The following is a 110163-nucleotide window of genomic DNA, read 5'->3' as shown; positions in this document are numbered from 1 at the left end:
CTTATTTCCCGCGAACCCTCTGAGCCTCGGGTTAGTCTGCCTCCGCCTCCCTGTCGTATTCCTCCGCCGGCTGATTCCTCTCTTCCATCATCACTGCTCCGCTGCCTCCACCTTCACCGCCTCCCTGCATCTCAGTGCTGCGGCTTTGACCCTCTGCTCTTCCGGTCTTGTGGGATGTTCGCAGATGGACATGAAGGCCACGCCCTCCTCTTCCTGAAGCACGAGGAGCTCAGGGGATCCCTCCTCGTGAGGACATCCCTCCATCTCAGTGTGTTCGCCTCTTTCTGCCTCTGGGCCATTAGCACTGTGGCTCTGGGTATCCTTATTCTCGTGGAGTTACAGCTCGGACTAAAAGGCAGCTTTTATTCTTTATTTATATTTTAGTTTAATGAACTCATTTTAAGCAACAATTATATGATTTTTGTTGTCAACGCGAATGGATTTTTGAGTGCAAAAGGTTGGACGAAATTGTTGCAATATCACTTTTTTTGCGTAGTAGGGTGGGCGATATGGATTTAAAATTTTATCACGATATTTTGTGGTGCCGTTGTAATAATTAAAGTGATACGAACTATTTATTGCTTCTTTTTAAGTAATTGTATGGCGCTGTCTGCATGACACACTAATCACACCCCCACAAAACAAGTAATGCTCTTGGAAAAACATTCCCATTGGTAATATGCTTCTTTAGGTCAAAGCAGAGGGATTTGAGTCACTAAACTGCATTCAGTAGCATCATTTAATACATTTATTGATACTTAATGAGGAACAAACTGTGGAGAAAATAATAAATATGGACATTTTAGTTTTTTCAAAAACATCACCAATTGCAATTTCTCATGACAACGACAAATCGATCAAAAAAATCATCACGACAAACGATAAACAATACAATAAATCCCCAGAAGATCGTTTTAAAGTGCTGTCCTCAAATGAGGAAAAATCCGAAATGTATTTTCTTCTCGCCAACTGAATTTCCACAACCAGCTGGCGTATAATAGCATCAAATATGCTTCCAATTTATGAGCCACCCCAAGAGTCCGGCCAGGTCCACCGCTCAAAGACAAGCGCTCCATCTCCTGTTACATCATAATACGTCCATAACTCCAGTAAATCCGGCTCCTTTCAGCCTCCTGGTTAGCGTTCACCGCCGGCAGGGTTTTAAGACCTCAAAGTATTAGTTATGACTTGACACATCGTATTCGTCTTTTGGCTGCCGGAGACGGTCGAGTTTGTGTGAAGTTGACATCCAAACAGCAGCTGTTGTTTTGAGTAACAAGATGAGGCATGCTGGCAGTCCGCAGATATGATTTAGAGATAATAAGAAGGGCGAGCACATGTGCAGGTGGAGGAAATGCAGCTGGATGCAAAAGAAGGGAGCAAATGATTTGTTTATTCTCTTGGCCTTGGCTGCCGCTCGCCGCTACAGGAAGATATTGTTGCCTTATTGACGAGGACCGTTCAGCTCGAGCTCGAGCTTTTACAGCAATCTCTCGCAAAAGGATGAAACTTTAACTATTCCTTCTAGGCCCTTGGTGGACAAGATGGTGGAGGGAGGATTTGAAACGTGCAAAACTGTTACAGATTGGTGAGAGCAGGAGTGGCTAACAAGCAGTTTAGCCTGAGAAATCTGTTCAATGAAACACTGGGTGGCTCTGCCTTATGGAGATCCAAAAGTGCCACAATTTGATTAATAATTACGTGAAATGATTACTTGAATATGTGTATTTGATTCCGATTTAAAATAAAAGCATGTATTTATTACATTGAAGCTTGATTTAACCTGGACGCTCAGCCTAATTATATTTCACAATGCATAACTTATTGAAATATGTGGTTGATGAAAATGTTTTCCTTATTTCTATAAAAAACACAGAATCATTTCAGTTTTTAAGTTGCTTCATGATGATGCACTGCAGCATATTTCATTTTCTGTCCTTTGAAGCTAGTGGGCGGAGCTAACGCTGATTTCATCATTAAAATTGTCTAAACTTGACCTTTTTTTTCCAGGTTAAGCAATTAGTGTGTGCAATTTATGGAGATCAAAACAATAAAATCTATTTGTGTTTTAGTTTAAAAGTAGTTATATGTATACATTACACTTGATTTACAATTAATTTTTTTATGCCTTGAAGATTCACAACAAATGTGTCAGTTCAGCCGAGGTGATTCAGAAAAAATAAAGCGTAATCACTATTATATCCATGGGATGTGTCAATTATCCGCTGGAGAACTTTCTCACACGGGGTTATTCTCAAATAAACTACGTCAAATGTTTTTTTTCTGCTTCAAATGAGCTGAACATAAAGTCTCAGGGATTTGGTTTTGACCCTGGAAATCCATTTCCGCCGAGAAGAATCGGAAATGTGAATACAAACCTGGTTGAGTCTGAGTGGAGGGGAACCTTCAGAGCTTATTGTTACGATTTAAACCAATGCAGCATTTTTAATAAAGGCTGCAAAAGACAGAAGCTACGCAAACATTTATAGCAAGATTAGGTCATAAACTGCTTTATGAGTCCTGACCCAAGAAGACTCCATGGTCAGAGGAGATCGTGTTGGAGATTGTCCTGAGACATTTTTGGGATTTATTAAGAATGTGGTCTTTTAGCAGGACTAGACAGCTCCAAAATTATTTCCCACAAAACAGCCTGCAGCAGAAACACAAACATTTGCACCTTGGTCTTGTATAAGTATCCGTACCCTTTGACCTTTTCCACATTTTGTCATGTTACGGTCACAAACTTCAGTGTTAGTTTGTGTCCAAGCTGTTTGAGAAAACAAAGCTGTAACAGACATGCGCAGAACAGCAGATAAATTCAAACAAGGTGAAAGGACTTTGAGTTACTTTGCTGCCCTCTGCTGGAAGCAAACAGATTTTTTTTTTATTTTAGAAATACTGGTTTTGTACATTTAAATTAGTTTTACTCTAACAAACACATTTGCTTTTTTTTGTTTATTCAACTCAGTACTTTATTAATATATGTTTTTATTAAATAATTCTCTCCATTTTTATTTGAAGCCCTTGGTTTCATCCTTGCATATGAAATATAAATGAGCTTGCTTCGGTGTCCTGTAACCTCTCTATCCACTCAGACTTTGATCACAATGCTATTTTCTCATCAGCATGTAGATTAAGTCAGCTCTATGTTTTGTTGTTTTGCTGTTGTGCTGCACTTTTACTGCCTTAAGTTTGCATTTTAACCTCAGTTTGGATTTTAGTTTATGTTTACTTGTATTTTTAGTTGATGTGATGATCTGTAACACCACAGTCCCGGAAGATTGTCGTTTTGCTCCACTACGCATTGTGTATATTGTAGAAATCACAATCAATCTGACTTGATCCTGACCTTTATGCATTTCATAGATGCAGGCGTAAATTAAAAGTGGAAGATTCGTCGTCCTCAAGGTGAGATTTTATAAGATTTGAATGTCATTTCCACACACTGGAGGGAATTTACCAGTGCGTGGTGGAACCAAGCCGTAAATATTTACAACAATCAGCTAAAATGTGACGGCGGTGGCACAGCTTGAGGACAAAGACTCTGTTGACAGGCATTCTGCGTTCAGAATAGTGATGCACGCAACTCGGCAAATAATTACAAACCCGGACAGGAAGGAAAGGGGTGACCTGGTCTTCACTGAGCCGCTGACGACTCTGTTTATGGTTATTTGGAGTGTATACAGTCCCACCCTGGAAACTGCCGAGCCGTGGGAAACACGGGAGTCAGACGTGTTAAGACGTAGAAACCAGCTGCTCCAACTTATTGCTGTTGACAGCAAACTAGAGGAAAAAAATCGTGAATATAACAAACGATTTGATTGTGTTTAAACTGACGCGTAATGTTTCAGCATTCGGGTCTTCTTTGTCATTCTGGACATAAAATACTTCAATTTGTGCCTCAAAGTGGCGATGAGACAAATGCTTTAAAAACCACCTTAAGGATCGTGATCTGTGAGTGTTGTCGCGTGTTATTCAGATCTTCATGGATTTCAATTCGTTGACAGTGATCATTTGAAAATCAACAACAGGAACGTAAAGCCTTGTCTCATTAAGCCTTACTCTGATTGTTAGTTGATAACGCTACACTAAACGTCTACTGATAAAAGCCTAAGTTGCTGTTTAGGCCCCCGAAACCAACAGGGGCCTCGCATAAATATTTAAAATTTTATCACACACCATACAGTATATACCATATAAGTTTTTTTTTCTTTTTCTTTATTTTATTGAAAATGAGAATACCAGTAAATTTGATTGGACTGTTTCAGCAAAGATGATCAAGATAAAATCAGATTTATTTGGTAAAAGTGTATAATAAAAGTTTGATAGTTGTGTTACCATGGTTACGCTATGATGCTACAAGTTATTTGTTTCTTGTGTGTTTGAACTTCGGGTTGCTCGCATATTTCTGCTCAGCATGTTGTTAGCATGAAGACGGGCCCCAAACATAATGCTGCTCAAGGCCCCATTTAATCTTGGGCCGGCCTTGAGTATATTGGACCACGTTTACAGGTCAGAACAATAAATTATAATAATAAAACTGTGTACCAAATTAAAAAACCATGTAGACTGAAATTTGTTTTGTACGATCAAGAATACGTAATACTTTCATGAAATATTATACACATTTTTTTTTTCCTGCCCATGACGTGAACCAACATCAGGAGGAATTGAAAAAAAATGATGTGGCACTCAGGCAGCTCAGGAAATTGTATAACAAAAAAAAAAAAAAAAAATTGGCTCAATAAGTCCGAGTTGGCACATTTTCTGCTAAAAACTGACTCCACAAGACAAGAACCGGAAATGACAGGGTTAACGTGCGTAGAGGGGCGGAAGGGGCGTGTCCTCTCTCGCAGACAAACTCAAGTTTCCTCCAAATGGCGAAAGCAGCGAAAACAACAGGATAAGGACACAAATAGGGAGGAGAAGCAATTCTGGGAACAATTCGTAATACTGTCACGGTCCGGTCTCCATCTAGCCAGAGGGGTTTTCAGGGAGGTTTTCTTTATTTTGACAGAAACTTCTCCGCTCCAAAGACGGAAACAGCGACCAAACAAGAGACTTTTGACCTGTGCGCAAGCTGAAAGCAGCACCAACACATGCAGGCTGAAAAACCTCCTCCGTCCGACCAGACAGACCACAGCAGGCAAACCGGATATCACCCTGAGATCAAACTGGTGGGGTTTTTGTTCCTCCCCCTGTGTGTTGCGCTCAGGTTGTTATCGCATTTATTTATTTATTGTCTCTGAAAGCTGCAGCTTTCCGTGCGTCTCTGTGCGTTTCAGTGCTTGATGCGGGCGGCGTCAGGATGGGCAACAGCAGCAGCGATCGCTCCAGCAGCGAGAGGTCATTCAGAGATGGACCGTCCGGAGGGAAGGAGGCTCGACCCAACATCATGATGGACAGCAACGACGACGCGGAGCTGTTCAACAGGGAAGATCCGAAGGTACGTTCAGCCACAGGTTTCCCTTCAAGATCAGTCACCAGCGAAGACGGAGGGATGGCAGCATCAGGGGCCATTTACATGAGTTATGCTGGTGATGACGCTGTAAGCTGTCACTCCCAGTAAAAGTGTCTTTGTTTGAAGCACATTAAGCACGCCGATGTATACCGCCCTCCTGTGGTCGTCCTACAAACAATGCAGCGTTCAGAAGCTTAACAAACAACAATATTTTTAACATTGTCTTATAGTCCAACACCATGCCAATCAGCGGTGTGTCGCGCTTTCAAATTTAGGTTCAGACAAATTTAGGTTCAGATTTTGCCACACGGCATATTCTGCTGGAAATCAAATGGTCTGGTGACTCTGTAGGGTCATTCGCTTGTTGTATGAGTTTACCTCTGGACGACATGAGCAGCATCAGTATAAGTAACTTCAAGTAGATGACAAGAGAAGATGATCAGGAGCCGCTGTGTTCCCTGCTGTTCAGACAGGAAGTGTTTGGTGTCAGAGAAGTTGCCTCTGATTGATGCCAAGCTTGTACTGTTGATGTCTTTCGGGCCCAGGCTTCCCCAGACATACAGGAGTTTCTGGCCTGGCAGCAGGACCTCGACTGCGACAATAAGGACCCGGCGCAGGCCAGACCGACCGTCTTCAGATGGGCCGGGTCAGCCAAGGAAGTCTTTGTGTCTGGTTCTTTTAACAACTGGGCCACCAAAATCCCTCTTAACAAGAGGTACCCAAACTACGACTCGAGCCGTGCTAGTCGTTCTCTTCTGACACAATAGGTGCTTAATCCTTTCATATACATTTGACACGTTGCTTCTCAAACACAGTCAGAATAACTTTGTGGCTATTGTGGACCTGCCAGAGGGGGAGCACCAGTACAAGTTTTGCGTTGACGGACAGTGGACTTTGGATCCGACAGGGGTGAGTAAGAGTTTAAGGTTTCCGATTTCACCTCACCACTAAGGGTGACTCGTTTTTCCTCATCGTACATCAGTCTTGTCTGTTCTCTTAAGTTCTTGTACCAAAGTTCTGATTGTGCGCCAACAGCCCGTGACAACAAGCAAGACTGGCACAGTCAACAACATCATTCAAGTGAATCAGACTGACTTCGAAGTCTTCGATGCCCTCAAGATCGACTCACAGGATTCAACGGACATGTCTGGTAAATGGCTGCTGCGTTACTGAAATGCTTTTAGCTCCACTAAATGTCATTTGAAACTGAACATTTGAAGCAATGTGTATTTAAACAAGAAATGTACGGGGTAACTAGCTATGTTTCTTGACCGGCCCTGTGCAGTCAGAAACGTAGCAACCCTCAGTGCTGGCAAGTTATAATAACATCAAGACTGTTGTTTTTGAGTGGGGAAAAAATTGTTTTAAAATGTTTCAAACCTGAAGTGAGGTGAATGACGGCCTCTTTTAAAGGAAACTGTATTTTACATGACATATAGAGACATATCTGCTGTTAGCCAGGCTGCAGGAGATCAAGAGAGAGCAACACTTACAGAGGACAACAGGAGGGCTTGAATGTTTGAACTTGTTTCGGTTCAGGTTTTTTAACCTTTGTCTTGCGTATAAATGTCTTGCGTATAAATATCTTTTGGAAATCTCAGTTAATTTGGGTATTAAAATTATGTAGTGCTGATGCCTGTGCTAACAGTGCTAATCACTGTTACAAGATGCTAATTACACTTTAAAAGTGGCTAAAATCCATACTGTGAAGGCTCTACAACCAGGTGCCATTTGCAGCGTAAAGAGAGGATTTCGTTAGGCCCTCGACTATAACCCAAGAATGGCACAAATATGTTTTGCTTGCTCAGGAGGTTGATGCTTGGAAAAAAATCTTAGAATGAAATTTTCACTTGCGTGACGCCTCCAAAGATACACATACAAGTTAAAGGTAATCACAAAGTACTTCGTTTTTATCAACCATTTTTTGGTTTAATTCAATTTAGTAGCAAATAGAACCACAAACAGCTTTTAGTCAAGACCAGTGCATCTCTAGGTAAAACTGAAACATTTTGGAAATAAATTGCTTTTTGCATTTTTCTTAAAAAGGAACAAAATCTCGATTTTGTGACCAGCAATTAACGCTCAGTTACTGCGGACACCACCGCTCTACAAAAGTCAGAAGTTGGCCACCATACTCTGACCGGTGCAGTTTAAACGAGTCTTCACAGTTGGAGACTCGGTCTTCAGCACATGATTCTTTTTTAACTTAAGTGATCGTTGTGTGTCAGACCTGTCCAGTTCCCCACCCGGGCCCTACCAACAGGACGGATATCTCATCAAGCAAGACGACAAGATCAAGCAGCCTCCTATCTTGCCGCCCCACCTGCTCCAAGTGCTGCTCAACAAGGACACGGGCGTCTCTGTAAGTCCACAACTCATGCCGGCGCAAGTTCAAGTCTAGAAGTTGCACCCTTTGTAAGAAATAATCTAAAAAAAAAAAAAACATTTCTTTTGAACCGTCCTTCAGTGTGACCCGACACTACTTCCAGAGCCGAACCACGTCATGCTGAATCACCTGTATGCCCTTTCCATCAAGGTAACGGTCAGAAAGTAGTCCTGCTTCCCTCACTACTCAACATTTACGTCTACGGTTATTCGACCGAATGGATTTTTAGAATAGCATTAGCCTAACTTGCACTTTTTCCTGTTTTCCCTGTTTAAGCTAAATGGCTAAGAATTTTTGAAACACATCTTTGGTTTAAGAGACTTGATAATATATTTTAATTACTATTGTTTCAGTTGTTTTGTTTATTTATCTTGGATATTTAAAATTCTTCCCAGTTCTGTGTTAAATGTTCTTTAGAAGGTCTTTTTTTTATCTTTCAGAGGGTCTACATGCAACAACATGCCATTGTTATTGTTATGATTTTATTAGTTAAAAATTGTCTCAAAATGACAATATTATCATTTATCGCAGTAGTTTCTGGGACAATTTATTGTCCAGCAAAATTGATCATAACAGGCCTAATGCTAACAGAAAACCTAGCATCCTGTTGACTCAAGTTCACACCAGGATTATAATCCAGACCAAATATTTCAGTGCAAATTGGAACGGAAATGTCTTTGTGTTTTAGGACGGGGTGATGGTTCTCAGCGCTACTCACCGATACAAAAAGAAATATGTGACCACTCTCCTCTACAAACCCATATAACCCAGAGGGATCACCATCATCCTGATGTTCCACACAGCTGCTACTTCTAATGACGATTGATGATGAAACAGGACCAACATTTCTATAAAAAAGCGTTCTGAACTCTTCGATCTCTTGTTTTATCAACCTGTTAATACCAAGCTCTTTTTCTTTTAATATTTTTCACAATGTTTCATACTGTCAGTGTGTGAATAAACCAATCTTGCCTTGCCACATAAGATTATGGGACTGCTTTGAATCATTTTATATCTTGACTCTGGGTTGATTGGAAAGTTGCCGATGGGAGACGGTCTGGTTGCACAGGAGTCTGTAAAACCACAAGGTTCCTACCCTGTCGAGAAGAAAATGGGATTCGATTAAAAGTATTTTCCAGGTTTGGGGTAAGTGTGGAAATGGATTATATAGAAACTGTGTCGCTTTCAGGCCATTTGTCTGAAAGTTCTGTCTTTGCTTTGTGCAGGTTCCTGACCACTCTTCGTATTTAACGTCTATATTTATACTTAAATATGACATAAGATAAAGAATTCACAAACTGAGTCTTTAGTTTTGTGGACTTGTGACCTCGGATGTTTTACTCTTTTTATTCTTCAACAATCAGTTACGATGAACAAAAAACCCCAAAACATTTATGTCAAAATGAAAACCGATGACTACAAAATAATGATAATGTGACATAAAATACGTGAATCTCCAGCATGCGATTGAAAACAGAAAGTCAAAACTGCAGTGACAACGTCAGCAGGTCAAATACCTTTTATTTTACGTTCACTAACTAGAAACGCATCAGATTTGGAGGTCGGCTCTGTTGCGCACGTCGTACTCCGTGTTTTGCTGCGACTCAGCTGACACAGAGCTGAGGATCCAGGTGCTTGTTGTCAGGGTCGTATGTGTGCCGAGCAAAGCAATGAGCCGCCACACGGTCGCACTCGCAGACTGCAGCCTCACACTTCTCATTGGCTGCTGCAAACAGGAATAGACAGTGCGAAAAAGGGCATGAAATTTCCAAAATGTGAATATGTTTTTCTTAATCTTCCAGGATGTTTTAGCTCCGTCTTTCTCCCCATCAAGCCTGACCAGCTTCACTGTCCCTGCTGGAAAACAAGGCTTCTTTTCTGGTTCTTCTTGCCTGACTAGCTAGTTTAGTGTGTTCATGATTCTTATTATTCACCAATTCAGATTTTGTTTGCAAAAAATGTTGAAAACGTACACAAGATACTGTATGTAAATAAAATGCACGTGAAAGGATCTTGTCCTGACTAGTAGAGATGTGTCACCCTGCACATTTTGGTATCGATGCGATACCAAGTATATAAAAACCCTGTATCGCCAATAACAATAACAGTTCCGATAATTTTTTTTTTGTTCGTATCAATATTTCAATATATTTTGATATATCGTCAAACTTAGTTTACAGGTCTCTACAAAAACACTTTAATAACGTAAACAAATCATCTTAATGTATCTTAAGATGATTTGTGTGCATATTTTCTAAATAAAATACAAATAATTATAATTTGAGAGCAAATCAAACCAAAGTCTTTTTTTGAGGTAGAGCTAAGAATTTATAACAAAAATCAAATAAAATTTCATGACGGACTTTAAAACTGAAGCGTCGATCTTGTATTGATCTGATACTGATACCAACTTGACATTGATATTATCAGTAGTTTTGGATTGACGCCCACTTCTACTGACTGGGTAATATCTTTTATGACTATTCAAACACAAGTGTTTTTTGCAAAGTATCTACACAGAAAGCTAAAAATACAGCTTTGTCCTTTTTTACTGTAATGCTGTGTTTAATATGTGAAAACTGACATTGTGCAGTTTTCACATATTAAAACTGCACCATATAATACTTTGGTCATATTATATAGCCAAAGTAACAGAACCAAAATAGACTCAATAAATATCAACAAATCACACCATCTATTGGAAATGTTTGTTGCTGCAGTTTTATGTTCTTTAATCCAGAACTGAGTTTCTTGAGGGAAGTGAGTAACCAATGAAAGAGGAGTAGATTTATGAAACTAATCTAAATTATCACTCCCTGTTGATCTTACCTGAGCAGTACACCTGTCTGTTTGAGCAGCTGAAGCCATAAATGATAATGTAGGGAAGGTCAAAAACACCCTCGCATCCAGGGATCTTTCTGCTGTTTTGGTAGCATTTATCATGGGCTTCACAGCACCTAAAAATGCAGAGAAAGTGAGTGGGCATTGAACGATTCATCCTCTTCTGTTGACAAGAAACCAACAAACTGCTTCCCACCGGTCCACGTCATCCACCGGCGTTCCAGACCCGCCTAATCCGCACCAGCAGCCGTATTCGTTGTAAGCCAGAGGATTAACACCAGGCTGGGCACAACTGATCATCTCCCCAAACTGCCATAAGGCCATGGGAAGACGTCCTCCACTGACCACACATGCTGGGAAGACATAAAAGATGAGACAAACAGAAGAATAATTATTTTAAAATGTGGATTTGTGATCTACGAGACATCATGAGAAGTTTCTGCAGGCTTACCGGTGAGAAGCAGCAGAAGGGCCTTCACACTCATGGCTACAGTCAAAGGACGTGGAGTCCGTTTGCACAGCAGAGCTGAGAGAAGTCAGATAAGACTAACGCAAGCGAAGTGGGAGGTGTACATTGTTCGAGATTTTTCTTGCTTGAACCAGTCAGTCATAATGTGTTTGGTCATAATGTCCCTGAGGAGATGGAGTCTATTTGGATGAGGCCTCTTCTTGGTAGGCAAAAGGGAGACCAATAGTTGAAGCAAAGCAATCATGAACAAATGAAACGAGGAAGATCGCCCCTCCAGACCTCTGAGTTCAGGTGTTTCTAGTACTTCCTTAGCCACAGGAAGTGCTAAGGAAGCACTTAGCGACATTAGTGAGAAAAAGGAGAATTCCAGAGTGATACCGTGATAAGATGTCGTCTCCAGATTAGCTCAAGAGAGGCAGGTAGAGAGCTTTATGAAATGAGAGGTTTCAACCAAGTGTTACATTGCCAAAATAAATGCAATGCAAATGCTATGGTGTAAAGGAGACTGGTGTAAAGCAGTGGAGACGCGTTATCTGGAGTGGCAGATCATGTCTCTCTGATTGAGTTTGGATTTAGCGGTTGCCAAGAGAACAACACTTGCCTGACTGTACTGTGTCAACATACAACGTGCATTATTACTGTGTGACTGATTTTCTTTAGTCCCAGTGAAAGGAAATCTGCATGCTTCAATAATCTTTGAATGACTTCATGCTCCGACCTTTGTGGAAACAGTTTGGGGAGTTTGGTGTGGAAGAACTTCACCGGCATACACAGAGTCCTGACGTCTACCTGATGGAAAGTGAATAAGAGCCAAGACCAGGCCTTCTCATCCAACATCAGTGTTTGACCTCACAAATGGAAGAATAGTCAAAGGTTCCAAGAAACACATGAGAAAATGGCATTCTCAATACCTGTATTTGTAGTAGGACTGCTGGCATGAAATTCACACAACTCAAATCATTCACACTCACTCAGAAATCAAAATAGATTTAAAAAAAATTAAGTTAGTTGTACAAAATTGAATGTAATTGGGAATAAGTATTGGGCACATGCGTGGAAGTGGCCTGAAACAGTTCGGAAAGCCTCTGTCAGTGTGTTGTACTGCCTTGTTAAAGGAATAATTGAAGGAGAAATGTGCCGTGACATCCTTGATAAGAATCTGCTGCCGTCTACCACCATGCTGAAGAGAGAACAACGGCGGAAAGTCCAACCTGAGTAATGCATCCGACTAGATTCTCCACCTCAGCGACACTCGAACTGTCATCACCAACAACATCTTCTCTACCGAGTGTTCAGTACATTTTAGTAATCACGTTCATACTTTTCAGCCTGTTTCATTCCACTTAAACATGACTCAATGTATGGATTTATTTGTTTTGATTCTGATTTACAATCCATTTTTATCTTGTAGATAAATTATAGGGTTATAGTTTATCTTTATATCTTTATGCCACATAAATGTGGATCTTATCTGAAGACTTGTACATGGTCCTGTTTGGCTGGGTTGCACATTGTCCTTGTCTTGTCCTTCCATCCCTGCAGCACCTTGGTTAAGGGTCTCCATTATCCCCACATATTCCTTAATAGGAACCCATTTTCTCTTTGGCTTCTCTGAAGCCTCTCAGTTTTGTGTTTTTCAGGCTCCTTTATGTAACAATCTTTCAGCCATCAGCACAGCTGTGTAAATAAATGACATCTGGGGAGTTCCCACGGCTTTCCTCTGCTCCTTGGCTACATTAAATGATTTAGAATTAAACACAAAAAATGCAATATGTTAAGATAGTTTACTGTTCTGCATGCGTACTATAAATGGATGCAGTACTTCTTTTATGTATACTCCTTTTCTAAATTTTTGTCCCATCATCTCAAGCTATTTCGTTGGAATTTTATGTGATACGCTAAAAAGTAGAGCAATTTTAAGAAGTAAGTTATGCAAGTTTTCTTAAGATAAAAAGAGAAATCGTTTTGTGAAACCTGCTCCTGTTTTTACTTCATATTCTGTTAGCTTATTTAATTGAGGTAAATTGAAACAAACGTGGTACCGACAAGACCTGGAGTGACAGAACCTCAACACATGAGCAGAGCAGACGACACAGTTTATTCAGCTTTTTAAAAAATTATTATTATTTCAAGAAAATCCACAATCTTTTATTTCACAATCACTAATGAGAAACAGATCCGAATCGGAAGACGGCTGTGACGAACACGTCGAGGTCTGCGAGTCTTTAACAGAACTTAGAGTCCAGGTTCTTGTAGTCCGGGTTGTATTTGTATCGAGCGAAGCAGTGCGCCGCCACACGGTCACACTCACAAACCGTAGCCTGGCACTTATCATTGGTCGCTGCAAACACAGAGAAAGTATGAACCAGTGAGAGAGTCTGGGCTTGGTAGAGAAAAAATACACTAATGATGCATGTTCTTATTAGGATTTGATGTGATAGACCAATAATGAAGCGGAAAAAAAAATGCATGGATTTGAAAGATTTATCAAAAATGAAAATGGGATATGCTTATTGATTTAGTCAAAAAAAAAAAAAAAAATCTAATACCCCTAAATAAAATCCAGTGAATATCCAGGTGCTCTGATGAGAAAAAGTTTAGCTGTTTGGTTTACATTCAAAGTGCTGCAGTTAAATTAAAACCTAACCCTGAACACACCATCTCATCGTGTGTGATGGACACCATCACCTGCACCTCGAAAACCCGTCAGAGGCTGCAGAAGACTGGATACTTTAGCAAAGGTTCGCCTCCCAGAAGGCAAACAAACCTAGACATTCAGCCAGAGCAACAATGGCTGAATGTTTACTTCAGGGTTTGTCAAATTTCTGTCGAAAGAGACATTTTTACCCTTAATGCCACGAAGCAAAATTTGTCTAAAACAGAAAAATCTATTTGACACATAGTAAAAGCTAAATCTTACAATATTTTATAAATACATACAATGTAACATTCTACAGAGTTATGAAAAATAATTTGACGTTTAACTTCTATTATATATCTATTTTTAGGTCTCAAAACAAAGAAAAACCTCAAACTACTAAAGCGGTGGCAGGTGACTGTATTTTAAAGAATAAGTGAAAAAAAACCCCAACAAAAAACAAGAAGCCTGCCCCAAAAATAAAGCCATTTGATGCCATATTTTATAAAAGAACTGAATAAAAAGTACCAGAATTGCAGTTATTTTGTTGAAATTCTATTTTTATATATAAAAAACAGAAGCAGTGTTAGGTTCACTTTGCCTGTAAACTTAATGATTAAGAACAATCCTCATGTCTTTATCTGTGTTTTAAAAGTTATTAATGGCCAGTGTATGAGCCCGGTTACAGCATTCTAATTTGCTAGAATGGCCTAGTTAAAGCCCAGACCTAAACCCACAGACTTGGTAATGGATCTTTGCAGATATCCTCCAGCCGATGTGAGGTTGATTGTGATATATATATATATATATATAAAATTGACAAAAATGTCTGTTTCTGTAGATGAACAATGGTAGCAGATGTACCCTACAACACTTGCAGCTGAATCTGTTTCAGTTTTGATTTATGAAATATTTTGAAAAATGTTCCCATTTCATCATTATGAACTACTTTAGGACAAGTCTATCACATAAAATCCCAGTAAGTTAAACATTAATCTGTGATATACAATACAGACCAAAAGTTTGGACACACCTTTTAATTCAATGAGTTTCCTTTATTTTCATGACTATTGACATTGTAGATTCACACTGAAGGCATCAAAACTATGAATAACACATGTGGAAATATGCACTAAACAAAAAAGTGTAAAACAACTGAAAATACCCCTGATATTCTAGTTTCTTCAAAGTAGCAACCTTTTGCTGTGATTACTGCTTTGCACACACTCTGCATTTTCTTGATGAGCTTCAAGAGGTCGTCACCTGACATGGTTTTCACTTCATAGGTGTTCCCTGTCAGGTTAATAAGTGGGATTTATTGCCTTATAAATAGTCATGAAAATAAAGAAAACCCATTGAATTAGAAGGTGTGTCCAAACCTTTGGTCTGTGATGTACATACTAGTCTCAATATACAGAACATGACGATTTAATCGGTGTTTCATAGCCTTACCTGAGCAAGTCACCTGTTTGTTTGAGCAGCTGAAATTATAACTGATAACATAGGGAAGGTCTAGAATACCCTCGCATTCGGGAATCTTCATGCTGTTGCTATAGCAGCTGTCATGGACTTGGCAGCACCTAAACATGCAGTGGACGAGAGGTCATAGGTGAGAAAATGATTAAAAAACTAAAATTTGGATTGCATCTCACCTGTCCACATCATCCACAGGAGTCCCAGAGCCCCCCAAGCCGCAGTAGCAGCCGTATTCGTTGTAATCCAGAGGATTGACACCCGGCTGGGCACAACTGATCATCTCCCCAAAATGCCAGACGGCGTTGGGGACGTGTCCCCCACTGACCACGCATGCTGGGAGAGACATGTGAGGTGGCACGAATCAACACAGGGAACAGAGCGTCAAGCGTTGAGAGCTTTTAGAGGCTTACCGGCGAGAAGCAGCAGAAGAGCCTTCACAATCATGGCTGCGGATCTGACGAAGGCTGGAGTCTGTGGCGGCGTCCTCTTAAAGGATGGCGGGGCCTGAGCAAATTTCAGATAAGAAGCACAGCGGGGGGATGGGAGGTATTCACTGTCCAGGGTTTGTCTTGATTGGTCCAGACAATCTTAATGCGTGACTTCTGTGTGTGTGGGATCAATCGCATTGATCTAATCAAGTCCCTCAAGCACTGCGATTGGTTCTGCTGGGAAACAAACCTGACTGCATCAGACCTCTCCTGCAGACAGAGATCATAGGTGGGAACAAACTAATCACAAAAAACCCCCCAAGAAAAAACACCTCTCTATTTCCTGGCTTGTCCTGTAGTGCAGTCATATTAAATTTGATTAAAAGATTCAAATAAAGCAGGTATTAAACCTACTTTTTATTTATTAAAAAACATTTCTGTGTTACAGATGTCTTTCTCATCTGTCTGGTGGAATGTTCTAATTGTTCATTTTGTGTTTTTGTTAGCTGTACGTCATTATTGATAAAAATAAAGGCCTGGAAACGTCAGTCAGTATGTAACAAATAATCTATAAAAGGCATTTTTCTATGTGAAATCAATTCATGTATGTTTTCTCCTCTTCCCTGGTTCATCACCACCATTATCCCACACAATGTTGCTGCTTGCATTCATATTAGTTCATTATTGCTTGATCAAGTGGCAGAATTTCACGTTTACAAACATCCATTTCTAATAACTCCGTATAGTCACAATCCACCTTCTTCTAGTCTGTTGTCAATTATTATCGATCATCTAAAACATTTATAGATCTTTAAACTATGTGTATTTAGCTTTTTTTTACTTTTTTACAAAAAATACTCAAATGAAATGTTTGGATGCAAAAGTTGAAGGATTTAAAGAGTAGTTGTGAACATAACTTTCAGGTGAATCGACTTATTGTCCCGATCCAGCATCAGCAGCAGTAGCCAGGAAACCATCCCCAGATCTGCCTTTAATCTCTCCGGTTTGTATTTTTGAAACCTTTATCAATAAAAGTTTGACCAAACTCAGCTGTATAAATATGTGACATTTGCTAGAATTCCCACAGCTTTGCGCTGAACTTCCTCCAAATTAGATTACTTTCTATAAATACGCAAAACGTTAATATCTGACACAGGTGTAAACCTGTGTCAGATATGTAAGCATGTGTTGATTTATATCTGTGTTTCGATATGACATTTTTTTTACAACTAAAAATGTGTAAATTTCAGATGCAATACTTCATACTTCCACTTTTTGTTGCGATTACAGCTGTGAATCTTTGGTGGATCTGGTCTATGTCTCTACCAGCTTTGCAAATCTAGAAACTGACTTGTTTTGGCCGATGTTGTTCAGTCGCATTGGTTGGTGAGCATCCAAGTCTTGTCAAAGATTCTCAGTGAGATTTAGGTTTGGATTTAAACAGGGCCGTTCTACCACACAAGTCTATTTTGATCTAAGGAAGGTTTCTGCAACCTTTTCATGCAAAAGGAGCCATTTTTGGCCTCAGTCCAGATGATTAAAGCTCCTTTAGGGCCCCAAATGCTACATAATTAAGAAAAAAAAAACTACTACAGAACTGCTTCTTATTTCTATGGTTAGGTTTTAAAATAATAATAACAAAGAATATGAAACTTTTGCCACAAGAGTAAGGCTATATTTTCTGCCAGGGATGTTTATTTTTGAGGAAAATTATGTAACCCTCCACCCCATAGAAAAGCAAAAAAAAACACAGTTACCAATCTATCAACAAGAAAAATAGAACTAAAAAGCTAATACTGCTACTTTGGTATAATTCTTTAGTGGAAATTAAATTAAATTAAATTTAAAACTTGCCATTGTTATTTTACCTATGTAGAAAAGTGCATTTGCTTTATTTCTGTGCTGAGTGGACGGGTTAGTGTCTGTACTAAGGCAGAGGCCGAGCATGTGATGTTTGCTCCTGTCTCAGCTAATCCAGAGTTGGAAACATAATATGGTTTGATTATCTCAGAAACATTGCTTTAAAATGCAGTAGACTTTATTAAAATTCAAATAATTAACATCTTTATGATTCCAAAATTCTTTTTGGAGAGGCAGATTTAAGCTCATTAACGTCTCCAAAGAAATGTATTAGAATTTCTTTTGGTAGGCCAGGATGTTTACTAAATTCACAGTTGTTGTTGTTGTTGTTTTTAAAAAATCTTTATTAATACATTATCTGTACACTTGTTTATTATTATTTGTTATCTACTGATAATTAAATTTATGTAGCAAATTTGTTGTAAAAGTTGAATTAGCAGTAGTTTTGTCTAAAGGACGGTAGTTACTGCTGCCATCTAGTGGACAATCGTGAGCATTTTAATTTGTTTTCTCTCTTTGTTTCCAACAAATCCCCATAATTTAGAAACTCTGGAAATTATGGCTTTGTGTTCTCCGATGGAAACAAATATATTCAGCGGCTCACCCTTCTAATCGAAGCTACTAAAGTCTTGGGACATTGTGTCAGAACCAGCCTTAGCTTTAAAAACATCAGAGTAGGCTAGCCTGGACACAAACCCTTGTTTTTCAAATTTAGTTTTGTTTTCTTGTATTTTTTTTTTTTATATATAAAAAGTTTTGAAAACCATGATTCATTTTCCATTCTTCTAACAATTTTATTTACTACTTTCAGTTGGACATTGACATAAAATCCCAATAAATGACATTAAAGTTGTGAATGTGGCATGACAAAATGTTGGAAGGTTCAAGGAGAGAAGAATACTTTTGCTTTAAAATGAACTTTTATTGTGAGGAAGAGAAAACCATGGCAACCACCGGTTAACAGATGTTTTAATAGGCCAAATAGTTTTACTTTTATCCATCCTCTCCCCCTCACCAGTCTGGGTATATCAACAAAGCTTGAGCTATGTATAACTCCCAGCTGTGTCTCATGCCTTGGCTTCACAGATGTACCTGTAGCCCAGGCTACAGTCTGCATCATTCCACAGCTTGCGTTTGCGGTTCACAGAGGCATGCAGCTGCCCACAGTCCTCTCCGTTCACCCTGAAGTCCCAGTTGTCAGGTTGACCCTGGTCCCAGAATCTAAACACCAAACAGCACGAAGAATTATTTCAGTTTTTATTTCTCCATCTTGAGGCTTCACTCTCGACTCACGTTGGGGTCGAGTCAAAGTCGGTTCCGTCCACCCAGCTCCAGTGGCCCTCTTGCTGTCGCTCCACCAGTCCGATCCAGTAGGAATACTTGATGTCAACAATGCCTGAAATGTAGTCCTGAAATAAAAAATAAGAGCATGTTCAGTATCTTCAGGCATGATCTAATGTAGGTTGATCACACTTTTCTGATATCTTCTGAGCAAAGTTGTGGGGGAAAACATGTACCTGATTCCATCCACTTCCAATTAATGCACTAGTTTGTGTTGATCAGGAACACAAATCCCATTAAACTACTCTAAGGTTTGCAGATTTGACATACGGATATGTAAACTATATCAATGGGGTATAAAGCTGAGTATTTATGTATTTCATTATGTGTGCTTGCAGTTTTATGGAGCCAAGTTGGACCTCACCAGTTCCTCCACATTGTTAAGAACTAGCAGGTGTCCTCCAGATGATCTACACTGATCTTCGGCTCGTTGCCAGACGGTGGTGGTGGTGGAAAGCAGGTAGCAGCTCCCCTGGAAACTCGCCCAGCCCTCCTTGCAAGTTCCTTATTGATAAGGATCATACAGTCAAAATGAATCAAAAACAAAGTTTTTGTTTGCACAAAGACACTTTAGTTTTACCTCTAACTGGAGCAATTCTCTCCACCGGGACTTGTTTTGCTTCGGTTGGACCTTAAGTTTGAGAAACCACAAAAATGCAGAAGTTGTTTTAAGAGACCAAATTTGGCTGCATGTTTATGCTGAGAAATCAGAGCTCTTTTTCCTTTTTCAATGTTTTATTATTTGTTTTTTTACCTGAAGTACATAAGGACGTTGGTCCTCTATTGTTGATGATCTTGAGTTGTAGTTTGACATCAGTAATTTCTTTCTTCACCTGAGAGACTGTAAAATAATATAAATGTGTCATTTGTAGTAACATTACTCATCCACCTTCTTATGATGTGCTTAAAGTCCTACATATGACCCCTAAGACCAAGAGCAGAATCAAAAGCAGCAGCAGCGGCCCGCTGTAGAGGATGTACGTCAATATTCTCTTCATTCCTGAAAACACACGCACAAATTTCACACTCTGATTTCTCGATGTCTGAAGTAACTGAGAAAGAAATTCAGACGACATGGAAGTTTTACCTGTTCGTTGGCTGATATTGCGATCTGCTTCATCCAAGCTGCTGTCCGTTGCGCTAAACGGTTGATACTGAGATTCCATTACTAAAGGAGAACAAAATTTTTATTTTTTATTTTTTTGCCTTGGATGCAATCAGTATTCAGTCCACAGACAAACTGTGAGTGCAGAATCAGATAAGAGATCAACCCAATATTTTTGTTCTTTATGAGGCCAAGCATGTTAGCTATTAACAGGTAAGTAAATACTGCTCTGGAGTTTTAACCCTCATGTTGTCCTGGAGTCAACACACAGAAGCTGTAGGATGGGTTCACCAAGGACCCTGGACTACTTTTGAAAAACCCATCCAGGTGGTTCAGCCTTTAGAGCGGCCATTTCTTTGTGAAATTCCTTTCTTTCTAAGTCCACAACCTAAAGTTGTGGACTTAGAAGTGCAGAATGGTGGCTGCACTTATAACGGCGTCCAATCTGTTTACAGTGACAAACTATTTCTCACAGTCAGGGTAACAATCATTTATTTATTACTTTATGTGAATAAAAGAAGTCAATAACAATAATTTGTCAATAAACAATTATTTTTTTCCCTCCATGATCAAGTAGTACACAGAAATCAGGTTTTACAGCATTAAACCGAGGCATGTACTTTGTCAGGGAAGTGTACTAGTATTCACTTCATGGAGGGATGTTGGCCAGATTTGTGAAATTGCTCCAACTCATTCTTTTCAACATTTATTTATGGTATTTTGTTAACTTTTTAATTGAAGCTGAGGTCTGGACTTCCTCTGCAGTATTGCAACGCTGTAGAAATTAACTGAATTGCAAAAGCAGGTTTTTTGTGCGCTATATTCTAACAGGATAGAAGATCACCCTGCTTTTGCGTTGGTGGCGTAGTAGAGCTCTTGAAAAGTCCCACGTGACTCCATCCGTACGAAATGACTGTTTCCGGTCACCGGTTTTTCAGAAAGCAAGATGGCGGCCTTGGGACGTTTCTCTCGGATGTTGTTGAGGTCTTCTTTGACTCAAACCCGGCGCCAGCTCGCTGCGGCCGCTGGACATGCCGAGGACTCGGGTAATTATGAGTGTTTGCCGGGTCTCGGTGAGCGGACGCGGCCTAGCAGAGCTTCACAGCGGCGGGTTGCGGCTGGAGTGTGACCTTGCTGAGCTAGCGTAGCGTTAGCTTCTTTAGCAACCCTGCCACAGCCTCGAGCTCTCCGGGGCGTCTCGAAAATTATAGTTTTTACTCTAAAACAAAAATGTTGGTAATTACACTTTAAAGTTGGTCGTCTAGGTTTTTAGCTTGTATTACATTCGGGCGTCAGGGTGGAAGCGGCAAAATAGAAATGCTTGAGCTATAAGCCAATATCAGAGTCGTATCATTGGTGAAATAAAAACTGTTGTGATAAGCAAGCTATAAAGTGTTGACATAAAAGAAATTTGAATTTAGTGACGATTCGATTCCTCTAACGCGAAGGTTTTCAATCTGAATCCTCAGTTCGACATGTTTTACTTCCTCCACACACCTGACTTCAATAAATGGCTGATTAACAACCTGAGCAGGTAGATCCAGGTTGATTCAGGTGTGCTGGAGCAGAGACTTGTCTAAAATGTGAAGAACAGTGAGTTCTGAGGTCCACTGTTGAAAGCCAATAGTCTAATAAATCACAAATATGTGCATTGGAGTAAATTGTTGTGTGGAAAGGTGACCTGTGAGAAAACCTTGGTCTGAATCACAGTGCCGTTTCTGATGCGTGTATATAGATGCACATACACACATACTAAAAATAGATGCATACTCACTCGCTGCCAGCTGATATTTCTATGCTGTATGCTCTCAACACACATGCACCAACAGATTTTCTCCAATTTGAACGTTTCATAATTCAAGGGCAGTCTGCATGAACGTCTGGGTAAAATTACTGCAGCAGAAACGGCACCAAAAAAAAAAAAAAAATCATTCCACGACAGGTTTGTTAAAACTGAATCCACTTTGTTCATTTGGGATAATTCTGTTCTACTTAGTCCTAAAAAGTGTCGGCGTAGTCGTTGGCATTCGATGGACTCCTGTTTTTGGTGCAGCTTTAATTAAACAGCGGATGCTTTGAAAACCTTTCCGGTTCCACATATTTCCTTCAACACCGTCTGACCTAAATTGTGCGCCTAAGCCTGCAAGTTCCTCCATTGTAGCTGCTAACCTGAATATTGCTAACAAATCCAACATGGAGAAAAATGGCACGGCATGGAGAAAATATGGCTACGAAAATGTCTTAACGACACGTAGTCTGTGTCCTGGAGCGTCGGCGAGGAGTAATGGCTCCAACAGCTCCTCCTGCTGTGAGGTGGCCATCGAGTCAGCTAGAATAACTCAGGTTGGTGAAGAAAATCTCCACCGACTGCAAATCAAAATATGACTTGCTGATGAAACCATGAGTCAGAATTTTCACTGATATTCAGTAAAAGAGTTAAAAAATGTAGACGTGAAAACAGAATTTGTGCCATAGTAGCTTTTTATTATCTTTAAATAACCAAAATATCTACATGGTTTGTTTACGAGGAACGTGTGGAACGGTACAAAATCCGGTGAATAAAATGATTAGTTTCCTCTGCAGTATTTTATGGTTTTGGTGATTTGGTAGAAGAACCAAATATGAAGTCTTCAGAAAACTCTGAACTACCAGGAGACGTAAAGTGATACGCTAGAGTTTAAGTTTGTTTGTAGAGAATGAAAATATGAAATGGTGTAAAAATGGCAATGACTGCTTCCTGCCTTTTTTTTTTTTTTTTCCTCAGTTCTGTGAGCGCACATGTTTTCATTGGTTTATGAAATAATTTCTCAACAGCTAAAACATGGAAGATCCTCAGCTTTGTGGTTGCACTGCCTGGTGTCGCAGTGTGCATGCTGAACACCTTCTTGAAAGAGAAGGAGCACAGCCATGACGCACCACCAGAGTTTGTCCCATACACCCACCTTCGCATTCGCACCAAGGTCAGACGTCATTTTTTAACAGTTTTACAGATTTGTCTCATTTTGCTGTTTTATTTTTGTTCTGATGTTGTTTTTTTTCCCTCCAAAATAGCGTTTCCCCTGGGGAGATGGCAACAAAACCCTCTTCCACAACTCTCATGTGAATGCTCTTCCAGATGGCTATGAGGGCCATGACTAAGCTCTCCAGACATCAGCGCTGGCTCTAGAGCCCCCTCTGCTATCGTTACAGGACCACACTCCTATTTGCAGTCTGTTTTACTGGAGTTTTATTGTTTATACCTCTGTGCTCCCCACATTGGAGCACCTGAACCAACAATTCCTCTGTTCTGGACCATTAAAACAAAAATATCAGCTTAAACTTACTTGACCTAAATAAAATAACTTAGTTCCACTGGTTTGAGCTTTTGGTCTTTTGTGTTTTTCTTACTTCTGCTAGTTTTATACAGCAGACTCTTAAGTTGTTTTTTTTTTCTTAGAAATGCATCGTCATAAAGTACATGTTTAAGTTGGGATGGTAAAGATCGCAGAATTTTATTCATCTGCTCAAGTCATATTCTTCATATTATGCCCTTAAAATCAAATCATATGAAAAATTTTTAGTTTATTACCTTTGTTCTTATTCTAGTAAATGACTAAGGCTGGAATAGTTGCCAGTTTCTCCAGGGTACAGCCTGCTCATTATGTATTAAGGCTTGGCTTGAAAACTGAAAATTCAGTGGTTTGGTAAAAAGGTGTTAAATTCAGGGAACCACTGGTTGAAAACAGCTGAAGAAAAAATGTATTTCAGTTTTTGTGTGGGTGAAACAATTGTTTTTCTGTAGGTCCTAATCTGAGATGATTGTGGTCACAGAAATTTGCAGATACTTTTGTAACCCGCGGATTTATTATGGTTTAACAATGACTAATTATGCAACTACGGCATTAATGGGATGCCTTGTACAGCTGAAAATGTGTATTCATTTTAATTCTGACATGGTCCTAAAGCATAACGATGTTTTTAAATTATGACATAGTTTCATATTACTTTGAGCGGCTTCTTTGAAAAGTTCCCTAGTTGCAGAAACGGTATCCCGGCCATGTTGGAACCCAGCTGGCAGGCCGAATCGTATCAAGACACAACACCATTTTCACCTGAGAGCGGAAACGGCAGTGATGCACCAATGATTTGACGTCAAAGTCTGGCTCTTTAATAGGTTTCTGGGTCCGTTTCGTGTTTCCATTCATGCCCGCTACGAGCGTAAGAACAGTTTAACGTCGTATAATGACGCGACGCCGCGTTACGTGCGACTGTCTTTGTTACAGACTCCGCCTCTCTCATGTGAACGCGCCTTAAGCCGAATTAGAAAATCCTGGGTTAACAAAGCTTGTCGATATAACGACCCGGTGACAACGGTCATCATTCCTCGGGTTCCGTCTCCCCGGGCAACTGTTTGACAACGTGACGCATCCCGGATCGAACCGTGGCGCCGACCCGGCTCGGTTTCGCAGCGTTTTTTCTGCAGCAGATTACGATTTGATTACTAAATCTAGCATTGAAACATCTCGGATAAGTGCGCGCGCTCGCTCCGCCGCACAGGGGAGAGCAGTCGCACGTCGAGACGCGGATTCACAATGATGATGATGATGATGAACGCAGACAGAGGTGAGGAAGCACGAGTTATAGACAGCAAATATATAGAGATAAAAAAAAAATTTAAAAAGTACATTCACTTATTTTTTTTTTATGATCACAGATTACCAGATGAGTAAAAAGCAGGAGAGGGCTCATTTCTTCAGCTCCAAGGAGCAAGAACTTATTTTGAAGTTGTATGAAGAAGAGCGAGAGATCTTAACAGCCAAATCCAACACAACCAGCGCCTCCAAGCTGAGGGAGGAAGCCTGGCAGAGGATTGCTGATAAAATAAATGCGTAAGAGCACCAAATGCACTTCTTGTCATCCTAATTTGGAAATATCCTGCAAACATTCTGCTCTTTCATTCTGTCTCTACTCGATGCATTGCCCCTTGATCTCTAGCCTATTTTGTCACGTTACTGTCACAAACACCTGCATTTTTTTAGGCGGATTTTATGTCTGATTACCTTCTTCCTCGTTTTTATTTTGTACAAGCTTGTGGCCAATAAGATTTCTCGTGACTTTCCTTCAACAGTTTCTTTCCCAAAAACAGATTAATTGAATGCACAACTTGTACATGTCGTTCCACAGATTCTCCCACCTGAGCAATGAATCTCTGCAGTTCCTCCAAAGTTACAACGGGCCTCTTAATTGCTTCTTTGACTAATTTTCTTGCCTGTCCTTTTAGTTTATATGGCCATATGTTGGTTACACCAGATTTTATTTCAGGAAACCCGTGTAGAGGGGGGCAAATACAAATGATTAAGGCACTTTACCTACATTTATTTACAAAGAATTTCAGAATTTTGTGCATCTTTGTTAACCCTACTATGTCGGTAGTAAGATGAACATGGCTAGTGAACCATCATTTAATTTAAACAGAACCTCTGAGGACTAACTTTGGACACTATTTGTTGTTGTACTGCGACAAAATGTCAAAAAAATTCAAGGGATGGCAATGCTTTTATTTTCTATAGTAACATATACAAGGTTTCCCCCAGAAAACTTGCTAAGCCCGGTGGTTGGGGCGCTCGGCAGCCATTCATCCAGCGGCCTGTTGTGGTTTTGAGTTAAATTTTTTTTTTAAATTGACAGGAAATTTGAAAATATCATTTGACAATCATATGTTATTGGAAGATTAATATCTGAACACCAGCTATAAAGTCTTAAAAATGCAAACATTTAAAATAAACTTAAATAAGCTATGCTTAGCCTGGTGGGGGCACAAGTAAATCCTGGTGGCCTGCCAGGCTTCTTATAATACACTGGGGGAAACCCTGATATAGTTTCGATATCTAAGCAATAGATAGTAATAGTAGTTTTTTTTTTCTGACTCAGGGTTTCAGACAGTGGCTACAAAAGAACATGGCAGCAAGTGAAAGTCAAACACAAGAACATCATCCAAACAGGTACTCTTGGAAACAACAGACCCAAGTTTTAGACGCCCTTCCTCCTGATACTTGTTTGCACTAATTGTAAGACTTTGCTTAGCGACTGACTTCTAAATTCATTCCATTTCATAAGCCTGTGCTCAAATGTTTGCTTTTAAATTTGTACTTGCACAGCAAAAAGAAAAAGGGCCGATGTGTTGAGGACCGAGGGCGGGTCGGGAAGCCCCTCTCTGACCTCAGCAGAGGAGGACGGGGTGCTGAGCAGAGAAAACACCATGAGGGTGGAGGTCCTACCCGGAGGCGCCTGCATCGGCCCCATCGGCGGATCCGACAGCTCCTTTATGAGTGGTAAGTTTAAGTCAAGTCTCTTTAAACCCTGTCGCTGCATTTGGAGACGACCAACCTTAACGTTGTTGACGTGACGAAAGTGTCAGGCCATCCGGTCCTCCTCCTGCCCGTCACAAAGACGGAACCAGAGAGCCTGAGCGGCGATGAGACGGACATCAGCGAGGCTCATTTTGACGGGGTAGACACCTCTGCACCTGCTTCGTTGACCAATTTATCCAATTTGTTTTATTTCACACTGAACCTTTGTGTTTTCTTCTAATGAAGGACGTGCAGAACAGCAGTTTTCAGGAGGTCGGCAGCCCAGCAGGGGCTACAAGCAGGACCAGACGTGCTGAGGTGAGAGTCAGGATTCAGCTCCAGACAAATTAAATGAGTGAAAAGAAACATAACAATTATACATGTGCTGTTTAGGAGACCTATATTCAGAGTTACATTTCCTCAATTACATTTACTTGAGTTACCGTTTTTTGAAAGAATGTACTACGGTGTACTTTTTACTTTTCTTTGAGTAATTGTATTATGAAGTATTGCTACTCCTACTAGAGTAAACTTTCTGGATTCTCTGCCCACCAGTGACTTAGTTACTTCACTGAATGAAAGACAAACATGTTTTAACCAAACATTCACCAGACACAGACACACACCTGCAGTTTTTGTTAAAATTTCAAAGGTTATGTAGTGAAAGAAACTGATTTGGAAAAACAATTATTTTTGCCTCATTTTGTTGTTTCTTTCATTACTAAAATGAATTATTTTCATTTTGGACCTTAAAATACCAACATTTCCACTTATATTTATATTTTTCTCCATCCGATGATGCATTTTTAAAAATATTAAATGATTGATAATTTGATTCATTTCTCATTACTTGAGCAGACTTCTTACCAAATACCTTTTTACTCTTACTTGCGTAGTTTCTTGGATGGCTACTTTCACTTTTACTTGAGTAAAAATATGTGGAAGTAGTGCTACTCCTACTTGAGAACAATCTTTGGGTACTCTACGTACCTCTGCCTATATGTTTTCAGAAGCAGACTGATGAACTAAGGGCCCTTTACTGCTGTTACCTCAAAAAGGAGATCGAGAATCGGGACCAGGAGATGGCCTACAGAGCACTGAAGATGAAGAAGCTGGAAAAGGAAATCCTGCTACTGGATAAACAGCTGATGTGACTGCGAGAAACAGAACTTTAGCACTATAATAGATTTACTATGTTATTGTGATTCAGTCTCATCCAAGCAATCTTAGCTGCTGATTTTGGCCAGCAGGTGGCGTCCGATATCTCTCGTTCTCATAGAGAATGTGGATCTCAAACACCTTCACAATTGTAGTCAAGTTTACATACAATAAGCTCAATTTCACAATTTTATAGTGTTTGAATGGTGAATTTAACAGGTATTAAAATTCTTTTAGTTTATTTATTTTTTTTAGTTACTTAAAGATGATCACTGTACTACTCGGACAAAGCAAAACCTTCTCGGCTTAACGCCACAGTTAACAGCAAATGTTAAATGCCAGTGAAGTTTTACTCATTAGCTATATGATCTTCAGCATCTTCCTTGAATCTCAACGAATTAGAATCTAATTGAAAAATGTATTTATTTCAGTAAATCAGTTTCAAAAAATGAAACCACATATTTTCCAGATTTGCCATTAACAGAGGGAAATATATCAAGTATTCATTTCTGTTTGTTTTATTGATTATGGTTCACAGCTCATTTTAAACCATAATTCAGTTTTGACTTTTATCTAAAAAAAAAAAGAAAAACAAAGGATGACCCATTGGGCCACAGTCCAGTCATTTCTGTCTTTAGCCGACATAAGACACCTATGACATAGCTTCTGGCTCCTTTTTAAACTCTGACACCTTGGGAATCCTCCCTTCCCCCTACATTTGCTACATTTTGTACATCATGTTTTCTTTCCACTCAATTTTTCATTAATTTGCGTGGACATTACTATCCGAACAGCCAGCTTGCAACGTTTTATTTATCATTTCTGAGTAATATTCTAATTTATTTAGAAACTAAAAGTGAATATTTCATTATCTGTATGCCATGATCATTAAAAGTAACAAAAACAAACGCTTAAAATTTAACACTCTGTTCGAGTTTCACTTTTAAAATTGAACTGGTAAAACATTGAACTCTACGTTACTGAAATGTACTTGCAGGTATAATCTTTCTGAACGATTATTGATTCCTGCGTTCGGAGTCTGCAGTAACTGTAGAAGTGGGCTGCCATATCTGTAGTTAAGTAGACGGGTTTATAGGAATATTGTGCATTTGGAACCCTGCTTTAGGTTTTACTGTATTTATCCTACTGTAGTTTAGCTAAAATAAAGGGAGTAGTGTCATTAATGACACAATCAGAGCTAGAGTAGGCTTTTAGAGTCACAGAAGATGCCACACTCAGACATATTTGTTAGTGTTGTCTCAGAGTCCTGGCAAATTGTTTGAAATATTTATAGAATATAGTTCTGCTGTAAGTTGGAGGTCATTTCCGAGTGTTTTTATAGAGTTGGTCAAACTGATCAAACTCCCACCTTCCCAATGCTGCACTTTTTCAATGACTTGATTAACATTCATGACATCTGACTGTTCAGTTGGGTAATAGGAAACGCTAACGACAGCACAAAATATTACGTTGTAAACATTAGAATTTTTCTCACTGTTTTGAAATTTTAGGAGACAATATTACGGGCCAAAAATAAGTTATGAAATGCATTAACATTTACTATTTGGTTGCTGTTTACAAAGCGTGTTGTCCTCAGATTACTTGACCTGTTTTATTTTAATTTCTTGTGCAGTGTGGACATGTTGCAGTGACCTCACTAATATCTACAATTATGTAAAAAAAGTGAGACATTCGGGTTTATTTTAGTCTTTTTTAAACATTGTCATTCTACTGTATTTTAATGTTTAATTCTTTCATTTTTATGCAGTCATATTCAATAACACTGGAATACTTCAAACGTGCATTCCTTCATGTTCCATTTAAAAGAATAATTTATTTGTGCGTTTCTAAACTGCTGTAAGTACATTTGTATTTATTTCTCCTTTTTTATTTCATGATTTTTGTATGCAGTTACTAAAACACTAGTTTGTCATAAAAATCTGTCTCCTGTTGTGAGTATATGAAGGGTTCTTCTTAGCCATCAGGAGATTATTCTACAAAATCAGGTGGGTTTGGGATTCCCAAATCCATCAGTGCGCGGCTTGCGCTCTGGGAGGCCTGGTCATTCTCCAGTGGATCCACCTGGTCGTTCTCCAGTGGACCCACCTGGCCGTTCTCCAGTGGGTCCACCTGGTCGTTTTCCAGTGGATCCACCTGGCCGTTCTCCAGTGGGTCCACCTGGTCGTTCTCCAGTGGATCCACCTGGCCGTTCTCCAGTGGGTCCACCTGGTCGTTCTCCAGTGGATCCACCTGGCCGTTCTCCAGTGGATCCACCTGGCCGTTCTCCAGTGGGTCCACCTGGCCGTTTTCCAGTGGATCCACCTGGCCGTTCTCCAGTGGATCCACCTGGCCGTTCTCCAGTGGATCCACCTGGCCGTTCTCCAGTGGATCCACCTGGCCGTTCTCCAGTGGATCCACCTGGTCGTTCTCCAGTGGATCCACCTGGCCGTTCTCCAGTGGATCCACCTGGCCGTTCTCCAGTGGGTCCACCTGGCCGTTCTCCAGTGGATCCACCTGGCCGTTCTCCAGTGGGTCCACCTGGCCGTTCTCCAGTGGGTCCACCTGGCCGTTCTCCAGTGGGTCCACCTGGTCGTTCTCCAGTGGATCCACCTGGTCGTTTTCCAGTGGATCCACCTGGCCATTCTCCAGTGGATCCACCTGGTCATTCTCCAGTGGATCCACCTGGCCATTCTCCAGTGGATCCACCTGGCCATTCTCCAGTGGATCCACCTGGCCGTTCTCCAGTGGGTCCACCTGGTCGTTCTCCAGTGGATCCACCTGGCCGTTCTCCAGTGGATCCACCTGGCCGTTCTCCAGTGGATCCACCTGGCCGTTCTCCAGTGGATCCACCTGGCCGTTCTCCAGTGGATCCACCTGGCCGTTCTCCAGTGGATCCACCTGGTCGTTCTCCAGTGGATCCACCTGGCCGTTCTCCAGTGGATCCACCTGGCCGTTCTCCAGTGGGTCCACCTGGCCGTTCTCCAGTGGATCCACCTGGCCGTTCTCCAGTGGGTCCACCTGGCCGTTCTCCAGTGGGTCCACCTGGCCGTTCTCCAGTGGGTCCACCTGGTCGTTCTCCAGTGGATCCACCTGGTCGTTTTCCAGTGGATCCACCTGGCCATTCTCCAGTGGATCCACCTGGTCATTCTCCAGTGGATCCACCTGGCCGTTCTCCAGTGGATCCACCTGGCCGTTCTCCAGTGGGTCCACCTGGCCGTTTTCCAGTGGATCCACCTGGCCGTTCTCCAGTGGATCCACCTGGCCGTTCTCCAGTGGATCCACCTGGCCGTTCTCCAGTGGATCCACCTGGCCGTTCTCCAGTGGATCCACCTGGTCGTTCTCCAGTGGATCCACCTGGCCGTTCTCCAGTGGATCCACCTGGCCGTTCTCCAGTGGGTCCACCTGGCCGTTCTCCAGTGGATCCACCTGGCCGTTCTCCAGTGGGTCCACCTGGCCGTTCTCCAGTGGGTCCACCTGGCCGTTCTCCAGTGGGTCCACCTGGTCGTTCTCCAGTGGATCCACCTGGTCGTTTTCCAGTGGATCCACCTGGCCATTCTCCAGTGGATCCACCTGGTCATTCTCCAGTGGATCCACCTGGCCATTCTCCAGTGGATCCACCTGGCCATTCTCCAGTGGATCCACCGCTCCGACGTGAAACACTCAAGAGGCAGCATGAAACCCAGGTGCAGAGAAAACACAGAGATTGAAGTCAGAACATCGGAATCTGTCCAGCCGTTTCTTTTTCGGAGCATCTCCTAGCAACGTGGTCGCTCTTTCAGGCAGCCGTTGGTTCCACAGATCCACAGGCGTGAAGACGTAGACGCCTTCACTGAGCGCCGAGTCCTGCGTTACGTCGCCGCCATCTTGTATGTGGCAGCAGAGCGATCGGAGCTCCCTAAGTGCTGTGCTGTGCGGACTTGTTTCAACCGTTTTACAATACAAACTGGATTTATGTGCACTACCTTCCACAGGTAAGGATGAGAGAGCAGAATTACTGGACTTTGCAGCCAGAAACTCGCTTCTAAACAACCGAGAAATATTTCCCATGTAGCTAAATTGGCCCGAAGTAACCGCTGGTTGTTAGCGTAGCTAACGTTTTCATACTGTGTTTTCTAATGAGAGAGAGCTGATGAGAAACCGCCGTTAGAGAGGAGGTGTATTAAAAACCGGGGGATTTTGTGAAGAAAGGTCAGTCAGGATCAGAGCTGGAGCTGCTGTTGTTCAGTCTCTGTTTCACAATATCGGTATTCAGCTATGCTATAAAGATGCTACAAGTCCGAGACCCAACATGCTGAAAATGTCTTTTCTCTGAATGTGAAGGAAATATATATGTATTTTCTATTACACTTTTGGATAATTTCTCTTTTATCCTGGGCTTTTTTAACTTGTGCACCAGGATGTCTCAGAAGTCATTGGAGTTCTCCCAGTGTGACCAGCAGACTGAAGCCCCAACATGTGGCCAGTGTTCCCAGTATAATAAATAAATGTGTTTTATTCTTTCCCTTTTTGTGTATTTTTAAATATGTCAATCTGAAATATTAGTGTATTAATACAGCTTATGTAATGAAATAAAAATAATTTACTCTGTTAGAATTATTTTTCACTCTTTGCTGTCAATAACAGAGTTGATATACTGTAATAAATTATTTTTTTCCCCAGAAAAAAGTAAGAAAAATATGTCGTTTAATGTTTGAAATTATATATAAAAAAATAAATACAAGAAAATGTATTTATTTTTTCTTGTCTTGAAATGTTAAATGTACATTTAACATGGAATCATGTAAATATGTTCTTTAATAAAACACTGTAAAAGTGTGTGTCTGTTCATTAGTGTCAATATAAAAACTATCAGAATCATTTATTTGATTACCAAATATATTAGTGTGTGTGAGAGACTGTGTCAATGACAGGTATTAACTTAAAATACTGTGTAGAACGGCACTTTCTGAAGTTCGGTCCATTTTGTATTGGTTTACTGGCACATAGGCCACAATCAATATGGCGGACGCTGTCACGTATCGCAGCAACGGGCCGACCAGCTCTGTGAGGCGTCTTACGTATTCATGCGCGCGGCCACGCCATGGCGGCTCATCTAGGCTTTTTAATCGAGCGCTAAAAACAGGATCTGAAAGATTTTAAATGACCGCTCAGAGGATGCTGCTTATTTCCTCAAATCAAAATAAAATAAAACTGCTAACGGTGACATGATAGTCGTGATTTTTACGGGGGTTTTTTTCTAAGCAAAAGATGTATTTGTGTTGCTCTTTTCAGTCCAGCATTGACCCGAACAACCTCCCAGCATTCACAGGCTAAATACCAGGCATTGCAATTTTGTTTTCCAGAAACGTACTTCAAGCTTAATAAGATCGGTGTCATGATTCTCACTCATTTTTTTTTGGTGCTTTTGTGTTTCTAAAATAATTTTTTTATTAAACAGTTGCCAATAAAAATATTTTAAAAAAAATTTATAAATTGGAATATTATGTTTTAAAATGAATTTACAATAAGAAATAGAATATTCCTAATAACACGAATGAGTCTAGTAAAAAATCCACCTAAATATTTTGATTAGAATTGAACTGATGGTTCAGTTCAGTTTCTATTGATATCCTAAGGGGAACTAGTTTGTTGGAGGCGAAGGGAGAAAAACAGCAAAACCACAAAAAGCATCACATTCACTCTGTTAGTACAACACAACTACAAATATTAGGAGAAGCTGGTTCAGCCAACTGTTCTTCTCGTTTGTCACGTGGTTTCCAGAATTGGCTCTGTTTAAATTGATTCAATTATGATGAATGAATATAACACCTTAATAGAAGTTAAAAACTGCCACAAGACTTGCAGGTTAAAAAGTTTCTGTTTGTAATTAGCTTAGCAACAGTGCTAGTGCTAAAGGCAAAAATAGTAACGAAGGCAATCCAAGTTAATTATAATTCCTTTTGTCTGTAAATTTGTAAACATCAACTTCTAGAGTCACACTACAGTAATGACCGAGTAATTTATACACAACAAATCAACTAATATAGGAACAGTTTAAAACCAATTCAGGAGGTTATTTACATGTCAAACTGTTGATATAAAATCAAGATATTATGAGAATCATCTCCGCTAAAACGCCGTCTGAATTCCGAATAAGTTTGTCCTTCCGTGCTTCCCATACTTTCACATGACTCTCACTACGTGTGACTGCCCTGCATTCCTCAAGTGGCACTGTCGGCTTCACAAGTTGGTTTACGTTTACAGAAAGAGTCGCTAAGTGACATTTGAAGTTGAGAAAACTGCCCGCTCTTCCCTTTTCTGTTCTGTTTGCGCAAACGGCGGACAGTTTGCGCTCTGCGGGAGCGATTCCACGCATCGGATTCGCCGCTACAGTTTCTGTCAAAGTGCATCTTCAGCCTGCAGGAGGAAACCCATGGTGGACCACTGAGGGAAAACTTATGGCTGAGCTCAAGTCGCCAGACACAAGGAGGTAAGATCTGATCGGATTCGTTCACGTGTTGGTTCTGATCGGTCCCTTTCCAGATCCATTTAATCTGTAAAACCAACTCCGCACCTAACCTGTCCTACACAGTCATCTGTACTGCTGTCACTTCCTGGCTTCAGAGCAACAGCTGACCTTTCTCTGAATCCCCTCCAGCACCTTGAAAGGACTGTTTTGCTGGTGTTGCAGGTGCCGATATTTCTTCCTCTATGACGGATCTAAGGTCAGAGGAGAGGGCGACCCCACCAGGGATGGCATCTGCTACTTCTACCCCGAGGAGGTGGGTGTGTCAGGGTGCAGCAAAAATACAAACTGGGTATCCAGTAGGTTTCAGCAAGTCAAATTTAAGACTTAAAAAAAAAAAATACCACCTTGAATAAATTTTAAGACGGAAAAGCTATAAATATAGTGGCTGTTTTGTTTTGTTACAATAAAGCAAACATAAAAATGTCTGGGGTCTGTTTGTAGCTCTTGTTAGTGACTTTGTGCATCTCATGGTTCTCTATAGCCTTTACCTCGCAGTGCCAATAACTCAAAAGTATTTTTCTCTCTATAGAAATGCACCTAGGCTAGTAGGGGTTAGCAACAGCAGTAAATCAGTGGCGAAGACGGACGTCATCCAGCCATAAGCTAGCTAGCTAGCTAGCTAGGGTACATTAGCAGCTAGTGGGCGGTAGTTTCAGCCACAGGACTCTATGAAGATCCCTGCGTCTGACTCAAACTTTTGCCCGACACAAAAGTCTCCTGAAAAACAAAGCAAAACAAAAAACTACACAATATGAGATTACTAGTCCCGTCATGACACATTTTAAGACCATTGATAAATGTATTTAAGGCCAACTCACTTTAAGACGTCTTAAGGCCTTCATTTTAGATGAATTTTCAGACTTTTTAAGGATGCGCAGACACTGTGATAAAAGCCTCACATCCCTTTCCAAAGGCTTTTTGTCTCTCTTGTCATCTCAGACTCCTATGGACAAGCAGGACCTGCTGTGTGGTCAGCTTGCAGGAGTGGGCCGCTGTGTCTCTGAGCTGTCCTCCTCCGCTGTGCGCATCCTGAGGCTGCGTCGCTGCAAGTTCGCCATCCGCATGAAGGATGACTTCTTCTGGGTAAGAGCTCTCCAAAGGCTGCAACTTAATCTACAGTTTGTTTGTTTGTTTGCATTACTTTTCAATCATGTATGTTTTTTTTTTTGTGTGTGTGTGTGTTCTCTCTAAGGCTCTTGGTTGTTCCATGGAAGTCCCTACTGTCAGTGTCTGTGAGCTCCTGGATCATCTCATCGACCTCTTCTGTTTCTACAACGGCTCTGTTCGCCAGAGCTATCAGGTGAGGCCGGTGTAACTCTGCCATATTTGAGTTACACCAAAATAAAAACCAAAATATCTAAAAAAGTGTAAACGTTAAGGGTGTGCTTATGTTTTGAAGAATAAATAAGAGATATCAGCCAGATATTTGAATCAGAAAATTTCTCCTTGACTGTCTCTCATCTGTGAACATTTTTCCCATTGATTAAATGCAGTAAACAAATTCTGCTGTACATTTTAAAAATGTTTATGTGTCTTATGGGGAAAATGAACGGAACAGGTGAGACCTCCAGGTCTTGCTGGGACATTAGTTCTTTAATCCTGGAAATGTTCATCAGGTGATAGAACATCTGTCTTTACGCGTCTCTGAAGGTTCGGGTCCGAATCCGTCACTACGCTCAGATTTCGGACCTGATAGCTGGTCAAATCTGTTTCCTCCCCCTGCATTCTGTAAATGAAGTTGGTTTTCTCTGCAGCTCAACAGTAAGGAAACTCTGGCCGCTGAGTGGGCGCGGTACCTTTCCCACGTTCTGTCCGGACCGTCCGAGTTGCACTACATCTTGCAAAGCGTGAGAACCTTAGACCTGACAAACGTAAGCAAACATCGCCAGAGTTCTGCTTTCGGCTGCTTGTTTCTTATCTTGCACCGCTGACGATGAGACAGGATGTGACTCTGTGAAACGGTCCTATGGTGTTGTGCTCAGCGTGTCTCAATAAACTGTGCAAATGTCTCCATCTTGCTTGCTTACCTTGCTTACATCTTGATGCTTGTTAGCATAAGCAGGAGGCAGTGACTTGAAAATCATCTAGATTTTCTATTGGATGAAAAATCCTTCACATTTCCCATAACAAACTTTAATGATTTAATAATTCTTAGTAATACAAAAAAAAAGAAAGAGGTTTCCATGAGACAGCGCAGAAAACCAAACCACAATCTACAAGTCTCCATAAGCACTGAATTTGAGTTTAAGCAATTTACAAGCGAAATTTTATTACGGTGACAAATAGTTAAATTGTTTTGACTAATTTCAGAAAAAGTCAGAGATTATGTGGATTCATTACACATTAAGTAATTTTTTTTTCTTGCCATTTTGATGAATGTGATTTGCGGGTAGTGAAAACAAATTCTGTGTCTTAAACTATTAGAATGCTATATGCCATGTGCGTCAAACTCAAGGCCCGGGGGCCAAATCTGGCCTGCCGTAGCTTTTTGTGTGGCCCTCTAGACTCCAAATTAAATCAACAAGTCCTTCCGGTTTTTCACAAATCTGCAAAATTCACACAGAATAAACTAATCTCCACATTTTTTCCTCCGATTTTTACTGCAAATTTTCTCAAAATTGGTCAAAAACGTTGAGTTTAAGTGACTGCTGCCTCAGCCTTACTTAATGTCAAGTTATAATCCACAATTGATATGGCGAGTAATAAGAAGTTACATTTATACATTAGTGCAAATATCATAAAAAATCCTTACAAACATATCTAAATTGGCACCACAAGATCTACAATTTTGATTGCAAAAACCCCACTAAAACAAGCAACTGTTTATTGGTTTTATTAATATATTCTGGCACAACTGGCCCTTTAAGAGCATCCGGTTTTGATGTGGCTCAAAATTAAAATGAGTTTGCTCTGCTCCTCTGCTGTATGTGATCAATTAAAAAAAAAAAAAAAAAGTCTATTTTAAACAGAAATATCATTCTTCTGAAAAACATGTTCATTTCTTTACACTGAATAACTAGTTGTGGCTCCTTTTGCACAAATCATTCAGTTTGTATCCAGCCCCCATCTAGGTCAATACTTTATAGATCCATATTCAAGTCTTCTGTGGCGTCTGTCAGTTTTGTGTTTCTCAAAACAGAAACACAATGCACTTTCAGAAAAGAAAATACCATGCCATTTTCCATACCATACTCTGTTTAAAAAAATTGAAAACCGGCAGTTTTCTTCCTGCAGGGCCTGAAATGTAACTGTTTTCACGCTTCTTCTCAGGTTGACCCACTTCTTCTCCTCAAAGCTGCCCTCATTCTCCAGGCGTGCCAGCGCTGCCCCCTGGTGTTAGCAGGCTGTGTTCTTTTTAGAGGGAGGTGAGCTGATGTTTTAAGAGGGCAAACCTGTTATTTGTTGTCTTTTTTTTTTTTTTTACATATATCTAACTTTTTATTGATCTCTTCAAGAGTTGTCAGCACACAGATGCCGCCGCAGCTAACAATAAAGGTCATGGTTCATGAGAGTGAAACCTACGCTAAGGTAGGAAATATTGGGTTCAAATATTGCCGTAATCAAGCACCACTAAATACAGTATTAGAATAGTTGTACGTGTACATTTTGGAGAGCTTTGGCAAAAAAACTAAATATATTGCTAGAACTTAAATCAGATGGGGACAAATATTTAACTCAGATTTTTTTTAACATATTACTTCCCTCATTCATCTCTTAAGATACTAAATTTATGGTCCACTGAAAGTTACTGGAGCAATCCCAAACCATAATATTTCCATGTTCTACCATAATGCTTAACAGCAGTTTCTTCCTCTGGAATCTATCAGTCTTGTTTTTCTTCATGTGGCCAAAACAAATCTGGATCTTCTGTTTACAGAACATGAATTTAAATGACCAGATCGTTGACTTTTGTGTCTTATTACTTTGTAATATCCCATTCTCTCTCCTAAAAGGTTTTTTAATACTTTGACAATTGGTATACGTCAAAAATGTTTCACAATGTTTCTCACAACAGAACGTGTACAATAGCTATTTCCATCCACAATGTGAAATGTTTCACTTTTACTATAAAGATTGAAAGAAAAATAATTGTTGCCTATTTAGCGGAGGTTAGACATGTGAGGGCGTAGAGGATCATGGTTTTTGGTAGTCGATCTTAAAATCAATATTTCATGTTTTGCTTTGCAGTTTGGCAGTTTGGCTCTGTTGATTTGATGGCAGCCCCTTAGGGACAAGTGGATAGAAGGCAAAGTGCTAGACTTGTTCTTCGTAATGCTTTCTGCTGTCTTGGCGTCGAACAGCTTCAGATTCTGACAGTAAAACAACCACGAGAAAGCAACTATTATTCCTACAACAGATTTATAACATACATTTACTATTTAAATTTTAGTAACATTGAATATTTATCTGATATCTTAAAAACATGTGGTTGCAGGGCATTTCTCCCAATATTTTATTCTCTTGTTACTCTGGTACTTTGTCTTTAAGCTTTTAGAAAATAACTTTACAACATTTTGGTATCTTAATACTAGTAACTAACCCAGGTTTATTACTGTCCTTTGTATATTTTTGCTCTGTCATGGAAGCTGGTTTAGTATTAAACCTGGCTGGAGGTTTAGTACTTTGCCATAACTAAAGTTTCATTTTTTTTTTATATGTTGTGACAATAATGTACAAATTAGATTTGGACAGACAGACATATATTTTTGCTGATACTGGGTTCATTTGAAGGTCTAAAGAATTAGCTTGGTTTTGCCAGAAATTTAAAGAATAATTTAAAACATTAAAACTTAATTTAGTTGATATTGAAACTAAAAATCTCTTTACAGTTTGCAGTTTTTATTTATAAAAGAGCAAAACATAAAAATAAGACAGCTTTTTCTGTAATTATTGAAGATTGAATCTGCTAGCATACCATGTGTCTAGCTAAGCTAGGCTAAAGAGCTAGCTTAGTAGCTTTTAGCCTCTCAACAACTGCTCATTTTATCTGTGGTTATATTAATATTGACAAAAGAGACCAGTTAAAAACCAAACTGTCACATTACTAAGAAATCAATCTACTGTTCTTTACTTTTTTTGCGAAGACACAGAGGTCGAGTGGAAGGAGCACGCCAACATCAGACGGCGGGCCGGTTAGCGCCACTGCTGTGTTCCTGACGCCATCTGAGCTTCAGTACCTGCAGTCTGCTCCTGTCGACAAAATATCCAGGTGGTGTTTTCCTTTCTTGTCTCATGACATGTTTTCAAGAATCTCAGTTTAGAGAAGAATTATTCATTTCTGCCCTGTCAGTGTACTTTTAGGTTCCAACTCAAATTCAGATTCACGCCTCACTGTTCATTGATTGTAATCGCGACACATATCGCTCATACCTCACCTCCACTCGACAGAACACATTTGATTTAGTCAAACGTCTTAAAAAGAGAGTTTTGACGGTTCGGTTTGCTTTCCTCCAGTTCCCACTCTGCTCCGGAGAAAGACGCTCCCCCAAAGAAGACCAGGCTTTCCAGAACATTATCGGACATCCCGTCCTCCGAGTCGACACCCTCTCGTCCGGCATCCTGTCAGTCCCTTCAGAGGGCGTCCTTCAGCCCGCACACATCGAGCTCCGAAGACTCCGTGTTTAGTCCGGCTCCGTCTCAGGGTTCTTCTGCGGATTCCCCCAACCCGTCTCCTCTGTCACCGATCCGTCGTTTTTCTTATGGAGGGAACGCTCATGAAGCGGAGGGAGGAACACCGGACAGTCTTCACAGTGGCGGAGGTGGAGTTAGCCAGATGCCCAGTGAAAGAGATGGCTCGGCGTTCGAGGAATCTCTCCATCTTAGCAGAGGCGCTGCCAGCGAGATGACCGATTGCGGGAACGCGGCGTTTCGTGACGAAAAGACGCCAGCGGGAGAAGGCGGAGTCTGCTGCCTGAAGCCCAGAGGTCACAAGGCAGAGATGAGGCAGCCTCCTTCTGGTTCCTGCTCTTTCGACAGCCTGGAGGAGAGTCCTCTGGTTTCCATGGCGCTGTACGTGCACCGGGTCAACAGCCTGGTGCTGGCTCTGCTGGTGGAGCCTTGTTTCATGGGCGACTCTGCCTCCATGGAGGAAGTGGTGAGGAAAATGACTTCTATACTTCTCAAGCTTTTCCTGACATTACGCTGACCCTGTCTTTGTGGCCCGTGTCCAGAACCACAGCAGCTTGGCTTCGCTCAACGGACTGGAGGCCCACCTCAGGGCCATATCTCCGGCGGCCCCAGGTGCTGCGGGGCCTTACTTATTCGCCCATTACGACTCCGTCCAGAGCACTCTGACAAGTAAGACTCGCTCTCCCATCTTCCCGGTTTGAACCTTTTCTGCCAGAGCAAGCACAAGCCGGGATCTGAGGAGGGACTCTTGTCTTTGAATGAGCTAACGGCTAATTAGTAAAACTGTGATCAGCATTCCTTTGTGCAGCAGACATGCTCAGGCCGGGTTAATGGTCCTGTGTCATTGTGTGTCTCTGCAGCCAACGTGTCTGGCCGACCAGGGGGAGCCTCGGAGTATCTCTTTGTCCGAGCCACATCGCTTCTCCACTCGCATTTCTTTGACACTGAGACTCTGCAGGAGGCTATTATCAGGTCAGCACAGCTGAGGTCGGGGGAAGGGAGTTGTTTTTTTTGTCAGGTTCTCCATGTTTAACATTCATGATGTACATTTTTAATGCCTTTTCTTAATGGGGGAGCATCATGTGAAATTGACTTTTTTGAGCTTTACATTGTGTTATAATGTTCTTCCGTCATCTGCTGGAGTGTTGCTTTGATTCACTGATGCTTATTTGAGAAATCTTTTAATCTCCACGGCAACCATTCAGCTGTATAAAACGCCTGTGTGGACCTAGTGCCACCTTCGAGGCGCAGCTCCTCCTCAGAGCTGCAGTTTCCAAGCTGCCACTTCACAGCACACTCCCCCACTCAGCTCCTTCAGACTAGCCAGCAACAATTAGCAACACCTGGTGAAACGCCATCTGCTGAGCTCATTATAGGAGCTACCAATCAGTGAAGTGCTGGTAGAAACGTTGTTAAAGGGTTAACAGAGGGATGTTGTGATGACCTCCTGAAGGCGGAGTTTCAGAAAGAGCAGGAGTTTTTAAAGAGACAGAGGCCCAATTTCAAGGCGCTGAATTACAAAGTAAAATTTCTTTTAAGTCATATTTGATATGTAGAGCATTTTTGTCACAACTGAGGTAACATAGCTTCCTTAATTGTGCTATAAAATGGCACTTATGTGCCTGGAAAATACATAATATTGCCCCTTTACATTTAAAGTTGCAAGCAGTTGCTTTGCTTCCTTATGCTGAGGGTTTTATTGGTTCTTGTGCTCATCGTCACCACAGGAGCGCTGGCACAGCTGTGTACGGCACCCGCAGCGTGGCGCAGGAGACCTACTTCCAGCAGCACGGCGGATCCATGAGGAACTCGGGCATTCCCAACCAGCAGGACAGCGCCTTCTCGCTGCCCAGCAAGGCCCGGCACAGACTCCTCAAACACGGGGTCAACCTGCTGTGAACGGATGGCAGGAGTCAGAACTCCGTTTAACAAACAAATAAACTGAAAAAGAACCCGCTTAAGGATTTTGATCAAGCTTTTGAACTTGATAAAAAATTATTCTTTCGTTCCTGCTGAACTTCACCCGAACACACTGACTATTCTACGGTAAGACGTACTTTGTTTCTAAACGTTATTACTGCCATAAATGTTTAAACAGGAAAGCTAACAGTGCCTTTTCTATAATGCAATGGTTTAGATCAAAGCATAGTCAGGTTTTAAAATGGCCTAGTCAAAGTCTGACCAAGAAGACATCGCAAAATGTTCAGTCTTAAGATGTACAAAGCTGGAAGAGACATTCCCCTTAAGACCTAGAGCAAATGCTTTCAGTATTTTTGTTAAAATAATCATTTACCTCCTACTTTGTAACCGTCTATTGGTTCATTGCGACGAAATGTGAGAGAAGTCAAGAGGTGTGAATACTTTTGCAAGTCGCTATAGGCTTTTAGTCTCAGTTTAGGTAATTTCTACATCGTTTTACTGTAATATGTGGGCTTAGTATGCGTAAGCTCTTCTAGAATCTGTTTACACACTGCAGACTCGCTCCATTCTTATGCCGGTGATAATTTCTGTTTTGCAGCAAATAATGTTGCTCCTGTATTTCCTTTTTCTTCTCACAAGCTAAAAAGCAACGGTATATTTACAGCCTCGACTCCATCGCCGCTGCTTCAACGAATATCACGCATTTGTGTTTATTGGTAATAAAAACATCAAATATTTCCCAGATCTTCTCGCTGTTGTTTTCATTTAAGTGACGTACAGTGATCTGTCAATCTCCTGGAGGAGGAGTTACGGCGAACCTCACAGACTTCAGGCTTTGTGTGAGGAGCTTTTGTCTCTTCATGTTGAAAGCTTGCAGGGACTGGCAATGTGACCCTCAGGTTTTACCCCCATTTTTCTTTCTTACTCCTCGTTTATTTTCTCAAAGGATTCTAAAAAAAAAAAAAAGCAGCAGCAGTATGTGTAATAACCAAACACTGATGTGTGAATGTACTTTTTTCAGTCCCAGTGCTGTGTCAGTGATTTAATGTGCCGTAAACAGGCCTGCTCCAATCGCGGACTGATTAGGGTCATTAGCTGATTGGCTGAATTTGAATGGACCCGGTCGGCGCGCTTTGGGGCGCCTCATTATGCAGGCGCATTAGAAGAAAGCAGTGGGGGTCAAATGAGTAGTTAAGGCGCAGGGACAAAAAAAACAGAGAGAGGGGCAGGCACCGTGAGGAGGGTCGGGATTCAAATTCTAAGTAAGGAGCTGCGTCCATTGTCAGTGGGGTATATAGCGCGGGGAGAGAAGTCACGGTGTTTAAAAAAAGCGCAGAGTTTAGGGTGTCATCATGGCTAATTCGAGCTGCATGTGGATTGTTTCTGTTATTTTCTTACTCACAAGCGACGCTGGAGCCTCAGGTCGCGCAGTGGACTCGTTCGGGTTTCTCTTACGGTCTCCTCGAGCCCGAGATGGACCGTTTGGAGAGATTTTACGCACGGCCGGAGTGAGGCGGTGGAGGCGCGGGGTGGCCGCCGAGGCGCACGGGGAGCGCTGCGCGGAGCCGGGAGCCGCCTGGCTGGAAAACGAGCGGCCAGCTCCCGAGCGCGGAAGCGCCGTGCTGCAGCTGCGCGTGCGGCCCTTTTCCCCAGGACCGTCGCGAGGTTTGGTTTTTCCCGGGAAGTCACTTTTCGGCTTCATCCGGCGGGTTTACCGCTGCTGTCAGGAGGGAGTGGGCTGCAGGAGCGTCAAGGGGATTCAAAGCAGACTGAGAGGAGGTGAGGAAACACGGTCAGCGACCTTATAAATACTTCCGGTTCTTGCCTATAGTTGGACACAAAACAATTTAGAGAGACAAGTTAATCTGGTTTTGATTTTTGACCCGTTGACGGAGTACCCGGAGAGAACCCAGGGATGCACAGAGAGAACATACAAGCTCCGCTGAACCATCCTCCTGCCAGGAAGCTGCTCCGCTGTGCAGTCCTGTCCGGAGATTTTATTTAGGACTACATAAAAAAAAAAGAAATGGTAACGATGAGGCGCCTCCACTAAAATTTGTCATTTTTCTTTTGACAGAACTTCAAACTTGGGTCTATTGAGTAGCAATAGTAAAAAAAAAAAAAAAAATTTCTTCCGGACTAACCTAAAACAACCTTGATTTAATTTGTCCGCACATGTTTTATTACATGTGATTTAGAAATACTGCAGCTTTCCTCAAAATTTGTGAACCTGGTTTCAAGCCGAGAGTAAGTGACATTTAGGAAGCTTAAATGAAACCCAATAACACAAACTGTACTTCCTGTAGTCTGTAACTGCAATGAAGAATTTAGTCAAGACTGACTGAAACAGTAATTCAGTTACTTTATTGCTTATTTTATGGAGGACACAAACTCCAAAGTACATCTGATTTGCATATCCTACATTCATAAAAAAATGCAGCAATACTAAAACTCCACATTTCATATGAGCCTTTGAGTTTTATATAAGGTGTTTGAGTGTTTGTGAGACATGTTTATTACAAAAGGATCCTAAATCTTTGGGGCTCCACCCCCACCAAACCATGGCGCCCTGGGCTAGTGCCACTGTAAGATCTGACCCAGTTCTCAACCCTAACAACACTGACACAGTGTTACAGTTAAGAGTTTGGTTTTTATCTTTATGCAAAAATGTAACTCGTCATTTTACACCAAGCTTAAAAGCAAGACAAGACTCTGACACCGGAGAGGCGCTGCGAAAGAGGAAATGATGCGTAGCAACCACATGTGAGACAGACGCAGACCGAACAATGGTGAGCTCATAAATGCCACGAGTTGTTTTCGAGTCAGAAGAACCAAACATGAAGCGGTGCTCTGGATGTTGAGGCCCTGATATCTGCAGCTGAGAAGACGACTATGTCATCGGCATACAGAGGAATCCTAGCCGGGTCTAATGTTCCCTCGATAAATTATTGAAGTTTCCAGGAGAGATTAACAAAGACGTTAAAACATCAACACAGGGTGTGGGTGTAGTCATTTTCCCTCTGCTTAATTAACATCATTAGAAAGATAATAAATCAATTGCATAGAGATAATTCGGAAAGAATAGAAATTGTGATGAGTAAAACTTAGATGCGTGAATATGCATAACGTGAGATATATTTGAATTCTCTAACCTTTCATTTGTTCGAAATAAACATTTCACTTCAGAGACTGATGGACAGGATGAAGTTGACTGGATTTATTGGATCATGAGTTTCTTCTGCTGTCATTTTGTGGATCAGAAGCTGAAAATCGGGGGAATTCGTGGCTTGGGTTTTTGACAATCCTTTCAACGTTGTGATCATTCCTGCTGCACATTTTCCTACCACGCTTTTCCGTGGGAATGAAATCCTGCACTGAATGCTCTGCTTCCTCCCCCTGCAGCTGCAGGTGTGGAGTTCGTCCTCACCAGGGAGATCTTGGCGGCGACGGCCTCCAGAGCCGAGCTTCATCTGCAGCTCTCCAACCCGCGGCGTCTCGACATCAGCCCAGTCATCCCCTTCATGGCGAAGAGGAATTTACCGACGAGGTAAAAAGAAAAAAAGACTCTTCCTGTTTTAGATAGGATTTCAAACCTTTAGGAAAAGGAACAAACTGATCCTGGATGTGACGTTTCTTTGCATTGCAGGTACAGCGTAGTGTCACGTGGTGACGCAGTGGAGCTGAGAGTGGACCTCCTGTTCCTCTTCAGGCTCCTGCAGGAGGCGGCCGGCGACGGAGGCCGTGGCTTGGTAAACGCGCACCTGGGGAGACTGTTGTCCAGCGAGGACGGAGAGACGTCTTTAGGAATTGTTCAGGACGCCGATGGAGAAGCGTGGCATGATAGGAAGGATGTCATTTTGGCTCGGGACGTGGGCCTGGTTCTGGGCTGCAGCCGGGCCGGATCGGGGGTCCCCTGTGAAAGTGGGGGTGTTCGGCTCTCAGACGCTCCCTTCATGGCCGTGTATTACACATGAAGAGGGGACTTTTCAGTGTGGAAGCATTTCATCCATCAGAAAAGCTCAGAACTTTAACAGTATTACGCACTTCGATGTCAAGTTTTGTAATTTATACCGGTTTCGCAAGCTAAATATTATATATACAAGTATTTTATGTAAATATTTTGTTCTAAAAGTTTATTTTGTCATTCGCTGGTGATAAAAGTTCTGTAAAATTGCTGTGTGGTCTTCTTGGTTACCAGATGTGGATCAGTCCACATTGTCCAGTTTGTTTAAAATATTAGCTTCTGATTAAAGACTTGTGGGGAAAATGTGGTGAGGACACCTGAACAAACGCAGCGTGGGAACAGGAGCTGCGACCTCGACAAACTCAGCTAAATTTATGTTGCTACTCTGCAGAAAAAAAAAACAAAGATCCAATATTAACATGTTCACTTGCATCTCCATAAGTTTGAATATTACTGGAAAACCAGATTCATTTCAGTGCTTCTGTTTGACAAAAAAGTGAGACTATTACACTTTTGATTACACACATTGTTAGAATTATTTGTAAACCATAAAAGTGGCTAATTGATAACGGCGTTGGATGTTTAAGTTTAGTGGAAGGAAAAAGTGTGGTAGAAAACCTCAGGCTCACGGGGGATTCTGAACAAAACCCTATTCAAGGGTTTTTGAGACTCCATACGCAGGCAGACATGTTTTTCCAAGAAATAAAAGCACAAAATAATTTTGGTGAGAATTTTTCCTCCTCCCCATTTGCTTAGCAATAAATTAAACTTACTGTATTTTTAATAAAACCAAGTTACCTTTTTTTTTTTTTAAAAGATGGACAACTTTTTGGGCTTCATTTAATTGAGAAAATCTGAGTCTATTCCCAGCGACAAAAGTGAGAAGTTAAAAAACAAACAATGGAAATAAAGTGCATTACTAGCAGAATTAATGTGATCTTTTCCCCCCCTTTTCATTTTTAGTAAGAAGTTGCTGAATGTTTATAGCCCTACTTATGAAAAGAAATATTCACTGATTATTCACATATTTGTTGAGGGTAGATTTCTGACTGAAATTTGGGTTTTCAGCCACAATTTGATCAGAAATATTACGAATCAACACACCAAGTTTCACTTTATTAAAAATGACTTACTGGATGGAATTCTTTCTTGGCATCATTTCATCTGCATCAGTACTAGATGGGGTTCAGAGCACCTGGATCAGACTTGAGCTGCTGGTGGGAAAAAACAGAGGAGATGCAACATGTACTCCTGCACTCTGACACAAAAACACATCCAATCTCGCTGGAGACCAAAGCAAAATGAAAACAGTTCGAGGCCAAATTCTGATAAAAATAGCACATTTATTAAAAAGATACAGCATAAATCAGCAATTTCCCCCCCCATCTTGCAGCTTGAAATATGCCACATCTGCGTCACAAGATCAGAGGTCTTACAAATATTTCGTCAGTCCACCTGCCGCCGCCGCCTTCTCGGACGTTTCTCCGACACGCGTATCTACAGGATGACGGGATGCGTGTAGCAGAACAATCTCCTGCTCTCGCACGATCGCACCGCGTGACCGGCAGCAGACCTGGCTGACCGTACGACTGAGGAGCGAGCCGCTCCGCTCTTCAGCCGCGTCTCACTGCGAATGAGTCCAATCCATTCAGCTAATCTGGGTGGAGGGGAGGATGAAAGCAAAGACGCCAGTGAACATTTGTTATTAATAACACGAGTTGTTCTGGCTTTATTTTTTTTCTCTGTTTTTTTGTTTTGTTTTTTAAAGTCGTCAAGGAGGAGAAACGGGGTTTTCAAAAAAAAAAATCTGAGGACATTTTTCGATCAACTCGTTAATCAGGTGAGACGAAAGAAAATAAAAAATATATTTGAAGTAGAGATGCACCGATTGATTCGTCTCTAACTGAAACCAATCTTGTGTGACTGTAGAAAAGAAATTAGACGGAATGACGACATTTCTTTGGTTCCTGTGTGGCAAGAAAAAGAAGAAAAAACAAAACTCCAGTCTAGTTCATTCAGCTGAGATGACAGACAACAACAGGTCCTAGAAATCAGAGCGGGATGGATTTTCTCTTCTTTTTTAATCTTTTGACTGGCTTTGCTCCTTTGTAAAATTGAGGTCAGTGAGTCTTCAGGTGTAATAATTCTGCTGATCTGCTTCTTAACGCGCGTCGTTACGTGGAATGAGAAATCCCTGAAAGCTGTTCGACGACAAAGCAGCCAGGATGTTCTTGTACAACGAACAAAAGAGCAATCTCAAGGCGAACGATGGTAAAGCACGATGTATTCAATAATTCAAGGCAAGGAAAAGAAAAGAAAAAATGGAAAAATTACATGAGGCAGTGCAAAAATGTCACACCAATAAAATATGTTTCACAAACTCAAAACAGATCCTGAGGAAGAAGGGAAAAAAAAAAAAAAAAACTCGAACAAATCCAGGCATAATATAGAACATCTCCGAGTCAGGCCCCGCTCCGATTTAAATTAGATCCCACACTATCCCGACATCTTAAATTTTTCTAAACAGCCACTTAATGCGGCTTTTTTGTCATTTTTTCCCCCCGTTACGCTACGTACCAACGAGCGCTCCTCCCCCCGCCTAGAATGAAAGGCCACAAATTTGAACATCCGAACGAACACCTCGGCTACAACGATGACAGGAAACCCCAAAGACGATGAGACCAAAACCGCTTTCCGTACCGCATATATACACACGCAACCGTGTAGACGAACAGAAGTAGGACAATAGTGACTTTGGTGCTGAACTAATCGAATGCTTGGCCTCTTGACACAAGAAAGAAAAGCTGCTTCCGATTTCAATGAGAAAAAAAACAAACAGCCGAGGCAGAACTGCAAAAACGACTGACCCAACAGCTTCTGGCACAAAACGTCTTGAAAAAAAATAATTAAGAAAAGGGAGAGGAGAATCGAGAACGGTGGAAGGATCCCCAACATCTGAATCCCCCCCCCCCCCACCTCAAGTACAACTTACAGTAGATTATTGTAAACGGTACTTTTACGTAAAAGTGAATTCTCCAGTATACAAAAGTACTTTCATATGCTGGAGAGGGAAAGGCTGAGAGAAGGAGCGCTGAGGGGAGGAGGCAAAGTTTCAAAGTCATCCTGGGAGTAAGAGCAAAAGCACTTAGGAGAGGTAACTAGATCCATGAACAGGAGGGTCCACTAGGACTCGACCAAAAAAAAGAAGAAAAAAAAAAAAAGAAAACGAGGAACAGCGCCGCATTTCACTCTACGTACGGGGCACGACGCACACAGTCATCCAAAAACTAAGACTGATCAGAGCAAACTCGTACGGGAAAGAAACAAAACAAAAAAAGAAACGTTTAAGACAACACAGCTTGAAAAGGCCAAAAGGAAAACGCGTGTGGCATGTTGGTAGACATCAGATATTTGTAATTCTTGTGCTTTCTCCCCCTGCCGACAGAGTTGTGGTGCGAACGAGGGAAACCTGCAGGCCGCGCGGAACGTGAGCGCGCGCCGATTGGCACGGAAAACGAAACGCTCAAAACGTGGAGATGGCTTCGTTGTAGGCAGAGGAGCGACAGGTCCATGGCACGAAGAGGATATCCTCGATTTAAAAAGATTACATTAAATTCACTGCCTTGAGGAAGTTGGAGAAATGTCAAACTTTAATCTGCCGTTTGATTAATTTTAGATGAACGGCGTTCTCTATGAATGTCGTTGGCAATTTGAAGAAAGCCGCTCGTTGAGATTAGACAGGCCAACTCCTCCGTCTGCTGAAGAGGAAAAAGCAGGAAGTCTTTGGTGAAACAGAGAGGCATGCGGGCCAAGTAAATGAATGCATGGATAAAACATTTTTAAAAAGCTGTACAGGTGCAACACAATAAACATATTAAAAAGTTGTATCACTTCATAAATGTAATTTGGATCGAAAACTAAAAAAACTCTACGTAGATCCACTATAGAGTGATGCATTTGAAGCTTCTACTGCAGCTTACAGCTAATGAAACCCGCAAAACAACTTTTTTTTTTTTTATTGCAGAAACGTCGGTCATTTTGGCCTACACAATCATGAAGAAAGCTGGTCTGAGTCTGTCTTAATGAAAAATTGAGTGGAAGGAAAAAGTGTGGTAGGAAAGGATGAAGTAATAACACGGACTGCCGCAGCTTTTAGAGTTTGGAGAAGATTCACGATACGAAGAGTCCCGTTTCGTAGTCGATGATTCGGAAAGCCGTTTCATCTGTTAGTGTCGTTCAGGTGGTATTATTATTATTATTCTTTTCTTAAATCGAGTCCAACATCAGTACATCATCTGACGGCACATCGTCACCTTCCTAAAGTAACGATCAAAGCCATTTTTTGCCAAAAGTATATATAATTTTTTTGCCTACATCATCTTTTGTAAAAAAAAAAAAAAAAAAAAAAATTTACATGGATCATTGTTTTCGGAAGGCGACAATATTTGATGCACATTTTGTTTTCTAAAACAACATCACTGATCCTAGTTTCTGTACTCGATTGGTAAGACTGTGGCAGTGGAGATATTTTTCAGCACTTCTGTATTAAATATGTTTTTTGAAATGTTGGGATATTAGCTGTAAGCCATAATATATATACATATATATATATATATACATATATATATATATATATATATATATATATATATATATATATATATATATATATATATATATATATATATATATATATATATATATATATATATATTTTTTTTTTTTTTTTTTCTTTAAAGAATCTACACGAGTTTCACTTTTAGAACCAAATTTCTGAACTAAGTCAGAATGGTATTCTGACTTATTGAGCTGCACCTGTATGACCTTTATGGATACTTGAGCATTTCACAGCACAAACTTTGTCTTTGAACAATGACAAAAAGTTTGTAAAGGCTTCCTGACGGATCCACATTTGGAGCGGTAATCAACTTAAAATGCGTTGGGTATTTCTAAAAACTAAATCAGAATCTGTGTGACGACTCCAAAGTGCATTTTAACCGTGATAAAATGTGTTTATGTAGAGGTAAGGACAGCAAACGAAGTGCCAGCTACGGAGCTGGTTCAAGCGTAACTCCCTCCATCTTTCACTGTCGCCTGGCAGGTAGACGACAGAAGGCCAGCTAGATCTGAATAAACAAAAAAAAACCACACACACGAACCGTCTCGTTCACACTTTCTATTCTAGATACCCAATTTCCAAGCAGCACCATTGTCAATCTGAGCCGAACGCGTCTGACCGGATGCTAAGCAGGAGCTGTGAGGGAGCGCGCTCCCGTGTCGCGCCCCGTACGATGACCAAGTGTTTTCGTTTAGAAAATTGGCCCAGACCCAAATCGCTCCTGAGCATCTCTGAGCTGCAGAGCTGTGGCTTCTTGCATGACGGCTGAACTTCCTGTCCAGCTGGTTTCTTGTTTGTTTTTTTGTTTTGTTTTTTTAAATGGAAATGACTAAGATTGTTCAAAAAGAAAAGAAAAAGTGTCAGCAGAGGTGGATGAGAAGCACATTCGAAGAAGCGTGCAGAAGACACTTCCCACATCTCTTTTTGTTGTTTTCCTAATGAAGCAGCGCTTCGCTTCGTCTGGCAGTGGCTTTCCGATAACTTATCTCTTTCTTTTCTTTTTTCTCGTCCTCCGTTACGATTTTCCTCCGGCCTTTGGCTCCCTCTCCTGTGTGGATGCTTGTACCTGTGCTGCTGTTGTCACGGTGACCTCCTCTCCATCCTCCCCCCTCCTCTCTCTATGCTCTGCCTGCTGGCGTCACTCCTCCACTCCCTCGGTTAGTTTCAGCTCACAGCCGGCAGAGGCAGAACAGCGTGGGGATGAAGACTCCGAACGCCACCAGGATGGGGAACATTAGGCTGCTGTTGTCAGCTGCGTAGGGGTTCGGCGTCCGGGGGCCCGACTGCACCTTGTACTTGGAGCCCGGCTGGACCTTTTTCTTCCCGCCTTCCTCGCCTGCTTCGCTTTCCTCCTCCTCTTCCTCGTCATCCTCGTGCTTCTCCAGGCCGGGGTGAGGCTGAAGCTTCGGTACGTCTTGTAAGCACAAAGCAGATTAAAAAGCGCATGAAGCAGGTTTGTACTTGTGCAACAAACTAAACGGCGTCTTGTGAAAGTATTCACACCTGCCGTTCAGAAAGTCGTGGTGAGCGAATAATCACTTAAAACACCCAAAACACTTTCGAGGGGGATGAATACTTTTCGAAGCCACAGACTCAGAGAACACGCGCTGCGCAGATTGAAACGTGTTTAGGAGACTCACCTTCTAAAGTCCCCTTCATGACGTAGAGTGCGCAGACCTTGGGGTTGTCATAGTAACCCTGAATCACAGAGCAGAGTGGTCAGACAGCACTGAGTTTTAAAGATGCCATACCAATGAAAAGGTTAGAGAATCATGCTACAATGTTCAAGATTATAGAAATTATAAAACTGTTTTGTTTCTGTTTTTTCCCCCGGGCCTAATAACCTAAATTGAGTTTCCCCGTAGCGGTGCTTTAACATTTGGAAGTAGAACAGTAAGTGTGCCTCGTTTCAGAGGGAGGGAATGAAAGTGTGTTCAATTATTCTCCAAGATGGGGAAAAAAAACAAAAAACAAGTAAAGACCGCTGTAAAAACTTTTTTTTGGAACATGTCACCTTTTACCATTTCAGCCAAAATTCATTTGCTTGCCAACCTTTTGGTTTATATTATTATCATTTTTAATCCCTGCATGCACCAATCTGTAAATAGCTCCTGAACTCCCCGCATCAAAGAGTGTGAATCAGGGGTGTGTATAATTTATATGGCAAGCAGCAAAGTTGGCTTAAATCAAATGCTGGCTGTGCATTTTCTATTTTAAAGTCAGCCTGGGCTAATGCAGTGGTGTAGAACTAGTGAGCCGTTTTATTTGCAGGGGTTTAAATTAGCTGGTTTTAAAGCTCAACATATCTGATGTGTAAGCATCATCAGAGTTACATACAGACTCACGGTCAGCCCCACTTCATTCTTACACGTATATGATTATATAAACTTGTTTTTGATGAATTCTGAATAAAAATTCAGACTCTGCAGTCTTTGGTTCAGGTAGTCACATGACCTAAATGCTCTGAGCGAAGAAAGATTGAAACGTCCTGAGTGTTTCTTTATTCTGCTGTGGATCTGCTGCTACGGGTGCGGATCGCTGGCGGTACCTATGAAGCTGGAACATTCAGACTGACCGGGTCGCGCCTGTTCAGAAAACACCAAGACACAGTTTAGTTATGTAACTACAGAACAAGCCCAGATCATAACTCCTCCACCTCCGTGCTTGACAGTCTGTGACCGTTTAAAAAAAAAAATCTTTTTAGTTTCCCCTTGAGGATCAACAATGCATATTCTGATTTTTATCAAAGCAATTCATTTTTTGTTTCTTAAAAAAAAACCATCCATCTTAAGTTTGGGGTTTTTGATGGTACCAGTTGCTATGAACATGAGGTGAATCAGATCTTTCACTTCAGGACGCAAATCCATGTTCATAACTTACAGTTAAACATTTTGGGTTAACTGTTAATAAGGCTCCAGTTTTATTTGAAAAAATATGCAGTTTTGCCAACAAACTAAGCAAATAGAAATGAATATCAGGAAATTATAGGGAACGGATGCAGCAAAAATAAAAGAAAAAAAGTAAAGAACACTAAAATGAAGTGAAACAGAAAGCAAAAGTTACTGTGAAAATAATTGTAGGTACTTTTTTCTGCTTCGATTTAAGGATTGTTAAAAAACAAAGTTGATGAAAACTAAATTAAAAACACCCCAAAACAATCTGGCAAAAACTCTGGCGTATGAACGATTATATAGTGCAACCATTTATCAGAGCATGAAATCATATTTCAATGAATAACTTGTTAGAGGTCAAACTAAGCCATTGCTACCCAGCACAGCTGACTAAGAAAACTGCTGCGATATGAGGAGGTGACCTCCACATTTCTGACAGATCTGATACAACGGACAACTTTATCACAGACTCGTTTATGAAAAATAAAAGGATGTAAAAACCCAAAGATTCCATTAAATGGTTGAAACCTGGGGTGCACCGACTGCAGCTGTCTGGCCGATCACCGATCTTTAAAAAGTCTGACTTGCTGATTCTGATTCTGGCCAACAAAGTTGCTAAGTTGTGACTATTGTTAGCCACGTACATACAGACTGAGGCTTTTACAGTAAACCAGAAACTAACAAAATACTGAAAACTGCATTGGAGAAAACATTATTGTTAAGTGAAATAAAGAAAAGAAGAAAATATAACCAACTATATTGCGTGTTTAAAAAGCTAACTAAAGCACCCTGAAATTATAGATATAATATGCTTTGTTTTCATGTTTATGAATACATTTATTATCCTTCCGAACCTATTGACACATCTAGACTGATTAATTAAAACTGATTGAATGAGAAACACAAAAAGTCAGGGAATAGGGGCTGATTTGTGGGTGCACCCTTAGGTAAAATGCCCCCTAAACGAAGGTTTATCCAACGGTGATATAAAATATTTTAAAAATACGCCGTCTCCCCACATAACCTCCACTCACCTTTACGAACTCCACTGTGAGCTTGCCGTTGAAGGTGGACACCTCTCCTTGCACGCTTAGCTTGCCTTTTTTAATAGAGAACGGCACTATCTCATCATGAGCGGTACTGTGGCCCACTCGGTCAAAGATGTCCAGGTCCTTAACCACAGTGTGGCCGTTTACGCGGACGTCAAACACCTACGGGGGACACATTGACAAATCAGTCAACATGTATGAACTCTAGCCCTTCAACACACCAACAAGCAAACACACACACACGACCTGACTACAGCATGTCTGAATAGCAAACCGCCATACCTTTTGCTGTGACTGTGCAAAGTAAACCTCTGCATATTTCATGACTAGTATATAGTCTCCGTCGTCACGAATGGGGACATCATACCCGAAAGTGTCTTCATTGTACCGCTCCGTCTGGTAGAGAATCTGGTCCTCCGGACTGGAGCGTAGGATTGGCAGACGCACCCCGTAATCAGATGCTACAGAGGAGGACAGCGTCAGGCTCACAGGACTTCTCGCATACCAAAACCGGACAATGTTTCATGTCAAGCAAAGCGCCACATTACATAACCAGTGAGTCTTTTTCCAAAGCACACCAGAATAATCTCATTCTGTCTGAAACAAAGTTATCACTCCGTCTTCCCTTATTGACGCAGTCGGAAATAAACTGCCCGACTCTCTGCGGCTCAGCGAGGACTACAGGTGGAAAATAGCAGTCTGAGTGAGGCTTGGACCAGGTGGGGAGGTGTTAGGTGTCCATCCCATCCCATATGATCTGGGTTTATACATTTAAAATAAATGGAAGGTAAAAATAAATGTGTAAGAATCATGTATTAAGATTTTTAGATGTCACTCCCTCTGTCCTGAAATCTGCTAAAAAAACAAACAAACAAAAAAACAAACTGAAGCTTAAAATGTAGTCCTTTCCACCTGAAAGGATTGAATGTAGCACAGCTTTATAAGAGTTTAGCAGGCGAATGGTTGTCAATCAGTACTAACAAGGTCAACCTGTTGGCACAAAAACAGATAAGATTAATCTTCAAAACACTCAAAGAACTCTTTTCACTTGAGTTCATGTTGATCAGTGTTTGAACGTTGTGGGATGTTGACAACCAAAAGTTACATTAATCATAACGACTAGTTCTAGAGCGGCCTTGTTTGTTTCTATGACAGCCATTATTTTTGTCTTCTGCAGTTTTGGTATAAAAAAAAGAAAAAGTAAAATTGTGGATATAATCTTGACTGTTCAGATGCAGATTAAACATTTCAGGTCTGATTATTTTGTATGTAGGTACTTGAAAACAATCCACTACTTAGTTCAGTTTTTTTTTATTTGCTCATCTTCAGTTAGGTCAAACATGGGTTTTTTGTAACAACTCAGACATATTTACCACATTTATGTCTCTGTGTTGTACCCATCTTCATTGGACCATTTTTGTCCCGATAACAAAATGATCTTACAAAACACCAACCTAACCCTCAACCATTATCACGTCGCATCCAACAACCTTAAACTTTAAGGACATTCTTCATGCATCCATCTTTGAACGTGGTGTTCATCACTTCTTAGAAAGGACTGAATTTGTCTTTCGCCAATGAAGCCTGGAACTTTTTACCCACTTTGGAAATGTCATTTCGTCTGGCCGTTATTAGGCAAACGCTTCCACTGTGGAGTCCAGAACAGAGCCGTCACCATCCCAGTGTAGGGACTGGTAACTCCCCGCACTGCAGAGGTGTTGACCAACATCTCATTTGACAGCTAAATGTGTGGTGGAGAGACTCTCCCGTTGTGAAAATAAAAGCAATGAAGTTACCGTCTACACTTTTGTCACAGCGACTACATTTTAAAACTTGTTAAAAGTAATTATGACTTTAAAGGCTGCAGGGCACCAGGCCTTGAGGGCTGCAGCTCCAGACCCCTTCCCTAAGCCTAAACTATTACTTTCACTGAAGGATTAACCAGGGATTTGATTAGTCTCAAGGGTCGGTGCTTGGAGCTGGGAATGACATGACACCTGAGCTGAGAGTGTTCTGTTGCAAGTGGGAAAGGGTGCTATTTGTCTTGGTGCAACTATTATTAGTGACATAAGCAAAACACAGGAGACCCAACGCTAAAAAAACATTTTCACAAGTGTATTTTTTCAGCACTGTGTGTACCATTGGTTTAAAAATACATCACAACTGCTAACAAATCACTAATTTGGCAACTTTTATTTGATTCTGAACCCATATTAGATAATCTCAGGGTTGTTCACCAAGCTCTGACTTTTCCAGTCAAAATTCAAATTTCAGAGGGCAATAATGTCTTACTTTTCCTATTGTAAGCTTCTACTTCAACAATTTCAAATCTATTACAGTTTATGCTAACAACATGAGCTGTGGACTTATTTGAATTGATGTGACTAATAATGGTACTGAAACAAATGAAACCAGTTTGAAATAGTTGGCTCTCTTCCTCCGCAGAACTCCATTCAAAGGTTGCTGGTAAGCTGCCATCAAGGTAAATTCCTGGTCATTTGTTTGTGCCCTTGTGGAAACACAGGGGTGAAGTGATAGCTCCCAGAAAACTAGCCTGATTCCTGAGAGAGGACAAAATGCTCCCAAATATGGATTTCAAAATAAGGAAAGAACTAGCTTCACCTTCAGAAAGCCAGAAAACCTTCGAGAAAGTTTTGTGGGAAGGGCACCGAACTTGCTCCAGCCCAGGGCCCCTCATCTTTGTAAATCTGGCCCTGACAGTGTAACTCCCACCGTCTAATTGGACATATTATCACCTGCTTCCTCTCCATGTTGAGAGGGGCGGGGCTGCAGCGCTCTATGCTGACTCTTCATTAGTTTGTAGCTTCTTGCGGAAGCCACACCATGCAGAGGATTTCTGCCGAGAACTCAAGCGATTCAAAGAAGCTCCTTCATTTTAGCGATGTTCTACTAGTCACCAGTGCCTGATAAATAAATCCCGAAAAGCGCTCACTTGCAGAGAATTAAAAAAAAAAAAACCTTCTCCATCAAGCAGACTCACCTTTACCGATTTTCCCTTCCAATGGGTCCTTCTTGAAATGAATACCGTGCACATCCACATGCGAGTCTCCCCCGGCGTTCACAGCCCAGATAACCCGCTCTGCGAGGCTGGGGCTCCCGCCGTCCGCCCAGCACTGCCCGGACAGCAGAGACAGCACCGCCGCCAGCAGCCCGGCGACGAGCCGCGCCGTGACCCGCTGCATTGCTTCACACGCCGCGCGGTCTTCCCCCTGCTCCTGGGTCACAGAGACAGCCGGGGGTCGGTATCTTTCCGAACGAAGCCCAAACCGCTTCCACACCGAACGAAGGGAAGCTCCTCCAGCACGGAACATTAAAAACACGCAAGGTTAGCCAGCGAAAGCAGCTAGCCAGCGTGTCTTAGTGACATGGAACATGATATCCGTAAGTTAGCCACTATGCTAATACTAACAGTACTGAGTAGCAGCGACCCGGGGAATGACAGTTATACACACACGGTGCGGACAAGTGCTCCAACTGGACCTGGACACGTAGGCGACGCGTCAGCTCTTAATTAATGAACAAAAAGCGACACTTAACCAGCGAGTAACATCGATTAGTTAGCTTGACAGTGTGGCTAACCTACCTGTCTAACCAGAAATTCTTGGTGAATGAAAGCCTCTCTGGCTAACGTAAATGCAAATGTCCCTTACCTCTCCCTTCCACAGCCGCCTTCAGCCTCTTTCTGTCGGGGTGTACCGGTCGCACTAATGCTCGCACAGCGTCGCCAGTCGTCCACAAGCCACCCTGTAAGAAAACCCTGGCGTGTTTGCAGCGACTGGCCGCAGCCTGCCCCTGACTTTCATTCAATGAGTGGATATTCAGAGTAACGTTGGCCGAGCTGCTGCTAGCGACGGCGGCTCGCCAGTTTGAAGGAGGCGGAACAGCGGCGCTACCTAACCTGAGGTTCCCCATCTGCGGTGAGTGACAGGCTCTCCGCCGAATCACGGCTTCCTGTTGACGCTTCCTGATTCAACAAATACGATTTATATGTCACAGACATGTGTGAGTGTGGCTAGTTAGAACAATAAATAGATAAATAAACATTTTAAAAAATAACGAAATCAGTTACACTCATTTGAAACCTCGCTACAGATGAACATCTACACAGTGTTCATGTCCTGTCATCACTTTCTGCTTAAATTTGTGTTCGAATTAATTACTATTCTCTGTCCATTCGAGTTGTAAACACCGCTTTTTACATTCTGCAAAAATAATAATTAAAAAAAGAAATCTGAAGGTAAATAACACAAGTGCTCCTAATGTCACGCCCCCCTCCTTTGTTTTCCAATATGGTATGGTCCAAGTTTTGTCCAATCAGAAGAGTCCAACGCAACGTGCTTCTTGTACTTATCAGATTTAATCAGAAAGACATGAATGAGTGTAGTTACTGTGGCAACAGAAAATATTTTTAAACCAGAAACGAGTCCTTGAATTATTATTATTACTAATTATTATTATTATTATATTATGAGTGTAACACAGTGTTTTGAACAGGTTAGAAACACTCGACAAAGTGGGTAAAATGAAGAACAAAAAAAAAGAGGAAAAAATGTCCCAGAAACTTCCCGGTGTTTTGAGGAAACAGAGGAAGACATATGTGCACACGAAAATTATGAAACATATGTCATAAAAAGTAGAGGCAGACTGAGATTTAAAATCACAACAATAGCAGTGGAATCTAACATAATCAAGAAGAATACAATCAAGTGGTGTAGGAGATAATTAAATAGAAATAAAATCTTAAGTAAACAACTACTGAATATTAATGAAAACCTGACTGAAAGCCAGCCAGAATGACTTTGAGACAAACTTTTATAGTTCTTAATAACATCATGCATAAAAATTTGCAGTCTGTACCTTCTATAGCTCTTCATGATATACTAGAAATCTTTTTTTTTCTCATGCATCTATAAATTATCCTCACTCAAAATGAATGAGAACTCTCCCTTGAATACAGCGGAGTTATAAAACCAAATGGTTTTATCTGGAGACTTGCGCTGCTGTAAGTAATACACACATGGCAGGTTCCTAGCTTCATCAGTGACACACATGAGTAATAGATGCTAAGTTTAGCTTTGTCCTCACTACCTGCAGTGACATCACTCACCAACATTGTAATATTTTTGACACAGTCCATGTAATAAAACACACATACCAATAGTAAAAAGGGATAAAATGTAAACACCTTTTATTTTTCTATGTTTAACTTGTTCAAATGTCTAGTTTCCTCTTTTTATAAACAAAATTGTGCATACTAAATGTAGTAAATGTCTCTCTTTGGCATGCATAAAAAATTGTTCGACAGCACAGATGTTTGGAACATTACCACATATCGAGTCATAAAGACAGTGACAGGTACAACATGATCGGATCCACTGTACATACAGTTCACATTTGTGTGACCTCATGCTGACCTAAACAGACTCTCAAAAACAGCCGTTTCTACTTCACAGGCTTTTATGAATACAGACATGATCACAAAAAGACGCAGTCTTAACATGTGCTGTATTGCTGCAAATCAACGCTGGTCAGTGTCGGTGAGCACTTTTTAAGCTTTTGAGAAAAGCCGTCCATCATTTACTGTCTTTTTTTCTTCTTCTTCTTCTCCTTTGTTCTGCTGATCTCAGTGGATAACAAATATGGAGGCATTTCAGAGATTTGCGTCTCATTAAGATCAGATTTCTTTCTTTGCTGCATGTCAGACAGTGATGCTTTTTCATTGGAACAGGTCTGGCACAGTGAAAAATTACACATGGTCACAAAGTTACATTACAGGTGTGGGTATTGCCACTTTGATTTTTTTTGGTGAAGCACCACTGCTGCACAAAGGTACCTTCAAGTACATTTCTAATACAACAGACGATGTGCGAATATATAAACATTCAACAGTGCTAATGTTCTGTCTTTCCTACATTCAGTCCCTCATTCTGATGCTGCGGAAAACATCGAAGGTGACATTATGCAAGACACTTAATTACACCATGTAGAATCTGAGACAGGACAGCGAAAATCTATCAACACAGGACGTTGTTGTTAAGTGACAATTAAAGTGCAAAAACATAAATTAGACGATCTTTAGCTATGCTACAGCAAACTCTGCCTCAGTTGAACTTTAAAAGTTTTGAGGAAGAACACTTATTGATTGAAAGTGGGAGGGCAACCCTCGCTCTGTAACATTCGAGGAGTTTGAATTCCAGTGTCGTTTAGATTTCGATGGCTCAGTAGTTCTTGGCGTGTCCTTTAGTTGGACGTGGTTTTAGTGTGAAGAAGCTTCACATTCAGGACCGATGTTCGAACTTAGCGAGACATCATTCGAACGAACTCTGAAAGACAAAAGAATGAGGAATGAGGAAATAATGACAAAATGCAACAATTAAGCCATACCCTGTTGTATAGCTTTAATACAGGTCCTTGCAAAAGTTTGTATACTTTAAAAAAGTTCGTAAAAATTTAAAGTTTTACGAACAGAACAGAGACATTGTGCCCTGGTCGGATGACACCAAAATATATCTTTTCGGCCTACATACAGTACATAAAACGCATAAAGCTAACACCCTGAACACACCATCTGCAATGTGAAACCTGGGGGTGATAACATCATGCAGTAAGGATGTTTTTCTTCGGCCATAACAGGAAAGCCACAGAGAGTTAATGGAAAGATGTATGGAGCTAAATACAAGGCAATCCTGGAAGAAAGCCTGTTATGGGCATTTTCCATTAGCACCTAGAAGTGCGTCTCAACTCGGCTCAACTCCACTCTACTGAGTTCGACTGGTTTTCCATTACAATAAACAACATTAGTCAGTGAGGTTGGGCTGTCCCACAGTCTGAAAAGTACCGTAATGAGATCTGGACGTGACACAAACACAACACATAAAATACAGGTTAGTGATCTACCTGCTAGGCATTGCTGCCTGACGCACCTTCACCAGTGCCTTTGTGGAAGTGTGCTCTCCTGAATACCCCTATGGGCATAAACGGGTCATCAGCTAGAGATCACTAGTCGCTAATGTTCTGCTCCTTTAACTCCAGTACATCTCCTGGGGGCGAGGCGGTGACACAGATCTTTCCCTGTCACCCCTTGTTGGTAACCTAAGCGTTATTTCCCCCCAAACTCCTATCCTTCCTCCTCAGCCACTGCCCTTCTCTGCCTCTTCTGCCAGATCTTTAATGGCTTTCCGACACCCTGTTCCTGTGCATTCCTAGTCACAGTGCAGACGAAGACCCAACAAAGCCCCTACATGCCACTTCGGAGGGGTACATGGTGGATTTCCATCCTCCCTGCAATCTTCTCACAGGTCCCCATACTTAGGATGCTTCCGTTCATTGACAGCCACCATGCTTTCCTCCTACAGGACGGTGAGCTCCACCACCTGGACAGTCCTCTGTGGCTCTGACAGAAGCCACAGACTGTGGTTAGGTCTGGCCAGAGCAGAACAATCTCCCTGGGGAATCTGAGCTGCCTCCCCAGATCTACCCCCACGTTCCAGTAGCAACAACGGAGGGAAGCAATGTTGAACATTCTGCTCAGACTGTAGCTTTCTGTCAGATTCAGACACTGCTGTGACGTTTTACAAATGGCGAGTCACATTACTGTAAGGGAGTCACTATTGTGATGAAACCACTGACTCCACTCCCTGGCCAATCAGTTAGTCTTCTGGTGTCATGTTTTCAATGCAAGTCTTCACACTTGGAACCCCAGCGAAGAAAGTCCTAAAATATTGGGCTGGTACCACTTAACTGTAACTAGTGGAAAACTCTTACAACCGCGTAGAGCCGAGTCGGGCCGCACAAAGAAGGTGCAAGTGGAATAGGGCCATTAGAGGCCTCAAACACCTTGAGACTCTAGCTGCCCAGAACTCAATCCAATTGTGAATCTACAGCAAGAATTGGAAATTGATGCTCACAAGTGCTTTAACTCCAATCTGACTGAGCTTAGGTGCTTTGCACAGAACAATCTGCTTCTGTACATTTCCAAAGCTGAGACAGACTAACCCCAAAAGCCTTGCACCTGCAGTTACAAAATCCCAGTACAAGTTTGGAAGTTTAGACTTGTGCAGTGATGAAATGTGAAAAAGTTCCAGCTGCATGCATACTTTTGAAAATGGTGATGAAACTCCTTTTACCTTCAAAGTCAACAAGTCCGTCACCGTTTAAGTCCACATCCCTTAGGATATCTTCTACCTCTTTAAGACCTACCTGAAAAAGAGGAAAATAGGTCAGAAAGAATAACGAGAGCCCCACACACAGGGGCTAAGAAACCAGTTCACCAGCTCGGCTTTCTTTGTGATCACTTACTTGTTGGCCCAATAACTTCCTCATTGCATCTCTGAGCTCAGTGGTGCTTATGGCACCGTCCCCATTTGTGTCAAACTGAGAGTAACCAGCAGAGAAGCAACATCAACAACAATCAAAAACAACACGACTTAAATGAATGTTAAAAGCTATGAAAGAGCATTAACTAGTAAAATGTCAGACCACCTTACCTCCCTGAATGCGTCTTTTAACTCCTTTATCCCAATCATGTCTGCAGTTTCGGCGAGGAGTTTTGGGCCCATTAGTTCCACAAAATCGTCAAAATCCACATGACCTCCCACTGATGTAAGATGAATAAAAACAACCCCAGATACAATTACAGTACACACAGTCCAGGGCACACATTTAGGGTCATAAACATGATTGCTGAGTTCATTTTGGGCTTTTAATGATGCATTTAAAAATGTTCTTTTCTATTTCCATTGTGGAACACTTTTATGCAGCATAAAAGAAGAACTAGGTGCGCAAGTTTAATTTTTGGTGGGTTTTGTATCGTTCCCACAGTGTAAAATTATTGTATAATTTTTGGCAAAAATAACCTAAATAAACAACTGCTAAACATTTCCCTTAATAAATGAAAATTTAAGAAAAACTTCTTGTGCCACTCATGGCTACGGTTTGTAATGCAGCACGTTGGAGGGTGTTTGACCATGTATGCCTTGTTTACAGCCAACCCAATTTATCACAATTGCATAAAATCCAGACTTTGACTAGGCCATTCTAAAAACCTTTACTTTGTTTGGTTTTTTTCAGTCATTTGGAGGTGGACTTGCTGGGGGGCATTTTGACCGTTATCCTCAGTTGTTGGTTTGAAAGTCCCACTTTGACTCTTCTAAACATATTTCTTGTCATTGTTGCTAAGTGGCTCAATGTTTATCTCCTCTGACCATAAAACTTTCCTTCTGAAAGGTTATTTACACATTCAACGTGGGCAGTAACATATTGCTCTTGAGCTTGAAACTGTAAGTCTTTAGATAAGAGAATCTTTCTTCATGGACAGCCATACTGATAGGATTGGGCTTTGGTACAATGAGTTGTTATCGAACATCCATCCTAACCCATTTTCTTTAAGCTGACAATCTGGGTCAGATGATTTATAGTTGGACACAACTAGGTGTTCCAACAGGATAATGTTCACACAGAAATAGTTTTGGAGTGAAAAAGCAGGCTATAACTTTTAGCCTTGGTAATGGTTCGGACCTCATCCGTACTGGGAAAGCACGGACCATAATAAAAGCTGGATTTGTGACATTTAAACTACCAATCTTAATTCATTTTAGAAATGTTGCTAATAGAGCTAGTCCAATATGCTAGTAGCTGTAATCAAAGTGAAACTTTCCATGGGACATTTGCTCAGATTTTGCTTGATAACTGACCCTATAGGTTTGCTTGTCGAAGAAAATTTACAATCAGTTCAAAATTATGCATCCAGTTCCAGACGTTGCTGAAGTTGGTTGTTGCCCTAAATTACGATGATGTTTATGCTCATGATGACTGCACATTAACCTCTGACGGGATCTTTTGTACATACATTACATACACGAGTGTGAGACAGTTATGGGCTTACAGTTCATGTTTATCTGTTGACTCAGTTCTATCAGCTCCATTTCTGTCGGCATGTATCCCATGGTCCTCATGCAGTTCCCCAGGTCTTTACAGCTAATAAAGCCGTCCTTGTCTTTGTCAAACTCCTTGAAAGCATCTCGCAGCTCTGTTATGACGAAAACAGCAGACGGTATAGTGATATACTGACAGCGTGGCTCAAACATGAATGGCCGTACTTTGGAGAAACAAAATCTTACCGTCCATTTCTTCTGGCCGCAGCTCTCTGTCCTGTTGAGACGAGACATCTTATTATTGGATGGTAAAAATCAAATGATCACACATAAATGAAAAACAACAAACATAATTTTAGCAGTAAGATAAACTTCCTTTGTCAACACATTCCATGCAAACATGCTTCTGACAATAATGTGACGGAAGTGATGCCAAAATCTGAATCCCGAATCTTCTCCACAACATTCCCCAACGTTCCTACAGACGCTCCAGCTAAACGGTAAGAAAATATTAATAGCTGAGTGGAACTAAGTCTCACTGGAATAACAAAACTTTAGAGGAAAGAGTGCTGGACCAGGAACGTCAACGTTGCAGTTCAAAGAAGAATGCAACTGTTTCAGTGGGTTTTTCTTTTAGTGTCTGTATACAATAAAAGCAACCTTTAAAGGACAAGAGCGCGCAGCAGACATTTCCCAGAGCGCTGAGGGGTTAACAGCAGGAGTGGAGAGACGTCTAAACACAACACAAAGTGATGACGTCAGGCCCCAAGTACATACTGAGCAGAAACTCTGACACAGAAAACACAGGCACATGGGCCCGAAAACAACGTGGCAACCCAACACCATCAGTACTTTCTGTGTCAACCCATCAATACCAGCTCGTCAGCCTTCACAGGTCAAGGTGACATGTCCTATAGGGTCAGCCGCATACTCTTCGAAAAGAGACTTTCATTATGCTACAGTTGTTAAAGACAAATTTATTTACGTAAGGGTTTTTGTACATCTTCATCAGGGGTGCAAACGAATTCATTAAAGACTACAGAAAAACCATCGGGGAGTGAGCAAACTTTGCGTCTGCAGGAGGTGACAAAGTGAAGCACGGTGTTGGAGTGGTGATGCTGTGAGCTTGCTTTTCCCCCGCAGAACCAAAGCCCTTTCAGTCAGAAAGTCTATCTTGTATGGTATTGTGTTTAAGGCCAGCAGTCAAGTCAACAGCTATATCTTGGCCAAAGCTGTGTCGTGTAAAAGCAACAAGTCTTGTTGGGGAAAAGCTGAATTAACTTTTTCATCCATAACTTGCTCACAATATATTTGTGTGCTACTGTAACTTCTTTCTTTTTAGAGAAATGCAAGTTTCACCGATATGATGACTGCAGATGCAAGCGTGTTTTGAGAGACTTACGTACAGCCTGCCTGCACTTTGCCATGCCTTTACCCAGGAAGACACAGGTTTGTCCCAGTATGTTGCTCACGAGAACGCAGTTTTGTGTCACGGAAACAATGGAGTCCTGATACGGCCCAAGATATCCTGATTCCTCACAAGACAGCACAAGTCTGAGTCGCCTCTCGGCGTCCTGGAACATCTTTCCACAAGTGTGCAGAGACAAGGGAGAGTAGAATTAAGCAAGGTGTCGGGAAGAGCTGTAAAGATGTCTACGGTTCACACTCCTTGAACATTTTTTCACATTAGAACCACAATGTATTTTATTAAAGAAGCAGTATCATGTGTTATTGAGGCATATAGTGTAATTTTATAGCATAGTCAAGGAACTATGTTAACTTCAGTTGTTTTAAAAATGCTGTATATATTAAATGTGACTTTAAAAAATTTTACTTTCTGATTTAGCACCTTGAAATTGGGCCTCTGTCTCTTTAAAAACTCCCACCCTGTCTGAAACTCTGTCTTCAGGAAGTCACTGCTTCTATTAACCTTTTAACAATGTTTTTACCAGTGTTGCTCTGAGAAGCAGCTCCCATAATGAGCTCAGCTGATGTGCAGGTCCACCAGGTGTTTGCTAATTGGTCCTGGCTAGTCTGAAGGGGCTGAGTGGGGGGACGTAAGGAGAGGAGTGCTTTGTGAGGGGGAAGCTTGGAAGATCAGAAACTGCAGCTCCGAGGAAGAGCTGTGCCTGAAAGGCGGGGCTAGATCCAAACAGGCGTTTTGCACAGATGAATGGTTGCCACGGGAGATTAAAGGATTTCTCACACATGCATAAGAGAATCAAGGCAACACTCCAGGTGTGTTTTTGATGAGGAAATGACATTGTAACATGATGTAGAGTTCAAAAAAGTCAATTTTACATAATACTGCTGCACTTTTAATATTTCATGTTAGAGCAACAAAGAACTGATTTTAAACAATAATAATAGTAATTTAAAAAAACTTTACAAAGTATGTGATTCATTTTGACTTGGGCAAAATTAATCCATTTTCATTTCGTGGTTGTATTCATATATAATTTCAGAAAGTGTGGCATGCATTTGCAATAAAGCCCTCTTTACTTTGATGCCCCTAATAAAATCAAGCACAATCAACATTTTTTAAGAGGTCACTTACACAGCAAATAAACTTAATCCGAGTAAAAATCCAGCTGCTTTGTGAAGGCGTCAGGGAACAAGCGGCATCATGAAGACCAAGGAACACAGAAATGAAGTTGTGGAAAATTCTAAAGCAGAGTAAGGGTATAAAACGATATCTCACGCTTTGGAGATCTCACAGAGCCCTTCCATATGACACCTGGAAACGGCCGGATGGCACGACTGTATACCAGAGCATGGCTGTCCGTCTTAGCTGACAGGCCAGGCGAGGATGGGGTAAGTAAGAGAAGCAGCTAGCGGTAACGCCGGAGAGCTGTAGAGATCCACAGCTCAAGAAATATTTTCCAAGGAAGATTTAGCAGCATTAAGCATCTCCGATATTTTCATACCAGATTAAATTTTTCATTTTAATCAATTTTTCCTTCTTTCTCTTCTAAGAAAGAAATTACAAATGACAGAAAATATTTTCAAAAAGTGGCTTTTACTTCAATCATCCCTCGAGTGAGTGGTACGACGGACTATTAGAACCTGGCAGTGAGACTTTTTGTTTGATTACGGGGCTGATGGCAAATGCATGCCGCACTTTACAGATTAAAAAAAAACTTTCCCACCCGTTTCAAATCTCCCGACAAATTACTGCTGGTTATTTTCCCAGTAAAACACGCCGACGTTTGCTGTCTGCAACGTGGCAAAGGGTAAACATGTTGAGTGGGGTGCGAAACACTTTTGCAAGGCAATGTAAGGAAGTAACTCTGGGCTGTTACTCTGCAATACGAAAATGCAGTGCAGCCTATTTGTGCTTCAGACATTAGAGTAACAGCTGAGCTTTACTGCGTGTCAATACAAGAGAAACACTGTCAGATATATGAAGACATAGCAGAAAACTAAACTAAGTACATCTATAAAACAAACATGTTGCCAACTTTCCACTCATTATTCATAACAGTTTACTTGACACTTACACAGACTGGCACCTTACACCTATACACTGTCGCAGGAACAGTAAACATACTCAGAGGGAGAGAAAAGGCGAAACAAACAGCGTCACAAAATATATTGCATTAGGACACTATGCAACTAGGGCATCAAGCACACGTTGCCTTTTCCAAGAGCTTCATTAGGAAATACTGAATCCAAACCTATATCAAATTATTCAACAGAGGTAAAATTAAAGTAATCTGAGCCGTTTACTTGCTGCCTGTTTCTAATGTGCCACAAAATCCATAAAACAGTCCAAGAAACACGGACGACAGAGAGGACAACCACAAGCCTTACCGCTCTGAGAGGCCAGACTAAGCAGTTTCCCATTCCAACCGAGAAAAGAGGCATTAAGTACGACCATGAGGACTTTCTCTGCTTCAGGTTCGCAGGTCGGATTTTGAGAGGAATGCAAACTCTACTTTCAGCAAGACCCATGAAGACTGGGGGGGTGCTAGCCTTGTCTCTATGCGGCGCAAGAGACAAAAACGCCAAACTACTTTACCGTCCGGAGCAGTGACAGCGACAGCATCAGGGGGAGAGGGAAAGTGAAGTGGAGGAGGGGTGGGGGGGGTAATAAGAGGGAGGGCTATGAAAGGAGAGATAATAATGCCTATTAAAGGAAAAGGGACCTCAGAAATACATTTCATTCAGCTGTCACAGCATCCAAACTGTTGATTATTCTGTCAACAGTGCCGACACCTCGGCGCAGGCTTATGGGCTCTGAAAGCACCAGAATAAACAACAGAAGAAGAAGAAAATTGCTGCATAAGATTAACAGATGTGCACCTGATGCCCGATGATCGCTGCAAAATGCAAAGTGTTTACAGTTTAGCTGAGAATCCAGGCAAGGCAAGTTCAAGAGAACATTCTGTTGCGACCTATTTCCAGCTTCCTGTCGTCCTCCTCACCTGCACTGAGGGTGGGGGGGGATACAATTAATCATTTCCAACCTCAAAATTACACCCAAAGGTAAACCGTGTTTAGAATTTCTGCACAAGCCTTTTGTTTTTTTCCCTGCCTCAACCACCCCCTCCACCCCAGCTGCTACGATGCAGGCCATCCTCTGCCCTCTGCAGGTGGCAAGGTCACGCCGACCTCCAGTCCAGCAGGACAATCAAACAGAGTGGGACAAATACAGCTGCCGTTGTTTATCGCCGTGACATTTGTGTCTAAACCGGCCCCCCTAAATCCTGTGTGTATTTACGGCGTGAGCGTGACGTTCTTTTTTTTAACGCGTGCTGCAAACAATGACACGGTCCCTCCGCTAGCCTGACGAGCATCTGTTTACGCATTTCTGCGCAGGCCTGTCAAACAGACTCGTCTTGTTCGGACTGCGGCGTGCGAAGCCATGCGTCGCTGTAGACTCCTCACCGACCGACCGTAGGCTCCTCAGCTGAGACCGCCTTCGGGGTCACGCCAGTGTTTTCCACAGAATGCTCTCAGGCTGACTCGTGGGGGAAGCTGCGCAAATGGATTTTCATACTATGAGCATCAGATGGCTTCCCTTGAGGGACGAGCAACAAGTTTGTCTTTATGACTGAGAGCTTTTCATTTCGGCAAATGTACAGGGCCTCGGGTTATTGGGATTTAATGCGGCTCTGAGTAGTTTTTAAATTGTGAAGTTGAAAGGAAATGATGCCAGAAGATTTTCACAATCTCCGTAAAAACACCTTAAAAGTGTGGCACCCATCTGCATTCAGCCCCCTTTTACTCTGGCAGCCCAATTAAAATCTAGTGCAACCTTCAGTAGTTAGCCTATCAAAAAACAGGGTCTACCTGAGTGTAATGTATTCTTATTATAAATGCAGCTGGTGTGCGAAGCCCTCTAGGGGTTTGTTAGTGAACATTAGTGAAAAATCAGCACAATGAAGACCAGACACAGCAGACAGGACAGGGAGGCAGTTGTGAGCAAATTTGAAGTAGGGCCAGGCGAGATAACTCCAGCTGTGTCTCCATTACAAACATGCGCAAAACTTTGTTGATATTCCGCAAATGTCAAGAAAACCAAAAAAAAAAACCACAATTTGCAGAGATCCACATCTTTTGAAAAAACAGTTCAGTCTTTTTTGTGGAGTTCAATCATGAGCTCCACAAATCTGTTCTCTATGGAAAAGCGGTAAGAAGTAAACAGAGCCACAAGCCTCGTAAGCAAACGTGGTAGAAAGTGACCTGGTCAAAAACGATGCTTTACTCCAACATGGAGGATGCTGCACGGCCTGGCAAAAACTTCCCACTGGCGGTGGCTGCATCATGCTGTGGGAATCTTTAACAGGGACAGGGAAGCTGGTCGGAGCTGACGGAAAGACAGATAGAGCTGTTATGTGGTTTGATTGGCCCAATCGAAGCCTGGACCTAAATGCAAATGAGAGTGAACGTGAATCTATTTCGCAAAGAACAATCGGAGCCTCTAACTCTGCAAAACTGGTAGAAAACATATCCTGAAAAAGAATTTGAGTCGTAGCTGCCGACTCGGGGCGGATGAATATTAATGCACCACACTTTTCCACATTTGTATTTGTAGGATTTATTTTTATTTTCCAGGATTTCGGTAATATGCACTGCTTCGTGTTGGTGTCAAATGTGGAAAAAGTTCACTTTTGCAAGGCACTGTACAGAAATCCCTTTGGATAATATCTAATTACCAAACATGGAGGCAAATAAACCCTGACTTCTGCGGAATGCACCCAGTAAACAACATATTATCAGTGGTTTAAAGCTCAAGCTGACGCCCTCTGATGCTTTTTTTTGTTGTTTTTTGGTGGTACTGGAAAGACGGTTGCTTTCAAAGCAGCCCCAATTTATGCAGGATGACAGCACAGATAAGAGAGCGGGCATATGAAGCCGCACTTCTTCTTCTCCTTTGTATGAATACATCTCAGAGCTGAAAATAGACACTCCATCACCAGCAGGAACATCAGTGATTACCTTCAAACACAAAACAATCACAGCAGCCGGCGCTCCCGACTGAATGGTGTGTAGGAACACGAGTCCACACAAGCGATTTTCACCAGAGAGACATTAGCACATCAGAGATTTTCCACCTCTGTGGTCCTGGAACGTATTTCTGTCCTACTTCAATCAGAAAGAGCTGCTTGATTGAGGAAATCTGTAGGAGGTAGAACTGTATTTTCTAAATTACATAAGAAATGGATGCATTAAAAAAAAAGGAGCTCTCTTTCTCTCTCTCTCTCTCTCTCTCTCTCTCTCTCTCCAGTTTGCCCAGTAATGATACAGAACACACAGGAGGTGATGGAGGAGGCCAGAGAATATGAACCCAAACAGAATGTCTCAGAGAACATGGGGGTGGTTGTTTATAGAGGATATGAGGACAGATGCTGCAAACAGTCCCTGAAGCTAAATGTGGATTTTGGGGGCATCGTCACTGTCACAACTTGTCAGGGAATTTTCTAAAAACGCACATTCACACACAGCATGAGTGTCAATCAAAACCAAACAACGACAACAACAACAACTAATAATAATAATAATAATAATAATAATAATAATAATAATAATAATAATAAATACCATACCTGCCCAAACAGTGAATTGAGGACGCTCCTTAAATTGATGTCAGATGCAGAGGAGGCGGTGCTGGATCTGCGGGAGCGGCGGGACGATCTGCTGGACGGCGGGACGGGGGAGCAGGAAGACGGGGACGGACTGCTGACCTGACCGCCGCCGCCACCGCTGGCCAAGCTGCCCCTCTTCCTGTCCCTCGGTTCACACAGCGGGGCCCTGTCGTCTGTGCTGTCCGAAAGCGAGGGCACCCTGTGGGCGAGCGGGTGACAGGAATGGGGATGCTCCGCGTCATCTGGATGGTCTTCCCGGTGGTGCTTCCTGCGGTGATGGTGGTGGTGGTGGTGGTGGTGATGGTGGCGGTGGGAGGGTTTGGGGTTAGTCCGGCTCCGCTCGGTCAACCCGCGGTCCGACTCGCAGTTTGCCCCTTGCTGAACGGGAACTTGGCTGTGCGGGGCGTGGGGCTTGCACTTGCCCCGAGTGGCCGCGGCGGCACCCCCGTCCTGGCTGCCGACGAGGGAGGGATGACACAGGGGTCTCCGAGCGCTGACGTCGCTCTCGGCCGACCAGAAGGACTCGTCAGTTTTGCCGCTGCTGCCCTGGAGCGCGGCGGGACGGTGGCGGTGCTGGTGCTGACCTTTCCGGATCTCGGATGCCTGATCGGGGAGGTGTGTCGACCTCCTCGATGATTTCATTAACGAGGTTGTGGAATCAGATTTCGGGAAGGAGGCGCTCATCGCGGCGGATCCGATCTATTCCACCTCCGTGGGTCTTCCATCCACCTCATCGTCTTCTCTCCGTGCTATAATCATGATTTTTTTGTGCGTGTGTGTGTGTGTGTGTGTGTGCATGTGTGTGTGTGTGTCAGTGAAGGCTGTCCGCTTTTAAAGCTTGGGCTACATCTCCCCACCTGCTCGCGCGGTGCGGTAGTCCAGCCAGAGCGCGCGCAGGCTGCGAACAGAGGCGGAACAGCGGCTGCGTCGCTGCAGAGCGCGTCACCTGTTCGTTAAGGTTCTCCGTGGCTCTGACGTGGCGAAGGACGGAGGTGGAGACGCTCAGCCGATCTGAAAAGTTTCAAGTTAAAACAAAAAAAAGTAGATGGGATTTATATGATTTTTTTTTTTTTTATTGAACAAGGAGGCCAGAACAAGTAGCAAAAATATAAACTTGTATTCAGAAAGTGTTCATAACGCCTTTTCGCGCTAAATTTTCACTACGTGTTGTATTTTGTCGAGATTTTGTGTATTATTCAAATGCAACGGAGGGCGTAATTGTGAAGTGGGAGAAAAAGGATACTCCACAATATTTCGTTTAGTGGAATTGTGTGTGTGTGTGTGTGTGTGTGCAGATATTTCCTCCATATTATTTTGTATAAAATGTTCAGTTTTTATTCCTTTCATAAGAGAACTTCACAGAACCGACGCATTTATGCAGAATAAAACATACAGATATGGACTGTTTACTGCTTAAGCGACTTCTGAAGGTTCTTTATTTCACTGCGTTTTCTTTTAGAAGGAATAAGAAATGGAGCAAATAGTAAAATGCACGCCATATTAGTTTTTCTTTTTTTTGTTTGTTTTTATACCTGATGACTTTTTAGCTTTACGTCATGTTAAAATGTTATTCCCTCATGAAAAACATACCCAGATTCTTTCATGTATGTTTGAGAAATCCTTTCATCTCCCATAGCAACCATCCAGCTGGGCAAAACGCCTGGCCCAGCCTCCGATCTCCAGAGCTTCCACCACAGAGCAGCCCTTCCTCTGTCAGCCCCTTCAGACTAGCTAGCAGCAATTAGCAAACGCCTGGTGGAACTGCACATCCGCCGAGCTCATTACAGGAGCTACTTCTCAGAGCAACACTGGTATAAAATGTTGTCAGAGGGTTAATAGAGGAGTGATGTTGTGATGACTTCCTGGAGGCAGAGTGTTGAAAAGAACACGGCTTTCTTAAAGAGACAGAGATCCAATTTTAAGGTGTTAAATTACAAAGTCAAATTTTGAAATTTGACTTTGACTTACATCGCATTGTTATAATAACTGAAAGTAACATAATTTCTTGACTGTGCTATAAAACGGCGCTATGTAGCCAGAAAACACGACACGCCGCCTTTCTCAGCTTGTGTTTTGGGATTCTTCTGGTAAAGTGCAGAACCTTGTCAGTGTCAAACACGCACTTAGGAAACTGATCCGGTCGTTGAATGAAAACTGGTCAGGTGGGTTGCTAGGAGAGTATCAATGAAAGCACTGAAGGAATTTCCAACAAGGTGTTGGTTCAACTCTATCTTCATTTTAACATTTATCACAGTCTCTTTTTTTTTACATAAAAATCGGAGATTTCAACAGAATCTATCTATCCATCCATCCATCCATCCATCCATCCATCCATCCATCCATCCATCCATCCATCCATCCATCCATCCATCCATCCATCCATCCATCCATCCATCCATCCAAAATGGCAGCATTAATATTAATTTTTAAAACTGCATAAACAATACAGGCCAAGCGTTATAAATGTATACAATTTCCCCTTTGTACTCTGTTGATGGAAGCTTTTCAGGGGCACACAATCCTCCCCAGAAAACCTTCTCAAGTATTGATTACACATTTACAACACGGCTTTTGTCAGAGCTACAGAAGGGATTGCACAGATGGCCTAACTCCCCAAACAGCTCTATTCAGTCAACTGAAAGGCGCAACCGAAACTGTACACTTAAAAAGATTAGATTCAGACCTGAAACGTCTGTGCAAAAGTGAAGACCCCCTGACACAAGCTGGTTTATATAAGATACTCCACCATTTATTAAATGTACAGAAATACTGTTCAAAATCCACACAAGAAAGTGTTAAAGGACAAAATCCTTAATCCAAATGTAAACAAAATGGGCGCCACATCAGACAGCGTGCACAAAGCCAGCGCTTTGGAAGTGTCTCCCCTTCACCGGTTTTCGCAGCACTGTTGATTTTCAAACCCAATTACGCACAGCTCCACATAGCAGTCAGTGTTGCCTGGTGTCGTTAGACGGCGTGTAAATGGCCGCGGCTTTGTAAACATCAGAACTGAACACGGGTCGCTTGAGTTGCAGCGGACGAGTAAAGCCGAGGGGATTCATTTTCACCGCCTGCGCACATGTATTCATGGAGGCTTGCCGAGTGAGTACGGGTTGGTGACTTCTTTTATACCGAGCTGCAAAATTACAGTGATCTAAAGAAAACATCACAGAACAACAAAGAGAGTACTTCATAAACATTTCACAGAACGTACCGATCAAATCTATCGAAAACTTTGTTGGGTTTTTTTTTTGTTTTGTTTTTCATGGTAGGCTTTTTGAGTCGGAGGATGACTTTAGCAATCACTTTATTTAATAAAATCAAGACAACACAATAGTTAAAGCATCGGGGAGAGTCATTTCAGCACATGTCGGGGCATTCCGGGTTTTGGGTTTCTTTCCACTTCGAACGTATTTACAGAAATACAAACCGGGTGTATCAAATGCGACCAAATTAGAAGAGCTTAGTAAATGTTACCAAAAAAAAAAAAAAAAAAAAAAAAACATAAATAACATCCATCACCTGTCCGTTTTCGCTGCACAGGCCGATTTGCAGCTTGAAATGTGCTTATCCAACCGTGTCCAGTGAAAACAGGACTGATTTTCAAACGGGAGCACAACAATCCACCACACCGGCAGGCGTGGGGGTCGGAGACAGCATCTGCAACTGTAAACATTCAAATCTTCGCCGACATTGGACCTCAGTTATCAAATCCTACTCCTGACGTAAAAAGAAAAAAAAAAAAGTTTGCAGTGCCTCTTTTGTCTGGATGTGCGTGTAAAAAAAAAGAAAAAAAAAGCCAAAGATTCCCTGCTTTAATGTACCCAGCCCTTCATTAAAAATTAAAAGTCATCCCTTCCTGCTTATGCAACAGTTCTGTGCTGCTTAAATGTGGCTCGATGTGCTTTTGTTTTAAAAAAGTGTAGGTTAACAAAAAAGACTATGCGCCATTGTGACTTTTTGCCAGTTGTGACGGGTAATACAATCACTGACAATGTGTCAGAAATGCAGTCGTTCAGAGAAATGTAAACGCTCTAAAGTGCTCCAATCCTGAAAATCTGAATGCAAATTCAACTGGAATCGTAGAGACACATAAAAGAAAATTATAAAGGATATTTTTTTTAGCCCTTGTGGGAATGTAGGCAGGATTTCCATGTTGTCAAAAGAGGCTTCATTAATAGTTGACCAAATTGGTTGGCCTACGGACCCACTATGTTCTAAGAAATGTCACGAATGGATTCGGTTCATTTAAAACCTTGCATGCACTCGGCTCCTTATCTACACCAAACCGTTCAACTGCTATAGCTGGTGATCAAAACAAACAATCTCCATGTCCATACACAGAATTGCTTTTTTTTTTTCTTGTGTAAAATCAGCCCAAAGTTAGAAAAATGCAACGCAGGGATCGATTAGTTACAACACTGAAATATATGCAGATTAACATTCAGTAGTTTGTAATCTTACGTGTAGCGTATAAACAACAGGTTACATCAGATGTAAGGACTACACGTGTTGGTACTTAGGAAAAATGGCATCTTAACCATGAAGGTTTATGTACAGTAAATACAGTTAAATTATAACCTAAACAGTATGTTGTAAATAAATAAATATTAATCATTTGCATGATTGTTGAATAATGGTGGGAATTTCAGTGTGTGCTTCCTTTAGAGTTCTCTAAGTGCATGTTAAGCATCGTTTATGAAAACAGTTTTAAGCTGCCCCCTTTTGTTCTATTTTCAAGCTCAGAAAATACCCCCAGCCGGAGTTCAGTGATCTATTCTGTCTTGGTATATCGCAGCATTTCTCAATTCCGGTCCTCACGCCCCCCTGCCCTGCATGTTTTAGGTGTTTCCCTTCTGCCACACACCTGGATTGAATCGGTGGTTGATTAACAGGCTTCTGCAGCACTTGATGGCCATTTGAATCAGCGGTTCTGGAATAGAGGCACATCTAAAACATGCAGAGCAGACGGGCCTGAGGACTGGAATTGAGAAGAGCTGGTATATCCTGTTCACTTTGTGTTAATGCCTAAAACAAAAACAACATCTGCATGCCGTAATTCTGCAACAGTTCTGTTCGGTTTTTCTCTTGAAGCTCCCTGGCTGCAACCCTTACACAAACAGAAATCTCGGATGCCAAAAGCCGCGTCTAGGAGTTACCATTGCAATGGGCTGTTTGACATCATTTTATCATTTCAAAATGTTTCCTTTGAGATGTGTGTACTTTCTCGTTATCGGGCTCACTCTGCTCTTTGACTTTTAAACAGCGGAGCAGACACCTCTGTTGAAGCGCTTCATCGTTTCGAAGACATATATCCCTTGAATTCAAATTTCATTTACAATTACACCCACTTTTCGATCCGTTCATACGGATCAAAAAGTAACCAGTCTGTGTAAACAGGATAACGCATAACTTAAAGGAAATATGAAGCTTTGAAATAAACACTAATGACTCATCGACGTGTAGGAAAACTTTAGGTACAACAAGACCTCTTAAGTATGTTACCCAAATGATAAAATGTTTAAAACTGACAGGGTTTGGGTGAAGTGTTCTACGTGTAGGCAATAAAATAAGACCATACGGATTTACTACGATGCTTGACGGCTCCACAGGTGAAAAGGCAGTTGATAAGAGAGGCCCAATGTCTGGTTATCTGCAGAGTAGAGTCATGAGTAATACTGTGAGAGCCGGAGAATATGTACACAGTGAACATGAAAAGCTGGTCTCTAGGCAGAGAAAGAACCGCTCCCCAATCATACAGACACTAAACTCCAACGGTCTCTCACTCAAAAATAATGGTTTCTCACTCGCAACTATTTCCCCTCCCTGTCCTCTAAGCGGCCCGGGGTAAAAATGTAATCCAAAGCTTGTCTCTCGGCAGCAGCCACGTTGGGATGCCACAGGTCCACCATGAACACCACCCTGGGGCCATCCTCTGGGTTGCCTACGCAAACAACCACATTTCAAAGAAAGAAAGAAAGAAAAAAAAAAAAGTGACTGACTTTGTTTGGAAGATGTTCTCCGTTTCTTACATCAGACTGTGTCGGTTTTAATCCCCTCTTACCGTCATGGAAAGCCCTGTGGAGGAAGGAGTCGTCAAAAAGCAGGCAGCTGCCCTCAGACCAGCACTGTGGCTCTCCACCAACAACGAGCTCACAGGATGGAGGCACTCTGAGACCTGGCAGAGAAGAAAATAACAGCTTTATCCATGCGTCAAGTGTAAAATTAGAAAAATGCTTTTCGTTGCCATCCAACGTCCATCCATAGTCTCTGTATCCTTACAGGGTGCTGTTGTAAAGGATATTCCTTCACGAGAATAAACATGTGCACCAATAGTCATATCAGAGAGTACAGATGGAAATAAAACCAGAGCTCAGGTGCAGAGAGCACAATAATGACGTTTGGCACATTTCACCCATCCGCCTCCATTACTCAAGAGAATTGAGTCTGAAGAAGAACAGCACACTTTAAGGATACAGACGCTAAGGACTGAAGTTAGATTTACAATGTTGACCTTTTTCTCTTTTTATATATGCTTATAAATGCTGCACTGAGGTTAACACACAGCGAGCCTCTTCAGTTTCAGTTCACTTAACCCTCTTACCCAGGTGGCAGCGCAGCCTGACATTTGTAGGACCGTAATGTTCCGTAATGAGAGCTCCGGGCGTCAGCACAGAGAAGCAGGCATTTCCAAAGACATTGTTGGCGATGAAGGTGCGCAGCTGACCCAGCACCCGCCACGCGCGCGGACATCTCCTGACGTTGAGGACCAAAGGGGTGCCTTGGTTCACCAGGTAGTAAGTCCACCATTGACCGCGAGGAGTGCTGTTAGCCTTCCAGCCCGGTGGGAGGGAAGAGCCGCTGCGGGCCGGGGGTTGGTGATAGATGCTCTCAAACTCGGCCAGAAGGGCGGGGAAGCTCTGCTCTAGCAGCTCCACATCGTGTCTCTGCACTTCTCTGGAGAAGAACGGTGCCGAATGCAGGTCGGGAAGGAAGAAGACCTCAGGCCGCTGGATAGTTGGCCGGCTGTTGAGGTACCGGCCTTGGTCGCGGACTCCTTTGTGCACGCGGCCCATACCGGACCAGGTGTAGCGCTTGGCGTATTCTTGGAGGCTGTGGTAGAGCCTCTGGTTCAGGCTCTCGCCGGCGCTGGTGCATCGGAAGCACTCGGACGACTGGCAGAAGGCGAAGCCGTTCTGCTCTTCCAGGAGTGACCCGTGCTTCCCTTTGCCCCTGCCCCGACAGTCTGAGCTCATGAAACCCCCGACGACCCCTCCGATCCGGCTGGTCCCGCTCAGGTACCTCCCTCGCAAGGGGCTGGTGCCGTGCTCGCGGCCCACTCTGTAGCAGTACCACATGAACAGCAGCAGCACGCACATGGCTATGGCGAACGCACAGATCTCGCATTCCCTCACAGACTGCATCCCGCCAGCCACCATCTCCCTCACGCTCTCCAGCGACCACTCCATCTCAGCTCGCCACTGGGCTGCTGAACCCAAAAGAAGTACAAAGTGCTGATGAAGGATCAGTTAATGCGTCTTTTCTTGATTGTGACTGAAGGGGGCCTTAAACCACACGCTTGCTGTTATGGAGTCTAGTGTCAAGCGGCTCTTGTGGCCGCCTCCGATGTAAACAGTCTGCTGATTGGACGTGACGCTCTCGCTCTTCAGGTCTAGCATTTCAGCGCTCTGCGGTGAGGGTAGGTTTCTGCTTGCATGGTGTCGGGCCGTGAAGTGTTTCCGCGACTCCCTCGCGCCTCTCTCTCCGACAAATGCAGACAGACACCTGGCCTAGGGTTGTCTCTTCTCTGCAAAACAAAGACAGAAGGGGAGGAAGGGAGACAAAAGAGAACAGGGTGTAACATTTCACAGCGTTGGAGTGCGCTGAGAGGGCAGGGATTGGTTGCCGGTGTTAAGGTATATGGATTTTGTTTGAGTTAGGGATTCAAACCCGAAGGTTTCGCTTTATCCTACGGTTTCTGAGAGGTTAGAGAAGATACAGGCGTGAACAGAGTTTTCTCCTGCTGTACAAAACACAGAGTAGAGTAGCGCTGCCCCTCCCGAACCTGCTGCTGCACACTGCAAATTATCTGCGTGAGAGAAGTCATCTGCATTAGAAGTATTTCCTGGTGTTAAAAACAAGACACATCACAGCAGAGAAGCTGCAAGCCACATGTTAGTTAAAACTGCATATATTTTTTTATTAAAAATATGTTTTTCACTGTCACCATGTCTTGACAGTATGTTAGGAGACAGATAAACTGTGAAAAGATCAGTTTCCTCCATCTCCGTCCTGAGCTACTGCTGTCATCAGAAAGAAATGCACCTCCTGACCAAAAACAACCAATCAGAGCCAGGAGGAAGGTTTTAGCGCCGTCACTCAATCTCATGTACTCGCTCCTAAACGTGCTAATGGCAGAGAAACAACTCACAGGTAAACCGTTCATCCAGCATTATCGGTAGCTATGCTAACTAGATTTAGCATTCACAACAGGATCTGCTGACGGGGAAAAGCTGTAGCGGTAGCAGAGTGCGAAGGGGGTGAGGGTGAAAGGGGATGAGCAGCACCACACAAGATTGTGATTGACAGCTGTAAGACCTGCCTCTGGGCTCTGACTGGTTTTCTCTAGTTATCACTGGGAGAAGATAGAGGGGCTTCATTCTTTCCACAGGTAGTGATGGACGATTCAAGAGTTTGGAATCTGCTGACCTTCCCTTGATTGGCTCTGATTGGTAATTGGCATATTAAATACTGAAAAAAAACAAACATATTTTTTGCCTTTTCATTACATGCATCGCCCTCCGTCTTCAGTCAATCAACAACATGCACCTTGCGTGACTTTTTTTTAGTTTAGTAACGTACAGATAGGGGTTAGGGCCAAGTGCTCTGATGCACAAGTGGATTTAATCTTTGAATTGATTAACTATTAGTTCGATTCAAAACTACTAACTCTGTCAAAGAAACTAAAACATAGATATTTTTTGATTTTACAGTCCCTAGAGAAAAAGTTTGAATAATCCCAATCAGCAGGCAAGGGGAAATCGGTATCGGCCAAGAAATGTCTGATCGCTTCATCTCTAATTGACGTTTGTTTCGCAGTTTGTTTTTTTTGTCTAGATACTGTGAAAGTGTGGCATTCATTTAACCTACAGGTTACCACACCATGAACATCTTACACTGACCAAGGCCTACTGCTGAGACCAACAGGAGAAACCCATTGTGCGTTGCTGTGATTCTGGCATAAGTACGCCATATGTAACACGTGTCTCTTTATACTAGCAAAGAGCCGTCTTGATTCACTGCATGTAATAAACACCTGCTGGACTTGAACATGACTGCACACCACACACACACCCACACACATATCCAGCCCTCCACACACACTTCCTCTGTACTGCACTTTATAAAGCCATGAGTCATGGGTACATTGCTGCATTTAAAACAAATCTCTCCCTTTCCTGTGATTGAGCGCCACACACAAAACACACAATTATGTAAACATAAACATAGTTGAAACCCACCCACAGTTATAATTGGCATTCATAGGTTGCTCAGCAGGAGCTGCATAAATGCCTCCTGGGGGAAGAGGAGGGTGTGTGTGTGTGTGTGTGTGTTGGGGGTGGGTGGGTTTTAGTATCAAAAGAAGGCTGTATTACATGAGTGTGATTATATAATGCTAATGGACCAGCAGCAGCAGCAGCAGCAGGAACCACAAGGCGAGGAGTGCAATGCGTCAGCTGTGATCACTCCACGGTGAGCTCTCACCAAAAATGGTCCGGTTCTCCTGCTCCAGCAGATCCTCCCCTCCATCCTGCCTGACAGCATCAAGACGCCCCCACGCCCCACACACACACCTCAGCAGCAGCTCCTGTTGTGATCCACGGCAAGCACACCCACACACGCTCTCATGACCCCTTTTGTTTAAAAGCCATCAGAGTGGAAGAGTTGCAGCCATCAGCTGCCATTCAAACTAACGACCAAAAGACACAACGCGGGAGCGACCACTGGTAAACAAGCCGATCGCAAGAACAGAGCCCCACGCTTCCCCGTGTCTGATGCTGCCCGGTGCTGCGCTGGCTTTTTTTTTTTTTTTTTTTTTTTTTTTTTTGTGCATCCATACCTACTCAGCATGCGTGGCCGAGGCCGCCCGGCGGAGAGCGGAGGCGCGCAGGTGTTTCTCCAGGCGACGCTGCGCACCACTGCAGTGCACACGGCAGACGGGGATCGCTCAGCAACATCACAGGAAACCGCTCCAAATCACACAAAGACGGACGGAGCTCGCCACCATTGCATGGAGGGGAGAGGGAGAAAATGGAGAAGAAGAAAAACAATAATAATAATAATAATAATAATAATATTAATGTGTGTATCGGAAGAGGTCGCACCGACGGGCGGAATCCCTGTCAGAAGCGAACAGAGAGTGTCGGAAATGCCTTCAGAAAATATAGATGTAAATACTGACGTTTCTCTGGGGAAGACACCCAGAGTCAATCATGTTGGGGAGTATCACCATCTGGTTCCGCTTGTTCCTTTCAAAATAAAGCCCTGTAAAAAAATAAAAAAAATAATCATACCCCTTTCAAAGTTTTTCAAGCACACGTTTTTCAGGTCATCTAATTATAATCACGTAGAGATGTAGGGATGATCATTTATTTTCAATCGATGCAAAAAGTCGTGTGATACGATCCAGCACATATTGCTCCCAATCTGCCTCAAATGGTTTTACTTTGAAAGTAAACTTTGCCCACTTCCGATTGTGCACTAGTTATCTCTTCCGCATATCGCCTGCCTTTCTGTTTGTACTGCAGACAGCATTTCCCAGGATGCTCCGCGTCCTCCCAGGTTTTCATCACGGCAGTCGTTACGGTGGGGTGAGGGGACAGTTCGTTGCAAAGCTGGACCCCTGAAAAGGGCAGAGAGAGCTAAAGGCTTTCCTACACTCAAATAACTTATATAAAAATATAAAAAGAGTTTCCACGCAAGTTCTTTTTTCAGTACTAAACAACTGTTAATTTGCTTACAGATGGGAAAACATTTTATTACAGTGAATTATTAAGGCTTTCCCTTTACACCCTATTCTGAATTTTACAAGGAGCCAATGAGAAGAGGCTGGAAATCTAGAAATTTTATATTTTGTTATGTTATGTTACGTTACGTTACGTTATGACCACAAATGTATGAATTTCAGTGGTAGTAGTAGTATTGTTTTGGTTGGAGTGTTTTGTACTTTGCTCGTCCTGTTCCTCTTGTGTGCTGCCTCTGATATTCTAGAAACACAACACATTAAAGATCTGCTTTTATTGTATCAACCTTCCAGACCTCTCAGGTCTTCCGGTTCTGGTTCTGCTCTGCATCTCCAGAACCAGAACCAAACGAGGAGAAGCAGCTTTCAGCATCTATATGCACCACAAATTTGGAACAAACTTCCAGAAAACTGTAAAACAGCTGAAACACTGACTTCCTTTAAATCTCTACTAAAAACCCACCTGTTTAGAATTATATTTGAAATGTAATCAATTACAAATTTACTGATGGAACTTGACTTAATGCTGTGTTTTGATTGTTGATTCAATGTTGCATTGTGTTTCTGTGTTTGTAATGATGTAAAGCACTTTGAAATGCCTGCCTTGTATAGCACAAATGAAATTTGTGCTATACAAATAAAATTTGATTGATTGATTGATAGAAAGTCCTGTCTGTCTTCCCTCCTTGTTATTCGGCAACAATTCTAATTTCTGCTTTCGTACATTCAGCCTGGTTTGCCTCATTAAAAACCTGTCTAGATCTTAGTTATTTGTAGCTCAAGATTCTTCAGCCTCCTCCCCCTCAGGCAGTACTTGTGTTAGTGCCTCCAATCGCATTAACGCAAGTACTAAAATTACCATTAAATCCCCAACCTGCTTTTCGATATGTTTGTCGACTAGACGGACTGGAACTAGATCCCGGATGACTTAGCACTTAAAACAGGGTTTCGTGTTTGACTGGAATACTTTGTCTGATTTTCAACCAAAAAGTTAAATAAGTGAAAAAGTGGCTTAAGAAGAATAACTTGCCATAGCTGAGGCTATGTTAGCCTACAGCTATTGCTGCTGTAGCCTCTAACTATAGCAGCAATAGCTGTGGGCTATTTAGACTCTTGCTCAAAATGGTGATCTGTGAAAAACAGCGAGTCTTCTTCTATTGTTTTTTCTCCAACCCAACAAGCCTGACTTCACATTCTTTGACCTTCTGCCCCAACAGCATCAACCTGTCACAGTTTTTACAGCCTGCAGAGGAGAGCAGGTTAATAAGATGGATGGTGTGAATGGTTTGCATACCGTTTTCAACAAAACTAACACCTCCTTTAAGTGCCCTGGTAAAGATATCATCAAGTCTAGTTAATTTGCATAGTACATTTCAGAAACAAGGCAGCTTAAAGTGTTTCACATCATAAAAAAAACACATTACAGGAAGCGATTATAGAACAAACAATAGACATTAGATGTCAAATCGCTGTGAATGATCATAATCAGGTATGAATCCAATAATGTTCCTGTCATTAAAGGCAAATCTAAACACGTGGGGTTTTAGATTTGACTTAAAGGAACTCGGTGTTTCGGCAGGTTCGCAGTTTTCTGCTAAGAACATCAATGGCAGCAACATTGCAAATGTATCTTTGCAAACAAACACAAACTACTGGCAAGATTTAGTTTTGTTTGTTAACGATTTCTGCTCACTACACTGATTAGAAGACAATAATAAACAGGAAAATTGTGACAGGAAATTTGCTACCATACATAAAAAATACATGCGTGTATACTAGGTATGCCATACACATGGCATACATATAAACTGTTGACTTGACGTGGCTGTCATGAATAAATTAATCGGTGAAAACAGTAATTTGTCCATTTTACATTTGTACACTTATAAGTTGTTTTTATGTTCGATTTAAAACTTTTCCCAGAAGTTAAGGTATTTTTCTTTTACGGTAAAACTTTGATTTAACCATAAAATCAATAATGGCAATGCCCACGCCACCGACGTTTTGCCATAGAATTATTATTATTATTTTTTTATTATTATTATTTTTTTTAAATTCCAGCCAACGTTCAAATGATGTTGCGTTAAATCAAGCCGGGTCTGGATCGGTTCATATTTGACTCGCAGTTTGAGAAATAACCCAACTGGTTTCTTCTTCTTTTCTTCTTCTTTTTTCAACCCAGTAGTTTGTGTGTGTGTGTGTGTGCGTGGGTGTGTGTGTGTGTGTGTGTTCAACGGATTTTTGCCTCCAGTTACATTTCCGCATATTTGCACCAAACAAAACTATAACCACAACTAGGAAACTTTAAGGAAGCGGGAAAAAAAATTGGCATTGATCCCCTGGGTTGTTACTATAACCTTATCTTTTTCTGCAGCGCTTCCTTGTGCTGCGCACCGGGATGTGGAGAGGGGCCCAGCGGGGCCCGCCTCCTCTGGTCCGACCAGGTGCGCAGCCCTTCACTCCCGCAGATCGCTGGATTCTCCAGCCTGGTGCACAGCGAGAGCAGCGAGGCATGGCGAGATCCAAGGCCAGGGTGTACACTTGTTGCGCGCTGCTTGTTGTTGTTGTGATCGCCATCATCGTGATCATAACTGTCACTACGAGACGCAGGTGCGCGGACGACACTTTCTCGAAAGCTGCCGTAGCCGCAGACGCGAGGAAATGCTCAGAGATTGGAAGGTGAGTGACGGTGAACACTTTTCTCCTCATTAGTCATTGGAAAACAGTACTGCACACATCTGCTTTGCTTATCACCGCCTTCCCGGAAAAAGTTGCCACGGATGACATCCTGATGTTTATCCTTACAGGTTATTTGAGCTCTGCTGCACCTAGAAGCGCATTTGTGGTGTGTAAAAGTTTTAAACTCAGTCAGAATCGGAACAAACGTGTTTGAGAGGATTGTTTTGTCGCGTGCAGTTAATTTACGATGGAGCTCGGCTCGGCTCGGTTCGGCTCGGCACGGCACGGCACGGCACGGCTCGGCAAACACCTACGCATATGGAAAGCAATAACATCTGGCACGCAGCAGTAACACCGGCCTGAATTTTCCAGGGACATGCTGCGACGAGGCGGCTCGGCGGTAGATGGCGCCATCGCCGCGCTTCTGTGCACCGGCATCATGAACCCGCAGAGCGCGGGGATCGGAGGGGGGGCCATTTTCACCGTGATGGACAGATCTGGTGAGGAAATGTCTACATGTAGCCAAACGCGTGTTGTTGATGTAATGACGAAGACTGATAATTACCGATTCCGTGAATATATTGTTAAAGGTCAAGTGAAGATCATCAACTCCAGGGAGACCGCGCCGTCAAAGGTGGACCCTGATCTGCTGAAGTCCTGCCCATTAAACCGGTCAGGTAGGTAGACAAACTGCTGAATGCGCTTCCTTATCTGCAGAGGGCATATTTCTTGTTTTATCTCTCTTTCCCACTCTATGTGTTATCAGCTCTCTTGCAGGCCTCGGTGATCTTGAGGAATTCGGTGTGATGTGAAAACATTTGCTCAAAGGGAAAGCTTATTTTTGTTGTTTCGTTTATTTTTATTTTTCTGGACCTGCAGTAATACTTCATGCATGGTGACTTGAAAGAGACTGTTGCGTGTTTCATGTGAATTTCATGCCACACATAAACACAGAGTCTCTCTGTTAAAGTCATTTTCACTTCTTTTTTTTTTTTTAGAATTATCTTTTTTTTTTGTCTGTTTTTGTGAGACCAAAAAAAAGTTTGGCACTTTTCAAAGGCAGCATGATAAATTACAATAATATCAAACGCAACCAAAAAGTACGTAATGACAAAAAACACCTTATAAAAGTCACTGTAGATTTCAATTGGAAGTGCAGTCTGCTACGTTGGAGAGCAGAGCTTATTATTGGTCTTCTGCTGTGTTAAAACTGAAAGGTGTGACACACATTTGCCATCAGAGATACGCCGCCCGACTCATTAGAATGGCCTATTCAAAGTCCAAAGTGGATTTAGAATCTGCTGGGACTTGGGAAATTGATGTTCACAGACGCTTGTGTAGTGGATCTAGAAATTAATGTGTTACTAAAACAGACACCCCCATTCATTATTTTAAGATGATTAGAACAACTGTCTAACATTAGCTGACTCATGTCAATGACTACCTAGTCAGTAGAGGGCGCTACTGTGAGTGAATGAACAAACGAGGAAACTTCTATAGTCTCTGCCCGCGCATGCGCAGTTAAGAATAAACCGCTGCCAGCAGAGCAAGGCACAACGTATTAACGTGTCTGTTCCTCATCATTCACAGGTACTATTTATAACTATTCTTAAACATTCTTAAAGATGTTGAAAGTAATGTGAACTGTCTGTGACATTATAGTAACATTTTGAGAGAACTTGATCCGGGTTCTGATAAGTATTTGTTTTGTCGAGTCGAATAATGGCTACCGTTAGTAGTTCTTTAACGGCTTGATTACAGAGAACATGGGATGTACAGATGTGCGTGTGAAAGAGAACATCGTATTCGTTTACGTTTACTTTTTTGTATCTAAGCCAATGGCTGAAGGTATGAATGGGCATTAGAGTTATTACTGTCTTTGGTGATGGGAAGTTATTATTTTGATGAACATTAAGTTTATTTTGCAATGAACGACATATACACTCAGAGACAGACACACGTAATGGGTTATTAGGTTGCACTTTATTTTATTTTACAAAAGAGTGTTTGTTTGTATTACTCAGGTTATTAATATTGCAAACCAAGAGGTCAATTGTATTTGAGCTGTTTTGAAGTGAAAGACTATGACAGTGTATTTTGACATGAATACTATCCCAATGTTATGATGTTTTGTGATATTGTCAAAGCAAGGATAGTTTGATATTTGTGTTTAAATGGAATGACTGAATGTTTAAGACTGTTGCAGTTAAGAATAAACCGCTGCCAGCAGAGCAAGGCACAACGTATTAACGTGTCTGTTCCTCATCATTCACAGATCCACAGCGCATCCTGCCTGTGCATCGCTTGTGCCGGCCCAGATTCCCCCCTAGGTGTTACCGGCCCCTCTGGGGCCGGTAACACTTGCCGTGTAATCTGAGTGAGCTTGAGATATTTTGCAAAGAAGGAAGGGCAACGATATGAGTCTGTAGAAGGTTACTCAACAAAGAATCGACTCAGGAGGGCTGGCTGTAAACTTTCAACATAAAACAGACGCATCATTTCAATGCTCTGTCACCTAACTTTCTCCAGGCGCAGACACTAAGAAACTTGTGTGTCAGTGGATGAAGGGGATCAAGAAAGCCAGGATGAGAGTTATTGAGTGAAAGGCAGAAGATGTCAATACTAGCAGCGTTTAAAAGCGCTATTTATGACTGACTCAACGTTAAATGCACAGTACAATTCAGAAAAAGAACCGAAGTAAAGTCTCTAATTTCTGCTCTGTGCCCAGTAGCAGCACAATGCAGAAAAGCAGACATATTCTAACTCTGTCCCTTCCTCCATCTCTGCAGGAAGCAAATGGATTGGTGTGCCAGGGGAAATTCGAGGCTACGAATTGGCGCACAAACTTTATGGAAAACTGCCGTGGGCCGCGCTCTTCCAGCCGACCATCAAGCTGGCCAGAGAGGGATTCCCTATTCCTCCGGTCCAAGGATTGTTCATCCCACTCATTAACAATTCGCTGACCGCAAGGTAGAGAGAAACAGACTGTGTCTCTCTCAAGACACAGTCTGGCTCAAAAATATGAGGGATACAGATTTACACGTCTCTCTTCCTCTTCCTCTTCTCAGGAAACTATATTCAGATGAAACTGGGACCCTGCTGAAGACCGGAGACAAGATCAAGTTTGAGAAACTGGCCGACACTTTGGAGCTGATTGCAAACAAAGGAGCGTTCGCCTTCTACACCGGAAGGGTAGCGGAGGATTTAGTCCGTGACGTGCAGCAGGAAGGTATTGCCTTCAGAGTTTCGATTACAAATGAACACGGTACTCACTCAGACTGCCCCAGATCTATCAAACATCAGAGTTTATGTCAGGGGTGTCAAACTCCAGTCCTCAAGGGCCGCTGTCCTGCAGTTTTTAGATATGCCACAGGTACGAAACGCTGGAAGGAAATGGCTTAATTACCTCCTCCTTGTGTAGCTCAGTTCTCCAGAGCCTTGCTAATGACCTAATTATTCTATTCAGGTGTGGTGCAGCAGAGGCACATCTAAAAGTTGCAGGACAGCGGCCCTTGAGGACTGGAGTTTGACACATGTGGTTTATGTGGACTGCTGTGGGTTTTCACGATTTTTGCTTCCGCAAAACAAAGATTGTTGTTTTTCTTTCATTGTTTTTGCCAAGGAGGAAACCTGACGCTGGAAGATTTGGCATCATATAAGGCCACAGTGACCGAGGCGTGGGTTGCCCCAGTGGGAGAGTACCAGATGTACATACCCCCGCCCCCGTCAGGAGGACCGCTCCTCAGCCTCGTCCTCAACATCATGAAAGGTTCCTGCCGGACGCAGACGTCAGAGCTGCGGTTTCTTTTTACTTCTTACTTCCAAAATTGAAACGTGGTAGAAAAAAAAAATCAGGGAACGTTACCTTTCAGGACATTTATCCTTAATTCTTTGACCAATCTTTGAAAGCAATTGCATAGTGACAACTCAGTTTAAATCGACGTATCATGTAAACCTTGTTGAGCTTTTCATTGTGTTATAATGTTATTCCTTCTTCAAAAACATACCTGGAGTGTTGCCTTGATTGACTAATGCATGTTTGAGAAATTCTTGAATTTCCTGTGGCAACCATTGCAAAACACTTGGTGGGACCTAGCTCCGCCTTTGAGGTTCAGCTCCTCCTCAGAGCTGCAGTGTCTAAGCCTCCGCCTCACAGAGCAGCCCTTCCTGCAACTCCCTCGCTCAGCTCCTTCAGACTAGCCAGCAGCAACTAGCAAACACCTGGCGGAACTGCACATCTGCTGAGCTCGTTATAGGAGCTGCTTCTCAGAGCAACACTGGTAACAAAAAAACACAACCTTGTTGAAGGGTTAATAGAGGAGCTACGTTGTGGTGACTTCCTGAAGGAGTTTCAGAAAGACCTGGAGTTTTTAAAGAGACAGTGACCCAATTTCAAGGCGTTAAATCAGGACGTAAAGAAAAGTCATATTTCATATGCGTAGCATTTTTATCCCAACTGAAGGTAACATAGTTACTTAATTGTGCTATAAAATGGAAAAAACACAATACTGTCCCTTTAAGATATATGTCTAAATAAACGACTATCTTGGTTTGCAGAGTATCAGGTGAGGTCGGCCCCTCTTTCTGTTGAGGAAAAGATTCGGTTTTATCACCGCTATGTTGAAGCTTTTAAATTTGCCAACGGACTAAAGAGGCACATTCGGGACCCACGCTTCAAATCAGACAAAGTAAGTATCAAATTAAACACTCAATGTATGGGTTCATAGATTTACAAATAATTACAAATAATTGTTACAGATAATAATTTACAAATAAATAATATTATTTGCAATCTGGATGTTGGAGATGGCACCAAGAAATCAGCTGCTGATCGGAATCAGACGTCTTTTTTTTTTTTTTGCAATCCTGGCCCTGACCAGATGGTCAAAAAGTTGTTAATCCAATTTTTTCTCAACCAGTAAAACACATCATACCATCAATGCAATAAATGTAATAATGATTGCATTTTGGTAACATGACAGCTTTAATAATTTGGTTGTAATATGGATACGTGGATTGAAATCAATTGTGTTTAACGCTAATTTTTCACATACGCAACTGACAAACTGGATAGGATGTGAAGCTCAAATCAGCACTTTTTCCTTTCCTTTCTTCCTATGCATTGTTGTTATTAGTCGTCTTATTCCACCGTAGCCATTATACATGACCGGGTAGACAGAGTTAGTAACCCAGGGTTGACTTTCTTGGTTTGCAGCTAGCTTGTAAGCACTTTTTTAATGTGAGGGGACCTTGTCAAACCTAATCTAAAGATGCTGAACCTGCATTGTAGTAGAGGGACATGGTGGGATGTCAGCAGTGCTTCAAGTGTTTATAGCCGATTACCTTTTAATGGAAGGAAAGCAAGAAGGACATTTCTGGAACCCGTGTGCCGACAGGCTAAAAACGTTTGATGTAATATTATAGAAACCTGCCAAAAAATGTCTAATCGGTGCAGCTCGTTTTTTAAGTAGAGCTTGGATATGGTCCAGTTCCTGAAAACACCGCAAAACAGAATCATAATCTTCCACACTTAATTTGACTGGCAAATTTAAATGACCTTTTCGGCTTTAGCCCGCTGAAGCGGAGTCAATAGTGAGTTGGTCGGAGCAGCGTTTACATCTGGCCCATGTTCCACAGTGACCTGCATTCGCAAACAGGCTATGGAATGTCACTCCTGCTTTTCCTGTTCTCAAACGTCGTAATACAGATCCTGTTGCCCTCCATTTTGATTTGAGTAGGTGTATTTTTAAGTCAGGATCAGTAATATTCTCTATACGTTTTACCTGGTTGATCAGTGAAAATGATCCTCCAAAAAAAATCCCCTCCATCTTTACCAATGATAGATTTCAGATTGCTGGACTGTAAAGTTTTAAAGATTTAAAAAGCAAAATAGCATCAAAAGCCAGATGAGTGAAAATAACCAAATGCATTTTCTTTTATTTATTATTATTTCATTTTTCATCTTGTGTTCTCCTTTACTTTTCACAGATGGCAAAGGAAATAATAGCAGAAAGTTTTGCCAAACACATAGGGAGCCTGATCAGCAGCGACAGGACACACGACAACCAGTATTACAATCTCACCACGTATCTGGACAGTCTGGGCACCACGCACGTGTCCGTTCTGGCCGAAGACGGGTCAGCCGTCGCCGTCACCAGCACCATCAACTACATGTCAGCACCCGATCGCTCCTGCTTTAGTTCCCTGTTTATTTTCACTCTTGTCGTCACGGTGTCTGACTTGCACATGTTCTTAGCAGGTTTGGCTCCAAGGTCTACTCTCCCAGCACTGGGATATTCCTGAACAACCAGCTGTCGGACTTTTGTGGAAGGGTCGATAACGTCTTTCCCGGTAATCAGATTAACCTGACGCATTTTCTTTGTTTACTGTAGCTGGTTGGGAACGATCCTCTGATATGCAACAACTTGTTTCTATGACTACTTGTTTTTGTTCATTATGGTAGCGCTGTGAGTGGAATTGCCTGAATTGTGAGAAAGACAGGTTATCCCTCTTCCCCCCTTTTTTTTAAATCAGCCTCATTCACTTCCTGTGTTTTGGGATGGCTTCTACCGACACTGCAAAAACACAAAATCTCACCAAGTAGTTTTGGTCCAGTGAAAATATCTTAGTGCACTTGAAATAAGACAAAATAACTTTTCAGCAAGATATGAGAGCTTTGTTTTAAGTAAATAATTAATTAGCATTGATTAAAAAAGTACTAGTTTCACTGGCAGATTATTTCACTTTTAACATGGGAAAAATGTCTTGTTATAAGATTAATAATATACCAGTGGAACTTATACTTTTTCATCAGTATTAAGGAATTACTAACTAAAAACAAGCTCTTATATTTTGTTTTGTCTTGTTTCAGGTGTTTGCGCTGGTGACTAGACCAAAACTACTTGATAAGACTTTGTGTTTTTGCAGTGCAGCTTCCTCTCCTGTTATCTATTCGTGTCTAATGGTTTGTTTGGTGTGCAGTTCACACTGTATTGATTTGCATGTCGCTGAAAGCCTTTCAGTATCAGATTACAAACTCATAAAGCTGCTGGCTCTTCTTTTCCTTCTGTTTGTTCCAAATTAAACATGAAAATTGACCCCAAAGCAAAAGAGCCAAAATACTTTGACAGACGAAACCAGTCTGGTAGAAAATATTCTTAATGAACGGTTTATTTCTGCCGTTTGAAAATGATCCCAACAAACCTACATGTGCTTTCAGAGAGCGTCGAAAGCGTGACGGTAATTGTGGCGAAAGGTGTTAACTCATGGTGGCTGAATATGAATGCATCTTACACTTTAAAAAAATTGTGAAAGCCATGCATGCTTCACAATTAGGTTCAAATAAAATGCCAGTGAAGTGCATGGAAATCTGAATATTCAAGAGGGAGGAATAATTGTAAGGCATGTATGTCTGCTACTTTTAATAGCTTAGTGTCTGAGTGTGGAAGAAGAGAAATTTGCATAAATATTCCCCTTATTAATAATAAACTAGAATTTTATAATAAGAGATGCTGAGCACAAGATGAGACTCACCAAAATTAGCTCCACGTCTTTCCCTCTCTGACTCGCTTTTATTCACTGGCGCTCCGTAGAAACCGTTTCCAATCATTCCTCTTGTTCTGCTGACAGTGATCGGTCTGAACTGCAGTTGTCTGTGTCATCATTTGTTGCTTTTGTTGTGTTTCCAGGGGAGCAGCCCCCCTCCTCCATGACCCCCGTTGTGCTGAAGTCAAAGTGGAAGACGCTGGTGATTGGAGCGAGTGGTGGGAGCATGATCACGACGGGGCTGGCCTCGGTACGTGGCCATGGCGACCACACTAAGAGCATTTAGGGTTATCTGACGCTCCTCACTGTTGTCATGTCGTCATGATCGCTGCAGTCGGTGTGTTTTCTTTCTCTTCCAGGCTCTCATCAACCACCTTTGGTTTGGGAAGAGCCTTAAAGAGGCGATTGATACTCCGGTTGTCTATGTTGACTCTGAAAACAAAGTGAAGTTCGAACCCAAGTTTGACGAGGTGATTTGTTTGACAGTCTCAGTCAGAGAACACGCTGCATCGCTCTAACCTCATCCCATTTTCCTCCCTTCTCTTCAGGGTGTCATCAAGGCTCTCAGAGCGTTTGGGCACAAAAACGAAACGGCAAGGAAATTCTACAATGTGGTTAACGCTGTGGAGAAAAAGGACGGCTGCATCTGTGCTGTGTCTGACGACAGGAAACTGGGTGAAGCAGCTGGTTACTGACAAAACCAGTCAGTAACGCTGGTAACGGAGGATGTCCTGAAAATGAGCGAGATCTTCCTGCAGCAGAAGGTGTCTGTTGTTCTTGAACATCACTGAAAGAGAAGCGAAGAAACGGGTTTAATTTGCAGAGCCCCTGCAGAAACACGCCTTCCTGACAGACTGTTGTCGTTACAAGGAAAAGAAAGAAAAAGAAAAAAAAGAGACTTTTCTTTTAGCACTGCAAGTCTGTGCGTGTTTTTCTAAGTGCAAGTCTGGAATGCTTCTTGTTTCCCTTTACATTTCATTGAAACATTTTCAGATTTTCACTGGCAACCCTGATGGGCCTGTGGTCTCTGTCGGCGACACTGGAGGACCGTTGTTTGATGTTGACATATTGCTCTTCATCTCATTTCTGTTAATAGCTCTGGGGAAAAAGTCACAGTGATAATGACCGCTGGCCACACAACCCAGGCCACATTTGTAGAAAGATACCAAAGATACCAAAGATGTATTTTTTAATAACAGTCTTTTATATACATGCATTGACAAACACTGGACTTTCAGAGCAATCGCTGTCCGAATGTATTTGTACTTGATCAGCAGGTCTTTGAGTAAATCCTAAAATGTAACGTGCAAAATAAAAATCTAAAAATCTGTGCATGTATAAATGTAATCAGCATAACTTTTACATATTGGGATTATGGCCAGATTCCACTTTTTCATTGTTCCCTCTGGCAAGTTCAAGATCAGCTCAGATTGAGTTCATGCCATGTTGACCTTTGACAGCAGGTAACATTATAACTCATAACATAAAGGAAGAGACTGATCAATAAGTTAATGTGATCTGTTTTTACAGGTCTACTGGTATATAGCATCGTCACACATAGCGTGAAATATTCCTGTAATTTTTGATGATTATGACTTACAGATGATGAAAACCTAGAATTCAGTCTCATAAAATTAGAATGATGTGAAAAAGGTCATCAGTAGAAACTCATTGTGTCGCAGCCTAATCAGCTATTTAAGATGAGTTCATGGTCAGTCGGACTTTCCTGTTGCGCTGCTTAATGGTTTTACAGGTCCATTGCAGACGAGCTGGGTATGCCAGGTGGATAAGACGTCTGATTTGGCGCAGTTTGAGGCGCTGTGGCGCCGCAAAACAAGAGTGAGCTGCCGCTACCGGCCCGCTAGCTGAGCGGCCCGCCGGGAAACTCCCTGATAGCCCTGTATGGTAGTCCGTCCCTGACACTAATCTCTGGAGGGTTAGAGGTGACACAATGAAATAATAAATATGCCATGAAAAATGCTCAAATTAAATTATCTATTAATAAATTAAATGCATTATAAAATTATTAACATATTGTTAAGTTCTTAAATTCATCAATATGTAATTACATTTTTCATTAAATTAATAAATATGCAATTAAGCAATTAAATGTCCCTTGAAATAATGAGATATACTTTCTTGATAATGGCTTAAAATAATAAAATGTCCCTTTAAAGAAAACGTTGATTTAATAACATTGAATTATTTCACTGTGTATTTATTTCATGACTCGTGAGTACAGTTGTCATGAAATAATTAAAACTGTCAAATTAAGTAAAATAATTACATTTAAATATAGTTTTTAAGTAAAAGTTTTCTTTAAAAGGACATTTTATTATTGAAATCCATTATTTTCAGAGATAGATTTTATTTAGAGATATGTTTGATTATTTAATTGCATATTTTATAATTTTATTGTATAATTAATTATTAATTTAATTTAATAAAGTTAGTAATTTTATGACACATTTAATCAATTAGTGGGAGATTTACATGTAAGTTTATTGATGTCATTGTGTCACCTCTAACCCTCCATAGAACCGGTGTGAGTTTTCCAGAGAAAGGCTGCAACGAGGCGGCTCGGCGGTAGATGGCGCCACTGCTGCGCTTCTTTGCACTGGCATCTTGAATCCGCAGAGCGCGGGGATGGGATGGGTTGGGTTCACTTTCCTCCAACCTACCTGTCTTCATCATGGCGGTGGTGTTAGTGGAGCTGCCAAAATTGTGAGGAAGACGCATATAAACCTTTTTTTAATTGGATAGATTTTTCCCTCTTTGTTTAATCAGACTTTAGCCTCATCCATTTCCTGTGTTTGGGATGGTTTCCACACGGCTTCCCCTTCTATTATCTACTTCGGTTTAATGGTTTGTTAATGGTTAATGGTCTGGTATTAATTTGCCATGTCAGCTGACAGGTTTTCAGGGTCAGATCGCTGCAGTCGGTGTGTTTTCTTTCTCTTCCAGGCTCAAAAACGAAACAGCAAGGAAATTCTACAATGTGGTTAACGCTGTGGAGAAAAAGGACGGCTGCATCTGTGCTGAATCTGACGACAAGAAACTGGGTGAAACAGCTGGTGGTTGACACCACCAGTCAGTAATACTGGTAACGGAGGATGTCCTGAAAATGAGCGAGATCTTCCTGCAGCAGAAGGTGTCTGTTGTTCTTGAACATCACTGAAAGAGAAGCGGAGAAACGGGTTTAATTTGCAGAGCCCCTGCAGAAACACGCCTTCCTGACAGGCTGTATTCCATGTCGTTACAAGGAATATTTTGAATATTTTTGCCCTTTATTAAAGACTGATTGCTGCCATTGTCTCTCAATAATTTCTGATTTTTCACATGTAAATAGGGTTCATCAGTTTGGACAAGGCACCTACCCACACAAGAAATAAGTTTTTTGACATGTTCAACTCTGTGCAGTAAATGTATACATTATAAATTTCCCTTTGTGAAATAAGTGACCAAAGACAAGTGTTACTTTTTCACAATGTTCCAGTTCTTTTTTATACATGTACCTGTTCTGTACTTGCCATGTTAGCAGAGTTTGAGGCTTCCTCCAGCAGTTCTTGTTCTGGTTAGCTGAGCAGCTGCAGGGAGGTGAGAGGTCGAGTCTCTGTTGCTGCAGCGCCGACGCTAGAAGAAGAGCAGCAGCTTGAACAAAAGTGAATGGGTCAGATTTTATGCATTTTGATGCATGCGATTATCTTTGAATAGTAATTTTTGCGGTATTGATTATATTGAAATATCGATTATTTCTGACAACCCTAAACGTGAGGATCTGCTTCAGTCCCGCTCCCAATGAACTGGTTAAACTGGTTTCAGGTATGGCTGCTGCATATCAAACACACATGAAGCTGGTCGTCGCTCCCTTGACAGGCACTTCTTGGTTTTCCTGCTCTGTCGTGCAGACCTTCTTGTGCTCTTGAGGATTTCCTTATTTCCATATTCTAGTTACGGCTTCTACAGAATCCTAATAATATACAAAAATGTTTGTGGCGCTTGGTTTTCATGTATATATATATATATATAAAAAAATAAAACATGCTTCTTAAAATCTGGTTAGTGTTTCTTTCCTTTATCACAATCAAAGCTGCAATTCATACATATTAATTAAACATCCACTTGTTTTCAAGAACGTCTGTGTTGAACTGAAGCGTTGCTTGACTGATTTTGATGATGGAAGTTACAAATACTGACTCCGAATGGCTGGCGCGGGTTCTTTGGTTAATTTCATTTCAGTTATTTTTCAAAAAGTGGCAAAAATTTGATAAAACGTCCTGAGCATCACCAAAAAAAAAAAAAAAAGTTACTGTGTTTGTTTAAGGATTCACAATATTTAGCTCTGAATTCAATTAATTTCTCAAAATATGCTATGGAACAGATTAACAAGACAACATTTAAGGTTTTGTGCATTCATATTTCATTTGTTGTACTATTGCCGACTCAGGCACTTTAACACCAAACTTGATGTGTTCTTTACTAGTGTTTGACTTTTCCTCTTCCTCTCCAGCCTCTGATTCTGCCTCGCCAGGGTCATCCACCACAACCTCGTCACTGTCAGGAGGCTGTGCACCATTTGCGCCAAACTGGGTTGATAGTTTCAAAATACAATGACGAATGCTGGCTACTAAGGCGACAGAACCGAACTTTGAAAAACCGAAAAGGCAAAGTGCACCACAGCGAAGAAAAGTGGTTAGATATTAATGATTAAAACCAAATGCAACACAGAAACAGCAACAGGGAGGCTGGCCAGCGTGTCCTAAAGATTTTATTAATGGTGACGAAATTGGACTGACTTGGAAAGAAAGTGTTCAGACACATATGGTCACGTTAGCTGGGAAAAATATCGTACTTACCATTCTGAGACACAGTAAAGCTGCCAGCTTACAAGCAGAAGATATGAAGGAGACATTTAATAAGATTAAGTACGAATAGGGGCGTGCAGAAGAAGTGGTCGAGGGTTCAGTTTACACACATTTAGACAAAGGTGCAAGCATCCAGAAACTATGCCAGGAATGACCCTGTTTGCTCCAGGAAGGCATTAGTGCGCACATTCTCCAAATGACTGGTGTGAATTTGAAGGAGAAATTCATTAGCAGCGTACAAATGTTTGTTAAACTTCCTCAAAAAACACCTACAAGTCCTAAATGGTCAGATGAGCTCACTAAGATGTTTTCTTTTTTAGCTCTGTTAACCCCAAAAATATTATCTAGGACCAGGATCCAAAGGCAGAACAAAAGAACACAAAAACAAAAAAAGCTTTATTAAGAACACCTGCGCAGGGGAGAGAAAGCACAGCCAGACGCTGTTAGACTAACTCTGAATACATCACACAGAATGTTGGTTTTTATACACATCTTGTCGCACCAGGTGGCGCAAAACAATTCCTGCAAGCTAAAAAAATCTACATCTCTTAGAAGAAAGGGCATCAGGCGAAAGGTTTCGGTCAATCAGATAATCAGGTGGAACGTCTTGACAAATCGACCTATGCACAGGGCAGTCAACAAGACTGTGGTTTCCAAAAACTGCTTCACTCACTTCATACCCCGAGTTCTGACAGGGGTCTCAAACTCCAGTCCCACAGCTTTTAGATGTGCCACAGATACAAAACACTGGAATGAAATGGCTTAATTACCTCCTGTTTGTGTAGATCAGTTCTCCAGAGCCTTAATGACCTAATTATTCTATTCAGGTGGTGCAGCAGAGGCACATCTAAAGGTTGCAGGGCTGTGGCCCTTGAGGACTGGAGTTTGAGACCCCTGGGACAGAACAGGTGCGAATACTATTTTGTCTTTGTCAGCAGCCAGGTGTCTTGTTTCAAAATCAGTTGCTGGGCAGAAATACACTCAAAATGGAACAAGCTTTGACACTTCAAGCTGGTTTAGCATAAACCTGCAGGCTTTGTGGTTGGCGTTTCCTGTCAACGATTTCCTGTAACCGGAACCTGCAGCTCTGAGCAGAAAGACACTTTAACTCGTATATAAGCAAATGATATGATACAATGATTAATAAAAAGTAATAACAGTGTGAATAATTATTTTATTCCACAGCTCTTTCTGAGGAGATTGAACAACATCCATTCCAGACGACAAGCCATCCAGAGGAGGTTACAGTAGAGAAGTTGCCACGACACATCCTGTATTACTGTTTATGGAAAGTAAACAGAACGAAACCCTTTCGCTTTCCCTTTTCTTCTTCTGTAACTACCAACCTGTTCTTAGCTTTAGTTTCATATTATGTTGCTTCCTACACTGATATTTTGACTGCACATCTGCACCAAATCAAACAAAAGCCGCAATCAAACTCAGACTTCACATCTGAGTTAAACCAGCAGTATATTTGAAGTATTCCTCTCTCGAGCTTTGACTTCAGCTTTCCTGTTCTGCGGTTTATCAGTGCAGTGAGTGGAGGAAGGCCTGCCTCCTCTGGTCCAACCAGGTGTGCAGTCTTTCACCCTGATCACTTTCCTCTTCCTCAGACCGGTCACAGTGAGAGCTGAGAGACATGGCAAACCCTAATGTGAAGGTGTGCAGTTTTTGCGCGCTGCTGGTGCTGGTTATGATCTTGTTCATTGTGATTATTGGTGTCACCAGGAGCCACAATTGCCTCAATCCAAGCAATCTCCCGAATTGCCCAAATGGGACGTTCAACAAAGCTGCCGTGGCTGCGGACAATGGGAACTGCTCAAAGATTGGGAGGTGAGTGTGACAGAAAAATGAACAACCAGACGTAACTCTCCATATTACGGGATGCCATTTGTACCCCGAGTCACACAGTAAATAAAATGAACAGCAATAATTTGTTTTAATTAGCCTGTCTCATGTAGACAGAAATGTGGCTCACATTTTTCACCGTGTTACCCATGTGTTTATAAATGTCAGAGTTACAAACAAAAATGTTTAATAAATTCACCAGCTAAATATTTTCTTGACAAACTATCTCTAAATATTTCATTTGGAACTAAATATTTCAAAACTAAATCTTTATTACATTTCATTTGCAAAATCTTTATTTTCCATTTAATTTCTAAACAAAATGTTTATTTTCCAAACTAAATATTTAGCTCAGCCCTAAACATTTAGCTGTTAGCTAAATATATTTATTGGCTGGCCGATAAGCAGCGTTTTGCTGGGTTTTGCGGATCTCTCTGCAGCCGGCGGGATTGAATTGTCCCTCAAGTAAGGATTATTGTAAATTATTGTAAATTATTTAGATTTTTCTTTCTTTTTTTTTGCATGAAGTAGCTATCTGAATGTTGACAGATCACATAACTATTCTTATTTACATTTTTTGACAGTTGGTGGCTCATCATTCTGTGAAGATACAGTTTTCTGCTTCTTTATTTTGAAAACAATGTAAAATTATAAGCAGTTAATTTTCTCGACACAAAAAGACAAAAAACCAAAAAAACCCCCAACCCGCAGCAGTAACAGGTGTGAATTTTCCAGGGACATCCTTAAACAAGGCGGCTCGGCGGTAGACGCCGCCATCGCCGCGCTTCTGTGCACCGGCATCATGAACCCTCAGAGCGCGGGGGTGGGAGGGGGGGCCATTTTCACCGTGATGGACAGATCTGGTGAGGAAATGTCCTTCATGTGGTCACGCTCATTCAGCTCAAGTGTTATAATAATAGTTACTCACAATAACAGATTCTACGAATATGTTGTTAAAGGTAAGGTGAAGGTCATCAACTCCAGGGAGACCGCGCCGTCGAAGGTGGACCCTGATCTGCTGAAGTCCTGCAAAAATGAATCGATCCCACGTACAGGTAGTTTGCTGCTGCATGTCAAACGCAGATGAACATGACTATCACATTCTCATTTGTGGAGCGAATATTTCTTTCTCCATTTGCTTTTAAGGATCTCACAGGCAGAACGGTCTGTCGGCTCCTGCAAAATCCTGCAAGTAAACAAGTCAGAGGCCAAAAAATGAGACTAGATTTAAATCTGACTGAGAATTGATGTTCACAGATTTTTCCCATCTCATCTGACTGAGCTTTAGTTATTTTCTTAATGGGAAACGGAAAACATTTACGTGTCTCGAAGGTGATCCAACATAGCATTGACTCAGGAAGCCTGAAAACAAACGTTGAGGTGTTTAGTAATAAAGCAAATAGAATGTAAAAAAACAAACAAACAAAGCAAATCATTTTCTTTCCACTTTCCAGTTATGGACTCCTTTATGTGCTCCATCACAAAAAAATGAATGACACACAATGACATGTGTTGTTTTATCATGTCAAAACGCATCATTTCTGTCCTATACCCAACCAAAACGTTCCAACTCTGTCCCTTCCTCCATCTCTGCAGGAAGCAAATGGATTGGTGTGCCAGGGGAAATTCGAGGCTACGAATTGGCGCACAAACTTTATGGAAAACTGCCGTGGGCCGCGCTCTTCCAGCCGACCATCAAGCTGGCCAGAGAGGGATTCCCTATTCCTCCGGTCCAAGGCTCCGGCATCACAGACAACAGGATGAAAAACACGTCTCTGTGGTATGGAAGAGAAAATCACTCAGAGTTTAGCTCAAAAATATCAAGGGCAAAAACTTACGTGTCTCTCTTCCTCTTCCTCTTCTCAGGAAACTATATTCAGACAAAACTGGGACCCTGCTGAAGACCGGAGACAAGATCAAGTTTGAGAAACTGGCCGACACTTTGGAGCTGATTGCAAACGAAGGAGCGGACGCCTTCTACACCGGAAGGGTAGCGGAGGATTTAGTCCGTGACGTGCAGCAGGAAGGTATTGCCTTCAGAGTTTCGATTACAAATGAACACGGTACTCACTCAGACTGCCCAGATCTATCAAACATCAGAGTTTATGTGGACTGCTGTGGGTTTTCACGATTTTTGCTTCGGCAAAACAAAGATTGTTGTTTTTCTTTCATTGTTTTTGCCCAGGAGGAAACCTGACGCTGGAGGATTTGGCATCATATAAGGCCACAGTGACCGAGGCGTGGGTTGCCCCAGTGGGAGAGTACCAGATGTACATACCCCCGCCCCCGTCAGGAGGACCGCTCCTCAGCCTCGTCCTCAACATCATGAAAGGTTCCTGCCGGACGCAGACGTCAGAGCTGCTGTTTCTTTTTACTTCCGATAACAAAACGTGGCACAAAAACAGACGTTTGAATCAGGGAAATTCTTCTTTTTCTTACCGTTTAGAAAAACTTTCCTAATGTACTCCTTGTGGAAAGCGATTTGATCAATCTTTGGAAATGATTGCCTAGTGAAAATGGACTCGATTCAAAATATACAGAGATAACAATTAATAATTGCTTTGATTTGCAGGGTATCAGATGAATTCAGCCCCTCGGTCTGTTGACGAAAAGATCCTGTTTTATCACCGCTATGTGGAAGCTCTTAAATTTGCTAATGGACAAAAGAAGCAAGTAAGAGATAATTTAATACCTTTTAAAGCATGTAGTCATAGATTTAAACATGATTTTATCATGATTTTATCTGGGTAAACAAGTTGTACAACTAAATATCATCTATATAACGGCAAGAGATGTCTTTATAAGCTGACAAAATATGGGGAATTAAGGGAAAACAAACATGAAAACAGCAGAGGCCCCATAACAGAACCCTGGGGTACAACAGGTTGGATTGGATAAGGGTGATGTTTGTACTTAGCTGAGAGCAAGAACGGCTTTTCTTTTGTACCATTGGGCTTGACTAGGTGTGCAGATGTGTAATTTTTGCACAACAAAATGTACAACATGTAAAATTGAGCATGTGTTATATTGCATTTGATACCAAAACATTTGCATAAAACCTCAACAAAGAAAACAATCTGAAAACATAATGGATTTTGTCTCCCAAATACTGCTACAAAACCAATTAAGAGGTTAAACATATTTTATTTTCACGTTTTTCTGCATCTGGGTCTTCCCTACCTACACAGAGTATTCTGGTGAACATCCATTTTCTGTTCACCCTTGTCCCTAATGGGGTCGGGAGGGTTGCTGGTGCCGATCTCCAGCTACGTTCCGGGCGAGAGGCGGGGTACACCCTGGACAGGTAGCCAGTCTGTCGCAGGGCAACACAGAAACAGACAGGACAAACAACCATGCACACACACACTCACACACACTCACCCCTAGGGAGAATTTAGAGAGACCAATTAACCTGACAGTCATGTTTTTGGACTGTGGGAGGAAGCCGGAGAGAACCCATGCATGCACAGGGAGAACATGCAAACTCCATGCAGAAAGACCCCGGTCAGGAATCGAACCCAGGACCTTCTTGCTGCAACTGCGCCACTGTGCTGCCCAAACAGAGTATTCATCAAAGTAAATAAAGAGACGCAGCGGGAAACAGGCTGACTGGCTGGTTTTCAGTTTCCTTATTGGATCAGAAATGCACCGTAAGCTCTGCTAGTTACCGATAGCAACACTCTCCTGAATGTTGCTGAGAGAAATAGATTTGATCAACTCTTTTCAGTAAATGTGTTTCTGTTTTATCTAAACATTTTTATTCTACTAATAATTAATGCAATACACAATCAGTTTTAGAGATGTAACAAAGATTTATTCAAGAGTGTGAAAACTGTTAAGAAATCCCTCTACAAAAACTCCAAACTACATTTTCTGATGCATATTTTGTTCTTTATTTCTGTTTTTTTTCTTTTACTGTTTTCCTTAAGTATTTACAGCTGGCAAAGAACATGACAAGTAGCGGCTTTGCAGACGAGTTACGGCTCCGGATCAGAGATGACCGTACCAACAGTCCTGTGTACTACAACTTTAACAAATATCCAGACAGTATGGGTACCACACACGTGTCTGTGCTGGCTGAAGATGGATCAGCCGTCGCCGTCACCAGCAGCATCAACTACAAGTCAGTATCTGACAGGTTGTGCCTCGACATTGTCACGTATAGATGGATTGGAAAGGGGCGACCAAACGAAACCCACTGGTTGGGGTCAGAAGTGGAAAGTTAACAAAACAACTTCTGATCATTTTACTCATTGCTAATAAGGCCTGCTTTGTTGCAGTCACCTTCTTGTCGCAGCCCTTCTCCAAACATGGTGGTTGTGGTTGTTAAAACTTCGCTCCACGAAGTGCAGTAAGTCACGGAGGCGCTCAAAATCAACGGTGCTTATTGGCAACAAGCCACTTTCAATCATGTTGCACTTTTTCTGCCTTTCTGTCATCGCATCTTTACCTACGCAGCACGTCAATAATTTTTCAGTCAGAAGTTGACGCTGCTCCGTCGGCTGAATGAGCGCTGAGCAGGTGATAACTTTAATGAGCTTGTTGAGACTTTATATTTTTAAACAGAACCGCATAAAGTTCTTGTCACATCCCACTCTGGACTCTGTTTGGACCGTTTCCCTCCGGTTCTGGGGAAGTTTCTGCCATGTTTATTTCTCTTACAATTGGGTCTGCTTATGGATAACAAGTGGCGCCCTCTGGTGGCCAAACTACAACACTAATTCATGTAATTGAATGGAACAACTTTTAATCTAATAAGCCATTAATTATAAGTTGATTAATTTTTTTTGCATTCCTAGTTATGATCTGTTTTCTCTGGGCATAACTGCTAGCCCTGCTAGCCACAATTAAATGATACTAAAGAGAGTTAAACATCTTCTTAACAGATTTGGCTCCAAGGTCTACTCTTCAAGCACTGGAGTCCTGCTCAACAACCAGCTGTTGGATTTTTGTGAAACAGCCAATAGCGTCTCTCCTGGTAATGACATGTCTTTTCATTTTTACTAAAGTTTAACAGGGAATAATCCTAATACCGTCCTTTGCAACATCTTTTGTTGCTTTCAATGTTTTGTTTTTTTAACATAAAAAATTTTAATGATTAGGTATTTGTAATTATTACTGCAGTTTGTATGTATGAGTGGACCTGCCAGAATTGTGAAAAAGAGTTATGTTAATGATTTTTTTTATTACAAAATCATGTTAGCGCAATGTCTGGCCGATTTGAAGAGATGGTACCATCAGTTACGTCATCATGACCCACATGATGACATAACCGCCACTTTCAACCACTTTTTCAGTCCTGGCCTCATACGATTTGTAAGTTGTACCTACAGCCAGTCAGATTATTTCACGTATAAGACAATTTCATCATATCATAAATAATATGTCTGTGGAACAAGAACTTTTTAATCAATATTAAGGAATTCAGACTTGAAATAAGCTCCTATTTCTTACTGAAAAGTTATTTGTAAGTAAATAAGTAAACTAGCCAAAACAAACTTGATACAATTTGGTGTTTTTGCAGTGTAGAATTTGGTGAAACGCTCAATAACAGATCATTGTAGATCACATCAAGATTAGCTCCATGTCTTTCTCTAACTGGCTCACATTTATTCACAGGCACTGAAAGAGTTTCCAATCATTCCTCTTGTTCTGCTGACAGTGATCGGTCTGAACTGCAGTTGTCTGTGTCGTCATTTATTGCTTTTGTTGTGTTTCCAGGGGAGCAGCCCCCCTCCTCCATGACTCCCGTTGTGCTGAAGTCTAAATCAAAGACGCTGGTGATTGGAGCGGGTGGAGGGAGGTGGATCACGACGGGGCTGGCCTCAGTACGTGGCCATGGCGACCACACTAAGAGCATTTAGGATCATCAGATGCTCCTCACAAGTCTTCATAATCATCACGATCTTCACATTCCCATCAGTGTGTTTTCTTTCTCCTCCAGGTTCTCATCAACCACCTTTGGTTTGGGAAGAGCCTCAAGGAGGCGATTGATACTCCGGTTGTCTATGTTGACTCTCAAAACACAGTGAAGTTGGAACCCAGCTTACACAAAGTAATGTGCTTGTGCCTGTTTTCACAGGGAACAGGGAAAACCTCGCACAGCCTTTTACTCATCCCGTCTTTCCTACATTTCTCCCCAGAGCGTAATTGAAGCTCTTGAAGCGTTGGGGCACAACCAGACGTCTGAGGAATTCTACAATGTGGTTAACGCTGTGGAGAAAAAGGACGACTACATCTGTGCTGTGTCTGACGACAGGAAACGGGGAGAAGCGGCTGGTTATTGACGCCACTAGTCCGTAATTCTGGTTACACAGGATTTCTTGAAGCAGAAGACGGATCTGTTGTTCTTAAATATCACTGAACAAGACACAGAGACACAAGTTTAATTTGCCGTAACTCTGCAGGGACATGCAGAGTTACCGCTGATATGACTTTCCAGTTAGGAATTGGCTCCTACCCACTCTGCCATAGATACCAGTGGTGCATTGACGATGGTGTTACTGTGCTTGACTGACCTGAACCCAGAGATCATGAGTTTTGGATTGTCATTATCTGTAAACCATAATCATAAAAATGACATAAAATAAATTCTTGAAATGTTAATGGGATAAATCTATGTAATGTAATACATTTTATTTTCTGAAATGAGTAAATTTTACCCTTTTTTTTGCGATATTCCAATTTTTCTTTAGATCTACCTGTGCTTGTGCCATGTCAGCAAAGTTTACAATTTTCAGTAGCAGCTCATTGTTTTGGTTAGGGGAGCAGCAGGGGGTGTGTAGTAACATGAACAAAGATAAATGGAGCAGTTTATGTAAATTTGATGCTTGCATCTCCAACCAGTAATTGGGGCCTGAATAGCAAAGTAATTCATGGAAGGCACCAATGAGTTGCTTTCACCGCTTCCTTTCACCGTTAGCACGTACCGCTGCGTGCAACCCCACAATATGCTGTGTAAATATCAAAACATGCCGCTGGATGTTTTGATATTTTACTTCTGTTGGCATTTCGGGTTGCCACGGTGACGTAATTAGTGGAAAAAGGAGCCAAATTCAAATCAGAACAAATTCTAACCGACACCATTTTGTGTCCGACACAATTTGGACACAGCTTATAAATTTGTCTCCCCCTCCATGTCTCACTCACACATGACAGTTTTCAGAGAGGATTAATTACCATGGCAACAGAGCATTGAGGAGGGCAGAGAGGTAGAGAACTGCAGAGATGGTGGAAAACGCAGTTCCCTGACATAAAAGATCCATTTATTATGTTGACAAGACAACGGACACCGATACGTTTCAGAACCTTTCCACTCTGGAACCCGTTTTCAATCTGTACCGTTGTCAAAGAAAACATTCGGTGGTTTCGTGTAAATGTTCAGAACAAACACAACAAAACTCGTCCATTTTCACCAGAAATTGTTGTGTAAACAGGGCCTCAGTTCCTGCAGAGGAGGGCAGAGCTTCCAGTGACGCCACCTTAATATATACTTTTCATTATATATTCACCACCAATCACATAAAAAAAAAAAAATCACTTTTATACAAAATTCACCAACTGCACAATACTTAAGTAGGAAGTAGTGTAAGAAAAATTGCAGAAGAAATGATATGTTTTTTGAACAATAACACTATTTGTTGTCAATCTGTTGCTAAGAGACGAGCGAGTTTTCTGGTAACCAAGTGCCACGAAGGTAACTTATTATTTTTCATTTTGCAAAATTTAACAACTGTAAATTTCTTGTGTCTAAGTAGATGAGCTGCATTTCAAAAGACTCTATGTTTTATAAAAAAGTAATTAATTCGGTATTAAAAGATTGTCTTTTTTTCTGCTAACGAACTGCCACAAGATTTTTACTTTTGTGTTGAATGTCTGTTTAATAATATATTCACCACCAATGACAAGAAAAAAACATTTTCACTTTTCTGAAAAATTCACAGACTACATAATTCTTAACACCATCCTCCCTGACAGATTAGTGCATAAACTGACCTGAGAATCCCCTCTTCCACCTGTTGCTGGATTAAGAACTTCCTGACAGAATGGACCCCCATACCTCTTCGTCCGTCCACATCAGTACTGGCTCTCCTCAAGGCTGTGTGCTGGGCCCTCTGCTCTTTACGCTGTGTTCCCGTCCATCAAAGTACCACCTTTGATAAATTTGCAGACGATACAACTGTAGTGTTCCTCATCTCAAGGAGTGATGAGTCTGCCTACAGGAACGAGGTGGAGCGACTGACAGCGCGGTGCACAGACAACAACCTGATCCTAAACACAGGCAAGACCAAGGAGATCATAGTGGATTTTAGGAGAAGGAAAAGAGACATTGAACCACTAAACATCTGCAGACAGCCGGTGGAGAGGGTGTCAAACGTCCGTTTCCTGGGAGCTCACATCATGGATAACCTGGACTTGGATGTAAACACAGCAGAACTGGCAAAGAAGGCCCAGCAGAGACTCTATTTCCTGAGAGTCCTCAGTAGGAACAATATTTCTCAAAAGCTGCTGGTGTCCTTCTATCAATGTTCTATTGAAACCATCATCTGCTACTGTCTCTGTGTGTGAGGAGGGCAGAGATGTAGAGAACTACATTGATGGTAGAAAACTCAGCTCGACTCTCCAGAGAATCGTAAAATCTGCTCTGAAGACCATCGGCTGCTCTCTGCCTTCTCTCGAAGATCTCCACAGGTCTCATGTTTGGAAGGGGCTCAGTCGATTTTGCCGGTCATTATGTTTTTGCAACTTTCCACACAAACGAGAAACACTGTCCTGCTCCTCTGGATGTGTACCTGCAGGAAGTCCAATGGAAGTTTAAGGAGCTGAATCTTCTTTGCTTATTTTTGCGACGTCCTTCAATGATAAACTATCGATTCGGTATGCAGCCCCCCCTAGGTTTTACTAACTAGGTTTAAGGGTGAGCACACAATTATTCTTTCGTATAAAACAAAACTGAAGGCACAAATAGCCAAGTTTAAAGTAAGGAAACATGTAGAGGTTTTTTTTTTTTTTCTCCGAAGAGTTTTTGCGGCACTAGTGGCTCGTATTTTTTGCGACAGTAGGCAGACAGGAAGACATGCGGTAAAGGTCGTCGGGACCGGGAGTCGAACCCGCGACGTCCGCGTCGAGGACTAAGGCCTCCAAATGTGGGGTGTGCTAACCCCCTGCGCCACCACAGCACGCCCCAAGGTTTACTTTGTGTCCTCACAAGTTAATCAAAAAACTTGTGAGGACAAACAGCTGAACTGCATCTCTGCTCCTTTAGTGCACACATACACACAGGGCAAACATTGAATATTTCAGGCACAAAGAGTCGCAGCATTTTCACACTCAAGACTGTTGAGTGAGTGTCAATCCTGTGTTCAACTCAAAATACTCTGAGGTCTGCAACGCTTCCTACAAGTTTTGCTTTCGACTACAGCAGCGCTCCACAACTTTTAGACTTGCAAGCAAAGGATGGCTTATTGCTTTCCTCTGAGCTTTACAGTGAGACAAGTTAGAGAAACTAATATTTTTGCTTTAATAAAGAAAAAAGAAGCATTTATTCCTTTTGATGTGCAGTATAGTGGGCTGACTTTCAGGTTTGTTACTGAAAAAAATGAGTCGGTCGGTTTGGTTAGGTTTTGAAGCATTTACATCTCTGTCATTGTTCTTTTGTATACTCATGAGCTTCAACACCAAACTTGATGTGTTCCTCTCAAGTGGTTGGCTTTTCCTCTTCCTCTCCATCCTCCAATTCTGCCTCACCATGGCCATCCACCACGACCTCATCACTTTCCAGATTTTGTACACCATTTGTGACAAACTGGACTGACAGTTAAGATACAATGGCAAACACTCGCTATAGAGCTACAGAACCTTGCAAAACCAAAAATGTCAATGGCACAATAGTGTATTTACCTTTTTTAGACTCTGTAGAGTAGAGTCAGCTTGCAAACAAAAGAAACAAGGCATAGATTTAAAGAGATTATCTAGAAATACAGTTGTGTAAAAGAACTGGTTGAGTGTAGGTTTTACACGTAAAGACAAAGGTGCAAGCATCCAGAAACTATGCCAGGAATGACCTTGTTTGTTCCAGGAAGGCATTAGTGCGCTCATTGTTAAACTGACTCCTGTGAATCTGATGGAGACCTTCATTAGCAACGAACAAATGTTTGTTAAACTTCCTCAAATATGTTGATGTACAAGAACACCTACAAGTCCTAAATGTTCTTCTGAAGTTTCAGTCTAAAATGGACCAGTCCTTCGGTTGCTCAGAGGAACTCATCACTAAGATGGCTATTCAATACATAGCTCATTTTGAGGAGACAGAAAAGCATCCATTCCAGACAACGAGCCTTCTAGACAAGATCCAGGTGGAGAATGTGGCTCCACATATCCTGCATTATTGTTTGTGGATAGTAAACAGAACAAAACCATTTCACTTTAATTTTTCTTCTTCTGTAAATATCACCCTGCTGTATTCTTGGCTTGTTTAGTTTCATATTATGTCAATCTGTCATGAGACGGTGTGGTGAGGGGTGGTGAGGCAGACGCTGTAGACCCAGGTAGGATGACTAGTTGAATTTAATGAAGAAAACACAGTCCAAACAACAGGCGGCAGCACGCACATTAGATGACGAATTGACAACGAATTGAGAAGGACCCGACGAGGAACAAGGAACACAGGTGGAGTTAAATACACAGCAGGTAATCACAGAATGAGACACACCTGGGAACAATCAAGGGGAAGACAGGACAACACGAAGACTCGGGGACACAGAAAACTCTAAATAAATACACAATGTAATAATATTACATTGATATATTGACTAACATATAGAAGTTCGACCAATATGTTTATTCTCGGGGTCCTCATTGTCTGCTTCTTAGACATTCATGTTAAGCATGTTAACCAAAAGGTTGTCAACTTTCATCAAACCATTAAGATTTTTGGCATTTACTACTATTTCAATACACATTACACAACAGAACTACGACCAACACTGGAGTTCCTCCAACAGTAAATATTTAGGTTATTTATAGAACCTAGCCACTTTATATCCTGCCTCAGGTTGTCATATTCTTCTGTTCTCTGTTCTTGTTAAAGTCTTTTTTCCAGACATCCTGAGAGGCACCAATGCTGAGTCCAACAAGAAGAAAATGATCT

The 110163-nt window shown here is 41.8% G+C and overlaps 13 protein-coding genes across 19 annotated transcripts; 7 read left to right on the top strand and 6 right to left on the bottom strand.

Annotated features, from left to right (window-relative positions):
- Nucleotides 1-4822: 4822 nt before the first annotated feature.
- On the top strand, nucleotides 4823-8831 carry LOC102216692 (5'-AMP-activated protein kinase subunit beta-1-like). The gene is made up of 8 exons (XM_014473351.2): nucleotides 4823-5177; nucleotides 5286-5446; nucleotides 6007-6176; nucleotides 6277-6370; nucleotides 6497-6611; nucleotides 7690-7823; nucleotides 7929-7997; nucleotides 8536-8831. The coding sequence occupies exons 2-8, from the start codon at nucleotides 5309-5311 to the stop codon at nucleotides 8611-8613; spliced, it is 798 nt and encodes a 265-aa protein (XP_014328837.1). The 5' UTR covers nucleotides 4823-5177; nucleotides 5286-5308; the 3' UTR covers nucleotides 8614-8831.
- Nucleotides 8832-9178: 347 nt separating this feature from the next.
- LOC102219264 (phospholipase A2-like) lies at nucleotides 9179-11249 on the bottom strand. Its single transcript, XM_005811144.2, has 4 exons — nucleotides 11140-11249; nucleotides 10885-11041; nucleotides 10677-10804; nucleotides 9179-9573 (listed from the first exon to the last, which is right to left on the bottom strand). Exons 1-4 carry the CDS (start codon nucleotides 11171-11173, stop codon nucleotides 9452-9454), a joined length of 441 nt encoding a protein of 146 aa, XP_005811201.1. The 5' UTR covers nucleotides 11174-11249; the 3' UTR covers nucleotides 9179-9451.
- A 1986-nt stretch (nucleotides 11250-13235) lies between these two features.
- On the bottom strand, nucleotides 13236-15790 carry LOC102219520 (phospholipase A2-like). Its single transcript, XM_005811145.3, has 4 exons — nucleotides 15682-15790; nucleotides 15448-15604; nucleotides 15248-15375; nucleotides 13236-13498 (listed from the first exon to the last, which is right to left on the bottom strand). The coding sequence occupies exons 1-4, from the start codon at nucleotides 15713-15715 to the stop codon at nucleotides 13383-13385; spliced, it is 435 nt and encodes a 144-aa protein (XP_005811202.1). The 5' UTR covers nucleotides 15716-15790; the 3' UTR covers nucleotides 13236-13382.
- Nucleotides 15791-18460: 2670 nt separating this feature from the next.
- Nucleotides 18461-20171, bottom strand: LOC102216955 (C-type lectin domain family 4 member E-like). The gene is made up of 7 exons (XM_005811135.2): nucleotides 19988-20171; nucleotides 19817-19900; nucleotides 19655-19741; nucleotides 19481-19531; nucleotides 19265-19404; nucleotides 18853-18968; nucleotides 18461-18780 (listed from the first exon to the last, which is right to left on the bottom strand). Exons 1-7 carry the CDS (start codon nucleotides 20064-20066, stop codon nucleotides 18627-18629), a joined length of 711 nt encoding a protein of 236 aa, XP_005811192.1. The 5' UTR covers nucleotides 20067-20171; the 3' UTR covers nucleotides 18461-18626.
- A 736-nt stretch (nucleotides 20172-20907) lies between these two features.
- On the top strand, nucleotides 20908-23365 carry LOC102217201 (cytochrome c oxidase subunit 6A, mitochondrial). The gene is made up of 3 exons (XM_005811136.2): nucleotides 20908-21051; nucleotides 22820-22965; nucleotides 23057-23365. Exons 1-3 carry the CDS (start codon nucleotides 20952-20954, stop codon nucleotides 23141-23143), a joined length of 333 nt encoding a protein of 110 aa, XP_005811193.1. The 5' UTR covers nucleotides 20908-20951; the 3' UTR covers nucleotides 23144-23365.
- A 97-nt stretch (nucleotides 23366-23462) lies between these two features.
- On the top strand, nucleotides 23463-29416 carry LOC111610366. Of its 2 annotated transcripts, none has more exons than XM_023344194.1 (7): nucleotides 23463-24607; nucleotides 24699-24873; nucleotides 25916-25986; nucleotides 26143-26316; nucleotides 26397-26494; nucleotides 26581-26652; nucleotides 27351-29416. In XM_023344194.1, exons 1-7 carry the CDS (start codon nucleotides 24577-24579, stop codon nucleotides 27486-27488), a joined length of 759 nt encoding a protein of 252 aa, XP_023199962.1. In that variant the 5' UTR covers nucleotides 23463-24576; the 3' UTR covers nucleotides 27489-29416. The 2 variants fall into 2 exon arrangements, with proteins under 2 accessions (XP_023199962.1, XP_023199961.1); XM_023344193.1 differs by having other exon boundaries at nucleotides 27345-29416.
- A 4252-nt stretch (nucleotides 29417-33668) lies between these two features.
- hps4 (HPS4, biogenesis of lysosomal organelles complex 3 subunit 2) lies at nucleotides 33669-42290 on the top strand. The gene is made up of 12 exons (XM_005811147.2): nucleotides 33669-33961; nucleotides 34163-34253; nucleotides 34940-35083; nucleotides 35193-35300; nucleotides 35755-35871; nucleotides 37271-37365; nucleotides 37456-37528; nucleotides 39085-39209; nucleotides 39455-40094; nucleotides 40171-40297; nucleotides 40489-40600; nucleotides 41356-42290. The coding sequence occupies exons 1-12, from the start codon at nucleotides 33930-33932 to the stop codon at nucleotides 41525-41527; spliced, it is 1836 nt and encodes a 611-aa protein (XP_005811204.1). The 5' UTR covers nucleotides 33669-33929; the 3' UTR covers nucleotides 41528-42290.
- Nucleotides 42291-42386: 96 nt separating this feature from the next.
- LOC102220294 lies at nucleotides 42387-46231 on the top strand. Its single transcript, XM_023344056.1, has 3 exons — nucleotides 42387-43353; nucleotides 44914-45095; nucleotides 45195-46231. The coding sequence occupies exons 1-3, from the start codon at nucleotides 42901-42903 to the stop codon at nucleotides 45520-45522; spliced, it is 963 nt and encodes a 320-aa protein (XP_023199824.1). The 5' UTR covers nucleotides 42387-42900; the 3' UTR covers nucleotides 45523-46231.
- Nucleotides 46232-50509: 4278 nt separating this feature from the next.
- Nucleotides 50510-57994, bottom strand: mlec (malectin). The gene is made up of 6 exons (XM_005811137.3): nucleotides 57742-57994; nucleotides 57072-57306; nucleotides 54353-54531; nucleotides 54056-54232; nucleotides 51771-51828; nucleotides 50510-51544 (listed from the first exon to the last, which is right to left on the bottom strand). The coding sequence occupies exons 2-6, from the start codon at nucleotides 57271-57273 to the stop codon at nucleotides 51300-51302; spliced, it is 861 nt and encodes a 286-aa protein (XP_005811194.1). The 5' UTR covers nucleotides 57274-57306; nucleotides 57742-57994; the 3' UTR covers nucleotides 50510-51299.
- A 558-nt stretch (nucleotides 57995-58552) lies between these two features.
- On the bottom strand, nucleotides 58553-72084 carry LOC102217712 (calcium-binding protein 1). Of its 4 annotated transcripts, none has more exons than XM_023344189.1 (8): nucleotides 71016-72084; nucleotides 65370-65546; nucleotides 64210-64240; nucleotides 63975-64118; nucleotides 62578-62687; nucleotides 62390-62464; nucleotides 62218-62290; nucleotides 58553-60414 (listed from the first exon to the last, which is right to left on the bottom strand). In XM_023344189.1, exons 1-8 carry the CDS (start codon nucleotides 71736-71738, stop codon nucleotides 60389-60391), a joined length of 1359 nt encoding a protein of 452 aa, XP_023199957.1. In that variant the 5' UTR covers nucleotides 71739-72084; the 3' UTR covers nucleotides 58553-60388. The 4 variants fall into 4 exon arrangements, with proteins under 4 accessions (XP_023199957.1, XP_023199958.1, XP_014328832.1 ...); XM_023344190.1 differs by lacking the exon at nucleotides 71016-72084 and adding an exon at nucleotides 67777-69483; XM_014473346.2 differs by lacking the exon at nucleotides 65370-65546 and having other exon boundaries at nucleotides 58554-60414; nucleotides 71016-72078.
- A 3888-nt stretch (nucleotides 72085-75972) lies between these two features.
- Nucleotides 75973-92394, bottom strand: asphd2 (aspartate beta-hydroxylase domain containing 2). 2 transcript variants are annotated; one of them, XM_005811139.3, is made up of 5 exons: nucleotides 92290-92394; nucleotides 81175-81599; nucleotides 77659-78861; nucleotides 77119-77232; nucleotides 75973-76998 (listed from the first exon to the last, which is right to left on the bottom strand). In XM_005811139.3, exons 3-5 carry the CDS (start codon nucleotides 78521-78523, stop codon nucleotides 76868-76870), a joined length of 1110 nt encoding a protein of 369 aa, XP_005811196.1. In that variant the 5' UTR covers nucleotides 78524-78861; nucleotides 81175-81599; nucleotides 92290-92394; the 3' UTR covers nucleotides 75973-76867. The 2 variants fall into 2 exon arrangements, with proteins under 2 accessions (XP_005811196.1, XP_023198859.1); XM_023343091.1 differs by having other exon boundaries at nucleotides 81179-81599.
- Nucleotides 84307-95513, top strand: LOC102218226 (glutathione hydrolase 5 proenzyme-like). 2 transcript variants are annotated; one of them, XM_023343089.1, is made up of 13 exons: nucleotides 84307-84756; nucleotides 85129-85256; nucleotides 85347-85433; nucleotides 87546-87726; nucleotides 87825-87985; nucleotides 88379-88525; nucleotides 89314-89444; nucleotides 90745-90929; nucleotides 91016-91107; nucleotides 92445-92551; nucleotides 92661-92771; nucleotides 92850-92915; nucleotides 95303-95513. In XM_023343089.1, the coding sequence occupies exons 1-13, from the start codon at nucleotides 84476-84478 to the stop codon at nucleotides 95381-95383; spliced, it is 1758 nt and encodes a 585-aa protein (XP_023198857.1). In that variant the 5' UTR covers nucleotides 84307-84475; the 3' UTR covers nucleotides 95384-95513. The 2 variants fall into 2 exon arrangements, with proteins under 2 accessions (XP_023198857.1, XP_005811197.2); XM_005811140.3 differs by lacking the exon at nucleotides 95303-95513 and having other exon boundaries at nucleotides 84313-84756; nucleotides 92850-93636.
- Nucleotides 95514-98460: 2947 nt separating this feature from the next.
- Nucleotides 98461-105620, top strand: LOC102220560 (glutathione hydrolase 5 proenzyme-like). The gene is made up of 12 exons (XM_023343090.1): nucleotides 98461-98999; nucleotides 99750-99877; nucleotides 99974-100069; nucleotides 100611-100794; nucleotides 100881-101041; nucleotides 101200-101346; nucleotides 101587-101687; nucleotides 102944-103137; nucleotides 103901-103992; nucleotides 104736-104842; nucleotides 104959-105069; nucleotides 105158-105620. The coding sequence occupies exons 1-12, from the start codon at nucleotides 98806-98808 to the stop codon at nucleotides 105299-105301; spliced, it is 1659 nt and encodes a 552-aa protein (XP_023198858.1). The 5' UTR covers nucleotides 98461-98805; the 3' UTR covers nucleotides 105302-105620.
- The last annotated feature ends 4543 nt before the right edge of the window (nucleotides 105621-110163 follow it).

The sequence above is a fragment of the Xiphophorus maculatus genome, chromosome 12 (assembly GCF_002775205.1).
Source record: "Xiphophorus maculatus strain JP 163 A chromosome 12, X_maculatus-5.0-male, whole genome shotgun sequence".
NCBI lineage: Eukaryota > Metazoa > Chordata > Actinopteri > Cyprinodontiformes > Poeciliidae > Xiphophorus > Xiphophorus maculatus.
The sequence above is the reverse complement of the archived record's forward strand: the minus strand, read 5'-3'. Positions and strand labels throughout refer to the sequence as shown.

Bases quoted from the DNA above. Each gene is read 5' to 3' on its own strand.
- LOC102216692 (XM_014473351.2), top strand. From the start codon at position 5,309: ATGGGCAACAGCAGCAGCGATCGCTCCAGCAGCGAGAGGTCATTCAGA. The intron at 5,447-6,006 runs GTACGTTCAGCC...TTTCGGGCCCAG, and splicing joins TCAACAGGGAAGATCCGAAG to GCTTCCCCAGACATACAGGA. The intron at 6,612-7,689 runs GTAAATGGCTGC...GTTGTGTGTCAG, and splicing joins GGATTCAACGGACATGTCTG to ACCTGTCCAGTTCCCCACCC.
- LOC102219264 (XM_005811144.2), bottom strand. From the start codon at position 11,173: ATGAGTGTGAAGGCCCTTCTGCTGCTTCTCACCG. The intron at 11,042-11,139 runs GTAAGCCTGCAG...ATGTCTTCCCAG, and splicing joins CCTTCTGCTGCTTCTCACCG to CATGTGTGGTCAGTGGAGGA. The intron at 9,574-10,676 runs GTAAGATCAACA...TCCTGTTTGCAG, and splicing joins CAGACAGGTGTACTGCTCAG to CAGCCAATGAGAAGTGTGAG.
- LOC102219520 (XM_005811145.3), bottom strand. From the start codon at position 15,715: ATGATTGTGAAGGCTCTTCTGCTGCTTCTCGCCG. The intron at 15,605-15,681 runs GTAAGCCTCTAA...TGTCTCTCCCAG, and splicing joins TCTTCTGCTGCTTCTCGCCG to CATGCGTGGTCAGTGGGGGA. The intron at 15,376-15,447 runs GTGAGATGCAAT...CTGCATGTTTAG, and splicing joins CCTGTGGATGATGTGGACAG to GTGCTGCCAAGTCCATGACA.
- LOC102216955 (XM_005811135.2), bottom strand. From the start codon at position 20,066: ATGGAATCTCAGTATCAACCGTTTAGCGCAACGGACAGCAGCTTGGAT. The intron at 19,532-19,654 runs GTAAAAAAACAA...CTCAAACTTAAG, and splicing joins AACGTCCTTATGTACTTCAG to GTCCAACCGAAGCAAAACAA. The intron at 19,405-19,480 runs GTAAAACTAAAG...CTTATCAATAAG, and splicing joins GAGAATTGCTCCAGTTAGAG to GAACTTGCAAGGAGGGCTGG.
- LOC102217201 (XM_005811136.2), top strand. From the start codon at position 20,952: ATGGCGGCCTTGGGACGTTTCTCTCGGATGTTGTTGAGGTCTTCTTTG. The intron at 21,052-22,819 runs GTAATTATGAGT...ATTTCTCAACAG, and splicing joins TGGACATGCCGAGGACTCGG to CTAAAACATGGAAGATCCTC. The intron at 22,966-23,056 runs GTCAGACGTCAT...CCTCCAAAATAG, and splicing joins ACCTTCGCATTCGCACCAAG to CGTTTCCCCTGGGGAGATGG.
- LOC111610366 (XM_023344193.1), top strand. From the start codon at position 24,577: ATGATGATGATGATGATGAACGCAGACAGAG. The intron at 24,874-25,915 runs GTAAGAGCACCA...TTTCTGACTCAG, and splicing joins ATTGCTGATAAAATAAATGC to GGTTTCAGACAGTGGCTACA. The intron at 26,495-26,580 runs GTAGACACCTCT...CTTCTAATGAAG, and splicing joins GCGAGGCTCATTTTGACGGG to GACGTGCAGAACAGCAGTTT.
- hps4 (XM_005811147.2), top strand. From the start codon at position 33,930: ATGGCTGAGCTCAAGTCGCCAGACACAAGGAG. The intron at 37,529-39,084 runs GTAGGAAATATT...TTTTTTGCGAAG, and splicing joins AGAGTGAAACCTACGCTAAG to ACACAGAGGTCGAGTGGAAG. The intron at 39,210-39,454 runs GTGGTGTTTTCC...GCTTTCCTCCAG, and splicing joins CCTGTCGACAAAATATCCAG to TTCCCACTCTGCTCCGGAGA.
- LOC102220294 (XM_023344056.1), top strand. From the start codon at position 42,901: ATGGCTAATTCGAGCTGCATGTGGATTGTTTCTGTTATTTTCTTACTC. The intron at 43,354-44,913 runs TAAATACTTCCG...CCGTGGGAATGA, and splicing joins AAACACGGTCAGCGACCTTA to AATCCTGCACTGAATGCTCT. The intron at 45,096-45,194 runs GTAAAAAGAAAA...TTTGCATTGCAG, and splicing joins AAGAGGAATTTACCGACGAG to GTACAGCGTAGTGTCACGTG.
- mlec (XM_005811137.3), bottom strand. From the start codon at position 57,273: ATGCAGCGGGTCACGGCGCGGCTCGTCGCCGGGCTGCTGGCGGCGGTG. The intron at 54,233-54,352 runs GTATGGCGGTTT...TGTCCCCCGTAG, and splicing joins TTGCACAGTCACAGCAAAAG to GTGTTTGACGTCCGCGTAAA. The intron at 51,545-51,770 runs GTGAGTCTCCTA...TGTGCTTACAAG, and splicing joins CATGAAGGGGACTTTAGAAG to ACGTACCGAAGCTTCAGCCT.
- LOC102217712 (XM_023344189.1), bottom strand. From the start codon at position 71,738: ATGAGCGCCTCCTTCCCGAAATCTGATTCCACAACCTCGTTAATGAAA. The intron at 64,241-65,369 runs GTACGTAAGTCT...TCGTCTCAACAG, and splicing joins TGGCAAAGTGCAGGCAGGCT to GACAGAGAGCTGCGGCCAGA. The intron at 60,415-62,217 runs GTAAAAGGAGTT...TTTGTCTTTCAG, and splicing joins CGGACTTGTTGACTTTGAAG to AGTTCGTTCGAATGATGTCT.
- asphd2 (XM_005811139.3), bottom strand. From the start codon at position 78,523: ATGGAGTGGTCGCTGGAGAGCGTGAGGGAGATGGTGGCTGGCGGGATG. The intron at 77,233-77,658 runs GTAAGAGGGTTA...CTTCTCTGCCAG, and splicing joins CAGGCTGCGCTGCCACCTGG to GTCTCAGAGTGCCTCCATCC. The intron at 76,999-77,118 runs GTAAGAGGGGAT...TTGTTTGCGTAG, and splicing joins CCACAGGGCTTTCCATGACG to GCAACCCAGAGGATGGCCCC.
- LOC102218226 (XM_023343089.1), top strand. From the start codon at position 84,476: ATGTGGAGAGGGGCCCAGCGGGGCCCGCCTCCTCTGGTCCGACCAGGT. The intron at 85,257-85,346 runs GTGAGGAAATGT...ATATTGTTAAAG, and splicing joins CACCGTGATGGACAGATCTG to GTCAAGTGAAGATCATCAAC. The intron at 90,930-91,015 runs GTCAGCACCCGA...TGTTCTTAGCAG, and splicing joins ACCAGCACCATCAACTACAT to GTTTGGCTCCAAGGTCTACT.
- LOC102220560 (XM_023343090.1), top strand. From the start codon at position 98,806: ATGGCAAACCCTAATGTGAAGGTGTGCAGTTTTTGCGCGCTGCTGGTG. The intron at 100,070-100,610 runs GTAGTTTGCTGC...CCATCTCTGCAG, and splicing joins TGAATCGATCCCACGTACAG to GAAGCAAATGGATTGGTGTG. The intron at 103,993-104,735 runs GTAATGACATGT...TTGTGTTTCCAG, and splicing joins AGCCAATAGCGTCTCTCCTG to GGGAGCAGCCCCCCTCCTCC.